Genomic DNA, 144,179 nt, shown 5'->3' with positions numbered 1-144,179 from the left:
TATAGTATGTCGAAAAAAGTCATAGTATGGTATGTCTAAAATAGTTATAAAAAGTCATAGTATAGTATGTCGAAAAATTTAAAAAAAAGTGTCAGTATAGTATGTCGAAAAAAGTCATAGTATAGTATGTTGAAAAAAAGTGCTAAAAAGTCATAGTATAGCATGTCGAAAAAAAGTCAACAGTATGTCGAAAAAAAGTGATTAAAAAGTCATAGAATAGTATGTCGAAAAAAAGTGATTAAAGAGTCATAGTACAGTATGTCGAAAAAGTAAAAAAAAAGTCATAGTATAGCATGTTGAAAAAAAGTCATAGTATAGTGTTACGTCCTTAAGCTAGGGGTATCAGGACATAAACATAAAACCAGGTGTAATTGGTATTTGAAAGGAAATTTATTTTGAATAGGGCAAATGACAACAAACAGTGCTCAAACAAAAGGACAAGTGGGCCGATGGGTGCTGCGGAAAACAAAAACAGACTATAACAAAAGGAGATCTTCAAAAGGAAGACTAATTCTAAACTTATAAGAAAACAAAAGATTAAACAAAAATCCTCTCTAACTAAGATACTTTGCAAAAAAAAACACAATACTCACAGCACCCATGAACCTAATGTGACTAACATGGCAAACCTGTTAAATGCAAAGATGTCATCAGTTTTTAAATCTCAAGCCTTGGCCCACTTCCTTACTCTCACAAACAATTTCACAAAATGAATCTGGTCTGGCAGCTGCCCTCAGCTGCAAACAATCAGGGCTTTTAAGCTGGAGGCAGCCTTCCTCAATTGGCCGGTCAGTGGTGGCATGCCGCACCAATCAGCTTCCTCCTACAAGAACTGGGCGGGACTTCCTCTGTCCATCCACTCCTCAGCATGGGAAGACACAGCCTGCTTTGTATCTCACAAATCACTCAATTAACACACATATTAAACACAAACATGAGGGAGCCGACGACAGCCGTAACAATAGTATGTCCAAAAAAGTGCTAAAAAGTCATAGTATAGTATGTTGAAAAAAAGTGCTAAAAAGTCATAGTATAGCATGTCGAAAAAAAGTCAACAGTATGTCGAAAAAAAGTGATTAAAGAGTCATAGTATAGTACGTCGAAAAAAAATCATAGTATAGTATGTCCAAAAAAAGTGATTAAAAAGTCATAGAATAGTATGTCGAAAAAAAGTGATTAAAGAGTCATAGTATAGTATGTCGAAAAATAAAAAAAAGTCATAGTATAGTATGTCGAAAAAAAGTCATAGTATGTCGAAAAACGTGATAAAAAGTCATAGTATAGTATGTTGAAAAAAGTGATTAAAAAGTCATAGTATAGTATGTCAAAAGAAGTCATAGTATAGTATGTCGAAAAAAGTGATAAAAAAGTCATAGTATAGTATGTCCAAAAAAGTGATTAAAAAGTCATAGTATAGTATGTCGAAAAATTAAAAAAAAGTCATAGTATAGTATGTCAAAAAAAGTCATAGTATAGTATGTCGAAAAAAGTGATAAAAAAGTCATAGTATAGTATGTCGAAAAAAGTGATTAAAAAGTCATAGTATAGTATGTCGAAAAATTAAAAAAAAGTCATAGTATAGTATGTCAAAAAAAGTCATAGTATAGTATGTCGAAAAAAGTGATAAAAAGTCATAGTATAGTATGTCGAAAAAAGTGATAAAAAGTCATAGTATAGTATGTCGAAAAAAGTGATTAAAAAGTCATAGTATAGTATGTTGAAAAAAAGTCACAGTATAGTATGTCGAAAAAAGTGATAAAAAGTCATAGTATAGTATGTCGAAAAAAGTGATAAAAAGTCATAGTATAGCATGTTGAAAAAAAGTCATAGTATGTCGAAAAAAGTGATAAAAAGTCATAGTATAGTATGTCCAAAAAAAGTCATAGTATAGTATGTCGAAAAAAAGTGCTAAAAAGTCATAGTATAGTATGTCCAAAAAAGTGATTAAAAAGTCATAGTATAGTATGTCGAAAAAAGTGATTAAAAAGTCATAGTATAGCATGTCGAAAAAAGTCATAGTATAGTATGTCGAAAAAAGTGATAAAAAGTCATAGTATAGTATGTCGAAAAAAGTGATTAAAATGTCATAGTATAGTATGTTGAAAAAAAGTCATAGTATAGTATGTCGAAAAAAGTGATAAAAAGTCATAGTATAGTATGTCGAAAAAAGTGATAAAAAGTCATAGTATAGTATGTCCAAAAAAGTGATTAAAAAGTCATAGTATAGTATGTCGAAAAATTAAAAAAAAGTCATAGTATAGTATGTCGAAAAAAGTGATAAAAAGTCATAGTATAGTATGTCAAAAAAGTGATTAAAAGTCATAGTATAGTATGTTGAAAAAAAGTCATAGTATAGTATGTCTAAAAAGTGATTAAAAAGTCATAGTATAGTGTGTTGAAAAAAAGTCATAGTATAGTATGTCTAAAAAGGTGATAAAAAGTCATAGTATAGTATGTTGAAAAAAAGTCATAGTATAGTATGTCTAAAAAGGTGATAAAAAGTCATAGTATAGCATGTCGAAAAAAGTCATAGTATAGTATGTTGAAAAAAAGTCATAGTATAGTATGTCGAAAAAAGTGATAAAAAGTCATAGTATAGTATGTCTAAAAAGGTGATAAAAAGTCATGGTATAGTATGTCGAAAAAAAGTCATAGTATAGTATGTCGAAAAAAGTGATTAAAAAGTCATAGTATAGTATGTTGAAAAAAAGTCATAGTATAGTATGTCGAAAAAAGTGATAAAATGTCATAGTATAGTATGTCGAAAAAATTGATAAAAAGTCATAGTATAGCATGTTGAAAAAAAGTCATAGTATAGTATGTCTAAAAAAGTGATAAAAAGTCATAGTATAGTATGTCTAAAAAAGTGATAAAAAGTCATGGTATAGTATGTCGAAAAAGTCATAGTATAGTATGTCGAAAAAAGTGATAAAAAGTCATAGTATAGTATGTCGAAAAAGTGATAAAAAGTCATAGTATAGTATGTCGAAAAAAGTGATAAAAAGTCATAGTATAGTATGTCAAAAAAGTGATTAAAAAGTCATAGTATAGTATGTCTAAAAAAGTGATAAAAAGTCATAGTATAGTATGTCTAAAAAGTGATAAAAAGTCATAGTATAGTATGTCGAAAAAAGTGATAAAAAGTCATAGTATAGTATGTTGAATAAAAGTCATAGTATAGTATGTCGAAAAATTAAAAAGTCATAGTATAGTATGTCGAAAAAAGTGATAAAAAGTCATAGTATAGTGTGTTGAAAAAAAGTCATAGTATAGTATGTCTAAAAAGGTGATAAAAAGTCATAGTATAGTATGTCTAAAAAGGTGATAAAAAGTCATAGTATAGTATGTCTAAAAAAGTGATAAAAAGTCATAGTATAGTATGTCTAAAAAAGTGATAAAAAGTCATGGTATAGTATGTCGAAAAAGTCATAGTATAGTATGTCGAAAAAAGTGATGAAAAGTCATAGTATAGTATGTCAAAAAAAGTGATAAAAAGTCATAGTATAGTATGTCAAAAAAAGTGATTAAAAAGTCATAGTATAGTATGTCGAAAAATTAAAAAAAAGTCATAGTATAGTATGTCAAAAAAAGTCATAGTATAGTATGTCGAAAAAAGTGATAAAAAGTCATAGTATAGTATGTCGAAAAAAGTGATAAAAAGTCATAGTATAGCATGTTGAAAAAAAGTCATAGTATGTCGAAAAAAGTGATAAAAAGTCATAGTATAGTATGTCCAAAAAAAGTCATAGTATAGTATGTCGAAAAAAAGTGCTAAAAAGTCATAGTATAGTATGTCCAAAAAAGTGATTAAAAAGTCATAGTATAGTATGTCGAAAAAAGTGATTAAAAAGTCATAGTATAGCATGTCGAAAAAAGTCATAGTATAGTATGTCGAAAAAAGTGATAAAAAGTCATAGTATAGTATGTCGAAAAAAGTGATAAAAAGTCATAGTATAGTATGTTGAAAAAAAGTCATAGTATAGTATGTCGAAAAAAGTGATAAAAAGTCATAGTATAGTATGTCAAAAAAGTGATTAAAAGTCATAGTATAGTATGTTGAAAAAAAGTCATAGTATAGTATGTCTAAAAAGGTGATAAAAAGTCATAGTATAGTATGTCAAAAAAGTGATTAAAAAGTCACAGTATAGTGTGTTGAAAAAAAAGTCATAGTATGTCTAAAAAGGTGATAAAAAGTCATAGTATAGCATGTCGAAAAAAGTCATAGTATAGTATGTTGAAAAAAAGTCATAGTATAGTATGTCGAAAAAAGTGATAAAAAGTCATAGTATAGTATGTCTAAAAAGGTGATAAAAAGTCATGGTATAGTATGTCGAAAAAAAGTCATAGTATAGTATGTCGAAAAAAGTGATTAAAAAGTCATAGTATAGTATGTTGAAAAAAAGTCATAGTATAGTATGTCGAAAAAAGTGATAAAAAGTCATAGTATAGTATGTCGAAAAAAGTGATAAAAAGTCATAGTATAGCATGTTGAAAAAAAGTCATAGTATAGTATGTCTAAAAAAGTGATAAAAAGTCATAGTATAGTATGTCTAAAAAAGTGATAAAAAGTCATAGTATAGTATGTCGAAAAAAGTGATAAAAAGTCATAGTATAGTATGTCAAAAAAGTGATAAAAAGTCATAGTATAGTATGTCGAAAAAAGTGATAAAAAGTCATAGTATAGTATGTCAAAAAAGTGATTAAAAAGTCATAGTATAGTATGTCTAAAAAAGTGATAAAAAGTCATAGTATAGTATGTCTAAAAAGTGATAAAAAGTCATAGTATAGTATGTCGGAAAAAGTGATAAAAAGTCATAGTATAGTATGTCAAAAAAAGTCATAGTATAGTATGTCGAAAAATTAAAAAAAAGTCATAGTATAGTATGTCGAAAAAAGTGATAAAAAGTCATAGTATAGTGTGTTGAAAAAAAGTCATAGTATAGTATGTCTAAAAAGTCATAGTATAGTATGTCGAAAAAAGTGATGAAAAGTCATAGTATAGTATGTCAAAAAAAGTGATAAAAAAGTCATAGTATAGTATGTCCAAAAAAGTGATTAAAAAGTCATAGTATAGTATGTCGAAAAAAGTCATAGTATAGTATGTCGAAAAAAGTGATAAAAAGTCATAGTATAGTATGTCGAAAAAAGTGATTAAAATGTCATAGTATAGCATGTCGAAAAAAGTCATAGTATAGTATGTTGAAAAAAAGTCATAGTATAGTATGTCGAAAAAAGTGATAAAAAGTCATAGTACAGTATGTCTAAAAAGGTGATAAAAAGTCATGGTATAGTATGTCGAAAAAAAGTCATAGTATAGTATGTCGAAAAAAGTGATTAAAAAGTCATAGTATAGTGTGTTGAAAAAAAGTCATAGTATAGTATGTCTAAAAAGGTGATAAAAAGTCATAGTATAGTATGTCAAAAAAGTGATAAAAAGTCATAGTATAGTGTGTTGAAAAAAAGTCATAGTATAGTATGTCTAAAAAGGTGATAAAAAGTCATAGTATAGTATGTCTAAAAAAGTGATAAAAAGTCATAGTATAGTATGTCGAAAAAAGTGATAAAAAGTCATGGTATAGTATGTCGAAAAAGTCATAGTATAGTATGTCGAAAAAAGTGATGAAAAGTCATAGTATAGTATGTCAAAAAAAGTGATAAAAAGTCATAGTATAGTATGTCCAAAAAAGTGATAAAAAGTCATAGTATAGTATGTCGAAAAAAGTCATAGTATAGTATGTCGAAAAAAGTGATAAAAAGTCATAGTATAGTATGTCGAAAAAAGTGATTAAAATGTCATAGTATAGTATGTTGAAAAAAAGTCATAGTATAGTATGTCGAAAAAAGTGATAAAAAGTCATAGTATAGTATGTCCAAAAAAGTGATAAAAAGTCATAGTATAGTATGTCCAAAAAAGTGATTAAAAAGTCATAGTATAGTATGTCGAAAAATTAAAAAAAAGTCATAGTATAGTATGTCGAAAAAAGTGATAAAAAGTCATAGTATAGTATGTCAAAAAAGTGATTAAAAGTCATAGTATAGTATGTTGAAAAATAAAAAAAAAGTCATAGTATAGTATGTCGAAAAAAGTGATAAAAAGTCATAGTATAGTATGTCAAAAAAGTGATTAAAAGTCATAGTATAGTATGTTGAAAAAAAGTCATAGTATAGTATGTCTAAAAAGTGATTAAAAAGTCATAGTATAGTGTGTCGAAAAAAAGTCATAGTATAGTATGTCTAAAAAGGTGATAAAAAGTCATAGTATAGTATGTCAAAAAAGTGATTAAAAAGTCATAGTATAGTGTGTTGAAAAAAAAGTCATAGTATAGTATGTCTAAAAAGTGATAAAAAGTCATAGTATAGTATGTCGAAAAAAGTCATAGTATAGTATGTGAAAAAAAGTCATAGTATAGTATGTCGAAAAAAGTGATAAAAAGTCATAGTAAGTATGTCTAAAAAGTGATAAAAAGTCATAGTATAGTATGTCGAAAAAAAGTCATAGTATAGTATGTCGAAAAAAGTGATAAAAAGTCATAGTATAGTATGTTGAAAAAAAGTCATAGTATAGTATGTCGAAAAAAGTGATAAAAAGTCATAGTATAGTATGTCGAAAAAAGTGATAAAAAGTCATAGTATAGCATGTCGAAAAAAGTCATAGTATAGTATGTCGAAAAAAGTGATAAAAAGTCATAGTATAGTATGTCGAAAAAAGTGATAAAAAGTCATAGTATAGTATGTCGAAAAAAGTCATAGTATAGTATGTCGAAAAAAGTGATAAAAAGTCATAGTATAGTATGTCAAAAAAGTGATAAAAAGTCATAGTATAGTATGTCGAAAAAAGTGATAAAAAGTCATAGTATAGTATGTCAAAAAAGTGATAAAAAGTCATAGTATAGTATGTCTAAAAAAGTGATAAAAAGTCATAGTATAGTATGTCTAAAAAGTGATAAAAAGTCATAGTATAGTATGTCGAAAAAAGTGATAAAAAGTCATAGTATAGTATGTCGAAAAAAAGTCATAGTATAGTATGTCGAAAAAAGTGATAAAAAGTCATAGTATAGTATGTCGAAAAAAGTGATAAAAAGTCATAGTATAGTATGTGAAAAAAAGTCATAGTATAGTATGTCTAAAAAGTCATAGTATAGTATGTCGAAAAAAGTGATAAAAAGTCATAGTATAGTGTGTTGAAAAAAAGTCATAGTATAGTATGTCTAAAAAGGTGATAAAAAGTCATAGTATAGTATGTCTAAAAAGGTGATAAAAAGTCATAGTATAGTATGTCAAAAAAGTGATTAAAAAGTCATAGTATAGTGTGTTGAAAAAAAGTCATAGTATAGTATGTCTAAAAAGGTGATAAAAAGTCATAGTATAGTATGTCTAAAAAGTGATAAAAAGTCATAGTATAGTACGTCTAAAAAAGTGATAAAAAGTCATGGTATAGTATGTCGAAAAAAGTCATAGTATAGTATGTCGAAAAAAGTGATGAAAAGTCATAGTATAGTATGTCAAAAAAGTGATAAAAAGTCATAGTATAGTATGTCAAAAAAGTGATTAAAAAGTCATAGTATAGTATGTCGAAAAAAGTCATAGTATAGTATGTCGAAAAAAAGTCATAGTATAGTATGTCGAAAAAAAGTGATAAAAAGTCATAGTATAGTATGTCGAAAAAAGTGATAAAAAGTCATAGTATAGTATGTCGAAAAAAAGTCATAGTATGTCGAAAAAAGTGATAAAAAGTCATAGTATAGTATGTCGAAAAAAAGTCATAGTATAGTATGTCGAAAAAAGTGATAAAAAGTCATAGTATAGTATGTCAAAAAAGTGATAAAAAGTCATAGTATAGTATGTCGAAAAACGTGATAAAAAGTCATAGTATAGTATGTCGAAAAAAGTCATAGTATAGTATGTCGAAAAACGTGATAAAAAGTCATAGTATAGTATGTCGAAAAAAGTGATTAAAAAGTCATAGTATAGTATGTTGAATAAAAGTCATAGTATAGTATGTCGAAAAAAGTGATAAAAAGTCATAGTATAGTATGTCGAAAAAAGTGATAAAAAGTCATAGTATAGTATGTCAAAAAAGTGATAAAAAGTCATAGTATAGTATGTCGAAAAAAGTGATAAAAAGTCATAGTATAGTATGTCGAAAAAAAGTCATAGTATAGTATGTCGAAAAAAGTGATAAAAAGTCATAGTATAGTATGTCGAAAAAAAGTGATAAAAAGTCATAGTATAGTATGTCGAAAAAAGTCATAGTATGTCGAAAAAAGTGATAAAAGTCATGGTATAGTATGTCGAAAAAGTCATAGTATAGTATGTCGAAAAAAGTGATAAAAAGTCATAGTATAGTATGTCCAAAAAAGTGATTAAAAAGTCATAGTATAGTATGTCGAAAAAAGTGATTAAAAAGTCATAGTATAGTATGTCGAAAAAGTCATAGTATAGTATGTCGAAAAAAGTGATAAAAAAGTCATAGTATAGTATGTCGAAAAAAGTGATTAAAAAGTCATAGTATAGTATGTTGAAAAAAAGTCATAGTATAGTATGTCGAAAAAAGTGATAAAAAGTCATAGTATAGTATGTCGAAAAAAGTGATAAAAAGTCATAGTATAGTATGTCGAAAAAAGTGATAAAAAGTCATAGTATAGTATGTCGAAAAAAGTAAAAAAGTCATAGTATAGTATGTCGAAAATAGTGATAAAAACTCATAGTATAGCATGTCGAAAAAAGTCATAGTATAGTATGTTGAATAAAGTCATAGTATAGTATGTCTAAAAAGTGATTAAAAAGTCATAGTATAGTGTGTTGAAAAAAAGTCATAGTATAGTATGTCTAAAAAGGTGATAAAAAGTCATAGTATAGTATGTCAAAAAAGTGATTAAAAAGTCACAGTATAGTGTGTTGAAAAAAAAGTCATAGTATGTCTAAAAAGTGATAAAAAGTCATAGTATAGTATGTCGAAAAAAGTATGTAGTATGTGAAAAAAGTCATAGTATAGTATGTCGAAAAAAGTGATAAAAAGTCATAGTATAGTATGTCTAAAAAGTGATAAAAAGTCATGTATAGTATGTCGAAAAAAGTCATAGTATAGTATGTCGAAAAAAGTGATAAAAAGTCATAGTATAGTATGTTGAAAAAAAGTCATAGTATAGTATGTCGAAAAAAGTGATAAAAAGTCATAGTATAGTATGTCGAAAAAAGTGATAAAAAGTCATAGTATAGCATGTTGAAAAAAAGTCATAGTATAGTATGTCTAAAAAAGTGATAAAAAGTCATAGTATAGTATGTCTAAAAAAGTGATAAAAAGTCATAGTATAGTATGTCGAAAAAAGTGATAAAAAGTCATAGTATAGTATGTCAAAAAAAGTGATAAAAAGTCATAGTATAGTATGTCGAAAAAAGTGATAAAAAGTCATAGTATAGTATGTCAAAAAAGTGATAAAAAGTCATAGTATAGTATGTCAAAAAAGTGATAAAAAGTCATAGTATAGTATGTCGAAAAAAGTGATAAAAAGTCATAGTATAGTATGTCGAAAAAAGTGATAAAAAGTCATAGTATAGTATGTCGAAAAAAGTCATAGTATAGTATGTCGAAAAAAGTGATAAAAAGTCATAGTATAGTATGTCGAAAAAAGTGATAAAAAGTCATAGTATAGTGTGTTGAAAAAAAGTCATAGTATAGTATGTCTAAAAAGTCATAGTATAGTATGTCTAAAAAAGTGATGAAAAGTCATAGTATAGTGTGTTGAAAAAAAGTCATAGTATAGTATGTCTAAAAAGTGATAAAAAGTCATAGTATAGTATGTCAAAAAAGTGATTAAAAAGTCATAGTATAGTGTGTTGAAAAAAAGTCATAGTATAGTATGTCTAAAAAAGTGATAAAAAGTCATAGTATAGTATGTCTAAAAAGTGATAAAAAGTCATAGTATAGTATGTCGAAAAAAGTGATAAAAAGTCATAGTATAGTATGTCGAAAAAAGTGATAAAAAGTCATAGTATAGTATGTCAAAAAAGTGATAAAAAGTCATAGTATAGTATGTCGAAAAAAGTCATAGTATAGTATGTCGAAAAAAGTGATAAAAAGTCATAGTATAGTATGTCGAAAAAAGTGATAAAAAGTCATAGTATAGTATGTTGAAAAAAAGTCATAGTATAGTATGTCGAAAAAAGTGATAAAAAGTCATAGTATAGTATGTCGAAAAAAGTGATAAAAAGTCATAGTATAGTATGTCAAAAAAGTGATAAAAAGTCATAGTATAGTATGTCGAAAAAAGTGAAAAAAAGTCATAGTATAGTATGTCGAAAAAAGTGATAAAAAGTCATAGTATAGTATGTCGAAAAAAGTGATTAAAAAGTCATAGTATAGTATGTCGAAAAATAAAAAAAAAGTCATAGTATAGTATGTCGAAAAAAGTGATAAAAAGTCATAGTATAGTATGTCAAAAAAGTGATTAAAAGTCATAGTATAGTATGTTGAAAAAAAGTCATAGTATAGTATGTCTAAAAAGTGATAAAAAGTCATAGTATAGTGTGTGAAAAAAGTCATAGTATAGTATGTCTAAAAAGGTGATAAAAAGTCATAGTATAGTATGTCAAAAAAGTGATTAAAAAGTCATAGTATAGTGTGTTGAAAAAAAAGTCATAGTATAGTATGTCTAAAAAGGTGATAAAAAGTCATAGTATAGTATGTCGAAAAAAGTCATAGTATAGTATGTCGAAAAAAGTCATAGTATAGTATGTCGAAAAAAGTGATAAAAAGTCATAGTATAGTATGTCTAAAAAGGTGATAAAAAGTCAAAGTATAGTATGTCAAAAAAAAGTCATAGTATAGTATGTCGAAAAAAGTGATAAAAAGTCATAGTATAGTATGTTGAAAAAAAGTCATAGTATAGTATGTCGAAAAAAGTGATAAAAAGTCATAGTATAGTATGTCGAAAAAAGTGATTAAAAAGTCATAGTATAGTATGTTGAAAAAAAGTCATAGTATAGTATGTCGAAAAAAGTGATAAAAAGTCATAGTATAGTATGTCAAAAAAGTGATAAAAAGTCATAGTATAGCATGTCGAAAAAAGTCATAGTATAGTATGTCGAAAAAAGTGATAAAAAGTCATAGTATAGTATGTCAAAAAAGTGATAAAAAGTCATAGTATAGTATGTCGAAAAAAGTGATAAAAAGTCATAGTATAGTATGTCAAAAAAGTGATAAAAAAGTCATAGTATAGTATGTCTAAAAAAGTGATAAAAAGTCATAGTATAGTATGTCAAAAAAGTGATAAAAAGTCATAGTATAGTATGTCGAAAAAAGTGATAAAAAGTCATAGTATAGTATGTCGAAAAAAGTCATAGTATAGTATGTCGAAAAATTAAAAAAAAGTCATAGTATAGTATGTCTAAAAAGTCATAGTATAGTATGTCTAAAAAAGTGATGAAAAGTCATAGTATAGTGTGTTGAAAAAAAGTCATAGTATAGTATGTCGAAAAAAGTGATAAAAAGTCATAGTATAGTATGTCGAAAAAAGTGATAAAAAGTCATAGTATAGTATGTCGAAAAAAGCGATTAAAAAGTCATAGTATAGTATGTTGAATAAAAGTCATAGTATAGTATGTCGAAAAATTAAAAAGTCATAGTATAGTATGTCGAAAAAAGTGATAAAAAGTCATAGTATAGTATGTTGAAAAAAAGTCATAGTATAGTATGTCGAAAAAAGTCATAGTATAGTATGTCGAAAAAAGTGATAAAAAGTCATAGTATAGTATGTCAAAAAAGTGATAAAAAGTCATAGTATAGTATGTCGAAAAAAGTGATAAAAAGTCATAGTATAGTATGTCGAAAAATTAAAAAAAAGTCATAGTATAGTATGTCGAAAAAAGTGATAAAAAGTCATAGTATAGTATGTCGAAAAAAGTGATAAAAAGTCATAGTATAGTATGTCAAAAAAGTGATAAAAAGTCATAGTATAGTATGTCCAAAAAAGTGATAAAAAGTCATAGTATAGTATGTCGAAAAAAGTGATAAAAAGTCATAGTATAGTATGTCGAAAAAAGTGATAAAAAGTCATAGTATAGTATGTCAAAAAAAGTCATAGTATAGTATGTCGAAAAATTAAAAAAAAGTCATAGTATAGTATGTCTAAAAAGTCATAGTATAGTATGTCTAAAAAAGTGATGAAAAGTCATAGTATAGTGTGTTGAAAAAAAGTCATAGTATAGTATGTCGAAAAAAGTGATAAAAAGTCATAGTATAGTATGTCTAAAAAGGTGATAAAAAGTCAAAGTATAGTATGTCAAAAAAGTGATTAAAAAGTCATAGTATAGTGTGTTGAAAAAAAAGTCATAGTATAGTATGTCTAAAAAGGTGATAAAAAGTCATAGTATAGTATGTCGAAAAAAGTGATAAAAAGTCATAGTATAGTATGTCTAAAAAAGTGATAAAAAGTCATGGTATAGTATGTCGAAAAAGTCATAGTATAGTATGTCGAAAAAAGTGATAAAAAGTCATAGTATAGTATGTCAAAAAAGTGATAAAAAGTCATAGTATAGTATGTCGAAAAAGTCATAAAAAGTCATAGTATAGTATGTCGAAAAATGAAAAAAGTCATAGTATAGTATGTCAAAAAAGTCATAGTATAGTATGTCGAAAAAAGTGATAAAAAGTCATAGTATAGTATGTCGAAAAAAGTGATAAAAAGTCATAGTATAGTATGTGAAAAAAAGTCATAGTATGTCGAAAAAAGTGATAAAAAGTCATAGTATAGTATGTCGAAAAAGTCATAGTATAGTATGTCGAAAAAAGTGATAAAAAGTCATAGTATAGTATGTCCAAAAAAGTGATAAAAAGTCATAGTATAGTATGTCGAAAAAAGTGATTAAAAAGTCATAGTATAGTATGTTGAAAAAAAGTCATAGTATAGTATGTCGAAAAAAGTGATAAAAGTCATAGTATAGTATGTCTAAAAAAGTGATAAAAAGTCATAGTATAGTATGTCTAAAAAAGTGATAAAAAGTCATGGTATAGTATGTCGAAAAAAGTCATAGTATAGTATGTCAAAAAAGTGATAAAAAGTCATAGTATAGTATGTCTAAAAAAGTGATAAAAAGTCATAGTATAGTATGTCTAAAAAGTGATAAAAAGTCATAGTATAGTATGTCGGAAAAAGTGATAAAAAGTCATAGTATAGTATGTCGAAAAAAGTCATAGTATAGTATGTCGAAAAATTAAAAAAAAGTCATAGTATAGTATGTCGAAAAAAGTGATAAAAAGTCATAGTATAGTATGTTGAAAAAAAGTCACAGTATAGTATGTCAAAAAAAGTGATAAAAAGTCATAGTATAGTATGTCGAAAAAAGTGATAAAAAGTCATAGTATAGCATGTTGAAAAAAAGTCATAGTATAGTATGTCGAAAAAAGTGATAAAAAGTCATAGTATAGTATGTCTAAAAAGGTGATAAAAAGTCATGGTATAGTATGTCGAAAAAAAGTCATAGTATAGTATGTCGAAAAAAGTGATTAAAAAGTCATAGTATAGTATGTTGAAAAAAAGTCATAGTATAGTATGTCGAAAAAAGTGATAAAAAGTCATAGTATAGTATGTCGAAAAAATTGATAAAAAGTCATAGTATAGCATGTTGAAAAAAAGTCATAGTATAGTATGTCTAAAAAAGTGATAAAAAGTCATAGTATAGTATGTCTAAAAAAGTGATAAAAAGTCATGGTATAGTATGTTGAAAAAGTCATAGTATAGTATGTCGAAAAAAGTGATAAAAGTCATAGTATAGTATGTCAAAAAAGTGATAAAAAGTCATAGTATAGTATGTCAAAAAAGTGATAAAAAGTCATAGTATAGTATGTCGAAAAAAGTGATAAAAAGTCATAGTATAGTATGTCAAAAAAGTGATTAAAAAGTCATAGTATAGTATGTCTAAAAAAGTGATAAAAAGTCATAGTATAGTATGTCTAAAAAGTGATAAAAAGTCATAGTATAGTATGTCGGAAAAAGTGATAAAAAGTCATAGTATAGTATGTCAAAAAAAGTCATAGTATAGTATGTCGAAAAATTAAAAAAAAGTCATAGTATAGTATGTCGAAAAAAGTGATAAAAAGTCATAGTATAGTGTGTTGAAAAAAAGTCATAGTATAGTATGTCTAAAAAGTCATAGTATAGTATGTCTAAAAAAGTGATGAAAAGTCATAGTATAGCATGTCGAAAAAAGTCATAGTATAGTATGTCGAAAAAAGTGATAAAAAGTCATAGTATAGTATGTCTAAAAAGGTGATAAAAAGTCAAAGTATAGTATGTCAAAAAAGTGATTAAAAAGTCATAGTATAGTGTGTTGAAAAAAAAGTCATAGTATAGTATGTCTAAAAAGGTGATAAAAAGTCATAGTATAGTATGTCTAAAAAAGTGATAAAAAGTCATAGTATAGTATGTCTAAAAAAGTGATAAAAAGTCATGGTATAGTATGTCGAAAAAGTCATAGTATAGTATGTCGAAAAAAGTGATGAAAAGTCATAGTATAGTATGTCAAAAAAAGTGATAAAAAGTCATAGTATAGTATGTCCAAAAAAGTGATAAAAAGTCATAGTATAGTATGTCAAAAAAAGTCATAGTATAGTATGTCAAAAAAAGTCATAGTATAGTATGTCGAAAAAAGTGATAAAAAGTCATAGTATAGCATGTCGAAAAAAGTCATAGTATAGTATGTCGAAAAAAGTGATAAAAAGTCATAGTATAGTATGTCGAAAAAAGTGATAAAAAGTCATAGTATAGTATGTCGAAAAAAGTGATAAAAAGTCATAGTATAGTATGTCGAAAAAAGTGATTAAAAAGTCATAGTATAGTATGTTGAAAAAAAGTCACAGTATAGTATGTCGAAAAAAGTGATAAAAAGTCATAGTATAGTATGTCGAAAAAAGTGATGAAAAGTCATAGTATAGTATGTCCAAAAAAGTGATAAAAAGCCATAGTATAGTATGTCAAAAAAAGTGATAAAAAGTCATAGTATAGTATGTCGAAAAATTAAAAAAAAGTCATAGTGTAGTATGTCAAAAAAAGTCATAGTATAGTATGTCGAAAAAGTGATAAAAAGTCATAGTATAGCATGTCGAAAAAAGTCATAGTATAGTATGTCGAAAAAAGTGATAAAAAGTCATAGTATAGTATGTCGAAAAAAGTGATAAAAAGTCATAGTATAGTATGTCGAAAAAAGTGATAAAAAGTCATAGTATAGTATGTCGAAAAAAGTGATTAAAAAGTCATAGTATAGTATGTTGAAAAAAAGTCACAGTATAGTATGTCGAAAAAAGTGATAAAAAGTCATAGTATAGTATGTCGAAAAAAGTGATAAAAAGTCATAGTATAGCATGTTGAAAAAAAGTCATAGTATAGTATGTCGAAAAAAGTGATAAAAAGTCATAGTATAGTATGTCGAAAAAAGTGATAAAAAGTCATAGTATAGTATGTCGAAAAAAGTGATGAGAAGTCATAGTATAGTATGTCAAAAAAGTGATAAAAAGTCATAGTATAGTATGTCAAAAAAGTCATAGTAAAGTATGTCGAAAAAAAGTGCTAAAAAGTCATAGTATAGCATGTCGAAAAAAGTCATAGTATAGTATGTCGAAAAAAGTGATAAAAAGTCATAGTATAGTATGTCGAAAAAAGTGATAAAAAGTCATAGTATAGTATGTCGAAAAAAGTGATAAAAAGTCATAGTATAGTATGTCGAAAAAAGTGATTAAAAAGTCATAGTATAGTATGTTGAAAAAAAGTCACAGTATAGTATGTCGAAAAAAGTGATAAAAAGTCATAGTATAGCATGTCGAAAAAAGTCATAGTATAGTATGTCGAAAAAAGTGATAAAAAGTCATAGTATAGTATGTCAAAAAAGTGATAAAAAGTCATAGTATAGCATGTCGAAAAAAGTCATAGTATAGTATGTCGAAAAAAGTGATAAAAAGTCATAGTATAGTATGTCAAAAAAGTGATAAAAAGTCATAGTATAGTATGTCGAAAAAAGTGATAAAAAGTCATAGTATAGTATGTCAAAAAAGTGATTAAAAAGTCATAGTATAGTACGTCTAAAAAAGTGATAAAAAGTCATAGTATAGTATGTCAAAAAAGTGATAAAAAGTCATAGTATAGTATGTCGAAAAAAGTGATAAAAAGTCATAGTATAGTATGTCAAAAAAAGTCATAGTATAGTATGTCGAAAAATTAAAAAGTCATAGTATAGTATGTCGAAAAAAGTGATAAAAAGTCATAGTACAGTGTGTTGAAAAAAAGTCATAGTATAGTATGTCTAAAAAGGTGATAAAAAGTCATAGTATAGTATGTCTAAAAAGGTGATAAAAAGTCATAGTATAGTATGTCAAAAAAGTGATTAAAAAGTCATAGTATAGTGTGTTGAAAAAAAAGTCATAGTATAGTATGTCTAAAAAGGTGATAAAAAGTCATAGTATAGTATGTCTAAAAAAGTGATAAAAAGTCATAGTATAGTATGTCTAAAAAAGTGATAAAAAGTCATGGTATAGTATGTCGAAAAAGTCATAGTATAGTATGTCGAAAAAAGTGATGAAAAGTCATAGTATAGTGTGTTGAAAAAAAGTCATAGTATAGTATGTCTAAAAAGGTGATAAAAAGTCATAGTATAGTATGTCTAAAAAGGTGATAAAAAGTCATAGTATAGTATGTCAAAAAAGTGATTAAAAAGTCATAGTATAGTGTGTTGAAAAAAAAGTCATAGTATAGTATGTCTAAAAAGGTGATAAAAAGTCATAGTATAGTATGTCTAAAAAAGTGATAAAAAGTCATAGTATAGTATGTCTAAAAAAGTGATAAAAAGTCATGGTATAGTATGTCGAAAAAAGTGATAAAAAGTCATAGTATAGTATGTCAAAAAAAGTGATAAAAAAGTCATAGTATAGTATGTCCAAAAAAGTGATTAAAAAGTCATAGTATAGTATGTCGAAAAATTAAAAAAAAGTCATAGTATAGTATGTCAAAAAAAGTCATAGTATAGTATGTCGAAAAAAGTGATAAAAAGTCATAGTATAGTATGTCGAAAAAAGTGATAAAAAGTCATAGTATAGTATGTCGAAAAAAGTGATAAAAAGTCATAGTATAGTATGTCGAAAAAAGTGATAAAAAGTCATAGTATAGTATGTCGAAAAAAGTGATTAAAAAGTCATAGTATAGTATGTTGAAAAAAAGTCACAGTATAGTATGTCGAAAAAAGTGATAAAAAGTCATAGTATAGTATGTCGAAAAAGTCATAGTATAGTATGTCTAAAAAAGTGATTAAAGAGTCATAGTATAGTATGTCGAAAAATAAAAAAAAGTCATAGTATAGTATGTCGAAAAAAAGTCATAGTATGTCGAAAAACGTGATAAAAAGTCATAGTATAGTATGTTGAAAAAAGTGATTAAAAAGTCATAGTATAGTATGTCAAAAAAAGTCATAGTATAGTATGTCGAAAAAAGTGATAAAAAGTCATAGTATAGTATGTCCAAAAAAGTGATTAAAAAGTCATAGTATAGTATGTCGAAAAATTAAAAAAAAGTCATAGTATAGTATGTCAAAAAAAGTCATAGTATAGTATGTCGAAAAAAGTGATAAAAAGTCATAGTATAGTATGTCGAAAAAAGCGATAAAAAGTCATAGTATAGCATGTCGAAAAAAGTCATAGTATAGTATGTCGAAAAAAGTGATAAAAAGTCATAGTATAGTATGTCGAAAAAAGTGATAAAAAGTCATAGTATAGTATGTCGAAAAAAGTGATAAAAAGTCATAGTATAGTATGTCGAAAAAAGTGATTAAAAAGTCATAGTATAGTATGTTGAAAAAAAGTCACAGTATAGTATGTCGAAAAAAGTGATAAAAAGTCATAGTATAGTATGTCGAAAAAAGTGATAAAAAGTCATAGTATAGCATGTTGAAAAAAAGTCATAGTATGTCGAAAAAAGTGATAAAAAGTCATAGTATAGTATGTCCAAAAAAGTGATAAAAAGTCATAGTATAGTATGTCGAAAAAAGTGATGAGAAGTCATAGTAGAGTATGTCAAAAAAAAGTGATAAAAAAGTCATAGTATAGTATGTCAAAAAAAGTCATAGTATAGTATGTCGAAAAAAAGTGCTAAAAAGTCATAGTATAGTATGTCCAAAAAAGTGATTAAAAAGTCATAGTATAGTATGTCGAAAAAAGTGATTAAAAAGTCATAGTATAGCATGTCGAAAAATTAAAAAAAAGTCATAGTATAGTATGTCGAAAAAAGTGATAAAAAGTCATAGTATAGTATGTCAAAAAAGTGATTAAAAGTCATAGTATAGTATGTTGAAAAATAAAAAAAAAGTCATAGTATAGTATGTCGAAAAAAGTGATAAAAAGTCATAGTATAGTATGTTGAAAAAAAGTCATAGTATAGTATGTCGAAAAAAGTGATAAAAAGTCATAGTATAGTATGTCTAAAAAAGTGATAAAAAGTCATGGTATAGTATGTCGGAAAAAGTGATAAAAAGTCATAGTATAGTATGTCAAAAAAAGTCATAGTATAGTATGTCGAAAAATTAAAAAGTCATAGTATAGTATGTCGAAAAAAGTGATAAAAAGTCATAGTATAGTGTGTTGAAAAAAAGTCATAGTATAGTATGTCTAAAAAGTCATAGTATAGTATGTCTAAAAAGGTGATAAAAAGTCATAGTATAGTATGTCGAAAAAAGTGATGAAAAGTCATAGTATAGTGTGTTGAAAAAAAGTCATAGTATAGTATGTCTAAAAAGGTGATAAAAAGTCATAGTATAGTATGTCTAAAAAGGTGATAAAAAGTCATAGTATAGTATGTTAAAAAAAGTGATTAAAAAGTCATAGTATAGTGTGTTGAAAAAAAAGTCATAGTATAGTATGTCTAAAAAGGTGATAAAAAGTCATAGTATAGTATGTCTAAAAAAGTGATTAAAAAGTCGTAGTATAGTATGTCCAAAAAAGTCATAGTATAGTATGTCGAAAAAAAGTGATTAAAAAGTCGTAGTATAGTATGTCCAAAAAAGTCATAGTATAGTATGTCGAAAAAGGTGATAAAAAGTCATAGTATAGTATGTCGAAAAAAGTGATAAAAAGTCATAGTATAGTATGTCTAAAAAAGTGATAAAAAGTCATGGTATAGTATGTCGAAAAAGTCATAGTATAGTATGTCGAAAAAAGTGATAAAAAGTCATAGTATAGTATGTCGAAAAAAGTGATGAAAAAGTCATAGTATAGTATGTCCAAAAAAGTGATTAAAAAGTCATAGTATAGTATGTCGAAAAATTTAAAAAAAGTCATAGTATAGTACGTCAAAAAAAGTGATAAAAAGTCATGGTATAGTATGTCGAAAAAGTCATAGTATAGTATGTCGAAAAAAGTAATAAAAAGTCATAGTATAGTATGTTAAAAAAAGTGAGTAAAAAGTCATAGTATAGTATGTTGAAAAAAAGTCATAGTATAGTATGTCGAAAAAAGTGATAAAAAGTCATAGTATAGTATGTTAAAAAAAGTGATTAAAAAGTCATAGTATAGTATGTTGAAAAAAAGTCATAGTATAGTATGTCCAAAAAAGTGATTAAAGAGTCATAGTATAGTATGTCGAAAAATTAAAAAAAAGTCATGGTATAGTATGTCGAAAAAAAGTATAGTATGTCTAAAAAGGTGATAAAAAGTCATGGTATAGTATGTCGAAAAAAGTCATAGTATAGTATGTCCAAAAAAGTGATTAAAAAGTCATAGTATAGTATGTCAACAAATTAAAAAAAAAAGGTCATAGTATAGTATGTCAAAAAAAGTCATAGTATAGTATGTCCAAAAAAGTGATTAAAAAGTCATAGTATAGTATGTCGAAAAAAGTGATAAAAAGTCATAGTATAGTATGTCGAAAAAAGTGATAAAAAGTCATAGTATAGTATGTCGAAAAAAGCGATTAAAAAGTCATAGTATAGTATGTTGAATAAAAGTCACAGTATAGTATGTCAAAAAAAGTGATAAAAAGTCATAGTATAGTATGTCGAAAAAAGTGATAAAAAGTCATAGTATAGCATGTTGAAAAAAAGTCATAGTATAGTATGTCGAAAAAAGTGATAAAAAGTCATAGTATAGTATGTCTAAAAAGGTGATAAAAAGTCATGGTATAGTATGTCGAAAAAAAGTCATAGTATAGTATGTCGAAAAAAGTGATTAAAAAGTCATAGTATAGTATGTTGAAAAAAAGTCATAGTATAGTATGTCGAAAAAAGTGATAAAAAGTCATAGTATAGTATGTCGAAAAAATTGATAAAAAGTCATAGTATAGCATGTTGAAAAAAGTCATAGTATAGTATGTCTAAAAAAGTGATAAAAAGTCATAGTATAGTATGTCTAAAAAAGTGATAAAAAGTCATGGTATAGTATGTTGAAAAAGTCATAGTATAGTATGTCGAAAAAAGTGATAAAAGTCATAGTATAGTATGTCAAAAAAGTGATAAAACGTAATAGTATAGTATGTCAAAAAGTGTTAAAAAATCATTGTATAGTATGTCGAAAAAAGTGATAAAAAGTCATAGTATAGTATGTCAAAAAAGTGATTAAAAAGTCATAGTATAGTATGTCTAAAAAAGTGATAAAAAGTCATAGTATAGTATGTCTAAAAAGTGATAAAAAGTAATAGTATAGTATGTCGGAAAAAGTGATAAAAAGTCATAGTATAGTATGTCAAAAAAAGTCATAGTATAGTATGTCGAAAAATTTAAAAAAAGTCATAGTATAGTATGTCGAAAAAAGTGATAAAAAGTCATAGTATAGTGTGTTGAAAAAAAGTCATAGTATAGTATGTCTAAAAAGTCATAGTATAGTATGTCTAAAAAAGTGATGAAAAGTCATAGTATAGTGTGTTGAAAAAAAGTCATAGTATAGTATGTCTAAAAAGGTGATAAAAAGTCATAGTATAGTATGTCTAAAAAGGTGATAAAAAGTCATAGTATAGTATGTCAAAAAAGTGATTAAAAAGTCATGGTATAGTGTGTTGAAAAAAAAGTCATAGTATAGTATGTCTAAAAAGGTGATAAAAAGTCATAGTATAGTATGTCTAAAAAAGTGATAAAAAGTCATAGTATAGTATGTCTAAAAAAGTGATAAAAAGTCATGGTATAGTATGTCGAAAAAGTCATAGTATAGTATGTCGAAAAAAGTGATGAAAAGTCATAGTATAGTATGTCAAAAAAAGTGATAAAAAAGTCATAGTATAGTATGTCCAAAAAAGTGATTAAAAAGTCATAGTATAGTATGTCGAAAAATTAAAAAAAAGTCATAGTATAGTATGTCAAAAAAAGTCATAGTATAGTATGTCGAAAAAAGTGATAAAAAGTCATAGTATAGCATGTCGAAAAAAGTCATAGTATAGTATGTCGAAAAAAGTGATAAAAGTCATAGTATAGTATGTCGAAAAAAGTGATAAAAAGTCATAGTATAGTATGTCGAAAAAAGTGATAAAAAGTCATAGTATAGTATGTCGAAAAAAGTGATTAAAAGTCATAGTATAGTATGTTGAAAAAAAGTCACAGTATAGTATGTCAAAAAAAGTGATAAAAAGTCATAGTATAGTATGTCGAAAAAAGTGATGAAAAGTCATAGTATAGTATGTCAAAAAAAGTGATAAAAAGTCATAGTATAGTATGTCCAAAAAGTGATTAAAAAGTCATAGTATAGTATGTCGAAAAATTAAAAAAAAGTCATAGTATAGTATGTCAAAAAAGTCATAGTATAGTATGTCGAAAAAAGTGATAAAAAGTCATAGTATAGCATGTCGAAAAAAGTCATAGTATAGTATGTCGAAAAAAGTGATAAAAAGTCATAGTACAGTATGTCGAAAAAAGTGATAAAAAGTCATAGTATAGTATGTCGAAAAAAGTGATAAAAAGTCATAGTATAGTATTTCGAAAAAATTGTTAAAAAAGTTATAGCATAGTATGTCGAAAAAAGTCATAGTATAGTATGTCAAAAAAGTGATAAAAAGTCATAGTATAGTATGTCGAAAAAAGTGATAAAAAGTCATAGTATAGCATGTTGAAAAAAGTCATAGTATAGTATGTCGAAAAAAGTGATAAAAAGTCATAGTATAGTATGTCTAAAAAGGTGATAAAAAGTCATGGTATAGTATGTCGAAAAAAAGTCATAGTATAGTATGTCGAAAAAAGTGATTAAAAAGTCATAGTATAGTATGTTGAAAAAAAGTCATAGTATAGTATGTCGAAAAAAGTGATAAAAAGTCATAGTATAGTATGTCGAAAAAATTGATAAAAAGTCATAGTATAGCATGTTGAAAAAAAGTCATAGTATAGTATGTCTAAAAAAGTGATAAAAAGTCATAGTATAGTATGTCTAAAAAAGTGATAAAAAGTCATGGTATAGTATGTTGAAAAAGTCATAGTATAGTATGTCGAAAAAAGTGATAAAAGTCATAGTATAGTATGTCAAAAAAGTGATAAAAAGTCATAGTATAGTATGTCAAAAAAGTGATAAAAAGTCATAGTATAGTATGTCGAAAAAAGTGATAAAAAGTCATAGTATAGTATGTCAAAAAAGTGATTAAAAAGTCATAGTATAGTATGTCTAAAAAAGTGATAAAAAGTCAAAGTATAGTATGTCGAAAAAAAGTATAGTATGTCTAAAAAGGTGATAAAAAGTAATAGTATAGTATGTCGGAAAAAGTGATAAAAAGTCATAGTATAGTATGTCAAAAAAAGTCATAGTATAGTATGTCGAAAAATTTAAAAAAAGTCATAGTATAGTATGTCGAAAAAAGTGATAAAAAGTCATAGTATAGTGTGTTGAAAAAAAGTCATAGTATAGTATGTCTAAAAAGTCATAGTATAGTATGTCTAAAAAAGTGATGAAAAGTCATAGTATAGTGTGTTGAAAAAAAGTCATAGTATAGTATGTCTAAAAAGGTGATAAAAAGTCATAGTATAGTATGTCTAAAAAGGTGATAAAAAGTCATAGTATAGTATGTCAAAAAAGTGATTAAAAAGTCATGGTATAGTGTGTTGAAAAAAAAGTCATAGTATAGTATGTCTAAAAAGGTGATAAAAAGTCATAGTATAGTATGTCTAAAAAAGTGATAAAAAGTCATAGTATAGTATGTCTAAAAAAGTGATAAAAAGTCATAGTATAGTATGTCTAAAAAAGTGATAAAAAGTCATAGTATAGTATGTCTAAAAAAGTGATAAAAAGTCATGGTATAGTATGTCGAAAAAGTCATAGTATAGTATGTCGAAAAAAGTGATGAAAAGTCATAGTATAGTATGTCAAAAAAAGTGATAAAAAAGTCATAGTATAGTATGTCCAAAAAAGTGATAGTATGTCGAAAAATTAAAAAAAAGTCATAGTATAGTATGTCAAAAAAAGTCATAGTATAGTATGTCGAAAAAAGTGATAAAAAGTCATAGTATAGCATGTCGAAAAAAGTCATAGTATAGTATGTCGAAAAAAGTGATAAAAAGTCATAGTATAGTATGTCGAAAAAAGTGATAAAAAGTCATAGTATAGTATGTCGAAAAAAGTGATAAAAAGTCATAGTATAGTATGTCGAAAAAAGTGATTAAAAAGTCATAGTATAGTATGTTGAAAAAAAGTCACAGTATAGTATGTCAAAAAAAGTGATAAAAAGTCATAGTATAGTATGTCGAAAAAAGTGATGAAAAGTCATAGTATAGTATGTCAAAAAAAGTGATAAAAAAGTCATAGTATAGTATGTCCAAAAAAGTGATTAAAAAGTCATAGTATAGTATGTCGAAAAATTAAAAAAAAGTCATAGTATAGTATGTCTAAAAAGTCATAGTATAGTATGTCTAAAAAAGTGATAAAAACTCATGGTATAGTATGTCGAAAAAAGTGATAAAAAAGTCATAGTATAGTATGTCGAAAAGTGCTAAAAAGTCATAGTATAGCATGTCGAAAAAAGTCATAGTATAGTATGTCGAAAAGTGATAAAAAGTCATAGTATAGCATGTTGAAAAAAAGTCATAGTATAGTATGTCGAAAAAAGTGATAAAAAGTCATAGTATAGTATGTCAAAAAAGTGATTAAAAAGTCATAGTATAGTGTGTTGAAAAAAAAGTCATAGTATAGTACATCTAAAAAAGTGATAAAAAGTCATAGTATAGTATGTCAAAAAAGTGATTAAAAAGTCATAGTATAGTGTGTCTAAAAAGGTGATAAAAAGTCATAGTATGTCGGAAAAATGCTGTCCATGGTGCTGAAAGAAATTATTATTATTAAAACCCAGGGGTGCTGTCCATGGTGCTGAAAGAAAATATTATTACTAAAACAGAGGGGTGCTGTCCATGGTGCTGAAACAAACTATTATTACTAAAACAGAGTGGTGTTGTCCATGGTGCTTAATGAAAATATTACTAAAACAGAGGGGTGCTGTCCATGGTTCTGAAACAAACTATTATTACTAAAACAGAGGGGTGCTGTTCATGGTGCTGAAACAAACTATTATTACTAAAACAGAGGGGTGCCGTCCATGGTGCTGAAACAAACTATTATTACTAAAACAGAGGGAAGCTGTCCATGATGCCGAAAAAGAGCTGAGTTACTGAAACAGAGGGAGGCTGTCCATGGTGCTAAAAAAGAGCTGTGTTACTAAAACAAATGGAGGCTGTCCATGGTGCTGAAACAGAGCATTATTACTAAAACATGTTGAAAAAAGTGATAAAAAGTCATAGTATAGCATGTCGGAAAAAGTCCTGTCTGTGTGTGTGTTTTGTGTGTGTCCGTGTGTATGATATAATTGTGAAAGCTTCAACAAATATCTTAGTCCACCTTTAGCTCACCCAGTGAGTGTTTGCGCTGTGTCTTCTTGCTGCAGCAGACTCCAACCTGCGACTCTAAAAAATAAATATTAAAATATTGATAAGTTTGCTAGAAATATAACTTTTAAACATTTGTGAATGTTTAATAAATGTAAACAGAGTTGTTCCATTTATAGAATATAATGTTTAACTCATGATGAAACTTTTAAAATGTTTGAATAAATACTTTGTTAGTTTAAAACAGTTGTGTATTTTTGATGATTTTTTAAATATAAGTTTAGTGTTAAACATCTTTAGTTTACTATGCTCGAGGAATAATATAATTATAACCAAATTTACAAATAAAACTTTATTTTAACTTTTAATTTTTGTTTTTATTTTATTTGATTATTTTGATTCAAGATGTTTTTTGTATAATAATTATAACCAAATTTACTAATAAATACTTTAAAAGTGTTACCTTTATTGCTAAAAGTTTAAAATGTTTAACTTCATTAACAATGAATAAACTATTTAAATGTTTATTTTTTATGTTGCTTGAATAACAACTTTGTAAGTTTAAAATGTTGGGATTAAGTTTTTTATAAACTATATTTATAAAATGCTTGATTACACACTAATAATAGAATTTATCTCTAAAAGTTTAAAATGAAAACGGTTTATAATTTGTCTAAACATTTAAAAAATATATATTACATTAAATATGATATTTAATGTCTTATCAGCTTTATTTGTTAGGATTTTGTAATATTTTAAATAAGTCATAGTATATATAAATAAATATTTTAAATAATATATAGATACAAAATAATATTTTAATAATTATTTAAATAATAAATAAATATTGTAAATAATATTTTAAATAATATATAAATATTTTTATATTTTGTTGAAGTTTTCAGTTTGCTGAAATAAAACTTTTTTTTAAACAGAATTCATTTTATGAATAAATTATTAATATGTAGATGTGCAGTTTTAAATTTTAATATACGCGTTTTTGTGGTAAAAATCGTTTTAATCTATTTAAATATTGAATTATAATTATGATTTATTTCTGAGATGATAAAATAAATATTTTGTTCATTTTATTATGTTTAATAAACTAAGTTGTGGAAGTTTAAATTTTATAAAATATGATTATATTTAAGTTCATAAAATGTTTTTTATCTAAATCTTTGAAAATAATCAGAAAGTTAAATATGTGTAACGTTAGAAATGAATAAACACTTTATTTAAACACTTTATACAGCTTTTGTTGTTTTTAATCTTAGTTTACATCAAATATTAATCTGATTCTTAATAAATGTTAAAGAATCAGTCTGGTTTACAGAGAGAAAAAATAAAGGGTCACGATTACTCCAACGGCAACTATTTCTGTTGTCAATGAAGTCATTTTATCAGTAAAAACTCTTCAGAAAGTATTTTCTAATTTGCACTTAATTTAAAAAAAAATATATAAATAACAGTAACTTTTCACCAAATCTAATTCCTCAAAATGTTATTTTTGGCAGAATTAAACTTGGGTGTCCGTTCACACTTCAGAGCCTCTTCTATCTTTATTAAAACGGATCCCCAAAATAATAATTATTTTCATTTTTTTTATTGATATTTTTTTATTTGATTTGATTTTTTTTACATATATTTTAATTTTATTTGATTATTTTTTGTTCAAGATATTTTTATTTTATTTGATTATTTTTTATTCAAGATATTTTTTATTTTATTTGATTATTTTTTATTTAAGATATTTTTTATTTGATTATTTTTTATCCAAGATTATTTTTTATTTTCTTTGATTATTTTTCATTCAAGATATTTTTTATTTTATATGATTATGTTTTATTCAAGATATTTGTATTTATTTGATTTTTTTTTTATTTAAAATTGTATTGAATATATTTGATTATTTATATTCCGTTTAGTTTCTTTGTGTTTTACATGTTTTAATAAAGGTATGTTTGTTTTGCTCTCTCTGTGTGTCCCAGGTATTGTGTTGATGATGTCACTGTGCCGTGAGGTCATCGTGTACGAGTTCCTGCCATCCGTGCGTCGGACCGACCTCTGTCATTACTACGAGCACTACCAGGACGTGGCGTGCACACGTCCAGTAAAAGTTCTGCTTTTTCCGCTGACAGACTCAGATTATTATTCTAAGTGTCTGACAACATTACCTACAGAGATAGAGCTTTTAGTTAAAGAGTAAGATCCTTTTAGTTTTAGTTTAACATGAAACAGCCCCGAAATCACCATCACCAAACTACACCAGACTCCATGTAAATAATCAGGACTTTTATCATCGTAAAACACACTTCATTCAAAGTCAACAGAAACTAAATAAAACTATCAAAAGCCGTCTTGGTTCATCTTTCCACTGTTCCAACAATCACCACTCTGGTTTGGTTGAAATAAACCCTCAATTCACCCATTTACATGTGGAAATATGCTGGCTCTATACACACTAAAAGTACTGATTATTTACATGGAGTCTGGTGGGTTTGTGATGGTGATTTCGGGGCTGTTTCATGTTAAACTAAAAGGATCTTACTCTTTAACAAAAAGGTCTATCTCTGTAGGGATCCTTTCATAATGTTGTCAGACACTTAGAATAATAATCTAACCCTATCAGCGGCAAAAACAGTACTTTTAGAGGATGCTAACTGACGGAAACGCCCTTAATACTGGACCGATGTCAAAGATTTAGTTACCCTTTAACAAGCATCAGAGTTTGGACTTTAGGTGGAAAATAAAGGTTTTTCCCAAATGTGAATGTCTCTTGTGATGCGTTCAGAAGCTGCTGGGAGATTTAAAGTCCTATCACGAGGTAAACATTAGGCTGCCACGATTATTCCAACTAACAGCAACTATTTTTGTTGTCAATGAAGTCATTTTGTCAGTAAAAAAAAAAATAATTCTAATTTGCACTTAAAAAAAATAAAATTCTCACTTTTCACCAAATCTAATTCCTCAAAATGTTATTTTTGGCAGAATCAAACTTGGGTGTCCGTTCACACTGGCTGTGTTTCTAACTGACAGTGTTTCACACGTTCGTTAACTCGGACTGAAAGGAGTTCTCGACTCTGTTTCTGTCTCTTTGTGAAACCAGGCGGCCGTGACAGTTGTAAATAAACCCTGGGGCCCCTGAATGCATCATTAGAGACTTGATACGCTGCCAAAGCGTGTTCTGGGCGAGACAATTAAAGGTTTAAACAACTCAAACGCTGTCAGGCGTTAAATTAAAGATCCATCTGCAGATTTAAAGCTCATACCTGGTTCATAAAAATCTGTTTGTTGTAAAAAAGAAACAGAAATGTGTTTTCCACTAAACGAGAGTCGCTGTTAAACGTGAAACACAAATCTGAAGCTAACAGGATTTAACTTTTTGAGATTTAATCCATCAACAACTTTGTGTTATTAAATGTGTTAAAAACAAACAGAGGTTTGGTGCTGTACGTTCGTGGTTTTTTATGTTATGTTTTTATGTTACTTATACTAAATAAACTGCCAGTTTGTAACACCTGTGTGTCAGAGTTCACTTGTCCACACTTTAGCATCTACGTTAGCATCTATGTTAGCATCTCTTTGGGTGTAGTGTCTCTTTAAGAAGGATCTAAATTATGTATGTAGAGCACTTTTTATACTTGTGTACTTCAGTAATTTATTTACAAATTTTAAAAAGACTCCTGACACGTTGGTGTGTGTTTTTATTTTTTTTAACTTTTCACAAAAATAAATTTGGAGCTTTTTGTATAATGTTTTTTTCTCGGCTTAATTTTTTTTCATTTTTATTTTTAATTTATTAGCATTTTTTCTCAATTGTTTTTATTTTTAAATATTTCACAAAAATAATTATATTATTATTGTATATATATATATATATATATTATAAAAATTACTTTTTTCTCAATTTATCTGAAATTGTTTAACTTTATGTTTCCCATTTGTTAATTATATAACTTTCTCTGATTTATTTTAATTTTATTTACATTTTTTCATCTTAATTTGGGCTTTTTGTAGCCTATTAATTTATTTTTCAAATTAAATTATTTCTGATTTTTATTCTGAATTTAATGTCAGTCTTTCTACTGGTGTATATTTTTATTTTTTTAAACTTTTCACAAAAAAAAATTTGGAGCTTTTTGTATAATGTTTTTTTCTTGGCTTAATTTTTTTTCATTTTTATTTTTAATTTATTAGCATTTTTTTCTCAATTGTTTTTATTTTTAAATATTTCACAAAAAATAATTATTATATTATTTTATATATATATATATATTATAAAAATTACTTTTTTCTCAATTTATCTGAAATTGTTTAACTTTATGTTTCCCATTTGTTAATTACATAACTTTCTCTGATTTATTTTAATTTTATTTACATTTTTTCATCTTAATTTGGGCTTTATGTAGCCTATTAATTTATTTTTCAAATTAAATAATTTCTGATTTTTATTCTGAATTTAATGTCAGTCTTTCTACTGGTGTACATTTTAATTTTTTTAAACTTTTCACAAAAAGAAATTTGGAGCTTTTTCTTGGCTTATTTTTTTCATTTTTATTTAGAATTTATTAACAATGTTTTCTTTTTATTTAATTTTTAAACATTTTTCAAAAAAGAAAAATGCTCTTTAGTTTAAATACAGAAAATGTTTTACTATACAATTATTTTTTTATGAATTTTTTGGACATACTATATTAGTATTTTTTTGGACATACTATACTATGACTTTTTTATCACTTTTTTTGACTTTCGATATACTATTCAATGATTTTTTATGACTTGTTTTGACATACTATACTAAGACTTTTCAACATATGACTTTTTTCAACACTATACTATGACTTTTTAATGATTTTTTCGACATTCTATACTATGATTTTTTTGGACATACTATGACTTTTTATCACTTTTTACGACATACTATATTAGTATTTTTTTCGACATACTATACTATGACTTTTCGACAGATATAAAAAAAAAACATACAGTAGTCTGTATGTTTTTTTTGAAATACTATACTATGACTTTATTATGACTTTTTCGACATACTATACTATGGCTTTTCTTATGACTTTTTTCGATATACTATTCTATGACTTTTTAAATGAAAATTCTGACACACTATACTATGATTTTTTTTTATGACTTGTTTTGATATACTATAGTATGATTTTTTGGACATACTATACCATGAGTTTTTTCGACACTATACTATGACTTTTTTCGACATACTATACTATGACTTTTTTATCACTTTTTCTGACATGCTATATTATTACTTTTTTCGACATACTATACGTGCCAGCAAACACGTAAACCAGCCAGCAGATTTTATTTTGTAGTAACGAGTAGGCTAATGCAGACGCTTATGAGAAATGTAGTGAAGTAAAGCTATACATTTTATTAGAAATATTAATTTATTTTTCAAATTAAATTATTTCAGATTTTCTTCATTTTTATTCTGAATTTAATGTCAGTCTTTCTACTGGTGTACGTTTTTTTTTAAACTTTTCAGAAATTTGGAGCTTGTGTTCATTTTTTTATTGGCTTATTTTTTTCATTTTTATTTAGAATTTATTAACAATTTTTTTCTTTTTATTTAATTTTTAAACATTTTTCAAAAAAGAAAAATCCTCTTTAGTTTAAATACAGAAAATGTTTTACTATACTATGACTTTTATAAATTTTTTCAACATACTATATTACTTTTTTTGACATACTATACTATGACTTTTTCCGACATACTATTATTCTATTACTTTTTAAGATTTCTTCTTTATCACTTTTTCCAACATACTATACAAAAGTAATTACTTTTTTATCACTTTTTTAGACATACTATACTATGACTTTTCGACAGACTATACTGTTTTTTTAAACGTACTATACTATGACTTTATCACTTTTTTTGACTTTTTTGATATACTATTCAATGATTTTTTATGACTTGTTTTGACATACTATACTATGACTTTTCGACATATTATACTATGACTTTTTTCAACACTATACTATGACTTTTTAGTATTTTTTTCGACATACTATACTATGACTTTTCGACAGACTACACTACTGTATGTTTTTTTTGACATACTATACTATGACTTTATTATGACTTTTTTGACATACTATACTATGGCTTTTTTTAATGACTATTTTCGATATACTAATCTATGACTTTTTTTTTATTTTTTCCGACACACTATACTATGATTTTTTTATGACTTGTATTGATATACTATGATTTTTTTGGACATACTATACCATGAGTTTTTTCGACACTATACTATGACTTTTTTCGACTTTTTTTATCACTTTTTCTGACATGCTATATTATTACTTTTTTCGACATAATATACAGCCAGCCAGTACACGTGCCAGCAAACACGTAAACCAGCCAGCAGATTTTATTTTGTTGTAACGAGTAGGCTAATGCAGACGCTTATAAGAAATGTAGTGAAGTAAAGCTATACGTTTTATTAGAAATATAAATAACGAAGTAGAGCAGGCCTACACATACGCGAAAATTCTACTGAAGTAAAGTAACAAAGTATTTGTACTTTATTACATTACAACCCTGCAGAGAGTGTAGCAGGAAAGTGCATTGCATATCTACCTGATGCCAGCAGCCTGTAGCTTCTTTTTCACCGGGACAAACATTTTGCGCTTCTTCTGCTGAACAGCCGCACTGAGCTCGGGATATATGGAGATCTTTCTCCCTTCGTAAAGCAGCTGTCCCCGCTCCCGAGCACAGATCACCACTTTGGTTTTCTGTTGGTAGGCTAGTTCCCGAACTTCACGATGATGGGCCATGTCCTGGACGCTGTGTTTAGTGCAGAGAAGCGATGCGCTCTTTCGGTCTGGAGTGGAGAGTCTCGTTGTACGTCCAACCCTTAAGATAAGATAAGATAAGCTGTAGGAGCCATACATTGGGTTTGATTAGTCTTTTATGATCTTTCGTCCTTTTTCTTGCACTGTTGTGTATGTGCACGCGCATAGTGACGTCGTTGGTTACTGTGGGTGTCACCGGGGGTGTGGTGTCTGTATTAGTGCGTGTGTGTTCACCTGTGCGGGGCTGCGGAGTTTGGATGGTTGCTGCAGGGTGAGCACGTGGAGAAACTTTCTGTTGACCGTCACCATCGTTGTCTCCTGTTACTGCACTGTCTGAGGTATCTTTGCACGGCTTATGAAATGCATCAATTCAAGTAAGTGCTGTTTCTTGCTAAGCTTGTGAAATGGATCAATAAAGACATCCCATGAAATGCAATGGTTCAGCGTGACGCGTCTTCAGTGTAAACCCACATGTCTTAGCCTGCTGCGGCGTTTGGATTAGTTTCTAAGTTTATATGCCGCAATACAAGCCTCTATTCATCTTGGGCATTCGAGAGAAATGAAATGGCGACACATCACGCATAAACACTCAATAAACATACAGTTAACCTACATAGAAACATAATCATACATTATCTCATCCAATGCTTCAATGAAAATCTAATAAACCTCACACAATACCCCCCCCCGAAATTGTTTTCAAAGTTGTAACTTGTAATCGTTAGACGTGAACGCTCATTGGACTCGCGTAAAGCCCATTCATTCATAAATTTGCTGTTATGATGCTTATTCGATCGTCACAGTCGCCACAATTGAAAGGTACACGTTTATAAACATTGTGCATTGTTTGTCAATGACGGATTGTATTCCCTGCTAGGCACAGCGGTACTTTCGCATAAGGTGATTGTACTGTTTGTTTGTTTTGGGATTTTTGGTAGTGTTTTGGTTCGTGCGTCAAGCGGGTGAAGCATTGCGCTTGGGAGTGCCGCCGTAGTTCTGGTTCTAAGACGGTTAGTCTGGTTCGAGACTATCAGTATTGAGGTACATAAATACCCACCGCTAGTATGCACAGAAGACTAGGGTTGAGTTTAGCTTAGCCTCTGTGGAAGTTAGGGGGAATCAAAGACAATGCATTGTACTTCTTTCACGTGGAAACACAAGTTACAAAAAGGACGCTGTGTTTAGTGTCATTAGCAGATATTTTTGTGATTGTTGGATTATTTTGTAAATGAAAAATGGAGTTGAATGATACCAGGTCAATTGAAAAAAGAGAAATAACACTTACACCCAAGGCTTTTGAATATAAATTGGAAAAGCTCCAAGAAGAATGGCAAATAAAAATAAAAAAGATTAAAGGTGCAATAAGAGAAATTAAAGACCTAATGCAAAGTGCTGATAATGCTGAAGAAATACGGTCATGTCTTGTAAATATATCGAGCTTGTTTAAAGAAGCAAGTCATCTTCATGGTATTGTGGTTCCTATGCTTCCACTTGAAGAACAAGAAAAACAAAACGCTTGGTTTGGCAGTGTTGAAGAACATAAAATTGCCCTTGTGGAGGAGACAAATAAATGGCTGCTGGAGGTGCCAGACACATCAGAAGAGGGCGTTGTCGCACCATGTTTAGGATCTGTTTCCAATGATGAGGCGCGTATATTTAAAATTGTGGAAAATGCAGTAGAAGACGACATTAGACCAAGCGATAGTGTTTCTAATGTGTCAGTGAGGTCAAAGAAATGCAGCACAGTGGTGAGTAAATCTGTGTCCAGTACATCATCAGCTAGAATAAAGGCTGAGGCGGAGACTGCTGCTCTTATGGCTCGGCAAAGGCTGCTGAGTCAGAAGCACGCCCTGGAGGAGCAGCAGGAACTGTTGAGGAAAAAAAGGGAGGAGCTGGAACTGGACATGGAGCTGGCAGCATCTATGGCTAAAGTGAGTGTGTTCAAGGCTTCAGAAGGATCTCGTGTGTCTAACGTCTCTGTGAAATCAGATGGGATGAACTCCTATTTGGAAAGAGGGAAAAGAACACAGTTAAGGCATGAAGCTGCAACATTTGTGCCTGAGTTCAACACTCAACCATCGGCTGCAGAAGCTGGAGGGGAAGCTTTGCTTTCAGGTTATGCTGCTGTGAGGCCCGAGACACACAACAAAATTGAGCGGCCTGCTGCTGTGACCCGGGCCGGTCCGTCCACTTTGATTACTCTGCCCGCTGCTGTGACTGGGGTTGGTATGTCCACTCTGCCAGAATGTGCTTTTCATCCACCAGTTACTTACCTTCAGCCAGAAGCTGCACCTGTAACGGTGAACAATTCTGATCAGCGTTATCTCACAGTTTTGGAAAGGCAAAATCAAATTACATCGTTATTGGTTGGACAACAGTCACTTTTTCTCTTACCTAAGCGAGACCTACAAGTTTTTGACGGAGATCCACTGCAGTATCAAACCTTCATAAGAGGATTTGAACACAATATTGAAGAAAGGAATTAACAATGGTCAAGTCTCACTCTCAAACTAGTTCAAAGGCTAGAGGCACTACTGTAACACCTGCTGAGAAGAAAGTGGAGTCTGGAGTCTGGGAACAAAATGGAGAAGAACTCATTAGGAAGTTTGTTTGTTTTGTGGAGCTGGACATTCGTTAGATGTTTGCCTTCTTTTGGATAAAAGGACACAAGATGAAAAATTGTCTTTTTTGAAAGAGAACCGTATGTGCTTTGGATGTCTGTGCGTTGGGCATATGAGTAAAGATTGCAGAAAACGTTTAATATGTAGAGTATGCAATTATAGGCACCCCACGTTGTTGCATTTCTACCCCAAAGCAAAACAAAAGGGTTCGACTCAGGCCAATGGTGGCTTGGATTTGGCCAGAGAAGGCGCTGTGGTGTCTGTTCAGTCCAGTGGCTTGACTGGGGCCGGTAAGCAGGACTGTACGCTTTCTCTTTTGCCTGTTCAGGTGAAATCCAAAAGGGGACAAGAGATCTTGGTCACGTATGCTTTTCTGGATCTGGGAAGTACCGCCTCATTTTGTACAGAGCGACTCATGAACCGGCTCAATCTTACGGGAAAGAAGCTGGGGATCCTTCTTAGAACTATGGGACAGGAGAAAGTGGTGGACAGTTATAAGTTGTCAGACTTGGAAGTCGCCGGGTTGGATTCGGATAGCTTTTGTGACCTGCCTGAGATTTTTACTCAAAGGAGCATGCCTGTTCATAGAGGTAACATTCCACGCTCAAAAGACCTCCAAAGATGGCTGCACCTGAGACACATACAAATAGACAAATAACAAATCGATGCTGATGTGGACCTTCTGATCGGCACTAATGTCCCTCAAGCTCTGGAGCCGTGGGAAGTGGTTCGTGCAGTTAACGGGGGACCTTATGCAATTAAGACCATTCTGGGTTGGACTGTGAATGGCCCACTCCGAGGAGATTGTCGGATCAATGATCAGTGTTTGCAGCCCGACATCACAGTCAATCGGATCTCAGTGGCGAGGCTTGATGAGCTCTGGGAGAAACAGCTGAAGGTGGATTTTCCTGAAACTTTGCAGGATGAACAACCTGGTCTGTCAAGGGAGGACAAGCGCTTCATTGAGTCAGTCTCAGAGTCTGCCAAGCTTATTGATGGTCATTACAGTATTGATTTGCCGGTAAGACAAAGATACCTCAAAATGCCAAACAATAAGACAGTTGTAGAACAGCGTGCATTGAGTCTCAAAAGGCGTTTGAATAAAGATCTATCTTTTCGCTCCGATTACATCACTTTCATGTCCGAGATGCTGACTAATGGTTACGCAGAGAGAGTTCCGACTGAGCAGCTGGCCCGTTGTGATGGAAGGGTGTGGTATATACCCCATCATGGGGTGTATCATCCTAAAAAGAAAAAACTGCGGGTAGTCTTTGATTGTGGGGTCACGTTTCAGGGGACATCTTTGAACTCACAGCTTCTTCAAGGACCAGATCTAACAAATTTGTTAGTGGGAGTGTTCATGAGATTCCGCAAAGAACCTGTGGTGCTCATGGCAGATATTGAGGCCATGTTTCATCAGGTCAGGGTGCCGGCTGAAGACTCTGACTTGTTGAGATTCCTGTGGTGGCCTGATGGAGATTGCAGTCAGGAGCTAATGGAGTACAGAATGATGGTGCATCTGTTCGGTGCTACTTCCTCCCCTAGTTGTGCCTGTTTCGCCCTGAGGAAATGTGCTGAAGACAATCGAAAGTGCTTCAGTCCTATGGCAATTAACACTGTCCTGCACCATTTCTATGTCGATGATTGTTTGGTGTCTGTTGGCTCTGAAGAGGAAGTAGTATCTTTATGTCGAGAGCTTGGTGCCTTGTGTGTTAAAGGCGGTTTTAAGCTCACGAAATGGATTAGTAACCGACGCACTGTCCTCGCTACTATCCCTCAGGAGGAGCGGGCCAAAGAGGTGAAAGATCTGGATTTGGATAGTGATGCTTTGCCTGTAGAGCGTGCTTTGGGTGTACAGTGGTATGTCCAATCTGACTCATTCAAGTTTAAAATCACACTAAAATCCCACCCACTCACAAGAAGAGGAATCCTTTCCGTGACTAGTTCGATTTACGACCCTCTTGGTTTCTTGGCACCTGTTGTTTTGTCCGCCAAGAAAATCCTCCAAGACCTTTGCAGGAGACGTCTGGGATGGGATGATCCTTTGCCCTCTTCGGTTGCTGGAGAATGGAAGGCTTGGCTGAAAGACCTTCGTAACCTTGAAAATTGGAAGGTCAGTAGGTGCTTAAAACCTGTGGATTGTGGTCGTCTTGTTTCTGCTCAGCTCCACCACTTTGCAGACGCAAGTGAGGAAGGGTTTGGGACTGTGACTTACCTGTTGCTCCATGACGATAGCGGGCGAACTCACAGTGCATTCGTAATGGGAAAGGTGCGAGTAGCTCCTCTAAAACTTGTCACTATTCCCCGTATGGAGCTGACTGCCGCAGTGGTGGCTAGCAGGATGGACAAGTTGTGGAGGAAGGAGCTGCAAATGGATCTCCAAGAGTCAGTCCTTTGGACGGACAGCACTTCTGTTTTGAAATACATAAAAAACGAGACATCTAGATTTAAAATCTTCATAGAAAACAGAGTGTCTGAAATATTGAAAATGTCTAACGTATCCCAGTGGAGGTACGTGAATACGTCAACCAACCCTGCAGATCTAGCTTCCAGAGGTGTTAAAGTTCAGTCTTTGCTAAGGACTGGTGCATGGCTCTGTGGTCCTGACTTTCTTCTTAAGCCTGAGAGCAGGTGGCCCAAAAACCCTGAGACTCTGGAAGACCCTCTTGTTGTAGATCCGGAGGTCAAGGCTGTGGTGGTGAACGCTGCTCAAATTGAGCATGTCAGTCCAGTGGAGAAGCTCATTGATTACTTTTCCTCATGGTTCCGTCTTAAAGGGGCTGTTGGTTGGCTTCTCAAGTTTAAGACCTTGCTTTTGTCCCGGGTGCGACATCGCAAGTTGCTGAGAGAAACCCTTTCTGGATCGGACCTTTGTGCTGAGCAGCTGGAGAAAGAGCTACAGGTCCAGATGGAAGGAGTTAAGGCTCAAGTGCCAAGGGATGTTCTGTCCATGGAGGATATGGTTGCAGCGGAATTAGATATTATCCCCCCCCCCCCCACACCACACCTTTCCTCACAATCACAGAAGAACAGAAGAGAACCACAACACATCCTACCCCTCGTCTTCCACTTCATTTTGATTATGATTGCACATTTCCCATTAACTTATGCTGTCGTCAATAACTTCTGTATTGCACAATGCCCAATTGCATACTACCGTATCAAATATAACATAGGCAAATATATAAGAATATTGCACCAGTACCCTATCAGGCATTGCATATATATAGTTATAAATAACTATAACCATAACGGTCAGTACCTACCTTAACGTTGTACAGTCTATGGCCAAAGCCCACGATCTCCAGCAGAAGGCGCCTCACAAACGCCACTGTATCCTTCTTCTCCGCTCACTCCATCACGCCAAATATCAGCAGGTTGGATCAGGTCGGCTTTTGTTTCCCCAGGTAGTCCACCTTTGCTTCCAAAGCCGATATTCTTTTCTCCCTGCGATATATATTGTGATATGAAAAAAAAAAGATGACATAAATAGCTCTATTTAGAAATACTAAATCATTCTCAACTACTGGGGTGATTTTGTATGGGGAGTGCATCTCCATAGAAAATAAAAATGAAAAAGGAAATTTTCTTATGTGAACCATTCTTTGTTGAACTTTAATACTTTACAAACACAAAGCAAGTAAGCGTTGTGACTACTCTGCTGAAGTGATTTTGGAGAGGACATTAGGAAGAAATACACTGGTTGACTGACATGTATGGAGGATATATTTATTCATAATTCAAATTGAAAGTCCAAAGAGAAAACAACACAAGATCAAATTAAAAATATTATTTTACTACGCTACTAGGAAAAATCATGCCATAATTAAATTTAAAAAAGAAAAAGGAAACTGAAAAAGCAAAGTTGAAATGTAAAATGATAATTTGAAAATGTAAAGTGCAATGTAAAAAGTCAAATTTAAAATGGAAAGCTTAAATATAAATGCTTAAACTGAAATCTTTTATTGATTGAGAGAAACATCAAACATGAAACTCAAAATGTGAAATGGAAAAGCTTAAATGGAAATACTTAAATTAAAATCTCAAACAGAAAAAAAGAAATTATTTTATTTTAGTTTTGCACTTTATATTTTCAATTTTCATCTTTTGAATTTTACATTTGGAAATTTCCCTTGGACATTTTAAGATTCACCATTTCCATTGGCTTTTCATTTGGACTTGACAGATGTCAATGTAAATGAGGAGGCGTGGCCCAAAGGCTGGTGGGAGGGCACCTTATGGACAGCAGGGGGGCGCTGACTGCTGGGGAGCTCACTGTTGAGGAGCATCTGGCTGCAGCTTGGCCACCAGGCGGGCTTGGCCTCTTGTTTCACACAAGAGGGGGTTAGCTTCGCTTCAGAGCTCGAACCTCCTATGGCGCCATTTTGATGCTACAAAACGATCACCTCCCGTTAGCATCCCATTGACTGCCTTTCATTTTGACGTCACTTTGACAGCGAATAACTTTACATCTGAAGAGTTTAAAGACTTTATTTGTCCATTGTTTATTTCTAAAGAAACACGACAATGTATAAAAGGCTCCATTACCTTGTACCTCACGTTATGGCTCCGTAGCAGACGTTTTTATAAAAATAGGCTAACGATTGGGTCATAACCACGAGACTTACTGTCTCATAGTAGAGGAATTACCGTATAGTACAGGAGAAGCTCTCAGGCAGTTTGGACTTCCATTAGCTGTTTAAGTTTAATTACTAATGTTAACTATCATTTTAGTGATCAATAATTAGCCTGTGTCTATGTTATCTCCTTACATATACCTACGCTCTCCGTCTCTGCTAGATTGGGAATGATTGAGATTTCTCTTGGCACAGCTACCAGAAGACTTCCAACTTTCAGACAGGTTGCTCACGTCACATCTACGTCTTCAAGCTCAGTTGGAGGCTGCTCAGTAACGCTCAGACAGCACCGGAAAAGTGACTTCACTGGTCTCCGTCCAGAGACACGGGACCTGGTGATCCATTCTATACAGTCTATGGTTTCACATTAGATGATAGAAACTGATGATGTAGGCTCAACACAAACGACATTTCATGCAACAACAGTGAAGTTTTCATGTAGTTACTGTAATTGGGCCCGTGTACTTTTTCATTCGATTTCCGATTTTGAAACGATATCCAAATTTGAAAAATGGGTCAGTTTAAACCTTGTTAATATTGATGACAATGTGTTCAAATGGAAAACGAGCCATATTTCAGGAAATAAACTTGTCCATGATTTGAATTATGAATAAATATATCCTCCATAGACACCATTGTATTCATATAATACTGTCAATCCAGGCTAAAGTGAATGATATTAATAAATGCATGCATGTTGCTTCCTCTAAATTTCAGGTTGTGGTCGACTAGCGGGGCCTGCTTTGGTTGTTCGATCATTGATCGACATTGATTGTGACTGGTGGTTGGCTGTGCATGCAGAGCCTGCATGTCACACACTAGCAACAACACTAACACGCTGTGTATCCAAGAGCACTTCAATCAGTGTTAATTACATTATATCAGAAACAGACTTCTGTTCTGTAGATTAGTGTTACGTTTCCAGCGTCGCAGCTCCGAACCGTAACGTTAGTTGGGACAGACGCCTTGTTTCTTTAGGATAACTAGGTTAGCTTTAGCCTGGCTGGTAGCAGCTTTCTGTTGTGTGCCGGGAGACGTCGTGACAGTCACGTAAAAGGAGAACGGTGAAAGTTTACTTTTCTATCAAGCAGCAAAAAAGTTTTAGCGTCAACATCGCAACGTCCTGCATGTTATATGTGCTTTGTTAAAGTATAAAGCTAGTGCAGAAGTTGTAAACCATATTTTTTGCCAGAATGACTGTGCCAGCCTACTCGCATACGTCCTCCTCAGTTGACGCCATCTTGAATGTTTACAGCACTACTTTCTACCAACCAACTTTGAATGGATCAATACACCTGGTCGGTGACACGTCATAGCTGGGGGCGTGGCCTGTGGTGGAGTCACTGTGGGGGAGAACAATCCATTCCTCCTGACCGGATAACATAGCGTTTATTAATATTTACAGTCTTTGGTGGTGTGGACTACTCAAAACCACTTTTATTCAGATCCTTTACTTCAGTAAAAGTACTAATACCACACTGTAAAGATACTCTGTTACAAGTTAAGTCCTGCATTGAAAAGGTTACTTCAGTAAAAGTCTGTAAGTATCATCAGGAAAATGTAGCTAAAGTATTAAAAGTAAAGAACTCTCCTCCCATTGTAGAAAGTGTAAAGGATCCAACCAGTTGTGTGTTTAATAGTCTAATCATCTCAGCTGGACTTGTAGGCCGTTATATTGTTGGCTAGTTTACTTTAGAATACAACATCAGATTTTATAAACTACATGTGTTTTGTGTGCAGGAATCTTAATGTGTAAAGTAACTAGTAACTAGTTATAGTAACTAAAGCTGTAACAGATGAATGTAGTGGAGTAAAAAGTACAATATTTCTCTCTGAAATGTAGCGGAGTAGAAGTAGAAAGTGGCACACAAAGACTCAAGTAAAGTACAAGTACCTCAACATTTGGACTTAAGTACAGTACTGGAGTAAATGTACTTAGTTTACATTCCACCCCTGGCTTTGAACAGACAGGACTCAGCATTAAAAAGCACTAACTTTTTTAAGTTTATCTAAGTAATTGAAGGGGAAGTTGAGTCATACAGTAGCAGGTCTTTTCATACCATTTCCAGTATGCTGGAAACCAACAAATAAAGTAACAGAGTTCCACAACTGTTATATTTTATGTTGTTTAGTGCATTATGGTTACTTTTACTGAAGCCAATGGTCTGAAGACAGGACACAGCGATAGGATAAAAAAAAGAGCACTTTACCTAAACTTGGGTTGAATCTCATTTCTCTTATTTTTGATGCTCCTCTGTCCTCGGTAGAACCGGAAGTTGTTCTGTCCCTCCTTCGTGAAGGCTTTCTCAAAGCTCTTATTCCTGCCCCAAGGACCGAGGAGAGACCTCCAAGGAGCTATGGGTGCATCTCACGTGAGACGTAGGAAATCATGCGAGGAGAGAGGAAACAAGGAAGTGTGTTTAGAGGGATGAGACGTCCTTTCCTCTGAAGTGTCACATGAATCCGTCGGCTGGATGGGCGGATTTCAGCTGCACGGCTTCCGGGAAGGCTGCTCTCGTCCACTGTATCCTCGCTCATAGCTCCTCAGAGATCCCTCCTACATCCTGGATCATAGATCTTCGGAGATGCCTCCTCCATCCTCGGGGCAGGAATAAGAGCTTTGAGACGGCCCTTCAAGCAGGGCCAGAACAACTTCCGGTTCAACAGAGGAGCGAGATTCACCTAATGATCGAGGATGAAGGAGGGATCTCTGAGGAGCTATGAGCGAGGATACACTAAAGCAGCCTTCCAGAAAGTCGTGTAGCTGTGACGCTTCAGAGGAAATTACATATCATCCCTCTGAAAACACATTTCCTTGTTGCCTCTCTCCTCCCGTGATTTCCTCACGTCTTAGTCCCTCCCCCCGAGGAAGCACGGGAGGAGAGAGGCAACGAGGAAAAGGAGGCAAGTGGAGGAGCTGAGATCCATCGACTGTAGAAATAGCTTAAAACAGGCACCACAACATCATGTTCCACACAGGTTTATTCAATGAGATGCAACATTTCAAAAATGTTGCTCACACAAGGAGAAAAACAGATAATAATACAAATCTTACTGCATTTGTTATGGCACATGAAATGTCACTATATTCTCCGTTTTAGACCGAAACTAATGAGTGATGACGTGTGACCCCAGTGTTTTGTATGCTCTCCACTGTAAGCTAGCTGCGGTGCATTTACTGTTCTTGGATAAAAACGCAAAAACAAATAAAAAGCAACAGTGCATAGACGAACACTTATGGCTGAATCCTATCCAGATATCTGTACAGAAATGGGTTCGCTTACTATGTGCACAAACTTTATGTCAGAGGAAAACGGTTTTTCAACAAGCATTACACATCTTTGTGTAGGGTTTGCACATTTGCTGGATACATTTGGAAATTTTATTATTCTTTGTGAAAGCATTCACATCACACATTATACTAGAAAATGCACGGTTTATACAAAATAAATATTACTTTGTTACTGCTAAAAATACGATTTGAAAACATCTTCCCGTGTAAGAAAGTCGCAAAATAAAATCAAAAGCTATTACTCATGTGCTGTGGGTTACAGATTACATCAGTATAAAAGGAAAACAAGTTTAAAAAAAACAACAACATACATTTCATATACAATAACTTGTGTTAATCCTGCTCTTGGACTGCATCAATACAAATACTGTATAAAGAGTAAATGTGGGATTTAAGCCACAGGAAACCTGGAGAAAAAAATCATTATTACCACTGTTTTCAGGTACTTGAGTTGTAAATTTGGAATGTTAATGACAGTTCTTTTGGTTATATGCATGCAGGAAGACGAGAAAACAGAAATGTCCTCACTTAAGCGGATCTTTGTGGTAGTTCAGACATCATTTCTACGTACGATCACAGTGGTCTATCAAGCCACCAAGCCAAACAAGCTACAACGCAAGTTATCAGGCAATTGCGCACCTTCAATTTACGTCCACAAAAGTGTTTGCTTTGCCACTGACAGGCTCAGATTAATATTTTAAATGTCTGACAACATTATGGAAAGGATTTCTAAGGAGGTCGACCTTTCTGTTAAAGAGTAAGATCCTTTTTTGAAACATAAAAACATTCACGAAATTGCGTTCACTAAACCCACCAGACTCCATGTAAATAAACAGTCATTTGAATCATAAAACACACTTCATTCAAAGTCAACAGAAACAAAATAAAACTATAAAAAGCTGTTTTGGTCCGCTTTCCATTTTTCCAACCATCACAACTCTCATCACACAGTTTATGTGAAAATATGTTGCTCTACACACGCTAAAAGTGCTGTTAATTTAAATGGAGTCTAGTGGGTTAGCTAAAGTGCTCTCAGAGCTGTTTCTGCTTGAACAAAGAGGGTTTTAGACTTTTTAAAAAGGCCTATCTGTGTAAGGATCCTTTCCATAATGTGTGTCAGCGGCAAAAACAGAAATTGACGATGCACATTTGTCCCAGAGGGTTACATTGCAGCCCGAATATTAGCGGAATCGTTTCACTTTCATTAGCCATGTAAACAGCTTAGTGTGAATATCGTCTTTTTCGGAATAAGGGCAAAAAACTGAATATTATGTGCATGTAAACGTAGTCATTGTTTCTGAATCCCAACGCCTCTCAATAAAACTGGGCTTTACCAGCTAGCACCAAGCATGCTAATTTGATATCCATATCACCATTATAGCGACTATTAGCTGACGAGTCCCTAACAACAAATACATGAACCATTCACAGACAACAAAACTGCCCTTTAGGAAACACACTGTTGCCTATAAAAGGCCTGGACTTCCAATATGGCTGCCGGAAGGTGTGTTAAGGGCCGTCCACACCAAGAACGATAACTAGAAACAAATAGTTTTCAAAAATCGTTGCAACTCCAGCGGATGGCGGAGTCCACAACACAACTGTGACGGCAACGACAGTGGCGAACGATATCATTGGGATCACTTTCAGAGCGATTTAATGAATGACAGCCAATCAGAATCCATCTGAGTTTACAGCATGACACGGCGGAGAGAGACTGCGGAGAGATTTGTTGCACAGATTTGTCGTGACTTTCCACTCGGTAGGGGTCTGTTCTTCAGCGCTTTGTATTTTTGTATTTTTTAACATTAGTAATTTTGATGAATACAATTTATTATCTTTTCCCCCCCCCAATTTCAAATGATGTCCCCAAAAGGAAACTTTGTCAACATCTTTTTATCTAAAAAGATACATTTCTCTGTCTTGTTCATCTCATTTCAATGTTATTGCTGCAAAATGGGATTGTCAAGCAGACAGACTGACCAACACACATATATAATAATAGATCCATACTTGGCATCTGCGTATACATACAGTATTGCCACGGAAAATATCGCGATACTATGCTGTATTGATTTCTTCCCCCACCCCTAAGAAAAACGTGCTCTGGTTTATTGGCATTTCTTTAAACCAATCACAATCATCTTGGGCGGCGCTAAGTGCCGGACGGAGCCACGGTGCCTCTGCTAAACAGCCTCAGGAAGGAACTTGTTTTGGTGGAACATGTGTACGTTCAAAAGTAGTTTTAGTCGTGCGACAGAAAGCTCAGATTGGACAGATAGTCTAGCTAGCTGTCTGGATTTACCCTGCAGAGATCTGAGGAGCAGTTAACCATAGTCCTCACAAATCCACCGGAGGTTAGAACGCCAACACAAAGAAAGAGGAAGGTAACGGACATCCGGCCAGAAAAGAAGGACATCCGGCAGTTCTTCCGGCGGCACCGGAGCCATCCCGGAAGGAATCGTCGTCGATATTGACTATAGTTATGCTTACAGTCATCGATCTTGGTGTGGACGGCCCTTTGCTGTACGTCACCTGAGCTTAATTTAGGTCCAACATGTGGTATAATCCTGTGTAGCACCAACATAAACAAACATAAACTAATTATTCCTAAGGAAAAAAACGTATTTACAATAGATAGAAAAGTATGTGAGGACAAAAGCAAAAATTTGGGATTTCCCTTTGTCCAGTGTGTGTGTGTGTGCATGTGTGTGTGTGTGTGTGTGTGTCTATCTCTTGGCGTGGCCGACGTAGCTGTTCTCGATGCACAGCACGGCGTAGGAGTTGGAGCAGCTGCTTGAGCTCTGCTGGAGCAGGCTGCCGCTCTGCAGCGACGAAGCCATGCCGCTCAGCGCCCGCTCGCCCACGCGCCACATCTCGCAGTAGCTGTCAGCGTGCGCCTGCCCGCCGCCGGTCGACCCGTGCCACATCATCTTATCTGGCCTGGGGGGGGAACAGGAAGAGCGGCATGAATAGACTTTTTAACGCATACTTTTGTTTTTTTGTTTTTTTCCATTGTTAGTAGGGCTGGGCATTGTTTTTGATTCAACAATTCGGATTCAAATTCCGATTCTTCATTTCGATTCCGTTTCTTATCGATTCTCGATTCTGATTTTCTTAAGCCTTGTGCTGTCTACCCGTCGACCATACAACTTGTTGTTTTTCTGGGTTTAATAAAAATGAAAAAATTCTAAGTTTTGGTCGTCTTTTTAGACACTTTTGTCACTTTATGTTCCAAGCTTTTTTGTTACTTTGATTTTTTTGCTTCATTTTTTGGACATTTGACACATTTTTCAACGTTTGTCATTTTCCTTGCCATTTTTTTTGGACATTTTTCAAGTTTTTAATCACTTTTTTCAACGTTTTTATAAAAAAAAATTCAAATGCTATAAAATTGAATAAAACACCCTAATTCAATGAAAATAGTGAACTGATCGTTTGATCTGTGAAGAGCGCTGTAGGGAACCATCCACGTTTTTTGTTTGACAATTTTGTTGAGGTAAACCCCAAATGTCTGATATAGAAACTTCTTGAAAATGGGTCAAATTAGACCCGAGGAGAAGGTTGAGGGGTGGAGTTGAAACGGGTCACATGCTTATTTCACAGATAAGAGGAACATTTTACTTTGATATAATGGTGATAAAGAGTTTTTGGGCTTTTTCAACTTAAAATAAAGCCACACTAGAATGCCGCTTACTGTGCTCCGTGGCTGCAACACAACAAGCGCCTGCTGGAAGGTGGCCGCTACGGAAACCAAAAGTTAAATTTGGAATCGATGATCGGATTCGAAACAAAATTTCTTCCAAACGGTTCCAATAAAAAAAAAGATTCCATTGGAATAGTAACTTTTTAAACGATTCCAAGTTGGAACCGGTTCTCGATGCCCAATCCTAGTTGTTAGTCAGTCAGTTTTTAACTAAGTCTGTTATATATTCATCGGTCATTTGGCTCACCATGTGCTGTCACTGAGAACGTTTTTTCCATCAAAGGAGTAGATCGGCACGTTGTCCTTCATCCTGCCGCCACTGAAGATGGCTTCCCAGCTGTCGAACAGAACCTCGTCCTGACAAAGGTGAGACGACACAATCAGTACAACGATCAGTAGACATCGGTCTTTTAGGCACCAGTGCCGTATTAGCACCGGGGTTCGGTACCCAACCCCGGCTCTAAGTCCCCTATTCTCGGATAACTCAACTACCAACTGCCGCTGATACAATGGAGCTGTAGCCGGCTCTATCGACTACTTTTAACATGCTCCGTTCACGTGAACAGAAAATTGCGTTGCCTGGATCTTTTCACTGCAACCCTAGAGATTTATCAGCCTTACTTTAAGTAACAGGGACAGAAATTCATTTATTTCACACTACTATTATTGTTAAACTTTGCAATTAATCCGCAGTTCACATGTGTTCCGAACCGTGAGTGTTGATCCGTACGGACCACGGATCAACTATGGTTCTTAACACCACTATTGTCACCTAAATTCTAAGAGGCTGGTCAGCAGATTTTGTTGCCTTTGGACAGAGCCAGGCGAGCTGTTTCCCCCGTTTTCAGTATTTGTGCTAAGCTAAGCTAAGCAGCCGCTTGTTGTAGCTTCATATTTACCGTACAGACATGAGGTCTTTTAATCGGACTCTTTGCAAGAAAAGCCATTTACCAAAATGTCTAAACTGTTCCTTCAAATGGCTACCTTCAGGTTGACTATTGGGAAACGGTCTCTGTCGGCCCTGCGGACGATGCTGTGAAGATCCTGGAGTTTGGCGGACAGGAAGGCCCGGAAAGTTCCCTTCATCCCGATGGCCTGAGCCTGAGTGAAGCACTGGTAGTCTGCGCCACGGATGCCCCGCATCCCGCCCGTCTGAGGGACGTTCAGGGCGATCAGGTGGAGCTGGGGAAACACCAACACGCTCCGTATTAATATTTCATTTAAACTCTGGAGCAGAGATGTGAGTGCGATGGTTTAGAAGGGGTCTCTCCGGAAGTGTAAGACAGAGGACGGCCAATTACTTCATGTCCTGTGGTCCTGTGATAAGGTCCAGGAGTTTTGGACCGGGATACATGATAATTTATGTCTGCTGGCAGGGACCCAGGTTCCATTCAGCATGAGATTATTTGTTCTGGGAGATGGGTCGATCCTAAGCGGGATGGATAAGCATATAAGAAGCTGGGTCCAGACTAAAGCTTAGATCGAGCCTAAAAAAATCAAGCCTGACCCTACCCAAGCCCGTGCACGTTGTGTCCGAGCCCGGTCCGGCCCGACACATTAACTGTAATTATGAGCCAGAGCCCGATTTAAACCCGACAATTTTTGAATCCGTGGGCCGTTATAACTGACGTTCTCAACTACAATTCAGAGTTGTTTGAATAGTAATGGTTATTCAGAATGGAATGGAATAGTGTGGGTTGTTACAAGGCAGCAACATAATCAAAGCCCTGGAACCATAACGGAGACTTTCTTGTCTCGATCACCTAATTAATACCGTTCTTCGCCACGGTCTGCATGCCAACACGCTGGCCGACAACGCACCAGATATAGGAGAGACCATATCTGCTGCTAAAGGACTCGTGAGATATCGGAAACAATCTGGCCTGGTTGCGCAATTAAGGAAGACAGTGCTACAGAGGGGGGGAGGCACAATTTAGCACAGTTTACCTCATACTCAAGTCAGTGCAGGACATATAACCAGAGCTACGGGAGAAGCTAAAGAGGCATAGCTTTCTCCCCACCCAATTAGGCTAATAAAGTAATGATTAAAAAAAACACAAAAGCTTGATCAAGGGCCCGGCCCAAGGATAGTGGCCGGAAATATCAGCCTGACCCGGCCCACGGGCTCGGGCAGAGAATCTAAGCTCTAGTCCAGACTAGTTTAATGATAGCCAGACAGATTATTTTAAGAGGATGGAAGAATGAAGGGGTGCCGCCTTCAATCCAGGAGTGGGCTTGTGAGACGGCTAGGGTGGTAGCGTTTGAAAAGATGTCTTATAAACAGTTTGCCAGATTGGATGTCTACACTAGAACATGGGAAAAGTAGCTGAACTTTCTAGAGGGCTCCTAAGAAGCTTTGTGCTGGGGAGAGACGTGTATGATGGGCTTATGGGGTTGTCATTTATACATATGTTTGGTTTATTGTCTATTTTGTTACTATTTTGTCGAATGGTCTTGAATATTGTAGTTACCGTGTCATCTTTTCTTGATTTCTGTCTGGGTGGGTGGTGACGACGGAAGGTGGGGGGTTGTGTTCATGTTGCGTTGAGTTGAATGAAAGTTGTATGTTGTTAAAAAAATAAAATAAAAATTGTTAATCACAACAGCAAAAAAAGAAGAAGTGTCCTCTCTTACCGCGGGACCTGAGGTGTGATGGTGGACTGGAGTCTGGGGCACGGGAGGAGGTGGTCTTCGCTGAGGGGTGACTGGGTAGCGAGCGTCCGGGTATGCAGGGTGTTCCGGTGCCGTATGGACAGAATACCTACCGTCTGGTTGATTTACCCGTTCGGAGTAGCTTGGAAACCTGGGATCTGTGGGTGCTGGGAACCGAGGATCGGGCTGATACCGCGCGTCAGGTTGGTATCGGGGATCAGGGTGGGTTGGGTATCTGGGGTCAGGGCGTGACGGATGCCCAGAGCCCGGGTGGACCGGACTCTCAGGAGGCCTTTGGGAGCCGTGGCCGGAGCTGTCGGTGTTGGAGTGGTGGTCTGGGGAGTAGGGGATGACTGGTGGGGGCTCCACAGCTGCAACGTCATTACCCTGAAAATAATGTGCATGATATGTATGAAAACAGGGAACACTGTATGTTCTTAAAGGGGACCCTATTTTCCTGTGTTTTTGTGTGTAAGTGACTGATGGGAACAACAATCTTCAACATTGGTTTAGTATTAAGCGAGAACGCTGTGACCAGCAGCCGTGAACCGGGCTGCAATGTAACCCTATGGGGCAAATGTGCATCGTTAATTTCGTCCACTAAAAGCCACTCACAGGATCAGATTATTATTCTAAGTGTCTGACAACATCATGGTAAGGATCCCTACAGAGATAGACCTTTTTTAAAAGAGTTAAATCCTCTCTGTTTAACCAGAAACCGCTCTAAAGTCGCTATCGCTAAACCCACCAGACTCCATTTAAATAAACAGCGCTTTTAGCGTGTATAGAGCCAATATATTTTCACATGTAAATCTATAAACTATGTGTTTGCTTCAACCAAAACTAGAGTTGTGATGGTTGGAAAAGCGGAAAGACGACCCAAGACGGCTTTTCATACTTTTATTTTGTTTCTGTTGACTTTGAATGAAGTGTATTTTACGATGCTAAAATTACTGTTTATATACAAGGAGTCTGGTGACATCAGAGATTTCAAAGATTATTGTTCCCATCAGTCACTTAGAAAAAAAAAACATGGGAAAATAGGGTCCAGGTTGAACCAACAGAAGATAAAAAAAGAAAATAACACTCACATCCTCACTGGGTAAAGCAATGTAGTTGCCAAGCTGAATAAAAGGAGACAACAATTAGTATACGTGGAACTATTTTTATCTTGTCATTTATCATCATAACATCGCTGCGTATTTTACCTGGACTTGACGAATTCCATCTCGGACCCGTAAGTAGAGATCTGTTTGCTCAATGATGTACACCAGAGAGCCCTCAGGCTGTCTCCTAGCGATGGCTGCCATGGTGTCATAAGACCTAAACACCGTCACCTACGCACACAAAAACACTCAAAGTAAACCAAGCCAGGGGGGCTACTTTTGCCCTACAGCTAATATGACAGTGGCATTTGTATTCAGGAGTGGGGCTAGAAGGGGGAGGCTAAGGGTGGCACCGTCTCGGTTTTCTGCAGGTTTTTAAAGTGGAAGCATCTCTGTTTTCTCGTCTCATCTTTTTTCTTCTCTTGTGACGTTTTATTTAGCAGAATTACATTGTGTTGTTCTATCCTATCCAGTATTTCCTATATTTCTAAGCAGATCTTCTATGCTGTATTCTGAAAAAATGCCCCGATTATTGGTCCCTACTGTGCCACCCCATACTTTAAAAATATTGTTAGATAATGACGAAATAAAGACAAATCTGACGGGGAACAAGTTTTCTCACCCCTGATGACTGTCCAGGTAGTCCAGGCACTCCAGGTGGTCCCGGTGGTCCGGGAATATTGATAGCTGCCGTTCAAAAGACGGTCACATCACTGAAATCAGACATGATCTTGAATATGTGTGTGTGTGTGTGTGTGTGTGTGTTTATGATTATAACTCACTCTGTGTGCCCCTGTAACTTCCAGGTAAGGATGCTCCTGGAGGTCCAGGCGGCCCCGGTGGCCCAGGTTGCCCGTCGTAGCCTCTTCCTGGTTGACCAGGTGGCCCCTGGGGGCCGGGTGGCCCAACGATTGAGTCGCCTCTTGGGCCCTGATGGGACAAGGACAGAAAGATTTGGATTTCTTTGACCCTAAACTGACTCCGTAAAGTGTTATGTTTTTGACAATAGATGTTTCCATCCACTTGTCAATCAAATTATCTGAAGTTTCGCTATAAGCATTCATGTGAATAAAGCCGGCGAAAGTCTTGTTTCCATCCGACGGCTTTGAAGCGAATAAAAAAACCTGTGAGTAATGACGTCACGTGCTGTTTTGCGATCATGTTGGTACATCGGATAGATTTGAGACATTTTAACCCTTCTGTTGTCCTCGGGTGAAATTTGACCCGTTTTCAAAGTTTCCACATCAGAAATTTGGGTCTCTTTCAACCAAACTGCCCCAAAAATTACACGGATGGTTACATACAACGCTCATCGCATGGATCAGTTCACTACTTTCATTGAATTTGGGGTGTTTTATTCAACACCTATTCAAGTCCTTAACAGGCATGATCTAGAAAAGGCGATTCATGCTTTTATTAGTTCAAGGTTGGATTACTGTAATGCTCTCTATGTTGGTCTGAATCAGACCTCCATCTCACGACTTCAACTTGTACAAAATGCTGCTGCTCGCTTTTTAACTAACACATCTAGACGCGCACACATCACTCCCGTTCTCTACACCCTTCATTGGCTCCCTGTGCATTTTAGAATCGATTTTAAGATTTTATTGTTTGTTTTCAAGGCCTTAAACGGCCTGGCCCCGGAGTATTTGTCCGAGATCTTAACCCTGCGTGAGCACAACCGGTCCTTGCGGTCCTCAAATCAGCTGGTTTTAGAAGTCCCAAGGTCAAAGTACAAACGGGGGGGTGATCAGGCTTTTGCAGTTGCTGCCCCGAGACAAATTACCCCCTGAAATTCGGACGACTACAGATGTAGCTCTTTTTAGGTCTAAACTCAAGACTTATCTGTTTAGAAAGGCTTTTAATACATAGTAGTGGTGTGACAATTTCCTTCTCCTATTTATATGCAACCTCTTCTGACTTTATTGTTTCTATGTGTCATTCTTTTTATTGTATGATATGTTACATGATGTGTGTTTTAGTCTTGATTCTGATGTTAAGCACTTTGGATACCTGTTGGTTACTGTAAAGTGCTATATAAATAAATGTTGATTGATTGATTGATTGATTGATTGAATTTTTATAGCATTTGAACAAACTACGAAATCTCTCGCTTTCTAAACAGTATCCTGACTAAACTGTGACAGTCTGTGATTATCCAGTTGAGAATTAGCCGACTGGCTAACACTGGCGCATTTACAGAAATGTTGATTAATGTGCATTGTCCTAATCAAATAAACTTACAAAATCCACTAAATCGTAACTATTTATCAAAATAGTTCATCATTTCAGATTTTTTTAACAAAAAAAATGAGGTATAATTTCATATAAATGAGGTTTATTGATTATGAATTCCAAAAAAAGTGTAGAACTAGCAGTAATAAGTTGATGTTAGTGGTGAATACGGTGGTAGTGGAAAAAAAAGGGAATCTTGAAAAAACAAATTTAAATTTTTTACGTGGGAGTACAACAAGTTGCATGGTCAACGGGAAGACAACACAAGGGTTAATGTGTTTTCATTCATTATTTTTTCACTGAATCGCACAACATTCAAGCTACCATTTGCGAACAAAGTCTGCCCGCCAAAATGGATCGCGCCGTCTACCTACAAATGATGAATGTTGCACAAGTTGTAATAGTGCTTATGTGCAAGCGACATATCAAGCTATGATAAGACAACGGCGCTATCAAAACATCTCTATGGTGATGCAGATACATTATGGCATTTCTTAGATTTTTGCTATCTAAAATAGCCGTTATATTTCGCTCATAAATTTAAAGTCTGTCGTCTCCTTGTTCGTCCACTTGTATCTGTCTTTGTTTGACACCTGCCGTATCTGCAAAGAATCCGGATATGACCTAAAACTTCTTCTTCGTTTTGTGGCGGGTTGCGACCATAAAATGACCTAAGACGTGATCGCAACTCATTATTTATTCAGCAAGTACTGTTTCCATCAGCATCTATCGCACGAGCTGAATCAGATGAAAACAAACTTCGATATTTTTGAAAAACGTGTGGATGGAAACATGGTTAGTGTGATCTTACAGGAGGTCCAGGCGCTCCTGGGGCTCCGACTCCGCTCACTCCGTAGCGGGGATCGTAATATCCTCCGCCCGGTTCTCCTTTCTCTCCTTTGTAGCCCGGGCTGCCCGTTTCACCTTTCAACTCATTCTGGACACATTAAAGAAACATCCCAGACATTTCAACAAAAATCATACTAATGCTAATAGTAGAACTACAAACTACATTGAGTTGAGGCTTACCCTTAACGTGTAAATGTCAAAGGTTCTCCCTGCGCCTGGAACAGAAACAAAATGCCTTTGCTTTGAGTTTGTACACACTGAAAATATAAAAAATTTATTTTTCAGCTTCTTCGGCACACATGTGCACAGACAAAGTGGTGCTACCTTGGATTTCAAGTGTCCCTGGTAGTCCACGATCGCCTTTCTCTCCTTTAAGAGCTGTAAACGAGAAGCACAGCAACAATGTGTTACGTTAAGATGGGATAAAACTTTATTTGTACCGAGGGAAATTGTTAAAACCTTTAAAAAAGGAATAGTTCACGTGTCAAACTCCATTTGGGTTCATAAATAGATTTTGGCCTAGTTGTGCGCCAAACCAAGGAGACGGTTTGCAAGAACATACAGAAGTATGTTGGCTAAGACGGGGTAAAGTGAAATCGGCAGTTTTGTGAAAGAGAAAGAAAGAAGGGAAAGACGTCGCCGAGCTTGAGGATGAAAAGTGGTTATGTGTGACTTGGAAATGCACTCGGCACTGCTTTACCGTGAGAGAGATGCGTGACACTCAAAGCATAATTTGGCAGATTTACCGACTCTGAGACAAAGGCTACATTTATGTTGCTACTTTTTGGTTTAAAAAGGAATATCTTCTGCTACGTTTCCCCCTCTCATTCCCCCTGCTCTGGCATTTCCCCCTCTCATTCCCCCTGCTCTGGTGTTTCCGAGCCCCTAAACCGGAGACATTTGGAAACACTTCTGACCCGTTTTGGATTGGAATCTGCGGGGTTGTGTTGCAGTCTCAACGGCCGCAAACGGAGACCTTTGGCAACACCGACACTGACGCCAACGTTTCGCCGAATGACTAAGTGACGCGGTCTCGTTCACTGAGACTAAGCTACTGACGTTACCATGGCAAATACTCAGCAGTGGGCGGAGTCTCCACGCTGTCTCCTGTTTATGCCCAGTTTATACCAGAATGTTGATGAGATATGAGCTTTGAGCGTGTTAGATTAAACTACTACTGGAGATAAGAACACTTGTGTGCACCGAGATCACTTTGGGCTCAAAACGTAACGCTTAAAAACCAAAACGTAGCAATGTGAACGTGGCTTCAGAAGTTGACACACGCCCAGAGAGTTTGCAGCTTGTAGCTTTATGCTAAGCTAAACTAAGCTAACCGGCTGCTGGCTCCAGCTTCATATTTGAGTCAATATTCTCATCTAACTCTCTGTAAGAAAACAAATACCTGTCAAACTATTCCTTTTAACTTTTCTTTCACTCATGGTACTGTTGCTTCTAACTTGACATGACACAATTTGTTTGTGAATATATTGTAAATACTTTTAAATACTTTTTTTATTGTTATTTTTTTTATGGGGGGGGGGATCAGTCGATGTTGGAGTAGTTAGGCTTTGGGAATGCTGTGTGTTTGTGTGATTGTATTTTGTATTTTCTGTATATTTGTCTTAAGGACCCCCTCGGAAATCAGATGATTCATCTCAAGGGGTTATCCTAATAAATACTACAAAAAAAAAATACTATGAAGTGAATTTACCTTGGTAATATCTGGAGTCCAATCCCTGAAATGATAAAAACAAGGATTATCATCCAGAAGTAGTAACATTTAAGCAGTGTTTTCCCCACCATTAAATGGCTTTGGAGCAGCACCCGAGCAAGGCAACACCTTAGCCAAATTCATATACAAAAATCAATGTGAGCATCATAACTAACTGACGTTTCTCAGATCTAATGATTGTATTTGGACTTCTTTAGCAAGTTTGGTCTTTAAGCTTTTTGAGTGTAATTCATTTATCTGTCAACATTTTAGACACAGATATGATGATAATAATGCTACAAAATGATGGCAAATTACAAAGAATATCTATGTAAAACATAACATTTGTTTGAGGGAGGACCCGCCAAATACGTGCACCTGAGTCTTCCACAAACCGAGGGAAAACACTGATTTAAGTATCTTAAAAGCATGACTGAAAATGTCATCTACTAATCTAATTTCCCACCCAAACAGTCAACTTCAATTCATATTAAAATAAAGTATAAATAATCCATGTTTTAGAGAATTTCCCTGAATTAATCCAAGATTTTTTGTGCAGTTTTACATCTTATTTCAATGCATGAACATTTTGGTTTTTTTCATAAAGCTATAGTGCGTAGTTTCTGTCACCCCCATGAGGAATTCTAAGTAATGACAACAACACTGTCGGTGCGTCCACATGATCAGTGACCGACTGGTCATCCGGAATTTGGGCAAATGCCAGAAGGCCTCTATCGGCCACTACTGATAATTTGTCTTTGGTTAATTTTGATAAGTAAATTTTATCCTCCTCAATGCAGTTGCTAGTAGCCAAGGAGGACACGGAGGATTAAAAAAAAACATGATGGACTCTTCAGAAGAGGTCATTATCTTCACTCGAAACACAGAGAGTTGTGTGGAGCTGATGGTCTTAATTAGCTTTGTAGCAACTCATCTGGCAATGGCTTGAATGTAACGGACGTTCATTAATATCAAAAAGTTACGCACTACAGCTTTAACTGGACAGGCATTAGATAAGAAACCTATAAATAAATGAATCATATCTTTCCCAAAACATCCTAACTGAATTGGACACACAACTGCAAAAGCACTAAATGTTTTCGTGTCTGGACTCACTCCGAGTCTGTCGCTGGGAACAGAGGGTCCGGGAGGTCCAGGGGGGCCCGGTGGACCTGGAGGACCCTGGCACAAAGCAACAAATATTGGTTACTGCATGTGGATGGCCTGATCATAAAGCTGAGAAGCAAACCGGACTAATAATACTAATTGTATTTATATAGCACTTTTCAAGCATCACGCACAAGTGCTTTCCAGATCAAAAAGATTTACAGGATATGAATTAGGAATCAGAAACCCATGCAAGCCCCCCCGTCCGACCCCAAAATTAGAACAAGCAGCACTTCATAAAACAGTGAAAGATACAAGATGAAAGATACAATGTCAATAACAGAAACATGTATGGCATCGTATCTAAAAACACTAAAAGGATAATACAAATCAAGCATAATTTAAATACGTGACAGTGTGATTCAAATAAAACCATAAATAAATAGCAAAAAGAGGAAATATGCAGTGTTGTGAGAATGGAAGAGAAGACATACAGTAGTTTAGTGTAGGCCATCTTGTAAAAATTAGTTTTAGGAGCTAACTAACTGACTTACATTCAAGCTCTGGTGACTAGAGCTGTAACAATTCAGAATGTTCCGCACAATTAATTGCGGTTAACAATATAATAATAATATCTAATATCTCTTTCAGTCAATATTTATTTATTACTTTTTCAAACAAATTATAGTTTTGAATGAATCATAGGAGACATCTTTTGGTTATATATCTCTGTCATGTGACCCAGATAATGTAGTAACACAAATGCACAGCCTATGAAGTAAACAATACCTCTTTATTATCATAAAACGTATTTTCTTTCTTAGATGAACATAAAATTGACAATAGAAAATGTATCCTCATCACTGAAAAACAAATCATTGATCATTAACGAAAAACAGATGATTGGTTATCACTATTGGCAAAACTGTGTCAAAATAGTCACTGCTTCTGTACTTGCGTTTATTTCTAACCGTTTCCCCCCCTTTCGTCCTTTTAGTTGCTCTGAACGTGTATAGGGACGAGTGCCAACAGCAAACAAAAAGCATAGCTTTAGCTCAACGGTCCGACCAACACATAACTTATATAATTACAATTTGGCATGTCCAAACAAAATCAACAATTACCATCAACAGCATTGGCGACTTAGATTATGTTAGTAATTAACTGCGGTTGAACAAAGAAACTGTGATTATGTAAAGAAATATTGCAATTAGACAATTATGTAGTAACTGTTACAGGCCTACTGGTGACTTACGTTGAATGGAAAAATAAGACAACATGTGTGATACTCACAGGGTAACCATATCCAGATCCAGTGCCTGAGTCTCCCTTCTCTCCTCTGGCGCCGTTCAGCCCGGGTCGACCCTACAATAAAACACAACATTCAGACTCATGGATGGATGATAGATGGATGGATGATAGGTGGGTGGATGGATGGATGGATGGATGATAGATAGATATTTGGATGGATAGATGATAGATTGATGGATGGATGATAGGTGGATGGATGGATGGATGGATGGATGATAGATGGATGGATGGATGGATGGATGGATGATGGATGGATGGATGATAGATGGATGATGGAGAGATGATAGATAGATGGATGATGGATGGATGGATGATAGATGGATGATGGAGAGATGATAGATAGATGGATGATGGATGGATGGATGGATTGATGATAGATGGATGGATGATAGATAGATGGATGATGGATAGATGGATGGAAGGATGGATGGTTGATGAGATAGATGATAGATGGATGGATGGATAGATAGATAATGTTTATTGTCATTTTGACATAAAATATGAACAAGATTAAAGCCCATATGTGTGTAAATTAAACACATCTTACTTTAGGGACTCCTAGTGGTAGTGTGGACTTGTTTGCACCATTTTTAAAATCGAGACTCGATTTTAAAAAATGTAGCAGGAAATCTACTCACCGGTCTACCTGGAAACCCAATCTCTCCCTTATGGCCGGGGGGACCATGAGGACCCTGGAGAAAAAACATATTCATACAGGTTTATTATACTGAATTGATGCTGCTAGCTTCCTATAGCCTATGTTCTATCAGCAAAACACCCAAAATGTGGTAATTGAAAATATGGTACGCACTGGAGGTCCCACAGGGCCAGGGGGTCCACTATCGCCCTGGAAACGAATACACATGTACTGTAAACACTGACATTTTAGGCAAATAAGCATTTATTTAGACGCTTAAAGGGTAACTTAGTTTTTTTCCAACTTAGACCCTATTTTCCAGTTTTTGTGTGTAAGTGACTGATGGGAACAATAATCTTTGAACTTGGTCCAGTATTGAGCAAGAATGCTGCTATCAGCAGCCGCTAACCGGGCTGCAATGTAACCCTGTAGGGCAAATGTGCATCGTCAATTCGTCACCTAAAAGTTCTATTTTGCCACTGACAAGCTCAGATTATTATTCTAAGTGTCTGACAACATTATGGAAAGGATCCCTACAGAGATAGCTCTTTTTTTTAAAGAGTAAAATCATCTTTAACAAAAAACAGCTTAGAGTTTACTATCACCGAAACCCACCAGACTTCATTTAAATAAACTGCACATTTAGTGTGTATAGAGCCAACATATTTTCACATGTAAATCTGTAAACGATGTGTTTATTTCAACCAAAACTAGAGTTGTGATGGTTGGGAAAGTGGAAAGACGATCCAAAACTACTTTTCATAGTTTTATTTCGTTTCTGTCAACTTTCAATGAAGTGTATTTTACGATGCTAAAATTACTGTTTATTTACATTGAGTCTGGCGGGTTTAGCGAACACAATTCCGTGAATGTTTTTATGTTTAAAAAAAAGGATCTTGCTCTTTAACAGAAAGGTCGTACTCCTTAGAAATCCTTTCCATAATGTTGTCAGACACTTAGAATATTAATCTGAGCCTGTCAGCGGCAAAACGAGCACTTTTGTGGACGTAAATTGAAGGTGCGCAATAGCCCTATTAACTTACAATGCAGCTTGTTTCGCCGCTGCCAACTGCAGCGTTCCTGCTTAATACTGGACCAACGTCAGAGATTGTTGTTCTCATCAGTCACTTAAACACAAACACATAGGAAAACAGGGTTACCCTTTAAATACTTGGATCATAGAGAAAGCTAGAAAAATGGGTGAATGCATCCTCATGGCTCATTATCTGGTCATTCATAAAGGTTTTTACCGGCCGTCCTGCCAAACCACCGAGGTACTGGGGTCTCCCATCAGGCCCCAGGATGATACCAGGCTCTCCCTTCTCCCCCTGAAAAAAAAAAAAATGAGACATCCTAAATAGATAGCTAAAAGGAAAACAAATGAAGGGTCATTTTCTTAACATATACTAAGGGGGGGAGATGATTGGAAGAGAGAGGGAAAAAAAGAGAGATTTTGAGAATTTTTTGAATTTGAAAAACCTGTATAAACTGAACACCAAAGAACAATATTAACCCTTGTGTTGTCCTCGGGTCAAATTTGACCCGTTCTCAAATCTTACTTAAAGAGAAATATGGGTTTCTTTTTAACCAAATTACCCAAAACGTTAAGTACTTGATCACTACTTTCATTGAATTTTGGGTATTCAATTTTATTAGGTTTAGGGTATTCAAGGTTTAGGGTATTCAAAGCGTATTAGGTATAATTTACTAGAATACATATTCCAAAAAATAAGTGTAAAACTAGTGGTAATAAGTTGGTGTTAGTGAAAAATAGCATCAAAAACGTGACAAAAACATTGAAAAAAAAGTGCTTTAAAAAAGGGACAAAAACATTTGCCAAAAATATTTTTTTAAAAAGTGTTAATGTTGACCCAGAAGGACAACAAGTGCATGGTCAACTGGAAGACAACTATGCAAATTATTAACAATATACATAAGTAAAATAAATAGCCAAAGCTATGACACTGTTTTCTTTGTAACAAAATACTGTTGAAAAACAAACACAACTAAACTCCTGGAGATGATTCGAGCATGTTGAAAATTCTTCTTCAATCAAGTTCTCTTACATTTACAAAGTCAATTAAATGGCTACTGTTTCACAGTACTGTGCAGGGTCCAAAATTAACACTCGCCTGTCGCCAAATGTGGGGGCAGGCCGACACACAAACGCTGGCGCACACACCACCTTCTGTTTACGGATAGCTAGTGTTTAACTCAGGCTAATTAATTAGCTGGTGAGGTGCAATTTTTGGCAGCCAGCCTTCCAAAAGAAAGCACAGGAAACGGAGTCCCATTTCACCTGTCCGGGAGGCTTTGACACACTTTCCGCACTCTGTGTCTGCTGACAGCTGTAGGCTTGTACCGGTGTTGATGTTCTGTGCATTGTCGGACACATGCAGCCGCTTTCCCGAAACCGCTTGCGGGACTGACAAGTCCACAGCCCGCGGCATGTATGTCTGAGCCTGTCTCCAGCGCCTCCACCTGCAGGTTGTCAGCTGTGTGTCTGCCTGGTTTACTCTCGGACGGCCGATTTGACTCGCCAGTCCTCATCAATATACGGTAGTTGTATGTGTCACGTAGCTCTCCACACGCAGAGAAAAAAGAGGAGCTTAAAATGCAACTTGCGATGTGATCTTGTGATCTGGACGGGAAGGATAACTCTGGGAGTGGGAAAGGTTCGTGGATCTGATCGGATCGTCGCAATTTTTGTTTCGTAACGCATTTCGTTACAGCCCTAATTAAAATACATTCTTGTGAGAGTTACGACAAATCTATCTTTGCAGTGTACAATGCTGCACAGTCATTCAACGTGCATCTTTTAGTATGTGAAATACTATATTAACTAGAGAATGCAATTCCCGAAGAAACTGCGGTGTGAATGCTGAATACTGAAAGGCTGATGCTACCCAGAATGTATGAAAGAGGTGGAACGTTTTAAAGTTTGAATGGTGGTTCTCCGTGACAGCAGTTGAAAACGTATGAATTTGTGTCAAATTTGAAAATTCCATCCATTTATTTGAATGGGGAAAATGTCCCCCGAAAACGTTGAATATTTCGGAAAGTATGAAAGTTATGGGCATTTTATAAAGAAGCAGGAATGTCCTAATGATGCTGTACATTTTGATGTTTGAATGAAGTTTCTATGTTGAAAAATGTGGAAGGAGTTAATGTGCAAAAAAAGGGTATGGAAAAATAATAATAAATACGTAGAAGAACATAATTAATTCAATTGTGGATTTTCTTACTTTAGGTGCATATCCTGGAGGACCCGAGTCTCCCTTTTCTCCTTTTGGTCCGGAGGGCCCCTAAATGAAAACACATAACACCCTGACTTCCATCCTTTTTCTCATATCGACTGGACTTCTCCAATCTGTGTGATATCGATGCAGTGATACATACCGGGAATCCTGCTCGACCCGGAACACCACTTCCTCCCTAAAGAAGAGTGATGACACATGAAGAAAATGAGCAAAAACTCTGTAAACGTAAAGTAAAATAACTTTAGTTTAGAGAGGTTTATGGTGAGGTCAGTTAGGGGACCACTCACCTGCAACCCTTCGCTCCAATAAAGGTCATTATACTACAGCAAGACAAAGTTAGGTCCGTTAGTGTGGAGGCAAACAAACGGCTAAGCAGGCAGTGGCTGTTAGTGAATATGAGTAACTCAAGCTGAAATCTCAACAAGTGATTTAGGCTATGTTCACACTTGGCGTCTTTTTTATTAAGATGCCAGCATCTGTTTTACAATATAATCCTATAATCCAAAAAGGTCCTGAGCACTTTTATTTAAACGCCACCGCCAACGGTTTTTTTCTTCCTGCAGCTCAGAGCATTTTTTAGAAGCTGAAAAAAGTTCAATTTTGTTTTGTTGTAATTGAATGTATATGCACATCTTTTTTCTTTCTTTCTTTTCTTTCGGAGAAGTGTAGTGAAACTCCCCCCTATGTTCTAACTGATCCTACTTTTAATTTACAAAATCCTTGTGGTTTTCTTTTCTATCATTATTATTTTCTTTCTCTTTCTTATCCTTTGTACCAGGAACCTCTAAATCATATAACGAAAGAGAAAATATGTAAAAAAAAAAATCCTTTTGGAACCAAAACGCAGGCAGCTTCTTCTTCTTTTTTAACTGCAAAAGCGCCCTAGTCAACTTTTTCTCGTCAACAGAGATGCCAAGTGTGAACACGGCCGTAGGGATTAAATGACAAGCTGTCATGTGAGGGGTTAAGTTCTCAATCTCTATGGTAACGGCGGGACTGGACGTCTGACTCACATCGCTCGTCTGGTAGATGACTTGTCCTGGAGGTCCGGGAGGCCCTGGAGGTCCAGGTAGCACTCCGTCTCGCCCTGGCAGACCCTGCCATACAAATGGACATGAAATCATTCATAAGAAGAACAGAAGGACACACACTGACATAGTATATGTATCAGCACATATTGAGAAAACAAAAAAGTACTTTGGTTTGCGACACTAATGACCTCGATGGTACGCACATGGTAAACTTTACACCTGCTAACGTCAGCGTGTTAGCCCTGTCATTGGGAGTGTGTTAGCATGCTGGTGTAGCATTTAGCTCAAAGCACTGCTGCACTTCAGTAGATCAAACTTAGTGAGTTTTTGATATATACTATGTATGTAGGTTGTAAATGTTATTCTACACTTGTATATACATGTACATTATTCTACAGTCTAAGTATTTTTCTGGTATTTTGATCTTTTGTTATCTCATTTTTTTAATCTTATTTATAGTACCATCCATCCATCCATCCATCCATCCATCCATCCATCCATCCATCCAAACATCCAAACATCCATCCAAACATCCATCCAAACATCATTTTCATTACAGCTTAAAAAATATATTGACATATAAACAGTGTACATATTCTTTTATTTATTTTGCACATGACTCACCCTCTCTCCTTTCTCTCCTCTGTCTCCCCTTTCACCCTAAAAAGAACACAAAGAAAAGAAAAAAACGGAATATGATTAATGTGTCTAAACTACAGTAAAAAAGTCTCGTGGTGTTCGATTTACAAAAAAAATCCCAGAATTCATCTGGCCTCCCACCGGCTGTCCTGTGAGCCCGTCGAGACCGGGTATCCCGGGAGGTCCTCTTGGTCCCTCTGATCCTTTGTCTCCATGGTTACCGGGCAAACCTGGCCTACCCTAGAAAATCACAACACAACATTACTAATACTCATACTCTTACTCATACTGGAGCGGTTAAACTACATTAAACCTTCAGAAAAGTATGCCTGAATCTATCTTATTTTGTTTAGATACAACTTGATTGATTGATTTCAAGAGTATACCTCAATTAATAATAATAATAATAATAATAATAATAATAATAACAACAGCTTTTTATAGAGAGCCAATAAAGCCACTAATTGCTGACATTTTGAGAAATTAAAAGACACAAAGACATGCAAACTCTGCAGTATTACTTACAGGCAGCCCTGGCATACCAGCTGGACCCTGGAAGACAGAACACATGGAAACATGACGCAGGGCGTCTACTGTACAGACATGAGCTGTGTTCCAAACCGTTCCCTCATTCATTCACTCACTCACTATTCCCTATATAGTGTTTATTTTAGAGTGAACTATGTAGGGAACGACCAAAGCAGATTTCGGACACTACACAGAAATGTTGTAATCGTCGCTGCGTCAGGAGGCGGGCGAGCCCAGCATCACGTAAACAAATGGAAATTAAAATACTTCTAATACGTCCCTGAAACAAACCGAGCACTCAGGAGAATATTAAAGTAGGGGTGGGCGATATGGAGAAAATCAACTATCACGATATTCTTGACCAAATACCTCAATATCGATATTGCGGCGATATTCTAGGGTTGACAATTGGGGCTTTTAACAAAATATCTTCACACTTAGATTTTAGATAAATAATCATCAGTAATATGGATATAATGTCTAAGTGGGGAAAAGGCAAATAATAGAACAGCTAGAACAGTCTGGTAAGTTCAGAAAAGTACATCACTTTACTGTGATGCAGCCTTTAAAACCAGGAAAAGACAACACTTATGTCATATCACGATATGACGATATCCAAAATCTAAGACGATATCTAGTCTCATATCACGATATCGATATATTGCCCAGCCCTATATTAAAGGCTGTATATTATACATGTTGCATGTTCAATGTCCCCTGTTAAGAAGCGAAAGCCCCGCTCCATTTTTCCTTTTCAGTTTCCGCGGGTGCTGCTTCTTCTTCTTCTTCTCCTTTGGGAACGACCGCGTTGCATTGTGGTATACGGGAGTAAAATGTAGGCTACATCGTATTTTGCGCTCAAATTGGCTGTGCATTGTTGGTATTTTATAGTGGACTATATTCATATAGTGAATGAAATTAACCGCGGGGAATTCGAACACCACTACAAAATGGCGAACACACTAGTGAAGCTCAGCGTAAATTCTTTCAGGAAGACTTCTAATGACTTCAAACACCTCTCTCTCTTCCTAAAACTAATCAGCTGTTTAGAGGCGGTCACTTTTCAGAAAACCAACCAGAATTGGCCACGAAATTCATGAGTATGGGTGAGTGCATACCTGTGGTCCAGGTGGGCCACTGAGTCCAGACCAGCCGTTGTTCGTCTCGTAGCCATCCTGGTCACCGTGTAAGGAGAGAGGAGCAGAGGTCAGTGTTGTAGTCGAGACCACCTAAACCGAGACCAAGTCATCACCAAGAACCATCTCTTGTGTGTTGAGACTGAGACAAGACTGCGGTCACGTCCGAAATCTCCTCCTCTGCACTACAGACTCAACATTTACACTCTCGTTCAACGTACTTTTGTGTAAATAAACAGTAGTGTGTGGATCTTTTCGGACGCACTGAGCTGTTAACTTTCAACATCACTTCCTGAGAGCCTCCTCGCTGTTTGAAGCAAGGGAGTAAGAGAGCATCCGGAAAGCGTACCTCCTATGGGGAAATTCTAAGCTAACAAGCCGTCACCTGCCGTTAGCATCCCATTGACTCCCATTCATTTTGACGTCACTTTGACAGTGAATAACTTTACATCTGAAGCGTTTAAAGACTTTATTTGTCCATTGTTTATTTCTAAAGAAACACGAAAATGTATAAAAGGCTCCATTACCTTGTATCTCACGATTGCGTCGTGACCACGCGACTTACTGTCGCGTAGTAGAGGAATTACCGTATAGTACAGGAGAAGCTCTCAGGCAGTTTGGACTTACATTAGCTGTTTAAGTTTAATTACTAATGTTAACTAGTATTTTAGTTAGCAATAATTAGCCCGTGTCCATGTTATCTCCTTACATATACCTACGCTCTCCGTCTCTGCAAGATTGGGAATGATTGAGATTTCTCTTGGCACAAAGTACCCCTAGGGGAACACCGACCCCCATTTGAGAAACACTGTCTTACAGGACCCACTCTCTCTGTAGCAAGGTTTATAACCCCTCTAGCATGCAGACTAATCCTACTGAACTGGTGCCCATCCCTGGTGCTGCGTTCTAACCCCAACCCTAACCCATGCACCTGTGTGTGTGTGTGTGTGTGTGTGTGTGTGTGTGTGTTTACTCACATGACCAACGCCGTATGGTGGCCCCGGTGGCCCGGGGGGTCCAGGGGGTCCAACTGGTCCCATGGGACCTGGAAGCCCTGCCAGCCCGATCTGCCCCGATGTGCCCGGCAGTCCTAGATCACCCTGAGCACCCTGAGGCACAGGTAGACACTCCTGTTATCAGCAGGTAGTGAGATTACCCTAAACGCAACAGCAGCAGAATAAGCGAGGAACGGAGGACAAAAAGGTGACGTGCATGAAACATGTGCAGAGATAGAGACAGGGGTCAGGCAGGAGTCTTAACAACGACAAAAACAGATACAGTAAGATGTCACACTTGGAAAAAGTGAAAGTAACCGTAGTGGAAGAAGTATTCAGATCCTTTACTTCAGTAAAAGTACGAATACCACACTGTAAGAAAAACTCTGTTACAAGTAAAGGTCCTGCATTGAAAAGGTTACTTCAGTAAAAGTCTGTAAGTATCATCAGGGAAATGTAGTTAAAGTATTAAAACATTGTAGAAAGTGTAAAGGATCCAACCAGTTGTGTGTTTAATGGTCTGATCATCTCAGCTGGACTTGTAGCCGTTATATTGTTGGCTAGTTTACTTTAGAATCAAACATCTGATTTTATAAACTACATGTGTTTTGTGTGCAGGAATCTTAATGTGTAAAGTAACTAGTAACTAAAGCTGTAACAGATGAATGTAGTGGAGTAAAAAGTACAATATTTCTCTCTGAAATGTAGCGGAGTAGAAGTAGAAAGTGGCATGAAAAGAAAAGACTCAAGTACAGTACAAGTACCACACGTTGTACACGTACAGTACTGGAGTAAATGTACTTAGTTACTTTCCACCACTGGCAGTTGGTCATGAATGATTTTAGATTCCTCTGAAATCTCCAAAGAGATGGAAAAATATGAGAAAAGACTCATTCCGGGCTGAATATTGTGTCAGCTGTCCTCTACCTCTACGTATTCTGGCTTCTTAACACGATACAGACAGTTTGGATTTAAGACTTTATAACGCTTGACATGTGAGAATATTCTGCCTTGGAGACCAGTTTGTGTCCTTGAAAAACTTTTTGATGATTTTGTCAGAAAAAACCCAGAGATAGCAGCTCAGAATGAAACGTGTTTGGACAAATTTGCAGTTTCAACTTTTGTCACGAGTCATATCAATTTCTGTAAACGTGTAAAGTAACTAGTAACTAAAGCTGTCAGATGAGTAAAAAGTATAATATTTCTCTATGAAATGTAGCGGAGTAGAAGTCGAAAGTGGCATGAAAAGAAAAAGACTCAAGTAAAGTACAAGTACCTCAAACATTTGTACTCAAGTACCACACTGGAGTAAATGTACTTAGTTACAGCACTGGATAGTAAAGCACCTCTTGTCAGTGAAAGGTTTAGGAAATACAGCTTGGAGGATGTGGTTTCAGAAAGTGGAATCATTCACAGCTGGTTACAAACAAAGAGATGGAAACTGATAGAAAACGTTTGGGAAAGAGGAAGGAAATCCCCGAAGCAGAGAGCTCCCACACCCCTCCGGAGTACCTGCGACCCATTACACACCGTAGAGGATGGAGCAAAGTAAGAAAACAGGCCCGTGAAAAAGTTGGAGTCTTGCGAGTTTCGCTAGAGGAAGGCGACAAACAGGGAGGAGAGAATCTATGTGGATGCACCCGCCACAAATGTCCTCATTTTCATTTCAGTTCACTTAGTTTTTAAAGAAAAAGACACAGAAAAAGAAATCTGACTTAACTCACCTTTTCTCCAGCTGCACCTGGAAGACCAAGATCACCAGAGTCACCCTAGAGAGGGGAAAGACATTCAAAGAGAAAATGTGGTAACACTTTCAGAGTCTTCCTTGGGTTCATCGAAGACCTAGGTGCGCATATTTCGCCCAGGGGGTTAAGGGTCTTTCCTCAAGAAAATGTTTTTCAATAAATAAAAAAAAAATAGGGGCAGCAGCCGAGCCGTTTTTGGCAGCACCTAAGCTTGCAGGTGGCGCTAATCTGTATTGTCGCCCCAAATAATGAAAACCGGCAGCTGATTGGACGAACGCGTCACGTGGGTCTGGCTTCTCCTGAATTTCAAAGCCGGAGCATAATGGCGGCTCGTTTGGAATACGATCTCGTATTTTAGGAAAATAGTTCACCGAAACCTGTTTCTGAAAACATTTTAAGAGAGAAATAGGCCGTGCAGTTGCTGAATCGGTCTTCATTTCAAATTGACAACGGTCAGTTTAAAAGATTTTCGTCAGATTTTGAGAGGCGTTCGTCACGCTCATCCTGCTAGTCATTTCCGGGTTAGCACTCCACCAATCAGATTGGTCACTGAGTCCGACTGCCCGCTGGCCGATTCAACAAGTCAAATCGGCCCAAATGAAGGCCGACGGCTCCTCCTACCGACGACGGCACGGAACACACCGAACAGACTCGAGTCACCGACCTCGCCAGACTGACTGATGGCCGATAATCGGGTTGGTGTGTCAGGGCCTCTAGATGGATCGGGATGGAAAACAAAAGGAAACTGCCCGTTTTTATCTGGAACTTGTGAGAAATATTCAGCAATCTCGCATCAGTCTGTGCATTCTCACCTTCTCTCCTCTGAGTCCGGGTTGACCCGGTTTACCGGGAGGACCGGGGGGGCCCTGAAACGGCAGACAGGATAGGCACAATCAATCAGTGTTTAAGAACGTGTCACTGTTTTTTTGTAACACCGATTCATTTCCTGACAATCATCTAATCGACTGAAAGACTCAACGTTTTTCCACTCTACGTCCTACGATGAAAACGGTGTCATACTACTCACCGGCAGACCGGGGGCTCCGTCCTGTCCTGGTGGTCCAGGGGGTCCGAACGCTACGGGACCGTCGGGTCCCAGAGCCACTGAGACCCCAGGGGGGCCAGGGGGGCCTGGGGGACCCGGAGGACCACGGGCACCCTGGGTAACAAACCACAAAGTCATTACGTTGTGTAAAAAAAGACCAAAACGCGCTTTAAGTCATTGAGTATGTTTACATGCACACCAATATTTCACGATTATTCCGAATATGACAATATTCGGAATTTGATACAAGACATGTAAACAACATATATCATCTGGATCTTCAGAATTTAGCATTTTCTGATTAAGACGTGTATATTTGGGGTTTTAGAGGCATTCATTGGACATCCAAACAGTTCGGTCAATCTACAAAGTGATTAATTGGCTAATCATTTATATTGTTGGCTAGTTTCATTTATAATAAAACATCAGGTTTTATAAACTACATGTGTTTTGTGTGCAGAAACTTAATGTGTAAAGTAACTAGTAACTAAAGCTGTAACAGATGAATGTAGTGGAGTAAAAAGTACAATATTTCTCTCTGAAATGTAGCGGAGTAGAAGTAGACCATCTCTTATTAATATAATTTAAATGATCATTATACGTACCTGGATTTTGTCCAGGTCTGGGAATCCCGAGCCCTCCATGTCAAAGAACGTCTAATCAACACATAATAAAAACACATGAAAAATTGAGACAATAACTGAAACTGAAAGAGAAGCGAGTCTGAAGTGTGTGGACGTACGGGCCGGTCCCCGGTGCCCGGTCCGGGCGGTCCTGGTAGGCCCGGGGGGCCTCTGGGTCCGGGTTGACCCTCTCCAACCTCCCCCTGCAAACATTCACACGTTATTAGAGCGGTAACAATCCCACAATCTGCTGTGCAATTAACTGTGTCCGAAATAATTGCGATTAACAATAACATTGTCTCTTCTAGTCAAACTTATAAAAATATTTATTCATGAATTTATTTTTCAAACAAATCAGGTTTTTTTTTTATGATTATTTTTTTGCCGTTTAGGCCTTTAAACGGCTTAAAAGGACTTAAAAGCGCTTAAAAGCGCTCTGTCTCTATGAAGTAAACCACGCCTCTGTATTATCATAAAACAAAAAGGCACCGCTAAAAGAAAGAACATTTACATTTTAAAGTGCCGTTTTCTGCTGATATTTTCTTTGAACTAAACACAGAAATCTCGGAATGTCTTTCGTGATATGTCGCAGCCTCTCCCGATGTGTTTATAGCGCCAGCTGATATCGAGATGACAATTACACACACAAAACAAAAACGATATGTTGTGCCTGCCCTGCAAGACACAACATAATCCATCCATCTTTATTCCACTCCAACCTTTTGGCCCTTAGCTCCAGCAGATCCTGTGTTTCCTGGTAACCCTCGTGGCCCAGCGGGACCCTGGGAAACGGGAGCAAAAAAAGAAAACAAAATGATTTTTTTATGAAATGATCTAGAAACGCCTATGACCTTATTATGTTTTTACAGAAACCTCCCATTGTCTTCAATACAAACAAAGATGCTTACAGCTTTTCCATCCTCTCCTGGATCGCCCTGAAAGATAAAGAGCAACCAGTGAGTGACATTCATATAGAACAGGAGTGGCGAAACCTGTGGCTCATGAGCCGCATGCGGCTCTTTGCCTGCTGCTGTGAGACTCTTACTGTGTGGCTGGGGGGCTGTGCTATCAGTGAAACATATCTCAGGTAAGTCAAAACGCAGTGGAATGCCAATAAATTTGCCAATAATGTTAAAATAACAAATAACGCAGCAGAGTTTTTGAGGACAGATCCTGCAACTTGAGAGGGGGAAAAAACGGCCACAGATCACCTTCCTAATTAACCCTTTCACTGCTCAATCAGACCGTTTGAAAGCCCCTTTAGTGACAAATGAGGCAGCGTCCCATTTGGAGATGATTGAACTGTCTGAGGATGACAGACTAAAATCTGTTGAGAGAAGGAACCACAGAGTTGTGAAAACAGTGTCCAGACTGAAAAGAGGGACATCTGGCTGAAAATGAGGGACATTTGGCGGAATTTCTGGCGGCACCGGAGCAATCCCGGAAGTGAAATGTCATGGATATAGACTAATTTGAGTACAGCCTGTTTAACATTGGAATATCTTGCGGAATTTCACAGGACTATCTGCCCAACAGATATCCCAATGTTAAACAGGCTGTACTCAAATTAGTCTATATCCATGACATTTCACTTCCGGGATTGCTCCGGTGCCGCCAGAAATTCCGCCAAATGTCCCTCATTTTCGGCCAGATGTCCCTCTTTTCTGCTGGATGTCCGTCCCCTTCCTCTTTCTTTTGTGTTGGCGTTCTAAACTCTGGTGGATTTCTGAGGACTATGGTTAACTGCTCCTCAGATCTCTGCAGGGTAAATCCAGACAGCTAGCTAGACTATCTGTCCAGTCGGAGCTTTCTCTCGCACGACTAAAACTACTTTTGAACGTACACATGTTCCACCAAGACAAGTATGAAGGTAAATATGGTGCAAAAAGGGAGAGCTTGTAGAATACAATGTGAGAACTTGCAGAACAAAAAATCTGAACTTGTATGTTAAAATTTGCACTTGTAAAAATTTTATTTGCACTTGTAAAAATAAAATTTGCACTTGTAAAAAATATTCACACACGTGTGATCTGAATTTGAAGTCATACAAAGAAAAAAAACATGAGAGCTTGTAAAAAAAATCTGAACTTGTAAGTTGAAATTTGCACTTGTAGAAAATGTTCACACACCTGTATTCTGAATGTGAAGTTACAGAAAAAATATTCACAAATGTGTAGATTGATATTTACATGAACACAATGACAGCTGCAAACTTATAATGCAACATTTACTCGTATACTTTTTTTTTTACTCTGGTTCATTTTCCATCACAACCACAACTCAGTGATTACAACCTCTGGAATCTGTCACTGCAACTTCACATATGTGCTCTCTCACATCACAAAGTGGCCAATCTGCACCTCGACTTTCACAACACTCTTGACGATACATTTGGTGCAAAACTAATTTGTACCTGTGGACTTAGGCTGTGGAGCTCTGAGCTAACAGAACGGGAAAAGCCTTCTTATATACAGTCTATGGGAAAATCAGGGTTTCTATCGCCAGATGATCACTGTTTCACTATCTTTATTATGACTATTATTGCCACCATTCACCACTCCCCCAACCGGTGCCGTCAGACACCGCCTACCAAGAGTCTGGGTCTGTCCGAGGTTTCTTCCTAACAAAAAAGGGAGTTTTTCCTCGCCACTGTCGCAATAGCTACTGCTAATGCTTGCTCTTGAGGCAACCACTGTAATAGTTGGGGCTTCGTAAACTACAGAGTTTGGTCTAGACCTACTCTATCTGTAAAGTGTCTCGAGATAACTCTTGTTATGATTTGATACTATAAATAAAATTGAATTGAAATTGAATTAGATGAGGGACAACTCTGTCTGGCTTATTTATGTAGCATGGAAACTTGGTGGAATAGCATGCTAGCGTTAGCTAACTAGCAGCCAGCCCGCTTCTAAATAAATACCTTTTAATTGTCTAAACATTTTTAACAGTCAAACTAAAACACTGGCGGTGAGCTCCAGGGCCTGCAGCCGCAGACGGACCGTCATCAGTGGGGATCGACCAGCGTAGCAACACTGCTTTTGCCAGAAAGCTTCGCTGCCGACCTCGACCTGCAGTCGGAGCTCCAGCGGGACACGGAGAGCCCCACATCCGGTAGCAGCGGCCCATCCCCCGGCCATTACCAGAGCTTGCTTTGCTGATGTTGTGCATCCCTGCTAAGAATTGCACCCGCTTGGGCAGAAACAATCATTTCTACAGAATTCATTGCTGCCGAAAATTGCATCTAGGTAGCAAGGAAATGCTACTACAGAGTCTGATAAAACATTGATGTCTCTAAACCTTCTAAAATCCTAATCATTATTGATGAACATGACAAAGAGATTTACTTTTGCCTAGTTTTTAAACAGTACTTTGCCTTATAAAATCATTGCATGCAATTCTCGGCAGGGATGCGAAACTTGGCACCTGTTACCCACTGATGACGGTCCGTCTGCGGCTGCAGGCCGTGGAGCTCACCGCCAGTGTTTTAGTTTGACTGTTAAAAATGTTTAGACAATTAAAAGGTATTTATTTAGAAGCGGGCTGGCTGCTAGTTAGCTAACGCTAGCATGCTATTCCACCAAGTTTCCATGCTACATAAATAAGCCAGACAGAGTTGTCCCTCATCTGGCGATAGAAACCCTGCTTTACCCGTTCTGTTAGCTCAGAGCTCCACAGCCTAAGTCCACAGGTACAAATTAGTTTTGCACCAAATGTATCGTCAAGAGTGTTGTGAAAGTCGAGGTGCAGATTGGCCACTTTGTGATGTGAGAGAGCACATATGTGAAGTTGCAGTGACAGATTCCAGAGGTTGTAATCACTGAGTTGTGGTTGTGATGGAAAATGAACCAGAGTAAAAAAAAAAGTATACGAGTAAATGTTGCATTATAAGTTTGCAGCTGTCATTGTGTTCATGTAAATATCAATCTACACATTTGTGAATATTTTTTCTGTAACTTCACATTCAGAATACAGGTGTGTGAACATTTTCTACAAGTGCAAATTTCAACTTACAAGTTCAGATTTTTTTTACAAGCTCTCATGTTTTTTTTTCTTTGTCTGACTTCAAATTCAGATCACATGTGTGTGAATATTTTTTACAAGTGCAAATTTTATTTTTACAAGTGCAAATTAAATTTTTACAAGTGCAAATTTTAACATACAAGTTCAGATTTTTTGTTCTGCAAGTTCTCACATTGTATTCTACAAGCTCTCCCTTTTTGCACCATATTTACCTTCATAGACAAGTTCCTTCCTGAGGCTATTTTGCACAGGCACCGTGGCTCTGTCCGGCGCTTAGCACCGCCCAAGACGATTGTGATTGGTTTAAAGAAATGCCAACAAACCAGAGCACGTTTTTCTCTCCCATCCAGGAATGCTGTGTGGACTAGTCAGACCTTCCTTGGCAGCACTGTGGAGGAAGGTCTGGCAATGCGAGACTAAGCTGAAGCTAATGTCAACGTTTGCATCAACCTATGTATTAGGTTAGTTATATTCCACCACTGGTGCTGTGTGTGTATGTGTGTGTGTATTTTCTGTATATTTGTCTTAAGGACCCCCTCGAAAAATTAGAGGATTCATCTCCAGGGGTTTATCCTTCTAATGAAAAATACTCTCTGTACTCACAGGTTCTCCATCGGTTCCTGCAGGTCCTGGGGCCCCGTCTGACCCCGGTGGTCCCGGCGGTCCGGGGGGTCCAGACACCTGCTGCACCACAGAGCCATCCCCGAGTCTAACCACCTCCGCTGCAGGACCGGGGGGACCGGGGAGCCCCGGAGGCCCCGGGGCCCCACGTTCTCCTTTATTGCCGGAGTATCCGAAGCCAGAACTACCCTGGTGAGGAGGAAATGGAGAAGAGATCTTCAGATAGGCCTGTAATGCCTGTAATGATCACATAATTGTCAAAATGAAAAAAGTGGCAAAAAAAAGTCAAAAAAATGTCAAATTGCGTAGAAAAAAACCTGTCAAAAAAAGCATTAAAACAACTTCATTAGCGTCGAAGAGAACGCTGAAAAAAATGCAGAAAAAAAACATCAAATGGCAGGAAAGAAAAACAGCCAAAAAGCATCAAACGGGGGCGCCTGGGTAGCTCAGTTGGTAGAGCGCGCGCCCACATGTAGAGGTCTATTTCTCAATGCAGAGGCCCAGGGTTCGAATCCGACCTGGGGAGATTTCCTGGATGTCTTCCCCCTCTCTCTCCCCTTTCATATCTAAGCTGTCCCAATGATTAAAGAGGGAAATGCCCAAAAAAGAAAAGAAAAATGAAAAAGTGTCGAAAAAATGCTGAAAAATCCGTCAAAAAGCATCAAACATGGGCGCCCGGGACGCGCAGTTGGTAGAGCGCGCACCCATATTCTCTATTTGGATAAAACTGGACCAAACGAGGTAGGTGTGAAAGCAACGTAGAAAAATCTAAAAGAATAAATTCTCCTGCAGTGTGAACAAGGTTAACGTACCTTTGCACCTTTTTCTCCCTGAAATAAAGAAAGAAAAGACCAATATGTAATGTATAAGTATTGTATGCAGCTGATGACACGATACGATACACAAAGGGATGTTTCTACCTTCTGTCCGCGTTCTCCGCCCTGAGAGGACGAACCGGAGGAAGCGGCACTGGAGCCTGAGTCTCCCTTCGGCCCTGCGGGGCCCGTGTCCCCCGCTGAGCCTTTCGCTCCTTTGTCGCCCTTCTCCCCTTTAGCGCCACCGGGACCTGAAGGACGCGTCACATATAAATAAATAAGGAAGAACTTGATTTTGGAGCCCAGCGTCGATACATCATGCAGAGGACGGTAATCAGCTCCACTTGCAAATGCATGCTCAAAACAAAAGCAAGAGTACACATACTGACCCCTGACCCCACATGTTATGCACTTAAAGGGTAACTTCGCTTTTTTTCAACCCTATTTTTCTATGTTTTTCTGTCTAAGTGACTGATGGGAACAACAATCTTTGACATTGGTCCAGGATTATGCGACATCGCTGCAGTTGGCAGTCAGCGAAAACAAGCTGCAATGTAAGTTAATTGGGCAATTGTGTACCTTCAGTTTACGTTTACAAAAGTGCTTGTTTGGTCACTGACAGGCTCAGATTAATATTCTAAGTGTCTGACAACATTATGGAAAGGATTTCTAAGGAGGAGGGGGAAACACCAGAGCAGGGGGAACGAGAGGGGGAAACGTCAGAGCAGGGAGAATGAGAGGGGGAAACGCCACAGCAGGGGGAATGAGAGGGGGAAACGTCAGAGCAGGGAGAATGAGAGGGGGAAACGCCACAGCAGGGGGAATGAGAGGGGGAAACGCCAGAGCAGGGGGGAACAAGGGGGGGAAACGCCACAGCAGGGGGAATGAGAGGGGGAAACGCCACAGCAGGGGGAATGAGAGGGGGAAACGCCACAGCAGGGGGAATGAGAGGGGGAAACGCCAGAGCAGGGGGCGGACTAGGAAAAAAATTCGGCCTAATTTCAGACAAGGTTATTTGCTTTATAATTGCAAAACCAGCCTCACATGAGATTATAGCAGCATGAGGCGCACTTACAGGCTTTCATAATTAAATAATACATACAATTCATAAAACCTTCAAATAAACTACCATGGCAACATCTTACATACATATTGCAGAAGAAAAAAGCAAAAGCAGAAGCCCAACGGAACCAGACGGGTGGCTCCAGGCTGCAGCCGTACAGTCTTGCATATTTTTTGTCAAACTCGTGTGAAACGCCAGCGATTTGGGCCGCCCAAATCGGCCCAAGAGTTCATCGGCCCTTCTGGGATTGGCCAGATTGCCAGTCCTATGCTCATGCACTCACCACCCCACTGATAAAACTGATATACATGTTTCAGTATACCTGATTATTGGTTGATTGAAATTGGCTTTAATTTAATTCTTAACCCTTGTGTTGTCTTCCCGTTGACCATGCAACTTTTTGGTTTTTCTTGGTCAAAATTTTAAACTTTTTTTTCTGTGTCTTTTTCGACACTTTAGTCACTTTTGATGTTTTTGTCGATTTCTTATGCGTTTTATTTGACATTTTTGTTTTTTTCTTTTATAAAAAAAAAAAATGTGAATGCTATAAAATTGAAGAAAACATCCAAATTCAATGAAAGTAGTGAACTGATCAATTATTTTACTTGTGAAGACCGTTGTATGGAACCACTTTTTTGTGACAATTTGGTTGAAAGAAACCCAAATTTGTGATATAGAAACTTTTTGAAAAATAGGTCAAATTTGACCCGAGGACAACAGGAGGGTTAATAAAATTAAAATCTTTTGTCGGGGAATTTGAGCGGGTTCATAAGATGTCGACCGACCTCCACCAACATGCTCACCGCCCCCGGTTTATCACATGACAGCCGGAGAGACACAGCGCTCATTCTATCCTGTGATAGGATGGCCACATGTTGATTAGGACATAATCCTAATCTGTCCTTTCTGCCGGGCGCGACCTGTTGCCCCCGGCGACCCACCTCTTGGGCCCGGCGATCCGGGCCGGCTGCTGTCCACCGACGGCTGCCGAAACCCGACGTCTACAGGCAACACAAACCAGCGGTGGAATGTAACTGAGTACATGTACTCCAGTACTGTCCTTCAGTCCAAATGTTGAGGTACTTGTACTTTACTTGAGTCTTTTTCTTTTCATGCCACTTTCTACTTCTACTCCGCTACATTTCAGAGAGAAATATTGTACTTTTTACTTCACTACATTCATCTGTTACAGCTTTAGTTACAAGTTACTTAGTGACAGAAAAGGATTTTCAAATATATTTTTAAGCCAAAAGTGAATTTCTTTTTTCCTTGCGAGCCACTTATTTAATACTCAAGTGACAGTTCAAAGAAACCATTCCTGCCCCTTCATCTAATACTTCATCACTGAGTGTACTTATATCTTTATAAATACTATTTTAGTGGGTTGTACATTTTTATTTGCCACTTGTATATCTGTTTTTTTACATTCTTTCCATTTGTATTTTTTTTTATCTTTATTTCTGAATAGCAGTTCTTATATTCTATCCTATTTATTATTTCTTCTGTATGTGCGCTGTGTGTCTTGTATTTTGCTGCTTTAGCAGTGAAATCTCCCAATTTGGGATTAATAAAGTCTATCTAATCGAATCTAATGCAAAACCAGATGAGCTTTACTTCTGTAACTATCCACCAGAGGGAGCTAAAGAGTTTCAGAGCTCACCAGCATGTTGCTTTAACTGTCGTGTCCCTGACACAGAACGTTCTCAAAAACATCTCACTTGGGCCTTTTAGACAATTTTGAAAATCTGGTTTTAAACTGGCAAAGTTCTACTTGTACTTGCTTTACTTAATTGTACTTTCTTTTGTATCGGTATTATCCTAATTTATCAAATGTTATTCATCAATTCTTCAATTCAGAAAGTTTGGAAGTTGTATTGTCTTTTTTATCTTTCTTATGATGGTGTATTCTTTTCTGCGCTGCTGTTTTGTTCTTGTCTTTGATCAATAATCTGGGGTTATGTATTAAGTCTAGTTTTGATTATTATTCGGTTTGATTTAACTGACAGATGAAACACAAACACTGGTAGGTGAAAGCAGGAAAAGAAAAAAATATGTATATGTGTATGCACGTGTGCATATATATGTGTGTGCGTATATATATATATATATATATGTGTGTGTGTGTGTGTGTGTGTGTGTGTGTGTGTGTGTGTGTGTGTGTGTGTGCGTGTGCATGTATATGTGTGTGTGTGTGTATATGTGTGTGTGTGTGTGTGCATGTGTATTTGCGTGTGCGTGCACATGTGTATGTGTATGTGTATGCGTGTGTGCGCATGTGTATTTGTGCGTGTATGTGTGCATGTGTATATGTGTGTGTGCATGTGTATATGTGTATGTGTGTGCGTGCGTGTGTGTGTATATGTGTGTGTGTATGCACGTGTGCATATATATGTGTGTGTGTATATATATATATATATATATATATATGTGTATTTGTGCGTGTATGTGTGCATGTGTATGCATGTGTGTGTGTGTGTGTGTGCATGCGTGCATGTGTGTGTATATGTGTGTGTGTGTGCATGTGTATTTGCGTGTGCGTGCACATGTGTATGTGTATGTGTATGCGTGTGTGCGCATGTGTATTTGTGCGTGTATGTGTGCATGTGTATATGTGTGTGTGCATGTGTATATGTGTATGTGTTTGCGTGCGTGTGTGTGTATATGTGTGTGTGTGTGTGTGTGTGTGTGTGTGTGCATGTGTATTTGCGTGTGCGTGTATGTGCACATGTGTATATGTGTATGTGTATGCGTGTGTGTGTGTGTGCGCATGTGTATTTGTGTTTGTGCGTGTATGTGTGCATGTGTATATGTGTGTGTGTGTGTGTGTGCATGTGTATATGTGTATGCATGTGTGTGTATATATGTGTGTGTGTTTGTGTATATGTGTGTGTGTGTGTGTGTGTGTGTGTGTGTGTGTGTGTGCGTGTATGTGTGTGTGTGTGTGTGTGTGTGTGTGTGTATATATGTGTGTGTATGTGTATGCACGAATGATCGCGAGCGGCAGATAGCCGTGGTAGTACCGTGTTTTCTCTCTCTCATAATATTGGAATATTCAAATGTCCTGTTTCTTTCTACCGTTCCGATATTTGAGTTTAGAATATTCGTTGACAGCCCTGCTCCACTGACGGCGCCGCTGAGGAGCCTTTACCTGTTTCTTTGAGTCTGGTTCCGGTTGAGGATATCAGAGGGGGTTCAGGTACCGGCCGGGGGGGGGCAGCTGTGGTCTGCAAAACAGAATGCGACAGTTTGAAACTATCTGCAGCCAACCACCATCCCTGCCACTGTCAGCATACATTCCCACACTTTAATACCGTAACGGCACTGTAGCGGCCCTTTCTACCAATATATAGTCTAGTTGTGACGTCACAACCGTACAGGAAGTCCTGACAGCTCGGTTGAGATCTCCACCTAGATAAGTGGGGGAATGTAAAGCATCAAACACTTCATTTCCTGCATTCTGGTGGGTTTTTTTGCAACAATTTGTGCCTTTTTTGCATGCAAATATATCTTTATTCATGTAACTATTATTATTATATAAGTGGGTGAGTGGCCAAAGTGAGGATGACCCCACTTATCTGACCTGCTGATAAGTGGGGTCATCCTCACTTTGGCCACTGACCCACTTCTCTACACATTACATACCTATCATTCCAATATGCATCTTGCACACTACTTTGCACTATTACTTTTTGCACTTTACATCCCACTCCATGTGTACTTGTCTTGATGGTATGTCTTATTTGTATATTTGTATTTTTGCTTTTATGCTGATATGTGCCTATATGTATATTGTTGTCTCTATTGTACAGTATGTGTCTATATTACTATTTGTCTACTGAATGTTTACTACTACATGTAGTTTGGCGGTGCAAAAATGAAAAGACCAACCTTCACAGTGTGTCCCGTTTGTCTCCTGTCGCCGTCGCCGCTGCCAAAGTCACCAGACGCCTGCGAGACGGAGAGATTTTTTTCACACAAAAAACATTTCAGACACTTTGACTGAAATATTGAAAAAAAAACCAGAATACTCACAGCGTCAGAGTCGTCCTCGTCGTCACACAAATGCTCGGCCGCCCGAGGGTTCCCCACCACTCTCAGATCTGCAATCTCACCCTGAAAACACACACACACATACTAGGGTTGCACGATATTGACAAAATGTGATATTGCAATATCGATTATGAATATTGCGATATCTATATTAATTGAGATATTTTTAAACGTATGTAAAATTACAAAAGTTACGGGAAAACGCATCAAAATAGATTCATAACTAATTAAACAAGTTTTCTTACAACACAAGGCTTATTTCAACTGACGGTCATATTGGACTGGTCCAACATGAATAAATAAATAAAGACCATGTCTACAGGACAGGACATGTTCTACTGGTTGGACAGTATAAAATATATAAATAAGGACCATGTCTACAGAACAGGACATGTTCTACTGGTTGGACAGTATAAAATATATAAATAAAGACCATGTCTACAGGACAGGACATGTTCTACTGGTTGGACAGTATAAAATATATAAATAAGGACCATGTCTACAGGACAGGACACGTTCTACTGATTGGACAGTATATAAATAAAGAGAACAGGACACAACTTTTCTTTCTCTTCTCTGATTCGTTCCGTTTTGTTGTCTCTGTTTCTTCACTCACACTGTCACTCTGTCGAAATATGCACACATATGGTACGCTCCATAGGGTTTGTCACGTAGTGGCCTCGTGCACTAACGTGCGAGTGGCGCGGTAACCACGGTAACTGGCCAATGACACAGGATAATCATAGCGTTTCAAGCTCGAAATCAAACACAACTGAGCCACACAGCCAACGGACGGGACGCGGCGCTCCACAAAATAAACTAAATATTGCATACCTATCGCAACACTTTCGATACAATATTGCGCAACATGATATCGCGATAACGATACTCGAAATATATCATGCACCCCTAATACATACTGAATGCTAATATTTCACCCTGACTCATTGTTTGCAATCACCAGCGGTGGAAGAAGTATTCAGATCCTTTACTTCAGTAAAAGTACTAACACCACATTGTAAAAATACTCTGTTACAAGTAAAAGTCCTGTGTTGAAAATGTTACTTCAGTAAAAGTCTGTAAGTATCATCAGGAAAATGTAGTTAAAGTATTAAAACATTTCAGAAAGTGTAAAGGATCCAACCAGTTGTGTGTTTAATGGTCTAATCATCTCAGCTGGACTTGTAGCCGTTATATTGTTGGCTAGTTTACTTTAGAATAAAACATCAGATTTTATAAACTACATGTGTTTTGTGTGCAGGAATCTTAATGTGTTAACTAATGCAATTCTAGGTCCAATGTTGTTAAAATGCACCAGCGTCTTAAATGGTTGAGTGTTGAAAAAAGACTATTAGCCAATGTGCTTACTTTGTTGCACTCTGTTATTCAGACTCAGACACCATCATTTATTTTTCATAACATAACTTACAGTTCAGATATCCACACTTATTTAACAACAGGAGCCAGTAGGGGGCAGATGATTTCACCTTTACCAAAATCCAATAACCTGAACAAAACTTTCAGCAAGTTCTTTGTGGAATAATATCCCAAGTAACATTTGTTTTATCACAGGAAAGGTACATTTAAAAAAGATTCTTATTTTATTTTTATTTTCTTTAAAATATAATTTTTCTTTTTTTTTTTATCTTATTGTGTGGTTAAAATAGTTGCTTGGTTTGCTATTGTTTTTATTTAATTTTAATTTTTTTTAATTTATTTATGTCTTTTTTGTTATTTAGTTCTGTAAGCAGATATTGTTGTATTCATTTTCTTTTCTTTTATTTCTTTTCTGTATATGTCATGAAATGTTTTAAAATTGTCTGATTAAATGTTGTTTTGGACCCCAGGAAGACTAGCTGGTCTTCTAGGCGTCAGCTAATGGGAATCCTTATAATAAATACAAAAACAAAATACACAATTATGCTGTGAGGTACCACAGGGAGATATTAATAACTACCATTTTTTTCAACCTGGATTTTCCTATGTTTTTGTGTCTAAGTGACTGATGGGAACAATCTTTGGCATTAGTCCAGTATTAAGCAAGATCGCTGCAGAAATAAAATCATAGTTTACCGATTTACCTGTGAAAATATGTTGGCTCTATACACACTAAAAGTATTGTTTTTTTAAATGGAGTCTGGTGGGTTTAGCGCTAGCGACCTCAGAGCTGTTTCTGGTTAAACAGAAAGGTCTTAAAGAGGTTTTAAAAAGGTCTATCTCTGTAGGGATCCTTTCCATAATGTTGACAGACACTTAGAATAATAATCTGAGCCTGTCAGCAAGAAATAAAGCACTTTTAGTGGACCAAACTGACAATGCACATTTGCCCCATAGGTCTGTAGGGTTACATTACAGATTGTTATTGTTAAAAATGGTAGATACCCTTTAAAGAGGGATCAGACCCAACAAAGAGGTCAAACAACCACACACACACACACACACACACACACACACACACACACTGACATAGAGAGAGACACACACACACACACACACACAGACACTGACATAGAGAGAGAGACACACACACAGACACATGCGCACGTGTGCACGCACACACACACACACACACACACACACACACACACACACACACACAGTGCATGGCACTATCTTTGTGGGGACCCGTCATTGACATAATGCATTCCCTAGCCCCTAGCCCCTTACCCTAACCTTAACCATCACAACTAAATGCCTAACCTTAACCCTTACCCTCACCCTAACCATAACCTAATTCTAACCCTAATCCTACAACCAAGTCTTAACCCTCAAACAGCCCTTTAAACTTGTGGGGTCCAGCATTTTGGCCCCACAAAGCTGTCCGGACCCCACAAGTATACTGGACTCCCGGTCTTTGGACCCCACGAATATAGTTAAACAAGAACACACACACACACACACACACACACACACACACACACACACACACACACACACACACACACACACACACACACACACACACACACACCTGCTCTGTTAGCACACAGTAAATTACTCTTGACTTTTCCACGTCCCGTGGGTGACATTTGGAGCAGTTTTTCATTCATTTCTGACAGAAATGTGATGAGCAAACATCTCTTCAGCACTTGAGCATTTCCTCTGCTGGTACCCCAGAGTTTATAGCCAGAAAAAAGAAATGGACTCATCTTCCAAATGCTAGTGTGTCAAATAGGTGCATCTCTAAAACACAGATGTTATAGTCTGTAAAAGTGATTATTTTGTTCACCAGTTACACAGCAGACATGTACTTTTACTCATTAAAGACAATGCTTCAGTTATATAATGTACTCTAGTGTCTGTTTGTATGTCAGTAAAAGAATATTTTTATATACAAGGATATTTTTCTTCATCATATTCATAGTCAAATATGTTTCAAACCTGCACCTCTAAAGTCTGTATTTAAAGTTTAATGATAACTTCTCCAAATGCAGATGAAAAGTGCAGCCTTCTTTTGTCCAAATTTAGAAGACAAAAAAACGTCAATAGTGTCAGTTCTACAGTACTGTACTTAAAGTGCTCATATTATGCTTTTTGGCTTTTTCCCTTTCCTTTATTGTGTTATATATCTTTTTTGTGCATGTTATAGGTTTACAAAGTGAAAAAGCCCAAAGTCCCCCCCCCCAAAGGGACTTAACCATCTCCAACAGAAAACACTGTTCACAAACTGCTCCAAACAGCTCTATTGTAGTCCAGCCTTTACTTCAGAGACAAACGTGGTCACTTTGGAACACACGTTATAATGCTCGCCTAGCTGCTAGCATGGCACTCCCTCATACTCTGCTTCTGACTGGTTAGTAGTCCTTACCTAGGTACTGTCAGGGCACGCCCTCATACTCTGCTTCTGACTGGCTAGTAGTCCTTACCTAGCTACTGAGCATGTGCGACTCCCAACAAAGATGGAACAGAAGTGAGATGTCTCACTCTGTAGCTCAGAGAGCTCAACACAAAGGGTGAAAAGAGGAGCTGCAGCAATGTGCAGTACAACAAACATATGGTGGTTTTTGAAAATTAAACCATGTAAACCTATTCTGGTACAACCTCAAAATACAATTATGAACCTGAAAATGAGCATAATATGAGCACTTTAAGTAATATTTTCAATGCAGGACATTTACTTGTAACAGAGTATTTTTTTTACAGTGTGGTATTAGTACTTTTACTGAAGTAAAGGATCTGATTACTTCTTCCACCAGTGGTCCGTTTACAGGTTTAACACCACATTTGGTGTTATTCTAACATTACCTGGAACTTGTCGGTGTCGGCTCCTCCTGCTTGACCCACAAAGATCCCGGCGCCCGCGTCAAGCTCCATGGGATCCGGCGAACGCTCAAACTTCACCACCTGCGGCTCCGAGTCGCAGCCCAGGTAGAACGTCACCTGCTCCTCGAAGATGGCGAGCGAGAAGCGACTCCAGGTGTCCACCAGGCTCGGCACCTGGAAGCTGGCCGCCAGGTACGAAGCCTCCGAGTCGGGCTCGGTGTAGAAGAACTGCACCGCCTGGCGGCCGGACCGCACCGCGCTGAGCTTGACGCCGATGTACATGAGCCTCTGGGGCCCATCTGTGATGGAGAAGAGGACGGCGGCGGCGGGAGTGGAAGGCTTGATGTGGAAGAGGAGAGAGAAGTGGCGGTGGAAAGGGTTGGGGACGTGGGCCAGGGCCGGCTGGCCCGACACCGCCGCGCGGGTGAAGACGTAGGCCGTTTCGCCGCCCGGCCCGTAGCTCCGGCCGATCTCATCCGGCGGCGGGTCTCCGACTAGCTGGAGCAAAGAGATGCCTGCAGGAAAGGGAGGAACAGGACATTCAGAGTCAGTTAACCCTTGTAATGTCCTCGGGTCAAATTTGACCCGTTTTTATAATTTTTCTATTTCAGAAATATGGGTTTCTTTCAACCATATTGCCCAAAAATAACATGGATGCATGCATGTACGTTGTATAGATACAACATTCTTCGCAGGTCAAATTAACGATTACTTCCATTTATTCAATTTTATAGCAATTGAAAAAAATGTTTTTAAATGGTTTCAAAACTTCAAAACTTTGACATAAAGCAGTCTGTGATCCACTCAACATGCTCTGATCTTAAAAATTTGTCAAAATCATTCATCATTTCTGCTCCTTTTTAACTCAAAAATTAGGTATGATGTCATAAATTAGGTCAATCACCATGTATATATATAAAAAAAAAGTGCTATGGTGCTGGAGTGTCTGGATGAGGGGCCCCGTTTGGAAATAACTCTTGGATAACAAAGTAGCCAGAAGGCTAACGGTCAAAGCCGCTTTCACACATGCACCGCAAACCAGAAATTAGATCAAGCTAATTAAATAGCTTAAATCAAGCTTTTATTTTTGATCTAAAGTGGACCTATTATGCTTTTCCATATGTCTTGTCATATCTACAATGTTATTATGTTGGATTTTGTCAAACGTGGCCAAAGCTTCAAGTAATGATGTGAATGTATTTCAGAGAAATTCCCGTGAGCTAAGTGCTAGTGTCACGTAACACTTAGCCGGCCGTCTATGGGACATGGGATTGGTCATCTGCTCCAGTCTTTTTTTTTAAGTTACTGTGGTGCTGCCAAATTCTGTCAGTGTCCACTGCTAACTGTAATAGCTACATGCCATCGGCAGTAAATAATATCATCTGGGCGGCCAATGTTGGCTCATTTCTCCCAAATTTGTTGCCTTTTTTCATCAGTACACAGTTACGTGGCTGCTGTTTGGTAAATCTATCGCTGGTCAGGGGGTACTTGGCTTAAAAACACAATACAAATGGGGTATATTATTGAAAAAAGTAGAGGTGCAATGATGAATCGATTAGTTGTCAACTATTAAATTAATCGCCAACTATTTTGATAATCGATTAATCGTTTGAGTCATTTTTTTATTAAAAAAAAATACGATTTCTCTGATTCCAGCTTGTTAAATGTGAATATCTTCTAGTTTCTTCTCTCCTTTGTGACAGTAAACTGAATATCTTTGAGTTTTGGACAGAACAAGACATTTGAGGACGTCATCTTAGGCTTTGGGAAACACCGATCCACATTTTTCACCATGTTTTGACATTTTTATAGATCAAACAACTAATCGATTAATCGAGAAAATAATCGACAGATTAATCGACTATGAAAATAATCGTTAGTTGCAGCCTTAGAAAAAAGTTTGAGAACCATTGGGTTAGGGTGTGTTAAAACTTGGTAAAACGCAAAAGGTTTTTCACTGCAGGAAGAACAACAAGTTAGGAGAGTGCTGTAAATAAGTCAGCGACTGGACTGACCGGCCCGAGTGGCTCTGGAACATCAGACACTAAACCACGCTGAGCCTCTGGGTCAAACTGCAGACCACGGGGCAATGACCGCCGGGCCTGTCGGATGGCTGAACACTGGCTGAAATCAATCTGCTTTCTTAGAAATAAAGCTGAACAAGTCCAAATGTTTGCTGTACAATTAAGTGTCTTTTTTGAGGGGGTTTTTTTTGGACAATTTTTCAATGTCTTTGTAGCCTTTCTGGGGGGTTTTTCCCCGCGTTTTTGTGTCTTCTTTCGGAGTTTTTGTTGCCTTTTTTGAGGGTTTTTTTCCAGATTTTTCTGACATTTGTCGCCTTTTGACGTTGACAATTTTTCCGAGGTTTTTGTCTCATATTTTTCAAGTTTTCTTTTCTAAAAAAATGTCTATGTCTTTGTTGCTTTTCTCAATACAAGCAGACATGTCCCGGGACCTCTCCCCAGATAGCTAGAGATCTCAACCCCCCCCAATGTTGAACCCAAAGTTACACCTTTGGTTTATAGGGTTGTGTGTGTGTGTCTGTGTTGTGCGTGTCTATCTGTCTGTCTGTGTGTCTATGTGTGTGTGTGTGTGTGTCTGTATTGTGCATGTGTGTCTGTCTGTCTGTATCTGTGTGTCTGTGTGTGTGTCTCTGTCTCTGTGTGTGTGTGTGTGTGTGTGTGTGTCTGTATGTGTGTCTGTGTGTGTGTGTGTGTGTTCCAACAACTAATTTAAACAATTGAAATAATAACAGTATATAGTCCGACCAATAATCACTAATATAATTACAATAAGGCATATCTAAACAAAACCAACAATGACCTAACTATCGCTGGATTCCAGCTCCTAAGTTTCTATTTTCGACAGGTTCTGTAAGACTGGGGGGGGGGGGGGGGATGGAAGAAACTGCTGATGTTGTAGTTCCCATAGATTCAAAATCGCCCAACAGATTATATTCTCATAAATCAGAATCACAAGGGAGGAAAAAGGTTGTGTCTCTGAGGACACTTCCACTTAGTGATCTCGTGGGGGCGGCCTGTCAGCGCACATTCACCACAGAAGACTTGTAGAAGCCAGAATGTACCAAACGCTTGCATTTAAAGTCACAGAGGTTGGAGGTCACGGGGGGGGGGGGGGGGGGCCCCCAAGGTTTATTAATGATGTGAAAGTATTAAATACATCTTAAGTGTTCAGTCAGAGAAAAATAAAAGGGGAAACTGTAACTTTGACAATGACCCCCGCTTGAGTTTAACTGGGAGATTCCTGCAAAATGAAAAGATCCATAACGGCTGTGCACCCTTTCATTATTGGACCAGTCTAGTATGCAGCGGGGGAAGAAGTATTCAGATCCTTTACTGCAGTAAAAGTACTCATACTAGAGGTGTGAATCTTCACTGATCTCCCGATTCAATTACGATTATCAGGTCAGCGATTCGATATCTCGATGCATCTCGATGCGTCAAATACATTTTTCTATAAAAGCCATATAGGATATTTAATTCATAGCTTTTCAAGCTTCAAAAACAAAACATTCTGCAGAGCTCTAATACTAAATACATTGGATACATAAAACTACAGCACTGAGCACATGGCCCTTCCTGAATGTGCAAAACATACCAGAATATGTAAACAGGAAGGTTATCAGGCCTACGTTAAATTGTAAACAGAAATAATCGATTATGGCCTGGCCGATTGTCGATGCAGCATCGTCTGTGTCCACGATTCGATGCATCGATAATTTGATTAATTTCAACACCTCTTACTCATACCACACTGTAAAAAATACTCTGTTACAAGTGAAAGTCCTGCATTGACAATGTTACTGAAGTAAAAGTCTGTAAGTATCATCAGGAAAATGTAGTTAAAGTATTAAAAGTTAAAAGTACTCGATGCTGAAAAATCCTCCCATTTTAGAAAGTGGAAACGAAGCATTGAAAGCGTCCAAAAATGCTTCAAAAGCGTTACATAGAGCGCTAAAATCATCAAAAAAAGGGTCCAAAGCGTCAAAAAAAGTGTTAATACCGCTTGTTTGTCCAAAAAAAAAAATCAATAAATGTGACAAAAACTCTGAAAAAAGCAACAATAAACGATGAAAAGGAACAAAACCTTCGGAAAAAGCCCTGTTTTCATTAATTATCGGGGGGGTTGTAACCCCCCCCCCATCCCCCCCTATGGCTGGACTTGTAGCCGTTATATTGTTGGCTAGTTTACTTTAGAATAAAACATCAGATTTTATAAACCACATGTGTTTTGTGTGCAGGAATCTTAATGTGTAAAGTAACTAGTAACTAAAGCTGTAACAGATGAATGTAGTGGAGTAAAAAGTACAATATTTCTCTCTGAAATGTAGCGGAGTAGAAGTACACAATCCAATCGGAGCGCGCCGGGTGGTCCACTTCCCACCGAGGGCACCTGCTATTGGTTAATCCCACAGTGACACAGCTGCTGCAGCTGTCGCACCAATCAGGCGGCTCAAATTGGGTGTGTGGAATTCAGAGCTGTAACAATTCAACATTGTTGCCGCGCAATTAATTGAGGTTAACAATATAATTGTCTCTTTCAGTCAAATTTGAAAAGATGTATTTATGTGTTACTTTTTTAAACAAATTAAAGTTATGAATGAATCCTAGGATACATCTTTTGGTTATATATCTCTGTCATGTGAGCCAGATAATGTAGTAACACAAATACACAGCCTAGGAAGTAAACAAGGCCTCTTTATTATATTCTAACTGTACCCCTCCCCACCCCCCCCTTGTTATTTCTGTTGCTATGAACGTGTTTAGGGTCAAGTACCAATAACTAACAATTTATATAATAATAAAAATATACAATAATCACTCATATAATTACAATTTGGCACATCTAAACAACATCGACGACTACCAGTCACACGCCCAAAGACCTTAGCTACTGTTAGCGGTTAATTCGGTTAAACAAAAAAACCGTGGAATTATTATGGAAAAAGATTGACAATTAGACAATTATGTAATCATTGTTAAAGGCCTCGTAGAATTATTATTTTTTTTTTTAAATGATAAAATGACAATAGGGAACCTTTCTCTTCTGCACCAGCATGTGAATTTGTTTCCGACATATTTTATACGAGACCCTGTTTGACTTTGTGCACGCTGTACACATTCACATCTGGAAGCCATCCAGTAAAACCGCAGCTCTCCCACTGAACAACAACCACAGTATGTCTGCAAGCTATTCTTTCATACAGTACCCACTCACACACTCCCTTTTTTTAATTTCTCTATCACAGTTGCAATCTCAAGTCTCCGGCTCTGAGCTTATTTCTGTTTTTTTTTCATGTGAACCAAATGCAAAACAAGCAAGATGATTAACAGGACACAAACCAATCCCCCCATTAATCCTCCTCCCCCCTACTGCTAATGAATATGACTACTCTACCAACACAGACCATGAACCGTTTACTTCAAGTCAGTGATCAGATGTTTATTTTTTTACTTGGCTGTTGTCCAAAGCACAGATGGAAGCTGGCATGTAACGATCATGTTGACCCTGTTGACCTCATGCTAACACGACCATACAACTGTATGGCCCAACGACACACAGCGACGTTTCACGGCCCTGAAGAAGGCATGGGCAAATAAAACATGACCTCATGTATTCTGTTACAGCGGGATTACTTCAAGTGCCACGTCTGTATTTTCCAACATTTAACCCCCCGGTGAAACCCAATGCCTGTTTTACCGTGTGAAGAAAGAAGAAAAAAAAAAACACTGCCGGCGGAGAGAGACTCAGACGGACAGACAGATGGAGGCAGAGGAAGGAAATGCTTGTCAGATGTCCATGGGAAAGTGGATCATTAGGGACCTTGATAGGATGCGCACAGACTGAATCAGTCCCAAAAGCCTGCGCGGACACAACATGCCAGTTAAAAACAGCCTGAAATGTCATTGGGGGACTGGTGGGATTCCTCCAGAAGTTAAGGAGTGTAAAGGCCCTGATGCACCGACCCGATAATCGGCCGTCGGACAGTCTGTCGAGGTCGGTGACTCGAGTCTGCTCGGTGTGTTCCGTGCCGCCGCCAGTCGTAGGAGCCGTCGCGTTCATTTTGGCCGATTTGACATGTTGAATCGAGATCGTATTTCGAACGAGCCGCCATTATGAAATCCGGGAGCAGACAGACCCGCGTCCGCGTTTTTTTGGGGCAAAAAATACAGATTAGCGCCGCCTGCTGTTATGAAGACGTATTACGTCTCGCGCACGCACAGAACGTACGCTCAAGTCGGCGTCGCTTCAGTGTGTTCCGAGGCACTTTTTGGACCGACAGGAGCCGAATGATCAGTCCGACTGCCTTTTCTGCCTTTTTTCGGCCGTCGGGTCGGTGTGTCAGGGCCTTAAAGTGCCTCTCAAGGGGCACGAAAACCAGCTGACCAGGATAAGAAACATTAAGAAAAGAGGCACAAAAAATACCTTCGGAATCCAGATTATGCATCCCTTGGAATCTCTTTTAATTGGACCCAAAACACTTTTCATTGATCAAAGGAAGCGATGACTCAGATTGTAGGTAACTGGTTTGATGTTTTTGGGACGGATGGGACTTTGAGACCAAAGCTCAAATCCAGAGCTGGGTTAGGTTAAGGCAACAAAAGCAATGTTGTTTATAGATAGAAATTAGTTTAGGGATTGACTGATGCTGTTTTTTCAGGGCCGGTACTGATTATTTGTAGTTAAAAGTTCCAATATGTAATATATTTACTGTAATAAATTAAAAACAAATGACCCCAAGTCGGGCACGACTTTGAACGTTTGTCTGCGACGTGTCTGTCGGGTCAAAATGGGGCTGAATTTGTGCAGTGTGATCCTGGCATTAGCGGACTGCCGAGTCGCTCTCTCTGTATATATATTTTGCCTTTAACAAATATTGCGCCATCCCGCCCCTCTGCGATTTGGATATTGCACTAGTGCATATTGCGATTTTGATAAAATTGCAATTAATTGTGCAGCCCTACTTGGTACCCAGCCCTACTTAAAACAAGTTAAGAAAGAGAAATGTGAAGTCCTGAGTGTCTCTTTCTGACACCAAAACATGCCAGTTAAACCAGCGGGTTCAACCATTTAACCCCCCCCCCCCCCCCCCAAGCTGTAGTTTAACCTCTCGAGACCGAAAACCAACTGGACTTCACACATCCGAACAGCCATGTGGCGTCAGTCAACGCTTCAAAACGGAGGCGACGCAGCTGTGACATCTACGGCTTCCCTCTGTTCCACAGTCAGACTTTAATCCATGTTTAAATAAACTCAGAGCAAATTAATCCTGACTGACGGGGGGGGGCGGGGATCAGTGAGGAGTTCAGATGACATCACACGGGTGGTGGTGTTGGTTTTTTTTTGTTCTCATCCAGCATGTTCTTAAGATGTGAAATCGTCTGGTTTCTTGGCTGCAGTCCAAATGAAATGTTGTTGCTGTGTAAAGAATGGATGTTTGGGCAGTGTGGAGAAATGAAATATACCATCAACTATAAGCAGCTGATGGAATGTGTGCATGCTTTCCTGTTTTTGGGGGGCTTTTTAACACTTTATTCTTTACATTTCTTTTTTTTTTTTCTAAACACAGGATTAAAAAGTTATAATTGGTCGGGGGGAATCGAAAGAAACATCTAAATGGTAACCATGATTTCTCGTCTTTAGTAAGGGACAATGATAGGTTGGATATTTCGGCATACATGTTTCAAATGTATTTCACATCTTATCTAAGGTCTTGTTAGTTTGAGGACAACCTTCACACACAGGAAACTGGAGCCTGGAATGTGTGAATCTATTAGAAGTATCTTCCATATAAGGATTAGTTTGGAGGTAAAACACTGTCTCACAGAAATAGATAGACTGGAATGTGTGAAGCCCCCTCTCTTGGAGAGAAACTTGTTCAATTTTGAATAAAGCTGCATTTAATCTAAATTCATCAGGACTCGTCAGCTGTGAAGTCTCCACCATCATGTCCAGATATCAGCCCGATATCAGTCAAGCATGTACTGGTTTTTTTTGCTGAGAGTTAGATGAGGAGAATGACACCCCCCTCGTCATGTCTGTTCGGATGTCCGGATGTTCCATGTTAGGGACACCGTTCCGGACACATCCGGTCTGACGCAGTTTCCTGTCTTTTCGTGGTGCTTTTCCTGAGCGATCCTACCCCCCGAAGTGCAAAAAAGAATGAATGTACACACATCTCAGAATCTACGTTTGATTTTTCATACATGTACATGGACATGTACATGTCTAATTAGTGTACAAAAGTGACTTTGATGAGAGAAAGCAGTAAGAACATCCGGGCGACGCTCAGGCGCAAGGTCCAATGTGTGGGAATTTCTCCCATCTAGCGTTGAGATCATATATCGCAATCAACTCTGTCGCGCCACGCAGTTCAAAGTACGTATTACAGCTACGGTAGCCTTCAAGCTTCAAAAAGCCGCTCTCTTGCTCTTTTCAATCTCCTTTTTTTTTAAAAAGGAGACTCCTGTTCCTGAAATTTGGATTTTGAATACGTGTGGTCCCTCCACGTTTCCTTCTTCAAACTTGCCGGGGGCCGGGAAGCTACGATACCCGTTAGCAGCATTAGCAGCACCTGTGACTTTATCATGTGACAGCGAAAACGCGAAAGGCGGAGCAGTATGTCCTGTATGTCCCTTACCGGCTAACGTATTTCAAGATGGCGCATGAATATGGAGTGTCTACCCCAGTTCATGCAAACGCAAATGTCAAATTTCAAGCCAATAGGAATACTTGGAATTAATGGTGGAGGTAAATATTCATGAAAAAGGACAAGTTTGTGAACGGGCAACACAGATTTTGATAATGAACAACTAAAAACGTTACACACTGGACCTTTAAGGAGCTTTTACTGCATCATTTGGAGTTGTTGAAGCACGTCTTTTATTGTGAAGAACAGAAATACGGTCCCGGATGTGTTGACAGCACTGATGTTAATTTGGGCGACTTGTTTATACAGTTAATGCTCCGAAAAACCGGCATATATGCCGTTTGAACAGAATATTAATAATAATTTGATAGAATGTCAGCGGTCAGTGGTTGCGTTAAACGGGAAGGTAGCGCCAGAAGCTGATTAGCTTATCTTTAGCATAAAGACTGAAAACACACGGAACCAGCTCGCCTGGAAACTACACTCTCAAGAAATCTGTGGTTCCTCTAAGTTGATTTTGTAGTTGTCGGCCCACCATGGCAAAATTCCTGCCGCTACGGTATCAGAAATAGGGCAGAGGCACAATGTAGTCGCAATTTCACAACAAGTAGAACTATTCAGAGGTTATTGGGCCCGTCCAGTTTAACTCCACATACTGTTGTGTTGATGTAGTTTATTGTCAAAACGTTCGCTTTCTTCCGAGTCGACCATTAAACGAACAGCTCCACCAAAAACGTCACCGCGATGGGTCCGTTCTAATCGGGCAACGTTCAACTTGTCAGTTCTGCCAGCTCATCGTCCTGATATCAAACATCTGGAAACATTAAAATGGTAGCCTAAGTGAGTCAGTGTAATATTTCATTCTATACTTTGGGTTTTGGTTTCCCTATGAAGAATTTCTTGTAAAATTCATTTTGTAGACCTGTTGTAGATGTTAAGTGCCCTATAGTTCCTCAAAAAATACAGTTCAATCACAACTGAAAATAGGCCTCATTGTGTGTGAATAGAGGTGTATAAAAATATAAATATATTTGTTTGTGTTGCAGCGAAGTTCCGTTTCATACGTAAAACATTTGGCGGCGGGGCTGGGGGGGGGGGTTGTTAGGACAGACCTGCCCCCCTACTGCTAAAAAAAAATCCTAAAGGAAACACTGGAAATGTCCGTGTATTAACAGTTGTTTGACTGTATAGTTTAACAGAAAATGTCCATAGAACATGATTTACGGTTGTATTTCTGTTACTTTACATTTCAAATTGCATTATGGGACTTTTTAGCTGCTCTCCGACAACTAACGTAGATGTTCACAACACCATTATCTTTGGATATATATATATGGATTTATTTCTTAAGAGTGTATATTAAAATTGGTGAACTCCTCCTTTACAGTTTTCTTTTGTTCTCTCTCGCACACTGTTTTCCGCCTAAGCTGCCGTTGCCATGGCTGCAGGAGCCGCAACCAGCTCACCACTAACTGGAAATGAGGCAAAAATGTTCAGGCAAACAGGAAGGCCTCTGTTTCATGATCATCATTTTGTAAATTGGCCCAATAAGCAGCTTAAACCATTTAAAGTGTTTCTGACTGACTGCCGACCACTTTTACTTAAAGAGGTAATTCGGGTGATTCCAACTCGCATAAAAGTCCCTCTCACACTTTGTCCCACTCTCCGTCTCTGCTCATCTGTTAACCCTTGTGTTGTCTTCCCCGCCGACCATACAACTTTTTGTTTTTCTGGGTCAAAATGTAAACAAAAAAAATTCAACCGTTTTGGTCGTCTTTTTCGACAATTTTGTCACTTTTTTCGAAGTTTCTGTCAATATTTTTCTGCGCTTTTTGACGTTGTTTTTACGCTTTTCCCATGTTTTTGTTTGTGTCACTTTTTTTCTGTGCTTTTTTGACATTTTTTTCCTACGTTTTTCAACATTTTATCAATTTTTCTTTACATGCTATAAAATTGAATAAAAACACCCCATTCAATGAAAGTAGTGAACTGGTCATTTATTTAACCTGTGAAGAGCGTTATTTTTAGGGGTGTAAGAAAAAAAACTATACACTTGAGTATCGCGATATTTTATTTTGCAATACTGTATCGATTTTTGAAACACAATATCGATTTTATTTATTTTTGTTTACATGCAAAAATATTCATGTAATACAGTGATTCACGTTTATGTTGTGTTTAAACCCCCTACCGCTAGATGGCTATGCTGAGACGCACCACTAGTGTCCTTGCCTAGCAGTGCTTAACAGTGCTTAACAGTGCCTACCAGTGCCTAACAGTGCCTACCAGTGCCTACCAGTGGCTACCAGTGCCTAACAGTGCCTAACAGTGCCTAGCAGTGCCTAGCAGTGCCTCACTTTTTGCTAGAAGCTAACAATGTAGCTATGGTTGAACTTTGGCCTACTTTAGCATATAAACATTAGCTCACTAAGAACCTGGGAACCACAATCCCAAACTGGCAGTTTGATTTGCTGTGTACTGAATTGTTTACCTAAAGTAAACTTCTTTGACTTTTATGAACATCGTGTCTTCTTTTAAACATCAGTTTTTCTAAAATTATACTTTAAAAAAATCCCAATATATCGCCTTACGCACAGTATCGAAATATATTGAATCGTGACCCATGTAACGTGATACGTATCGTATCGCCAGATTCTTGCCAATACACAGCCCTAGTTATTTTGTTTTAAAATTTGGCACAAACGCCTAATTACCGCCCATCAAGTGTTCCTGGTCGGAGAGGGTAGGCGACTGGCCGTGCCCTCTGACCCCTGGCGGGGACGTTGAGCCGCCCAGTCTCATCCCAGTCACAAGGCTCTCTTGTTACTCGCCACGACACCGTTGCCCTTTTCTCCCCGAACCAAACACACAATCGTGCCGCTCTTTTCTTCGGGGGGGGGGGCAGACCATTTTTCCCACCCACAGGCGCTGTCATAAATGCCATGCGCTGCCCATCCTCCCCGCCACAGACGGCCCAATTGTTTCCCCCCTCTTTGCGACTCTAGAAGCTCTAACAGCATTCGCCTCGAAATCCACACAGAATTCCAACGCCAATGCTGATCAGAAATTGTGAAACATGATGCCAAGTAGATAACCCAGGACAGAAATGTGTGACGGGGCATGCAAGAGCAGGAGATGACAGAAATGGACAAATGGAGTGATTATTGTCAGACCAGACTTATGCTGCATGTAGGAACCCGCCAATTCTCTCGTCGAACCAAGAGAATAGAGCATAAAGACAAGTATTACAATGAACCCTTGTGCTGTCCTCCGTCTGTTTTACCCGTTTATAAAACATAAAGTATAGATTATCACCCAATTCTGCGTTGCATCGTCTTAGCCAACTTCATTCCAACTTGTTACCACTAGTTTTACACTTATTGTTGTAAATCATGGTCTACAAACCTCATTTATATGAAATTATAGCTAATTTCTGAGTTGAAAAAAAGCAGAAATGATGAATTACTTTTGACTTATTGTTAAGATCAGAAGATGTGGAGTGGATAATCACAGACGGGTATACTGTAGGTCAAAGTTTAGTCAGTATGACGTTACTGTTATCTATTAACTCTATTGAGGGAGCTGAGGCATGGAATGAGCTGCACAAAATCTGCAATACAAAAAAGGAAGCTTTTTCTTTTTAAATGAAATGGAAGTTTTTAATTGATAACCAGACCTGTAGTCACATATAGGGGTGGGACGGCGTGGCGTGGTGTATGGGTACGGGGGGTGGGGGTGGTGCAGATGGTGGGTACAGATGTAGGTGTACAAATGTCTATGGCTAAGCATCTGTCCATTTTCAAATAAACATGAAATGAAAAATGTTTTAAAAACCATTTATATTTTTTGGAACCATTCATGTCGCTCTGTCTGTGTACGTGTGTGTGTGTGTCTCTGTCTGGGTCTCTCTCTCTGTGTGTCTGTGTCTCTGTCTGTGTGTGTGTGTGTGTGTGTGTGTGTGTGTCTCTCTCTCTCTCTCTCTCTCTCTGTGTGTGTGTATTAATAAACTGTGACTTTGACCCGAGGACAAGAGCAGGGTTAAAACCTAACTCAGTGACTGATTATATAAAATATATAGAGCAAATAGGTCCTTCTCGGATTCTCGGATTAAACATAATGTCCATAAAACCAAGTGAGAGAAGTTACATGTTGTTGTACTCCATGTCTGCTGAAAAATAATTAGCTTACAAGACCCTAAACGTCCCATTTCTCCCTCTTCCTTTCCCTTTTTCTTCGTGCGTGCATTGGTTAATGAATGAGGTAGCCAACGCAGGTGTTTGGAAAATCCACACCCAATAAAAAACAGTCTAACGACAAACACATTCATGTCTCACATCCTGTACTGTATAATGTAAAAAAAAAAAAAAAAAAAAAAAAAAAAAAAAAAGGGGGGGTCCCATTTAGGAAGCCACTTTCACTACATACAAGGAATGTATAGATGTAGAAGTAACACACGCATCTGTGTTCAACAGTATGGTTTATATCGGAGTTTAGAGGTTATCCAAACAAGAAGCCTCACTTGTGGAACATGGAAAATAACATAACTAACTGCCACTTTAACCCATGAGATTTTGCATTAAATATCCCTGTGGGGAAAAATGCATTCTAAAGATGGCTTCATGTTTTAAGGTCATACTGTTAACCCCTGAAAGAAGAGTCCATGCAGCACCAAAACCTCCCCTGGTGAAGACTCCATACTGCACGATTTATGACGCCACTAAAGGCTGGACATGGGCCTCTGGAGCATTTCCTGTCTTAAGGGTTTATACTCAGGGGTGGGAATGCTTCTTAACTGTGTAAATCAAATGCTTCTTCTACGCTTTTCTTAATATAAATGGACTTGGAGACCTTTGACTCAACATACAAAGTCATTTCAACCCTTGTGTTGTCCTCGGGTCAAATTTGACCCATTTTCAAAGTAAAAAAAAAAATCTGAAATATGGGTTTCTTACAACCCAATTGCCGAAAAATAACTTGGATGCATGCATGCATGTACGTTGTAGGGGACCCATGCAACATTCTTCGCAGGTAAAATGAATGATTACCTCCATTGAATTTTGAGTGGTTTTATTCAATTTCATAGCATTTGGAAAAAAATTTTATCATTTAGAAGAAGTCTCCCGGCTGATCCTGCCTTGTACTACTGAAGTTGGAGAAACAGCTAGCTAGCTCATGTGGTCCTTACCTAGCTACTGAGTATGTGATCTTACCTAGCTACTGAGCATGTGATCTTACCTAGCTACTGAGTATGTGGTCTTACCTAGCTACTGAGTATGTGATCTTACCTAGCTACTGAGTATGTGATCTTACCTAGCTACTGAGTATGTGATCTTACCTAGCTACTGAGCATGTGGTCTTACCTAGCTACTGAGTATGTGATCTTACCTAGCTACTGAGTATGTGATCTTACCTAGCTACTGAGTATGTGGTCTTACCTAGCTACTGAGTATGTGGTCTTACCTAGCTACTGAGTATGTGGTCTTACCTAGCTACTGAGTATGTGATCTTACCTAGCTACTGAGTATGTGGTCTTACCTAGCTACTGAGTATGTGGTCTTACCTAGCTACTGAGCATGTGGTCTTACCTAGCTACTGAGTATGTGATCTTACCTAGCTACTGAGTATGTGATCTTACCTAGCTACTGAGTATGTGGTCTTACCTAGCTACTGAGTATGTGGTCTTACCTAGCTACTGAGTATGTGGTCTTACCTAGCTACTGAGTATGTGGTCTTACCTAGCTACTGAGCATGTGGTCTTACCTAGCTACTGAGTATGTGGTCTTACCTATTCTGATACAATCTCAAATTACAATTATGAAATACCTGAAAAATGAGCATAATATGGCCACTTTAAAACCGTCTCCTGACTGAACTCTGACATAAAGCAGTCTGTGATTCACTCCACATCCTCTGATCTTAACTATTAGTCAAAATCATTCATCATTTCTGCTTTTTTTCACTCAAAAATTAGGTTTAATGTCATTTAAATTTGATTTATTGACCATGAATAAAGAAAGCGTTGAAAAAAGTGACCAAAACTGTCAAAAGCATTTTTTTAAAAGCGTCAAAAACGTCGGGGGAAAGCGCCAAAAAAGAAAAGCTCATTTTGAATTCTGACCCGGAAGGAAATCAAGTTCGTGGTCGACGGGAAGACAACGCGAGGGTTAAAGTGGGTTTATGTAATGCACCAGAATGGATTTGGATTCACGTAATCATGTACTAAGCGGAATATTCTGGAATGCATTTTTAGATAGTTAGTTTGGTCTTCACATATATAACATAACATATAACATAAATAAAATAAACAAGCTACAAAGTGACGTTGCTGTCCAAAAAAAACGGTGCTTTTACAGATCGACAAGACAATCACATGAAGGTGGCACGCAGCCTGGGACAGTGGCAGTGTTGTAATGTAACAAAGTACAAATACTTCACTACTGTACTTAAGTAGAATTTTTACGTATCTGTACTTTACTTCTTTATTTATATTTCCGGAAACTTTTACTTTTACTCCACTACATTTCCACTAAGCATCTTAGTTACTCATTACTACAAAATAAAATCAGAAGAAATTTATTACACTGAAAAAAAGGAAGTTTGGCGAATCATTGCTCCTAAATTGCCAAGATAATGCACGCTCTATTCCAGTTGGTGACATGTTTGTGGCCAAGCGGCAAAAAAAATAAAAAATAAAAAACAAGAGGCAAAAACTAAAGAAGAAGAGGAGGAAGCATAATGACTGATAGTGTCATGGAAGCACCTGATACAGGCTCTGCCGCCATGGTAACAGACGATGACCACCCCGACGACAGTGGTGATGAAGATAACGTTACACACCTTTGGCCATAAAGTTCATAATTAAAGTTTTTTTAACTTTTACTTGTAATACTTAAGTACATTTAATATCAGAAAATTGCTATGGATACTTAAGTACTGTTAATATCAGATATTTTAAGACTTTTACTCAAGTAATATACTTTTTCTACCAAAGTAATTTTCTGGTAAGATACTTGTACTTTTACTCAAGTATTGCTTTCGAGTACTTTATACAAGACTGGACAGTGGCGTGAACTCAGGTGTTGCGGCCTTGCAGTTTTTTTGTGCTAAACGCCGTGCGTCCTCGGGACACGTGCAAGTGACACGACAGCAGCAGCGACGACGACGGTTTTGCATGTTTCAACCCATTTGTTGCAGATTGTTTAGACTTTACATTATCGGCGAACCACTTCCCGCCCTCCAGGCATCATCCGGTCCAATGCATGTCTTGGATATTCAACTTGCATGAGACTTTAAACATGAGTTAGAGCGGTGTTTCTCAAATGGGGGTCTGTGTCCCCCTAGGGGTACTTTGGAGGACTGCAGGGGGTATGTGTCTTTTTTTTCTCCAAGTTTGTCGCTTTTTTCAAAGGTTTTGTCGCTGTTTTTGAAGTTTGTCACCTTTTTTGGAAGGTCTTGTCGCTTGTTTTGACCTATTCTTGCCTTTCTTCCTTACTTTTTCTACTGTCTTTTTTTTCTCTCCAAGTTTGTCGCTTTTTTCAAGGTTTTTCTCACTGTTTTTGAAGTTTGTCACCTTTTTTTGAAGGGTTGGCCGTTTGTTTGGACTTATTCTTGCCTTTCTTCCTTACTTTTTTCTTCCTTACGTTTTTCAGTTTTTGTCGCTTTTTTCAAAATAAAATGTCTGCTTTTTTCGAAGTTTTTGTCACTTTTTTCGAAGTTTGTCGCTTATTTGAATTTTTTGTCCCGTTTCTCGCCCTAGTGTTGCCTTCCTTCTTTCTACTGTGTTTTTTTTTCAATGTTTTTGTTACTATTTTCAACCTATTCTTGCCTTCCTTCCTTCTTTCTAACGTCTTTTTCCAAGTTTTTGTCTCCTTTCTCCATCATCATTTAAATATTTTTTCCAGGTCCAACGCTGTCGTTAAGTCAATCTATCGCTGACATCGCTGTATTCTTCCTCTTTATAGAGACTTTTTTATCTCTACCAAAAATTATTCGCGCTGGTTAGGGGGTACATGGCTTAAAAAAAGCTGTTCAAAAGGGGGAACATTATTGAAAAAAGCTGGAGAACCAGTGAGAGTTAGAGCATTCGTCTCAGCCTGCTATTATTGACTGTCTAATCAGTCTGCAACTACAAATGTAACTTTGACGACAATGAAGGCTGACATGTTTGCTTGTGTAATGGACTTGGCTTAAGGGGGGAAGTCCAGCAGTTAGTGTGGGTCGGCTCTGAAGACTACGAGTTTGAAATTAAAAGAATTCTGAGGTTGTGACGTCATAAAGAACCATACCAGACCTCTGCAGCCTGCTGCCCATCTCTGCTTGAGGCCAGCAGCTCGAAGCTACATCAGCCGCTACTAACACGCCTCAATCGCCGACTGAACTGTCAGCGGCCGAGCTGAATTGTGGGTAATGTGGACGCCAGGTTTCGACAAGTAAGAAGAATGTGTGAAAAAGACGATATCAATGGTTCTGCTGCATGTGTTGTGTGAAAATGTCATAGTAGTGTAATGCTAAATTATTGGAGTCCCTGCAGGTTAAAGAAATGTGCCAAAAGGTTGCTTAGAAGTAGAACATTTGCAGTTCAAACGTTTAAAACACTTGCACAAATGGTCAGCTGTAACGTAAAGTTCTTGTACTTGCATAAAAAAAATAAAAAAAATGGCTGAAACATGCAAAATCATCATTTAAAGTGAATCGTGAGACCCAGAACGGACGACAGTTGCACTTGGACACGTGTTACCATAAAAAAACCAAAACACCGCACAAAACACACAGACTAACGCTTAAGACATCGACAAAAAAGTGACGTGACATCGGATTCAAAATGTATCAGCAGACCGGATACATTCTAACCCGCTGGGGTTACCTTTCAGGTTACTAATCGACGCGCACGCAGGACGCCCGCGCTCCTGCGCTCTTTCGGGCAGGAGGTGACACTCGACCGGGAGACGCCCGTTTTCCAGGGACGCCCAGCAGCTGTCCTGCAGCACGTGGCAGAAGCCGCGACAGGGCAGGTTCGGGGGTGCGGCGGGTGACGGGCACCCGGGCGCCAGCAGGAGGCAGAGGAACCACTCGGCGCTGTGGTGACACCCCGCCCGCGCGAGCCACGCCCACTCCTGTAGGACCACGCCCACCTCCTCCACGGATGTGTGGTTGAAAGAGTTGGGCAGTGTGAAAAACTTGGGCCGCTTGCAAATGGGCCAATGGGAAGGCACGGGGAGACAAGGTGGGTCGGAGCCACTAAGGCGACTATAGGGAGGGGTTAGCGAGGAATCCATAACGCCCTCGGCAGTCTCATTGGTTTTAGGAACATCGGCTAGAATCCTGATTAAATTGACAGCTGGGACTTTAGCATCTTTCAAAACTGACTCTACATCTGACCCGAGGTCAGATCCTGACCCAGACCCGTCCCCTACCCTGATCCCAGACCCCCCCTCCACCCTCTCCCCTCTGAACCCGTTTGCATTACCCGTCGTGTTAGGGTTAGCGCCCTCCACCTTCTCTGTCAGGCCGCCGTTAGTAGTCCTGGCGGTCGGGGTCGGGGTTGCGTCCCACGCCTCGACAAACTTACGGATTCCCGTGGCCACGTTGAGGATTTCTTCACCGACCCCGGACAAGTTGTCGTCGTCCTCCTCTTCCTTCTTCGGTGTGCTGTCGGTTGTCGCGGTGGCGGCCGTCATTCCTTCCGGCGTCGTCTTTTCCGCTGGGGCCTCTGTGGTGGTCTCTGGAGCTGTGTTCCACCACCAGGCATCCAAGCTCCCGGCACAGAGAACCAGGAGAAGCAACCCCGTCTGGATCCTCCTCCACATTGCTGCTGGCTCCGGCTAACAGTCCTCCAAAAATGTCTCAGCGTGCAGCGGCACTCCACACAGTGCTCTCACTGTTTCCCCCCAAAGCGCCACCTGTTAGCCAGCCGGTCAACAGTTAAATCCAAGCTGTTCAAGGCCCACTGAGCATCCACTGAATGAAAACCAAGACATAAAAAACTCTGCTCGCACTCAGAGACCCTCCCTCTAGATCTCCCAGTGCATGCAAACTCATAAAAAAGCACTTGCATGGACATGGACAGGGGGGGGAGACCCAAAGTGTGGAGGCTGGCTTGCTACACTGATGATGGATGCCATTGGTTACTCAAAGTTGCCCCAACGCACACTCAAACTCCTCCCCCCCTGTGTGAGTTGATGAGTGGGTCCACTAAGACCTTCTCTGCTGCATGGAGAAAAGAAAAGCATGCAACCACACGCCCGTCCTGCACGGAAATAACCTCGGGAAAATATATATAGGCCATAATAAAGAGGTTTAGTTCACATTGAGCTCTGTGTCTAAATTCCAAATTGTATCGAAATGGGCAAGAGTCAAAAAGGAACATGCTGAACTGTAGCCTCCCTATTTACCAGCAAGTATTTAAAAAAAGATTTTACTCCGTGTCTTAAAAAAGGGCAACAGAGAGGTTAGATTTCATGGCTAAGTGTGGTAGAAAACGCATGTGTTAGAATAAATGCAAATAACAGTAATAACAAGCAAAGTGAGGGGAAGAGTAGAGCTGTGGTTCCCTACCTGGGGGTCATAAGGTAAGATAGGCAACACACAGTGTTGTAATGTAACGTACAAATACTATGTTACTCTACTTAAGTGGAATTTTCACGCATCTGTACTTTACTTTCTTTATATTTCTGGAAACTTTCCCTTTTACTCCGCTACGTTTCCTAAACAAAATGAATACTTTTACTCCGATACATTTCCCCCTCAGCATCTTCGTTGCTCGTTACTTGCGAGACATGTTTCCGTACGTTATTGGGAGCGAAAGATTCTTCTGTTTTTCAGTATGGGTTAGAATAAGGAAGCCAGAATAAAGTTCATAACCAAAGTTTTACCTTGACTTTTACCTTTGAAAATGAAGTACAGTTAATATCAGAAAACGATTTTTGATACTTAAGTACAGTACATATCAGATATTTTAAGACTTTTACTAAAAAGGTGACTGTAACTTCTAAGTCACTTTCTGATGAGATTATATATATATATAAAAACATAATAGCAATATATATATATATATATATATATATATATATATATATATATAAACATAATAGCAATGCTCCAAGGTCCAAACGCGCCTGGCTTTTAAAGGGAATGGGAGATGATCTCTGATTGGTTTATTGCATGTTACGCCCCAAAACACACCTCTGATTAATGAAGACACTAAGTACAACCCTTTTGAACCACGCGCCCGGCTCACGGACCCTTTTTTTCCGCCGTCAAACTAGCAAAAAGTGGATTTGGACACGCCCTAAACGCACCTGCGCCAGGCGCTTCACGCCGTGTGCTCAGATCGTTAAAATAGGGCCCTCAGTGTGTGAAACGGCCGCACTGTAAACTGCGTGATGTCTTTTCTGACATAGCGTAGGGGAAGAAAGAAGAGCAGCAGCGAACAGCGAGTGAGGGATGAATGAAAGACAGCAGCTGACAGATTGAGGGGCGGATTGGATCGGAGCTCTGCTCCCGGGGGAACGACTTCATTGCCTCATCGGAGAAAATCCTCGGAAAATGTACCACTTCCAGGTTCTCACAGTTGGGAGAAAACGAAGGGATTGCCCCCCTTCCACCCACCCACCCTCCTCCACACGGCCTGTGTGCAGCGGCGGAATGTAACTAGGTACATTTACTCCAGTACTGCACTTCAGTCCAAATGTTGAGGTATTTGTACTTTACTTGAGTCTTTTCTTTTCATGCCACTTTCTACTGCTACTCCGCTACATTACAGAGAGAAATATTGTACTTTTCACTCCACTCCTTACTTCTACATTCATCTGTTACAGCTTTAGTTACTAGTTACTTTACACATTAAGATTTCTGCACACAGAACACATGTAGTTTATAAAATCTGATGTTTTATTCTAAAGTAAACTAACCAACAATATATAGTTTTCGATAACCATTCTCTTTTAACGCTCTATTTGAGTTTCTAGAATGCGAGAATTTTACTTTTAATACTTCAAGTACACTTTCCTGATGATACTTACACACTTTTACCTAGGTAACATTGTCAGTGCGGGACTTTTCCTTGTAACGGAGTATTATTGTAACAGTGTGGTGATAGTACTTTCACTGAAGTACAGGATCTGAATACTTCTTCCAGCGCTGCCTGTGTGTCCCCCATCATCCAGCTACCCGCCTCATCTGCCAAGCGAGGACATCCAGCTGTTGCACATTCCAGCCCTCAGACCTCCCACGCCCACGCTGCATGACATTTGAAGGGGTTGGAAACTGCCACAGTTTTGAAAAATGTGGGCATTCATACAAACGCGGCTACTGCTGTCAGCATATGTGCTCATTCGGCCGGGACACTGAACAGGGAAAGAGGAGCCAAGTACTCCGATTGGATGCTGTGGGGAGCGTGTGAAAGCCAGCTGGCGCAGACAGGTCTGCAACTAGTCGGTGGATCAACTTTCTCTCAAAGCCTCTCTAACAGTTTAATCAAAGTGATTGTTAACTCGATGAACCTTTTGGGAAGGATGCTTTCCACTTGTCTTAGCCCTCCTGTTGTCCTCGGTTCAAATTGGACTTGTTTACAAAAACTTTCTGTCAGAACTACGACAAAAGAACGTTGAAAAAGCTACAAAAAAATCGACAAAATTTTTTTTTTTTATGTAAAAAGTGACAAAAAAAAACAAAAAAATATCGGCAGAGGTGACAAAATCTTGTTAAAAAAGTGACCAGAAAATTGAAAAAAAAAAAAAAAGTGAGAAAAAAGAAATTCGGAAAAAGCGACAAAAATACTTGTTAAAAAATTGACAAAAATGTAATTAAAAAAAACGCCGAAAAAGTGACAAAATAATTGGAAAAATGTGAGAAAAACAAACATCTGAAAAAGTGAAAAAAATTGGGGAAAAAAGTGACCAAAAAAAATTGGAAAAAAAGTGAGAGAAAAAACATTGGAAAAAGTGACAAAAACATAATTAAAAAAAACGCCGAAGAGTGACAAAAAACATTTGAATAAAATCGACAAAAACGGCAAAAAAAGTGTAGAAAAAAAACACAAAGTTGCACGGTCGACGGGACGACAACACGAGGGTTAATGCAGAGCTAGGCTGATTATCCTCCTGTTGTCAGGGACCAATCTGCAAAGGGAAAAAATGTAAATGCACAGTGTGGTTCCTGCGGCAACTAAAAGAACTTTTGGATGCGTGGGGAGAAAATGTGGGACAAAAAAACCCCCGGCACAAAAACAAGTTGGAAATGATCTTAACTGATTTGCTCTACTAAAACATGAAGTGAATACGGGGCGACCTTTGAGAACCTGAGCCTTCACTACTACAGACAAAGGTGGTATTTTCATACAAAAACAAAGCGTAGAAATGAAAACTGCACACCAGAGAGCACCGGCAAATAACAGAATGACTCATATATGACTCAGTCTTGCTGTAATTACCAAAAGCAATTACAGAGAGTGTGTTTGGGGGAGAGCGAGACTTCCTGTCTAGTTGGTTTTCTAGCTTTCTTTCTTTCTTTCTTTCTTTCTTTCTTTCCTTCCTCCTCCACAGCAGCAGAATAAAAAGCATCACATAAATCCGATTTCCACATTTCCTTTAAAGAATGTGGATATTTTTGACATTTAAAAAAAAAAGCATTATTTGTATTACCTGAGAGAGAACGGACAAGCTACACATCCATTTCTACAGACATCTGGATTTTAAATATAAAAAAACAAACACTTTTGCATGTTCAACACGCTAGTCAATGAGCCCGTTCCACATGCATGTTAGCCCTCTCGCTGTGCTTCCAACAACTTTTCATCGCTATCAGCTGTCAGCTGCTCTGACCTGCACAGGGCCACGAGCAGGGTAAGTAAACACACCACGGCATTGTGCTTCAGTGAGTTAGTGAATGTCAGTTCATGAAGGCCCCTGGTGCTTTTCATTTGGAGTATCTCACACAAACTCGCACGCGCGCGCGCGCGCGCACACACACACACACACACACACACACACACACACACACACACACACACACACACACACACACACACACACACACACACACACACACACACACACACACACGCAAGAAAAGAAAGAGAATAAATATAAAAGCAAGGAAAAGTGTACTTTGGAAACTCAAGACTACCAAGAACGGTATTTCTTGTTTTCTGCACAGCTGGCACGCACGCGCACACACACACACACACACACACACACACACACACACACACACACACACACATGCACACGCGCACACACACGCACGCGCACCCACACACACAACATTCCAGTACTTCAGCTGCACATTAACGCTCCAGCGGGAATGTTATGTCTACTTCCTCTTTAACCACTCATCAGCCCCAAACCACAAATACAGGGGCACGTAATACTTCAGCAGAATAAATAGAATGTGCTACGTTGTCATAGAGCATTTTAGGATATGGGTGTAAGAGAGAGACAGAACAAGAGGTGAAAAGTGTATAAATGGAGTGTATAAATTGCAGCTCTCAGTCTCTAAATGTCCCCGACCTCAACTAAAGGCCAACCAGATTCCTCCAGAGCTGCAAGACTGTCAGGGGATGTGTGTGTGTGTGTGTGTGTGTGTGTGTGTGTGTGTGTGTGTGTGTGTGTGTGTGTGTGTGTGTGTGTGTGTGTGTATAACTTTCTTAGACCTGCACAGAAAAAAATCTCACTGAATTCAGTTCAAAGAATTTTGAGCTCTTGGTATGACTATCGTGTTTTAATTGATTATATGAATGAAAATGATATATGAAAATGTCCATATTTGGGATTAAGTCTCTGTCCGACACCATGAGGAGGAGGTACTCGGAGCTCATATACCCGTCCCCAGGATATAATCACACAGTTGATTAGTTGCCTTTCCATCTTTACAACGTGTCGCGCACAAGATGTTAATCACACAGACCGCCAACTTAAAAGTTCACCCATCCACTTTCTTCGCCTCATTTAACCTCTTTGTTGGGACATGAAAGCCTCCATCGCTCTTCTTCTCATCTACGAGTCTTTTCTTATCTCATAAAAGGAAGAAAAAAGATCCAGGATGATGGGAGCTAATGTTTCTGGCGTTTTCTCAGGCCCCGGCAGTTTCTTTGTCTCTCCGTGTAATGGCCGTATTGTGTTTCTCTCTGGGTTCTCCTCGGGGGACACCCCACAATTCACACGCTCACATGTATGTTCTTCAATCATAACACACTGGTGGGGAAGCCCACATGCACAGGAACTCAATGATTAGACTGTGGGTGCATGTGTTCTGGTACGTTGTTTGTCAGTTTTTGGCAGAATTAAGGGGAAAATATTGGGCTTCTACAATGTTATGAAAACAGTCAGAGAAGTAGATGAATCCTGAAACAAATGCAAAACTACAGACACTGAACGGAAGGGTATTCATTTCAGATATACAGCATGATATAATGCCAACATATGTTACCCCAGCAAAGTTACATAAGTTTAATAGGGTAAACCCAGATCTATGTTACATGTGCAATCACTCCAAAGGGAATCGGTTTCATTGTTTGTGGGACTGTAATAAAATTAAAGACTTCTGGAAAGAGGTAGCACAAATGATATTTCAAATAGTGTCTGTTAAGCTGCCTCTCCCTCCCAAAGTATTTATCCTGGGGTTGTACCCAGCTGATCCTAACTTAAAGTGTCCATATTATGGGAAAAAAAAACACTTTTTCTGGGATTTGGGGAGTTATTTTGTGTCTCTGGTGCTTCCACATGTCAACAAACTTGGAAAACAACCATCCATGCTGTTCTGAGTGAGATACGGTTTCTGAATGTGTCTTGCCTTCAGTCTCCGGGTGAGCTGGTCAAAATCTGCACGGCTTTCTACGTCACTGGCCGAAACGAGGGGGCTAACCGTAGCATGCTAGCGCTGGCTAATCCTGCCTTGTACTAACTGAAGTTGGAGAAACAGCTAGCTAGCTGATGTGATCCTTACCTAGCTACTGTGCATGTGTGAGTCCCAACAAAGATTGGATACTCTGCTTCTGACTGGCTAGTAGTCCTTACCTAGGTACTGAGCATGTGGGACTCCCAACAAAGATGGAACAGAAGTGAGATGTCTCACTCTGTAGCTAAAACAGAGAGCTCAACACACAGGGTGAAAAGAGGAGCTGCAGCAATGTGCAGTACAACAAAAATATGGTGTTTTTTGAAAATTAAACCATGTAAACCTATTCTGGTACAACCTCAAAATACAATTATGAACCTGAAAATGAGCATAATATGGGCACTTATAAAAAATACTTATAGATATGTGTTTACTGGAAGCCAAACGGTTGATTTCTCTTGCTTGGAAAGATGTGAATAGGCCTAGTATTGGACGGTGGCTTAGAGAAATGTCTTCGTGCCTAACAATGGAAAGAATAACGTATATGGTTAAGGATAGACAAGATACTTTCAAAGTATTATTCATAGTATTCTTGAACTTTGTTGCACAAAACGATGTGGAGGATTTTCTGGCAAATGGGGGGGAATTCTGAGTAATTTAGTACTTTTCATGCGGGAAAGAGATGTTTATATTGGCTTGTGACACTGTTTGATTGGTTATACGCTCCAGATATATCCTACAAGAGGGGATCAGGCCAAGGTGAAAGATCATTTTGTCTGCGACACGCAACATGTATAATATACAACCTTTTACTATTGTGCTGGGTGCTCGGTTTGTTTCGGGGACATATTAGAGGTATTTTTGTTTGGGTTTGTTTACGTGATGCCAGGCGCGCCCGCCTTCACCACACAAATAACCGGAGCATCTCCTGACGCAACGATGTCTTCGGTGTCTGACATCTGGTTTGGTCGTTCCCGATGTAGTTCCTTATTTAACAGGGATGCACCGAATCCAGGATTCGGCTTCTGATTCGGACGAATATTGGGCTTTTTGACGGGGTTGGGTTTCTGCCAAACCTTAGAATTTTTTCCCACCAAACCGAACCCTACGCTGGTCGACGTAATGACGGCGCCGTTGATTACGGGAAGGTGTTTACGTAGGTGGAGCGTTCAATGCAGTAGGCTGTGAGAAAGTGGAAATGGAACTCGTGAGCAGAGTAAGTGTTATTGGGCAGTACTTTCAGTCAAAAGAAGGCCATTCAAGTCCAGCTACATGTTCAATTTGCAATGCCGATTTGTCTCGTGGTGGCGAGGACCCTAAACTATACACAACATCACCGCTAGGGCTGCAACTAACGATTATTTTCATAGTCGATTAATCTGTCGATTATTTTCTCGATTAATCGATTAGTTGTTTGATCTATAAAAATGTCAAAACATGGTGAAAAATGTGGATCGATGTTTCCCAAAGCCTAAGAGGACGTCCTCAAATGTCTGGTTTTGTCTTTTTTTTTATATTCAGTTTACTGTCACAAAGGAGAGAAGAAACTAGAAGATATTCACATTTAACAAGCTGGAATCGGAGAAATCTTATTTTTTTTTAATAAAAAAATGACTCAAGCGATTAATGGATTATCAAAATAGTTGGCGATTAATTTAATAGTTGACAACTAATCGATTAATCGATTCATCGTTGCACCTCTAATGACCGCTGTTAAAACATTTGCGTATGAAACATCCAAAAGAATACGAGTTGTGCATGAAGGAATCTACAGACAGCAGCCAAAATGCAGCAACTTCAGGTACGGCAAAGGAAGGACAGTCACTGTTTACTTCATTAATGTGTTTACTGTGTTCATGGACTGAGGATGGGAGGAGGATTCGGTATTCAGTTTCAGATTCGGCAGAATCTTAACCAGTGGATTCGGTACTCGGGCGAACCCCGAAAATATGGATTCAGAGCATCCCTACTATTTAATAAACACTAGATAGGGAATAGTGAGGGAGTGAATGAGGGAACGGTTTCCAACACAACTACAACCAGGTCCACAAAGAGATGGGTTTCCCAGTCTGGTGTGGAAGAACATTACCGGCCTGCACAAGCCAATCCAACACCTTTTGGGAGGAACTGGAGTGCTTTGGTCCCATATGGGTGTTAATGTTCGGATGTCCACATACTTTTGGCCATGCAGTGGAACCATTCACGTACTCGCAGTACTTCCATGAACCAGCAGATGGAAGCAGCACAGAGTCTGCAGGGGTCAGGTCTGCTAGAAGGTACTGTACTGATCACTGGTTGCAATGATAAATGATGGAAAAAATGCTGCAAAGGATTTTAGGAATTATAAAAAAGAAAAGAAATGTATATGCATATGTTCATATGGAACACTAACAGTTTTTTTGGTATCACTGATTTCATAAACTCCAGTTTAGGTCATTCTGCTCTTATCAGTAATTATTTCATTTTCCTACCAATAAATCTTAGATTTTCTTCTCCTTCTTATTTACCAAGAGCACTTCCTGAACTGCACTCATTGCAAAACGTGCCTTGTGTACTGTAAACTACGGATAACAGTGTTTTCTTGCAGCTGGGAATAAAACAACAAAATAAGCTTAAAATGATCTGTTCTTTTTAAATAGGTTTCTGTGAAAAGCCCTGACAACTAAAAACCATGCGCCTTCATTCGACGGACAGCACAACTGAGGTATTTTCATACATAAACAAAGGACAAACATGAAAATGGTACACCGACTCCAAATCCAGTTTTGGTCATTTGATTGTGTATCTGCTCTTTCTATTGAGTCAAAAGTACTTACTAGTAATTACTTTCCAAAGTGTACTTTGGAAACTCAAAACTACTAAAAAATGGTATTTCTTGGTTTCTGCACAACACACACACACACACACACACACACACACAGATACAGACAGATACAGACAGAGAGAAAGACACACAGATACAGACAGACACACACACACACACACAGACAGACAGACAGACAGACAGACACACACACAGAGAGAGAGAGACACACACACACACACACACACACACAGACACACACAGACACACACAGACACACACAGATACAGACAGACACACACACAGACACACACACACACACACACACACACAGAGACACAGACACACACACGTGTAAATGCCAAAGAAAATAAAGCTGAGATGCTGCCACCTGTTGTCTAAAGTCTGGAGTAGCACAGAGAACCAATGAGTGTCTCTGCACCAAATGTGTACTAACATCTGTGTAACTCAATCTCACAGTTTACTAGAAACCCATCACGCCTGCTGTTCTTTACCAGTTATCAAATAACTCAAATGCTCCGAAGCAAAAGAGCAAACAAAATCCCCCCCGTGGGGCATCCTGGCAGATGCTCGGCAGAAATCAACACCCGTGACCCTCCCCCCTCCTCCACCCCCGATCCTTACACCCTGCGGCGCTGTGTCCAAGTTGGTTTTTGGCACAGACAAAAGCAGGGTATGAGACGGTTCCAGAAAAAACATTAGATAAGCCACAACGCTACAACACATGAGCATAAAACAGATAAGCAGAGACAAGAAAAATGACACAACCACTGTTCCAGATCTTGACAGCTGGCGGGTTAAAACCCGGTGGAAAAACGCGACAACGCAAAATTTCTTTTGAAAAAAAGCACCAAAAATGTGGGAAAAAAGCGACAAAAATGTTGAAAAAGGCGACAAAAAAGCCAAAGAAAAGATTTCTCCAGCTTTCGATTTGACTATATACTTTGCCAAAGCGACCTTTTTTATTTCCTTTTTTTCCACAGTATGTAGAAGTGCAATACTTCAAATAAAACATACTTGAGTAAAAGTCAAATTACAGATTTACATTCCTAATGTGTCTGTATGTGTAATTTGCCAAGTTTTGCCCATTTTACTTCAGTGTTGGCAGAAATCTAAAAGGGATCCTCCATATTTTGGGACATTTTTGCACCATGAGCCTGAACAGACGTGACATTCGAGGCCTCAGTGCTGCAGGTGAGTTTCAAATTCCTGCAGCCCAGATACTGTACTCGAGGGCACATACTGTTCATAAACTCCGCCGATGCTCACAGCGAGTCATAAAATGACAAACCGCAAAAAAAAACCCAAACACTCATCAACCCTCTAGCCACATCAGAAAGTTACCGCTCAACTCTTATCCAAGATATGACGTCAACACTCAAATTAAAGCTGTCTAAAGCTAAAATTTTGTCCTCCCAGCATTCCTCCACGTCATTCTGACACGTAGTCCTCATTCCACTGGTGGAAGAAGCTATCAGATCCTTTACTAACACCACACTGTTAAAAAAATACTCTGTTACAGGTAAAAGTCCCGCATTGAACATGTTACTTCAGTAAAAGTATGTAAGTGTCATCAGGAAAATGTACTTAAAGTACTAATCATCTCAGCTGGACTTGTAGCCGTTATATTGTTGGCTAGTTTACTTCAGAATAAAACATCCGATTTTATAAATATTTGTTATGTGTTTTGTGTGCAGGAATCTTAAAGTGTAAAGTAACTAGTAACTAAAGCTGTAACAGATGAATGTAGTGGAGTAAAAAGGACAATATTTCTCTCTGAAATGTAGCGGAGTAGAAGTAGAAAGTGGCATGAAAAGAAAAAGACTCTACTTAGTTACATTCTGCTGCTGGCCAGTCACCCCCTCTGCCTGATATCTGCACACAAGAGTCTGTTTTGGCTCTCCTTGGTGGAAATGATTTAGGGGTGCCGTGCAAAACATGTTGCTGCCTCCATAGGAAGAGAAGACAATGGATGAATCTACTCTGGGTTCGGGGTTGAGGGCAGTTCAGGCTCAAGTCTTGCACGCAGAAAAGCCAAAAAGTTCCACTGTAGAGCTGCGTCAGCCAGTAAACTTGAATGATGACTAGAAATGAGTCAGCCGTTGAATAAAAGCTACTGAGTCTTGTGAACAAACGGCTTCTGTTTTCGGAGGGTTGGGGCGCAATTATTGGTATCGCGGCTTGTAGAGTCAAGTGTGAGAAGGATACTTTTATATGAACTTAGCTCCAGGCTAAAGTTAATCTCCTTGCTAACACTCGGTTCCTTAAGCCTGCACAAACCTGTGGCGTTATATCGCACAAGTTACATATTTTGATCAGTTTTTAATGTTTGGGGGGGGATGCAGTGTGTTTGCAGAATGTGCAAAGAATATACAGTATCATAACCTTCAAATTTCAATTAAAACATTATTTAAAAACCAAGTGTTTAAGAGTCAGTGTCAGTCCTTGCAGTACGTTTCAGGGATTTTAGCTGATGTCATTGTCCACGTAGGCTAAAATGAAATATCTTGCTTAAGGGCACCTCGGCTGCATTGCTGTGGCAATCAAACTTGCGTTCTTTCGGTTACAGGAGGTACAAAACCAAAGTTCCAACAAGAGGCCAGATTCCGGCTCCTAGTAGAGCTGCACGACACAGGGAAAATGCGCTAACGTTGTTGAATATGGCGATAACTATCACGTGCGATGAACAAACGGATATTAAAGTGTCCTCAGTTCTGCTGCTAAAACACAACAAACTGAACAATGAATTGGATATAAAAGGCAGCACCAAAAAAAAAGAATGACAGTTTGTGTGTAATTATATATTATATAATAATTTAAGTGTAATTTTCTACTGACATTTTCTTTCAACCCACCAAACATCTCTGAGTGTCGGACTGGGCGATATAATCAAATATCACAATATTTTGAGAAACACCTCGACGTCGATGTCGCTGCGATCTTGTAGGGTCGACTATTGGCGCTTTCGCTAAATATTTACACAATGAGATTTGTGATAAATAATCATCAGCAATGTGAACACAATGACTGAGTGGGTAAAGGCAAATACCGTAAAAACAAAAACAAACAGCTAGACCAGTCTGGTAAGTTCAGAAAATGACGTCACTTGCCTGTAAAACTAGGGAAAGACGATGCTTATGTTAGGCCTGCACGATATTGGAAAAAACTGGCATTGTGATATTTTTTTCTCCCTGCGATATGAAAAAAAGACAAATTTTTACAAGATGACATAAATAGCCCTATTTAGAAATACTAAATCATTCTCAACTACTGGGGTGATTTTGTAAGGGAGTGCATCGCCATAGAAAATGAAAAAGGAAATTTTCTTATGTGAACCATTCTTTAATGCTTTACAAACACAAAGCAAGTAAGCTGTGACTGCTCTTCTGAAGAGATTTTGGAGAGGGACATTAGGAAGAAATACACCGGCTGACCGACATGACACCATTGTATTCATATAATACTGTCAATCCAGGCTAAAGTCAATGATATTAATAACGCATGCATGTTGCTTCCTCTAAATTTCAGGTTGTGGTCGACTAGCGGGGCCTGCTTTGGTTGTTTGATGCACTGATCTTACGTCACATGACCACCTGTCTTAAAAAGGGGGGAGGGTTGGCCGGTAACAATCACGATAAAAAGGAGAACGGTGAAAGTTTACTTTTCTATCAAGCAGCAAAAAAAAGGTTTTAGCGTCAACATCTCAACTCAACGTCCTGCGATGTTGACGATGAACCAAAATATCGTGCAGCCCTGGCTTATGTCATATCAAGATATTACGATATCCAAAATCTAAGACGATACCTAGTCTCATATCACGATATGGATTTATATTGATATATTGCCCAGTCCCATCCGAGTGCCTTTCACGATGTGTTCATTGTGCCAGCTGATATCGCGATGGCGATAAAAACAGCGATGAGATTGTGCAGCCCTAGTTCCTACTTTTAGAAATTAAATTCAAATGACCCCCTAATGTTTACTCGCCATTTGTGGGCGACTACAGCGGATTAGAACTTGAAGAGCGGAGCAGGTGGGAGAAGCAGACCGCAGCCTGCCGCTATCACCGTCATCGCCACCTCAAAGCCGCGTGCAGCTCTGCAGCTGAGAAAACATAGCATTCCCCAGTAACGCAGAGCGGCTTCTGACCGGCTGGTTTAGATGGCAGATTGCATAGAAAGATGGAAAGCAAAACATCCCCCCCCCCCCCCCCTCTCAGCATGAGATCATACATACACTTCCGCTGTCACTTTTAAGTAGCTGGCAGCAGGTAGAAAACACCCACAGCTGCCTTTATGGGGCCTTTTTAAAGCCCTCTGTAGGGAAGGTCATATTATTTGCATGCGGTTGGTTTGATGTTCCATTTGTTACTGTCTACAGGTCTGATCAGTCTGAGGGCTGAACTTGAGACGCACGCAGGATGAAAGCTGTAATTAGAGACAAAAAAAATACAAAAAAAATAAATAAAAAATGGGAGTGAACCGCAGTGAAGAAATGTCCTCCCAGCTATGTGGAACATTTGTTTTAAGAAGCTGCCGTTTGCTCAACCTGAGGATACAACACCTTGTTCTCTACTGCAGGGGTGTCCAAGTCAACTTCACAAACAAGAATCGCATTAGGGGCCAGACATGTTCGATAAGCTTTGATTTAACCGCAAAAGTCAAATATCTTTGACTGTATTAATACATGTCTCTCAGTCTAAGTCTTCTCACTTACAGTTTGGTTGACATAAAGCCCTGAAAAAGTCAGAAAAAAGGTCCTTAGTTCAGCAAAACAAGCAAAACAAAGACTACTTTTTTTTTTTCAGCCTGAATATGTAAACTTTCTGGTATTTCTGAGTCTATAAGTCGGCAAATCTGCCAAATTCTGCTCTGAGTGCCGCGTAACTGCAGTCTGAAAAACAGTTTCCCGTCCTTTTGGTCATCTGGCACATACTACCTAATTAATTAGCCTAATTATTAACGCTGTCTATCAGTAAACAGAAGTGATGTGGTGACTGCCGTTCCGGTGTGTGCGCCAGTGTCTGTGTGTCGGGCCCGCCCCCCCCCCGCGAAGCTCCGACGTGCAGACAGCAGAGCAACAGAAGAAAGTAGCTGCAGCTTCACCAAAATGAAGACTGAAAAACACAACTATTTTGGTACAAACATTTACTCGCCGCGTGGCGGACAGCCCTCTGAATTTAACTTGCCAAGCGGAAAATGTACCCCCATTTGGGGGGGGACTGGCGAGTGTTCATTTCGGACCCTGCAAGGGACCATGGAACGCCAATGTACGCTACTCAGCAACAAGTGAAAGCGGGGGCAAGGTTGCGCGACTAAAGTTAAAATGAATTGAACTTTGAAGGCGAGGAACGAGAAGCGAATTGCCTGTACGTGTGAAAAACAGCTTGGATGCCTAACGTTCCACGTTGTAGAGACTCTACGTTACACCGAGAGACGGGGCTCACGTAGTAGGAGCTGACACATAAATGAAAAGATTTGTGCCGTAATGTGTAATGTTGTCATTTCTTTTTGTTTTTTTTTAAATTGGTATCGGAAAAAGTATCGTTAGGAACCTATATCGAAGTCACAGTATTGGTATCGTTATCGACGACCATATAATATGGATATATCGTCCAGCCCTAGTCCCAACCCACGGCGTCTGACTGAGGCGTTCAAGTAGACTTTTTGCGTCAGTAACAAACGCCAAAAGGCACCTGACCAAACGTTGCACAATGTAAGTTAATAGGGCAATTGTCCAGCTTGTATTTACCTTCACAAAAGTGCTCGTTTTGCCGCTGACAGGCTCAGATTAATATTCTAAGTGTCTGACAACATTATGGAAAGGATCCCTACAGAGATAGACCTTTAAAACCTCTTTAAGACCTTTCTGATTAACCAGAAACAGCTCTGAGGTCACTAGCGCTAAACCCACCAGACTCCATTAAAAAAAACAATACTTTTAGCGTGTATAGAACCAACATATTTTCACATGTAAATCTGTAAACTATGTGTTTATTTCAACCACAACTATAGATGTGATGGTTGGAAAAGTGGACAGACGAACCAAAACTGCTTTTCATAGTTTTATTTTGTTTCTGTCGACTTTGAATGAATTGTACTTTACGATGCTATAATTACTGATTATTTACATGGAGTCTGGTGGGTTTAGCGAACGCAGTTTCGCGGATGTTTTTATATTTAAAAAAGGGATCTTACTCTTTATCAGAACTTGCAAAACAGGGGCAGTGCTCCTTTAGAAAATCCACACGTGTCCTTCTGTGAGAACTCTTTAAAGAAACAAACTCATAGTCACAATACTTTATGTACAAGATGGCAAATAAAATGCTATAATAATATATCACTTCTAACTTGGCCTGCAGCTATAATACAAATATATATATATATATATAGAGGCCCTACACAAGTGAAATTTCCACATTTGTGATAGCAGAAATGGGCTTCATGTTCAGACAGGCTGTGCATCCAGGAAAGAAAATGTAAAATCATGAGATAAACAGTCTGACATTTCCCTTCTGATGTAACTATCCCCTGTATTATATTCCCTTTGCATCCCGAATATAAGCCATGCAGTTATGTGAACAGCTACTCATTTTGTACGACGCAGCACACGGGGGTTTTATGACCATTTTGTTGCCATTCGCTTTGATAAAATATAGCATCATATATCAAGGACCACCCAGGGGAAACGTCTGCTGCCTGTGTCGCAGCATACTTTTGCTAAGTACTTACATGTTATGTAAACACAGTAAATCTGAGAGGCGGTATATCTGTTAAATGCAGAGAAAGAAAACAAAGGCTTGTGATTCCTGAGGATTTGCGTGGGGGGAAAAACCCGCCCCCTGCTCCTCTCACGGTGTCAGTCAGTAAATTATTGATTAACGATGCTCAATGTTTGACAGGAGCTTTTTACAAATCCCTTTTTTGGTGGAGCCACTTTTCCCACAGGCCTGATTCATCCTTTGGTACTTATGTTATTAATTTCCTACATTTTCCCAAAAAACCTTTCAAATCTGCTCAGAGATGTGGACTTCAGACTTGGTGATTTGGACTAGAGTAGACTCAAGTCACCTTTCTTATGACTTAAGATTTGACAAAAAAAACAAAAACAATTGGACTTGTAAGTTAATGACTCGAGACAACTTGATTTGAGGCCTGAGGACTCGCGTGTAATCACAAGTTTGAATGTTAGCTGTTAAATCTAAAATAATATAACTTAACGTGGTCACGTTTCTGTCTAACTATCAAGTATGCGATGCAGCAGCAGCGGCGCAAACTGTGAAACACGATTGGACGAGTCAAAAAAGGTCCCGGTACGCGATTGTCATGATTGGATGACGTGAAATCGAAAGCGAGAAAAGAAATCTTCCCGCTCCGTCTCTCTGCTGAGCAGTTAAACTGTATTTCACACTACGATGGTTAAATCTGCAATTAATCCGTGGTTCACATGCATGCCATGACTGACATTTCATATTTCAAAATAGAAAACATTACACTTCATAACACTATTGTATTGTAAACAATTAGCTTCAACAGTAATAGCAGTATGTAGCCTAAGTCAGTCCTACATTTTTCAATGTGGAAACAAAATGTGCTCCTTGGGAAAAAAGTTACCGTTATGCCCTGTTTGTACTAATCAAATGAACTGGACTTTATGATCAAGTGTAGTCAGATGCAAAAGCCCCCCTTCCCTTACTGCATTATATTCCATTACATTTTATATTTTGAATTGTTACCTGCTACCAGGATTTAGTATTTTCCTTGACATAAATTAGTAAGTAAGTCTTACTGAGACATAAGTCTTTGACACTCAAAATGTAATGTGAGGGATGGCCCCCCAGACCCCCCCAGACCCCCCCCCCACTTCATATGTGTCCCTTCAAAGGCCCATTCTGAGTGAGGAAAAACCCTGCACTTGATTTGACTTGACTAAGCTAAGGACTTGCCCAATAAAAAAAAACTTGAGACTTGGACCAAATGACTTGAGACTAACTTGGGACTTGGGCAAAGATGACTTGGTCACAACCCTGAACCCGCTACTTTATCCGTCTATTAACTAACGATTGCGTTTGGCTCAATTTTCAAAACAATGTCAAATTGCAAAAATCGGTTTCTCAAAATGCAACATGTATTCTGGGCTTCTGGAGCTCTACTGTAGCTAAGTGTACACTAGAGCTGTCAGTCTTCCTCTATAATACCATTTGCATTTCATTTGTTTTGTTTTTTAAATATTCAAATAATATTAGAATATATAATGCTCAAATGCAGCCTGTTATTAATATGTACTACCCTACTCAGGCTTTATGCATTGTCAATGCTACTATAAGCATGTGGTTGTTGTTACACGTTCTGTCCACTAGAGGGACTTCCAACATCAGCCTGGCCTTGAAGGGGACCTACGTCACGACTAGGGCTGAACGATATGGACAAAATTTCATATCTCGATATTCATGCCAGATATCTCGATATCGATACGATACGATATGACTACGGGTTCGGTGAAAATCAAGTATTTTTCAGAAAAATAAACACATCATAATACAAAAGAGTGCAGTTTTATTGATTAGAACTCACTGCCAGTCATCAACATTACTGTAACATAGTCACCAATCAATAAATAAACTGCAGCTCTGCTTTAACAAAAAAAATAAAATGCAGCAGCTGGTGGAAGGTGAAACATTGAAAGTGCATTGAAGTGCAACATCTTATATTCTTCATAAGACAACGTAACAGTATGCAGAAAATGCATAACAAAACAGAGGTAGTTACAGCACAGTTACAGATTCTTTGCCAGGAACACTAGCTTGTTAACCATGTCTGTGTGAGACTGTGTACACGGGTACCATGTCTTTTGCAATGTGATAAGTTATAGCGTCTGTAATGTCTTTATGTCTGGTGGACGTCGACTCATATGGTGTAACACTACTGAAAGCATCAGCAATCATACTTTGCTTGGGCCTCTTTTGGGATGACTGAGAAGTCCCCAGTGTTTCTCTCATTGTCATACACTCTTCGTGCAGCACATGATGGTGTTGTTTCAGGTGGTGAAACATGTTTGTTGTGCTACCTTGCTTCGTCGCAATTTTCGCCAAGCACGACTTGCACAACACCTCGCTCTGGTTGACATCATCCTTTCTAAATCCAAAATACCTCCAATTTTGGCACAAAATTAGTTTCTGCATCGCCACCGGCCGCATTATCTTCCGCACTCATGTTACTTTTCTTTCGTTTCGATTTCCCCGCTGTGAATGTCCTGTGTGTGTGCGTCAGTCTCCGTCTCCCTCACTCCTGCCCTTCTATGTTTGTCATTGGCTGGCTTCAGCTGTCGATCCACATGAATTAAGCTTTGTGGTTGGCTGGCCGTAATGGTGCGTTCAAGGGCAATCGTAAAAGTGATTATGGTGACTGCCAGAGCTGTACATGCAGGGCGTGCGCGGAGGAAAATCTATCGTTTATATCGTTACTTTTTCGATATTAATATCTTGAATGTTCATATCTAGATATAGATACGATAACGGTATATCGTTCAGCCCTAGTCACGACGCATTGCATTTCTGACACGCCACTCTCTGTTTACATTAATTTTCCACCACGAGCACACAGCGACAAACACGACTCAACAGAGAACTCTGGAATGAAACATTATCTAACAAGTGTAGTGAAGCGGCTCTGTTGTAAAGGCTAACGGTGCTCGGTTAGCACAATGACATCATGTTAGAAAGCACAGCCGAAACGACTTGTCATAAACTAGCTAAGTAACAATAGTGTTAGCCATGATGCTAACGGCATTGATAACTAAGCCAAACAGTGCTGCCACTACTATTTTAGTGATTTATAAGCAACCTGTTTCTTGCAGATTGTCACATTACTGAGAATATAGCTGAAGGTAATTAATGAAGTGGAAGCTAATTCTGACAGCTGTAGGGCAGCTAACATTCACTTTAGCTGTCTCCATGAAGCTCCCAGCTAAGCTAACTCTGACAGCTGTAGGGCAGCTAACATTAACGTTAGCTGTCTCCATGAAGCTCCCAGCTATGTTAACTCTAACAGCTGTAGTGCAGCTAACATTAACTTTAGCTGTCTCTATGAAGCTCCCAGCTAAGCTCCTATAACTTGCAACCCAGTTAGGAAACAAGAACGAGCTAACTAATGATAACATAAGCATTTTGGCTCGGTGGATGTCGATTTTAAAGTCATGTTAAAACTATTTCTCATCCTTCTTCCGATTTCCAGCCGCAGCCTGTCACTCCCCCTGTGCTAACTTTACTCGGTACGTAACGTTAGCTCACAATGCCTTGTTTTTCTCACTCCCGCTAACGTATTGTTCATCAGACGTGACATGACAAAAGCATTTCGTTTTCACATGCGGGTAGGCCAAGGCAAGAAGAGGAAGATTAGGTAATGTTAGCCAACATATTTATAAAAAATAAAAAAAATAAAAGAAATCACATTCGAATAGTAATTTCAGCATTCGAATAGTATTAATTTTTTTTTTACTATTCGAAATATATTCGACTTTCAGAATTTGTTCCAATAGCCCTAGTGTAAACTGACAAACTGGAATCACTGCTTTTCTTATGACGGATTTCTCCCTGGATCATTGTTGGACACGAGAGCAAAACCATGAGCGTAGAGAGACTTCTTCAATTCTGACGGACAGACTCAAATCGGACGCATATGTTGACGATTGCTTGCAGAAAGTTTTTCCTTCTACACTGCCAAATATCTCAGTGTCATGTTATTCAAAAGAATAAGAAAAAAAACAAAAAAACAACAACACCAGGATAAACAGAAACCATTGCGCCGTGAGCGTGAGCAGATTTCTCATGAATTCTTGTGTGAAGTTTGTCAGAGGGTTTCTGCAAATAAGTCTCTACACAAATGTGTGGGCATGCCTGAATGTCAGCGCAGTGTTTGTGTGTATGTGTATGTGTATGTGTGTGTGTGTGTGTGTGTGTGGTAAAACTTGGCGCTGAAGATTGAGTGTGTCTGTTTCTCTGGGGCAGGGACTGATGAGCCCTGAAGAAGGGAAAATATGAACAAACCGCAAATCACCACCCTTTACACACACACACACACACACACACACACACACACACACGCATACACACACGCAAGCACGCACACACAAGTTCAAAATCATTGATGGATTAGTCAACGGGCCGACCAGGAACAGGGGCTCGAGGGGTCAGGGGCTTCCCGTGACAGAGTCTCTGTTGAACTTAGTGCTGTGCAATTAATCCAAATTTTGATCGCAATTTTGATTCCGGCTCCCGACGATCACACCAACAATGAAATCGAGAAAAAAAAAACTACTATTTTGCACGTTACGTTTTGCAAGCAAACTCTTATTTTGTCTCGTGTTCTGAAGGGGAATTCAAAAAAAGTTCAAACGGGAAAAAAGTATGAAGGGAAACTTCACAGTTCAAGGTGTTTTCACTGTTGCTTTTTAATTCCAATAAATGCAACATCTTCCCGAAAGTCAACGAGTAGGAATCGTGTTAAATAATGGTGATTTTAAATATTGACCAAAATAATCGCGATTATGATTATTTTTTTCTTCAAGTCAATTAGGTCAATTAAATGACTATTACAAAGAGATACAATACAACCTCAAGGTGCAAAAACCACCAGAGAGAGACGCAAAACTACAACAAACAAAAAAATATAGACTCAAACTAAAAAAGAGACGCAGAGGTTACATGCTTCACTTCTGCAAAGCAAACAAAGGCTTCAGAACACAGTAGAGGGGACGCTATGAGCTATTCATCATTCCCAATGGACAAGTCCAGACATTCACACATCAACCACAACTTCATTCCAGCCTAAAAAATACCAAGCGTTGAGATCATGTGTCAGCACACATAGCCTGCTCATTATTCAGACAAATTCAGCAGTGGATGAGAATATCAGTGCAGCGTGACATCAGGACTTCGCGTAAACATACACGCCACTTTCCTAAAGCCAAGTGGTGTGTTATCTGTACGCATTTTGAGCCACCCGCGCGTATGTCTACGCCGTATACAGCGGACGGCAGTCTGCAACGTCACAGCGTAAACACACACGCCACTTTCTAAAGCCACGTGGCGTGTTATCGCGAGGACACGGTCCCCGGTCTCCTGCGTTGTTTGACCCATCCTCCCCCCCTCCCCCCCGACCAACCTCCCTACGTGGATTTCCGCCCTTTCACAATACTCGCTACGGCGTCAATTCACACGCAATCGCAAGGTAATGTAAGTCAATGGAGGCCAAACGGCGTTGATAAACACGCTAAAAAGAGAGCGTCTTGATAACACGCCAATAACAACATACGAACTGGCATGTCATACACACGCCACTTCATGACATCAGTCTGCATAGTGAGTCATAAAATGACAAACGGGGCAGCAAAATATGTGTCAAAGCATTCTGAATTAGGTATTGTGGTGCTGCAGAGACATTCCATCCTACACATCATATCCTACAGACTAATGAAAAATTCTTTCTTTGGTACAGATTCTTGCATAAATCACACTATAATCATTTAAAAATATATTTTTTTAATATTTTTCAATGAAAATGAGAATAATGATCCAAAAATGATCACTCCCTCCAATATCGTCAATCATATCGCAACGCAATCGCATATTTTCCTCATATCAGTGCAGCCCTACTGTAAATGCATATCGGTTCCAAATATCCGTTATCGGTTTCATTAACTACTAATAAATCGGTATCGATATCGGCCTTGAAGAACCAGTATCGGTCGACCCCTAGAAAGTAGCCGACTTCAAAAGATAGCCTACCAAAACGTTTGACATCATTTTAGCAGTATTTTCTGCATTTTTATGGACTATTTTTTTACGGTCACATTTTCTTTAAAACTCCGCCGTATTAATTCAAGGAAGCCTTAGTACAAACATGCAAAAAAGTAGTTCGAGCATAAAGTACAAACTGCATCACCCACTGACCTGTGCGCTGGGATCGGGTCTGTGTGACGACCATCAGCAGGAGGATGCACGTCCGCGAGCTCCATGTCGACCACCTGTCGGCTCCACGCATCCTTCAACTGTTCGTTATTTTGGAGAAAAAAATCAGTTCAAATCCTTCCGAGGCTGTGTTCATCTCCAGCGGACACTTTCAGCAGCTTGTTGGGGGGTGGGGGGGTCGGGGATAAATCTCTGTGAGGGGAAAGTTTCACCGAGCTCTTCGTCTACCTGTGGAACGGGCTGTGTGCAAAATGAGTTCGGCGGCAAGCCGGAGGGAACTTCCTGCATGGGTTTTTTTTTTCAAAATAAAAGCTCTACTGGTGACCATTTTTCTGCAGTAATAAAGTCAATTCACTTTATTGAAATTTTATTGAAATAATGTCTGGTACAGGATATAAAATCCTCTATTCCAGACTCAAGCAACACAACACAAATATATATATTCACATTCTAATATGTTGTTTTCATAAAACACACTGTCATGATTAAAATGTTCTAACAATTCATAAATAAGTTACAAAGGCGTAATGTATAATTATAAAGCTTGTCAGTCATTTTTACTGACAAGCTTTATAATTATACATTACGCCTTTTGACAGGCAAAATGCATCCAACCTATTCTTAAAAGAATTAATTGTTTATTGTCATTTCACGGAGTGCTTGCATATTCAGAAGAAACGAAAAGTTGTTTCTCATCAGTGGTAATTAATAAAAACAGAAATAAATACTTATAAGTTAAAAGAAGATCTATCTGAGTTTTCTGTTGCACGACTAAAACTACTTTTGAACGTACACATGTTCCACCAAAACAAGTTCCTTCCCGAGGCTATTTCGCAGAGGCACCGTGGCTCCGTCCGGCGCTTAGCACCGCCCGAGACGACTGTGATTGGTTTCAGACTGATCTCATGAAGTGGCGTATCTATGACACGCCAATTCGTGCCATTATTGGCGTGTTATCAAGACGCATACTCGCTTTTTAGCGTGTTTATCAACGCCGTTTGGCCTCCATTGACTTACATTACCTTGCGATTGTGTGTGAATTTACGCCGTAGTATGAAAGGGCGGAAATCCGCGTAGGGAGGTTGGTCGGGGGGGAGGATGGGTCAAACACATTACTTTCACCCAGGAGACCGGGGATCGGGTCCCGCGTGTCACGTTTCCTAAACTCAACCGCAGCTTTCTTCTCGCGATAACACGCCAAGTGGCGTGTATGTTTACTTCTGCTGTATACAGCGTAGACATACACGCGGATAGCTGAAAATGCGTACAGATAACACGCCACTTGGCTTAAGAAAGTGGGCGTGTACGTTTACGCGAAGTCATGACGTCACGTTGAAACTCTGGTGGTGCTCCTCAGATCTCTGCAGGGTAAATCCAGACAGCTAGCTAGACTATCTGTCCAATCTGAGTTTTCTGTTGCACAACTAAAACTACTTTTGAACGTACACATGTTCCACCAAAACAAGTTCCTTCCCGAGGCTATTTTGCAGAGGCACCGTGGCTCCGTCCAGCGCTTAGCACCGCCCAAGACGATTGTGATTGGTTTAAAGAAATGCCAATAAACCAGAGCACATTTTTCTCCCATCTAGGAATGCTGTGTGGACTAGCCAGACCTTCTTCCTCCTCCTCCGCAGCGCTGCGAATGCCAACCCAAAGAAAGGGGAAGGTGAGGGACATTTTTAGGCTTTTTGAGAAAACATTCGGGCCTGGAGCCACAGAGTTGTTTTTTTTTTATTATCTTGAAACCTTTTTCCCAGCAGGACTCCTCCCGTTGTGGAGCGCAGCCTCGAGGCTTCCCAATCCATCTGACTTTATGAAGTTTCACAAAAACTTCCCCCGCAGGCTCAAATAAGCTGTTGAACTCCCCGTGTTCCAATCAGAGGAGTAGAGTGACAGCTGACAGAAAGAAATGGTGCTTTACAGAGGTGGAATGTAATTAAGTAAATTTACTGCAATACTGCACTTCAGTCCAAATGTTGAGGTACTTGTACTTTACTTGAGTCTTTTTCTTTTCATGCCACTTTCTACTTCTACTCCGCTACATTTCAGAGAGAAATATTGTACTTTTTACTCCACTACATTCATCTGTTACAGCTTTAGTTACTAGTTACTTTACACGTTAAGATTCCTGCACACAGAACACATGTAGTTGATCAAATCCTTGATGTTTTATTATAAATTAACTGAATACGTGAGAAATGCCAATTAGTGGAGAATCTGAAAGTTAATAAAGGGGGGGGGGGGAAGTCACTGTACCGCCGTAGATTTGACATTTTCAGATAAAAAGTGGACTCAAATCAAGTCCCTTTCTTTTACAGCCAACATCATGCCTCAAGTCAAGTCTCGAGTCATTAACTTACAAGTCTAATGTCGACCTTACACCATGGGGGAAGGAGAGAGAGAGGGAAGGAGAGGGATGGAAGGAGAGAGAAGGAGGTAGGGAAGGAAAGAGAGGAAAGGAAAGATAGGGAAGGAGGTAGGGAAGGATAGAGAGGGAAGGAGGTAGGGAAGAAGGAACCAGAGCCCCTGGTTACAATGTGCCCCCCGCCCAATGTTGAAACAGAACCTACGCCCTTGATTGTAGGCCCAGTTTAATATGGAACTCAATTTCATCCAGTATACGTATGTAGTTGGGGGGGCTTACTCCTTCTCTTTTTCAGCGTAGGGCTCCATGGTTGAAGACCCCTCTGTCCTAAATCCAGCCCTGCAAACAGCTAGATAACCCTCGTGGTGAGATTCTCAAAATATCGAGCTAAACGTGATCGCTTCACCAAATCAGAAGTCTAACCAGCCTCCATGTAACAGCAACAGTGAGACCTCCTTCCTTCTCCCTCTCTCTCCTTCTCTCTCCTTCTCCTTCTCCCTCTCTCTCCTTCTCCTTCTCTCTCCTTCTCCTTCTCTCCTTCTCTCTCCTTCCCTCTCTCTCCTTCTCCCTCTCTCTCCTTCTCCTTCTCCTTCTCCCTCTCTCTCCTTCTCCTTCTCTCTCCTTCTCCTTCTCTCCTTCTCTCTCCTTCCCTCTCTCTCCTTCTCCCTCTCTCTCCTTCTCCCTCCTTCTCCTTCTCTCTCCTTCTCTCTCTCTCCTTCTCTCTCTCCTTCTCCTTCTCTCTCTCCTTCCCTCTCTCTCCTTCTCCCTCTCTCTCCTTCTCCTTCTCTCTCCTTCTCCTTCTCTCCTCTCTCTCTCTCCTTCCCCCTCTCTATCTCCTTCTCCCTCTCTCTCCTTCTCCCTCTCTCTCCTTCTCCCTCTCTCTCCTTCTCCCTCTCTCTCTCCTTCTCCCTCTCTCTCTCCTTCTCCCTCTCTCCTTCTCCTTCTCCCTCTCTCCTTCTCTCTGCTTCCCTCTCTATCTCCTTCTCCCTCTCTCTCCTTCTCCCTCTCTCTCCTTCCCTCTCTCTCCTTCTCTCTCTCTCCTTCTCCTTCTCTCTCTCTCCCTCTCTCTCTTTCCTCACTGTTGAGTGAGTCATAGACTCGGGCTGATGCAGGTTTTCCAAGCATTTGTTTCTCTGTTCAGACACGTTGGCCTGCAGCGTCTGTGTGTGTGTGTGTGTGTGTGTGTCTGTGTGTGTGTGTGTGTGTGTGTGTGTGTGTGTGTGTGTGTGTGTGTCTGTGTGTGTGTGTGTGTGTCTGTGTGGCACCTGTCTGTTGCCCGGAATAAAAACTGCATTCCTGAAAGAGAGAGAAAGGCTTGTTGTGATGACAGACGCTCCATCACTGCCAGCGCTGGAATGTAACTAAGTACATTTACTCCAGTACTGCACTTCAGTCCAACTGTTGAGGTACTTGCACTTTACTAGAGTCTTTTTCTTTTCATGCCACTTTCTACTTCTACTCCGCTACATTTCAGAGAGAAATATTGTACTTTTTTACTCCACTACATTCATCTGTTACAGCTTTAGTTACTAGTTACTTTTTACAGGTTCTCAGTTATATAATATATAAGTATTTGCATTTCTTTTGAGTTTTTGTAAATAGTGATCTCATTGTTTCGTTCTATAATGTCTACATTTCATAAAATGGGCATCATCGGACAAAGTATGTTCATATATTTTGTGATTTTATAATTTTGTACTTTTGGCTACAAAAAAATACATTTTAATAGATTTAGGGGTAATTTCAAAGATGTTTTTAAAACAGCGGTCACGGCCGGACGGCCGCACCACGTGATATTTTGACACTTTAAATACAAGAAAAATTACAAATAACTAATGTTTTTTGAAATGTTAAAGTGAATAAATATATGGGAGAGATACTACATATATATTTTTTGTTGTTGTTGCATTTAACCCTTTTTGTAACTGAAGAAAATGCAGTCAGACGGAACACGTAGGCGTCCCGTCACTGACCAAACCCACACAAATCCACCTTTATTTAGCAATCGTTTGAGTTGTATTGATAAGAATCCGCCCTTCCAAGGGGCGAGCAGCTGCTCTTTTGGTTTTCCACAGCTCCGTAGGCAGAAGGAGAGTGTAATAGGGTGTGTTAGAACATGCCCTCCCCAACACCTGAACCGTTGGACTGCACAGACACACGTCTCTCTCCCCCTGTGCTCTAGTCTGGATCCCCCGGCTCCTCGTTCCAGTGTTAATCCTCAGAGCACACGCAAAGATAAAGTCCCATGTTTTTGCGCCAGCGGCTGTATTCTCAGGAGGGGGAAGGGTGGGGGGGGCATGTGTCCTCACACACTTCAAATTTAAATTCCATCCATCTTCTCTCTCTGCTCTCAGCTGTCAGCGCTCAGGAAGAGTCATCTCTGAGGTAGCACTTATGTTGTAAATGAGCGCAACACTCTCGCAACACACCTGTCATATTTGGTTTTTTTTGTGTCTGAGAGTTGTGCCCTCCCGCCTCGCAGCGAGGAGAAGAATATTAGACTGTGGGTCTCTTTCTAGGGTGGAATTTCCACTGGGGACTAGAGGGTGACACAGGAATCATCCCATCCCGAGCCCACGAAAATACTCCCGTCGTATCCCGATTACGTGACTGCACCCCCATAAAAAATCCTGTCCTGCAAAATCCCGAGAGAAAAACTCCCGAATCCCGTCCCACTCCGCTCCCGTTTGGTTCCCTATGTTGTCTAAAGTATTAGACTCTGTTGCCCCCCTGTAGCATCTTTGGTTAATCACGGTCAAATCACTGAGGTTGCCTTGGAAATTTAGGCTACACTATACATACATTACCTATAGGCCTAGGTAACATGTATTACCTGCAGGTCTAGGTAACATGCATTACCTACAGGTCTAGGTAACATGTATTACCTGCAGGTCTAGGTAACATGCATTACCTACAGGTCTAGGTAACATGTATTACCTGCAGGTCTAGGTAACATGCATTACCTGCAGGTCTAGGTAACATGCATTACCTACAGGTCTAGGTAACATGTATTACCTGCAGGTCTAGGTAACATGTATTACCTACAGGTCTAGGTAACATGTATTACCTGCAGGTCTAGGTAACATGCATTACCTACAGGTCTGGGTAACATGCATTACCTACAGGTCTAGGTAACATGCATTACCTACAGGTCTAGGTAACATGCATTACCTACAGGTCTAGGTAATATGCATTACCTACAGGTCTAGGTAACATGCATTACCTACAGGTCTAGGTAACATGCATTACCTACAGGTCTAGGTAACATGCATTACCTACAGGTCTGGTCAAGGTAACATGCATTACCTACAGGTCTAGGTAACATGCATTACCTACAGGTCTGGTCTAGGTAACATGCATTACCTACAGGTCTAGGTAACACGCATTAACTACAGGCCTAGGTAACACGCATTACCTGCAGGTCTAGGTAACACGCATTACCTACAGGTCTAGGTAACGTACATTACCTGCAGTAAATAATAAAATAAAGTCAAATAATGTAAAAAAAAACAAAAAAGCATAGAAAAAAAACAGATTAAAGTGTCTAAACAAGAGTAGAAAAGAACCCTTCTAATAATTTTGAAAAAATAAAAATGTCTAAACGTTAAAACCATCAAAAGCGCAATTTTTTCTCTCGAAACACACGTGAAAAGCGCCAGCTCAGATCTTGATCGGCCAACGACCAGCGTTCTCCGACGGGGCGAGAGAACGGTGACGTAGTTTATGATACCATGACGCCCAAAACGGGGAAGTGGGTTGTTATATTTACTTTCCCCACGTGGCGTTTTACCTTCCCCGGGCTATCGGACAACCCTTAATGTTGAACCCTGAAGACATCTTTTTCTTATTAAAAGATTAGTAGCCTACTATTCTTTATATATATATATATATATATACATAGAAAGTGGTGCTCCAGTGCCGTTACAGTCATTCCCCGGCTGCAATGGCGGTGCAATGACTCAGACCCGAAACGCTGACCAATCAGAGCAGACTGGGCTTTTTCGGAAGGGGGGTCTTAAAGAGACAGGTGCTAAAACAGAGCGTTTCAGACAGAGGGTGAATACAGGTCTATCCAGACAGACAGTATGCGAAAAATAAAGAGTTTTTGTTAACATTAAAGCATGTAAACATGTTCTAGTAGAAAACCCAAAATACAACAATGGACCTGAAAATGGGCACGATACAGGCCCTTTAAAAACTAGATTTAGATTTAGGGACCTCTCTTCAAGACAGTCTGGGGACTGACCTTAATTTAGTGGCTTTTACCAAAACTGAGCGGGTCCTCTTTCATGTTGACTTTGGGAAGCTGCTGACCGCTGATCACCTGAAACACACACAGACACACGCGCACACATACACATACACACCCACACACACTTTCCTTTTTAACCTTTAATGGTGATTGGATTCACCCATGAATATCAGCTGATAAATAAAAGTGAAATATTACCACGTTGCTTTACGACGTAACTGCACATTGAAACAAGCGCCGTGGTTTCAGACTGTCGCTCCAGCTGAGTTTAAAGCATGACCCCCCCCCCCCCAACGCCTATGGCTAGGCAGGTGGTTCATTGTCACAGCGTCACTCAACACGCTGTCATATAACAGCGCTACAGTAGTATCTGTTTATACCGTGATACACTGTGAAATCTCCCTCTGTGTGTTCTGTGTAGCAGCTGCTTACAATAGAGCACATGGGTCAAACTCGAGGCCCGCGGGCCAAATCCGGCCTGTCGCAAATTTGGATCCGGCCCGCAAAATCAATTTAGGTTCACAAACCAAACCAAAGAGACAAACCGCAATTACGCGACAATCAAAGCCGAATTTGGCAAAATTTGCCGACTTTGAGACTCCGAGAGTTTACATATTCAGGCTGTGAAACAGGATGGTGTGAGTCGGCTGCTTTTAAAAATGTAATCTTTGTTTTGCTAAATTCTATGATGACTAAGGAACTTTTTTTTAGGGCTTTATGTCGACCAAACTGTGAGAAGACTATACGAGACAAAGATATTTCACTTTTCCGATTGAATAAAAGTACTAATACCACACTGTAACAAATACTCTGTTACAAGTTAAAGTCCAGAATTGAAAATGTTAAAAGTACAATATTTCTCTCTGAAATGTAGCAGAGTAGAAGTAGAAAGTGGCATGAAAAGAAAAAGACTCAAGTAAAGTACAAGTACCTCAACATTTGGAATGAAGTACAGTACTGGAGTAAATGTACTTAGTTACATTCCACCACTGCATGTAAGTAACATTGAATTAAAATGAGTTTTTATGCCATCTAGCGGCCACGAACAGTAACTACAGCTGCAATAATAAAGTTAGAGGAATTGCATACAACCCTACAATCTATTACACTTACGGTCATCATTCAAAATAAAAGTTGTATAAAAGTCAAAGTCGTTTTAGTTTAAATGTTTTACAGGCCGTATTACAAAACGCTATTGTCTGACTTCATGGTAGTGAAGAAAGATGGAAACGTATTAAACATTTTTCTTCTACTAACCAAAAGTAGGAGAACATTCATTCTGGAGGAAAGTAGCTAGGCTTTCGTTAGCTTCGGCTTTAAGCTAATCCTAGCTACAGTATAATATAGCCTTTCGATGGTACCTACGGTGGCCGTGAGAGCCGGGTTTAGCATATTCCAACATTGTCATAGTCAGTGTCGAAATAAGTGAGGAGTCCTTACTTTGAACCCAAGCCGGTTATGTTTATTTCATTAACTTCCACATTATACGGTTTATGGTTGTCACCATGTATATAACGCTGGAGTTTAAGGTTAAGGGAAACATAACTTACATTGCTGAACGACTGATCCTCCGTTTGTTGCGCCTCTTACTGCTGTGAAAACGTGTTAGACATTTTAGAGAAAGTATGAATGTTGTCTGAAACACACTTTCAGCTTTGTGAAAACTCTGTTATACTAATGAGAACGCAATAAAAGGGACATTTGACTGATTTTTTTCCAACACGTAGACTGCATTGAAAACCACTTCCACGGATGTAGAATAAAAAGGGTTTTCACGCCCTCTAGTGGCCGCGGTCAGTAACTACAACTGCTTTAATATCAAGGTAGCGGAACTGCATATAGGCAATACTTTCCGGTTGCATCCTTCAAAATAAGACTTTTCTACGGTGGCCCTGAAGTGCAAATCACAACAGCAAATAAAAAAACGCAACAACAAATCATAAAGCACAACGGCAAATAGGAAAACACGACAGCAAATATGAAAACATTTCAACAAATCATAAAACACGACAGCAAATAGGAAAACACTTCAACAAATATGAAAACACGACAGCCAATAGGAAAAAATGACAGCAAATATGAAAACACGACAGCAAATAGGAAAACACTTCAACAAATCATAAAACACAATGGCATTAATTTCTACCAGAAAAGGTAGGGCCTATCTAGCAGAGGACGGACCCTCCTGATTGGACAGACGGACTGTCTGTCTGTTAAAAGTAGGCGCTTTTCCGTGTTTTTCACCTCTCCTTCCTGTTAAAAGACAGACAGTCCATCTGTCTTTTTTTTGCTGTTGTGCTTCATGATTTGTTGAAGTGTTTTCCCATTTGCTGTCGTGTTTTCCTATTTGCTGTCATGTTTTATGATTTGTTGAAATGTTTTCATATTTGCTGTCGTGTTTTCCTATTTGCTGTCATGTTTTATGATTTGTTGAAATGTTTTCATATTTGCTGTCGTGTTTTCCTATTTGCTGTCGTGTTTTCATATTTGCTGTCGTATTTTCCTATTTGCTGTTGTATTTTCCTATTTGCCGTTGTGCTTTGTGATTTGTTGAAGTGTTTTCCTATTTGCTGTTGTGTTTTCATATTTGCCGTTGTGTTTTATGATTTGTTGAAATGTTTTCCTATTTGCCTTTTTTATGATTTGCTGTTGCGTTTTTCTATTTGCTGTTGTGATTTGCACTTCAGGGCCACCGTACCTTGCTGCAAAGGGGATCGTTTTAGTTTTAGTTTGCATGTTTAACTGACAGTATTTTACTAAGATTTTGTCTGACTAAATTATAGTGGTAAGTAAGTAAAGCTTTTTCTTCTACTAATAAAGTAGGAGAACATAGAAAGTAAGTAGTGGTAGTAACAAAGGAGGCTTAAATTAGATGATTTCCAATGTGTTTTGTTGCTTTATGTTTTAAATACATTACTTTTAGTTTTAATTTTAGTCTACATCTGAAAATTAAGCATAATATTGGCTCTCTATATTATAAAATATGTAATATATATAATATTATATTCACCATTCAAAGACCCTGTAGGAATATTAAAGGACAGAAGTCTTATTTGCATGAAAATGAAACGATCTTTAAATCATTCAGCCACTGGCTGCACAATATATTGGTTTTTTTTTAATCGTCATCATGATATCAGCTGATACTTTCTATTTGTGGGAGTAGAAAGAAAATATCAGCAGAAAACTGCACTTTAAAAACTTTGAAATTTCTTTTGTAGTGCTGCCTCTTACATTCAATTCAATTTGTTCAATAAAAGAAAGTTGGAACGGATTTCCTTTCATTAGTTTTAAACTCGAGCAGTTTGTTGTATTTTAGCAGAACACTGAAAGCAGCAGAAACTGAGAACACTTTAATATCTGGTTATTTATCGCGAGTTATATCGTTATCGCGACATCCAACAACGTGAACGCATATTTTCCTTGCGTCGTGCAGCCCTAGTGCACGCGTTCTGTTACCAAACGGACTAATGCTGCGTTCCAGGCAACCCGTAACTCGTGTTTTCACAACCTTCTCCCCGTGAAAGTACCGTGGAACGGCAGTCAAACCCGTAACCTACTACTCGTGAACTCGTACCAGATCGTTGTACTCCCAGTTACAGACATTAACGTTATAGACATAAACAGGCAACTTAAAAGTAATTCCGCACACTGTAACCAAAATAATACACATACGATTGTGTACTACTACAGGTTATGTTTATTAAATGAAGCCCAAAATATGTCACGACTAGAAATCGCTAGTATCAGCTAGCGCTAGCTAACGTCAGCGTTAGGTAGCCGCTAGCTAACGTTAACGCTAGGTAGCCTAACCTGAACCCTGCCAACGGCACGTTTAGCTAGCCAGCTCGTGACTTTGTCCGGAACGCTACCAAGTCGTGAGTCGTCAATTGAAGTCGTACCTTACGGGCTAAAAATTGCATCTGGAACGCAGCATAATACCCCCCCCCGCCCCCCCCCGAAAGCCGGACTTTCTGCCGTCCAATAATTTATACATAAAAACAAGAACCAAGCGGTACTACACCAGTAAATCTCAATAATTTTTATTATCTTTATTCTCATGATTTTACAAATATGAATTCTGCAATTCAACTTCAACTGTGCAACACAATGGCATTATGGACTGTTAAACGGGACGTCCCGAGGGGGGACGCCCAGGACTCCAGGGAGCTGTGAATCCTGCAGACAAAGAAGGGCTTACATTTCCTCCTTAGTGTCGTCATCTGAAGAGTGTTGGGGAACAAGAGTCAATCTTTGAGCGTTACATTTGTCCTCACCTCGGACCTGTTAGGGTTCCTTTGTTCTGCAGGATTCACTAGCAGCTTTAAAAAAACCACGATTTTTTTCACCACTGATGTAATGACGGCTACCGTCGGGGATGGGGGGGTGGGGGGGCGGGCAGGAAGCCAGGGCCACGTTCAGCCCCGACCAAAACGTAGCAACGGAAAACGGAGGTTGAACACCCTGTCGAGTGTGCAAGTGCTCAGCCTTTGTAATAACCACGAGCCTGTGACCTGTGACACATCCAAGGGGCGTTACTTTGGGTTCAACATTGGGGGGGTGGGGGGAATTGGGGGGGCATCATGCATTTTCATGAGAGAGCATCGAGGCGCCAACCCAGAGGTCAGAACTGAGCTTCTGACCCTGGTGACCGGTGTGGCCGACCAGTCATGTGTTCATGACAGTGTCATGTGTTCATGACACTGTCATGTCACTCTTATGTAGATACCTTCAAGTGTAACCGGATTTTTTATGACTTTTGGCCCAATTTTTGACCTCATTTTAATATATATATATATATATATATATATATATATATATATATATATATATTATTTATTCTTTTTGGGGGGAGGGGCGTTTGTTTGCGCTGGCCAGTTTTGATTATTGGTGGGGTTGGAACCCCCCCCAATTCCCCCCTGTAAATTACCCCTTTGGACACAGCCACCAAAACCAGAGAAAACATAAGTCAAAGCCCGTTGCTCACCGTTTCCCACCGTTCCGAGGAAACATGTTGTTCAACCAGGAAACCGGAGCAACACGGTGCACACCGTTTGGAGATTGAACGTGTCACCTGCCCCCCCCCCACACACACACACATAGGTCAGAGAGCGACCCCTCGGACGTGGGCTTGACCTAAGTTGTCCAGTGTCTTTGGATGACGGCGGGCGGTTCCTGGTCAGAGTCATTTTAAAGAGCGGGCGATCATCGCCACGTTAACAGCTTTTCTGGGGACACCGGTACAGATAAGAACAATGGCATGCAAGACTCACACACAGACCCACTTATTATTTCTTGTCTTATTTTTTTTTTTTTTTAATAGAAAATAAAGATTCTGACATAAGTACAAGCACTGAGCCCTCGCAAACACCCAACAGCCAAGCGTATCGGAAACTCTACGGAGGACAAACGACGCCGAAACTGACGCCGTTAAAGAATTATCAAGGGGGGGGGTTGCGACGGTTAAAACCATTTTCAACACAACAGCTGGCATCTTTTCATATTCAATAAGTCCTGTATTAAGGACGTAATACATCTCACATTTATATTATTATTTCTTCTTCTACACCGTTTATTTTTTTTTCTACAAATGTATGTGCTTTTGATTTAAAAACAAAATAAAGATTTGTAGTTCAAACAAAAAGCCACTCCACTCCGGCCCAATTTATTGCAAATGAAGTGATAACCTCTGAACAGCAACACACACACACACACACTTCAATATGGCACAAGCATATTAGAAATGACCTAAATGCATCTTCGTCGTCGCAGGTGAATATAAAAAAAAAAACCAAAACCACACCATATCTAAAAACAAATATTAAGACATTAATCATCAGTCCAAACATGCAGCCTGCCGCTCTGCGAGCAACAAAAAAAACAACAACCCCCGATGCTGGACCCCTTGGGTAAAACGGAAATGAACAGAAATAAAAATAAAAATGCCTTCATCTCAAATGCATGTGAACACTGCAAATGATTAGCCTCGCCAACCGAACTAATACACTTATAGTATTCACGACTAGGGTTGGGTACCGAAACCCGGTTCCACTACGCAACCGGTAGGAATCGGACGGGATTAGTGCGCAAATTTTGGTTCCTCATTTCGGTTCCACTTATTGTGTCGACTGAAATATTTTCCCTCTGTCGCCCCGAAGCGGCCGTCAAAATATCACACTTTCTCTGTAGTCTACTGTTGGCTAGCTACCGTAAATGTAGGCTACTTTTAAAATGCCATATTGTCCCTCTGGGCTCACCAAAACGGACGTAGAAGCATATTAACCATTCACTGCACGTGAGCGCTAGTAAACATGTCACATCTCTGATGTCGTTTTTCAAGAATCGGTTTAGGAATCGGAATTGTTTCAAAAGTACCGGTTCGGCGTCGGAATCGTAGAAATCCAAACGATTACCTGACCCTAGTCACGCCAGGAGCTGCGGAGCAAAGACTTCAAAACCCAGGTCCCTGTGCAATCGAGGAATCTCGCGTTTCCTCTCTTATTTTCCTTCCCCTATTCGTGGGGGGGTGCAGCTGCAACACTGTTGCATTTCTCCACTTGGTTCGGTTTGCGTTCACACCGCAAAGATACGCACCGAGTGACTGAACTCGCCGCCCCCTTTCGGCGTGGTGTCAAATATTTCAGATCATCAAGTTAACTTAAACCCAATCAGCAGCAACAACAAAAAAAAACGGGGTTTTAAAGCACTTCTCGGGGCTTTTTTGTTTGCTTTCAGACGCCTTTCGGTTACACTTTACTCTTGAAGGTATCTACATAAGAGTGTCATGAACGTGTCCTAAACATTATCAACAAGTCATAAACCTTAATGACATAACGCTTCTTTTAGTGAGGGTCGTTTGGTTTTTGTCATGGCGAGTTATGGTTAGAGTCAGAGTTAGAGCACGTGTCATGACAGTGTCATGTCACTCTTATGTAGATACCGTCAAGTTAAGTTTTTCCCCGACCCACTTTCATTTCTAGCTCCGTGTGCGTCGCCTTAAGACATTTGATGTGCTTTATCCTAGTGAATGTCAGCTTTGGCACGCTCTCTGCTGAGGTACCTACACAAATACTTTGTAAAGTACTGAAACTACCGCTCTGTTCCACCCCACATGGAGGATATTGTTGTTGCGTTATACTTTATATATATATATATATATATATATATATATAGAAAGAGAGAGAGAGAGAGAGAGAGAGAGAGAGAGAGAGAGAGAGAGAGAGAGAGTGGAGTATTTTTCTCTAAAAATCGGCACATGAAGGGGTTCTCCTCCAGCCCTTTTTGTCCCGAGGCTGCGACACGGAAACCCCCCTGACTGAACCCCCCCCCCCCCATCTACCTGCAAACCATCTGTCCCACTACAAAATCCAAATAAATATTCTTTAAAATAAGGGAAAATGGGTTACAAAAACAACCAAACGTGGCCGGGTTGGATCAGCGGGTAGAACAGGTGCACATACACTGAGAGGTTTGTGCCTCGACGCAGAGGTCCAGGGTTGGAGTCCCACCTGTGACCAATTCCTGCATGTCTTCCCCCCCCCCCCCCCACTCTCTCTCCCCTTTCTCACCTAGCTGTCCCGTCGATTAAAGGCGGAAAAGCCCCAAAAAAATAATCTTAAAAAATAAAGCAAAATCAACGTAGTGGCCTCGACGCAAAAACTCTCAAAATGCAATAAATCCACCACCGTCCCGGTCCTCCTCAGTCAAATAAAGAAGACAAAGAAAGAAAATGTTACAGGGAAGGATATATGTCGAGTAGTGGTTGTTTTACAATGGCGCCTGTGTCGAGAGTTTGTCATGTAGCGACTTCTTTTAAAAACGTCTTCTCCTCCGCCCCTCCCCGTCTTTCAGTCCTCTCTTCGCCCCGGAGGTGATCATGCTCTGTCTGATCAAAGTCTTTGACCTTTAACCCGCGGCTTCCCCCCCACCCCTCCCCTCCCGCCGTCCAACGCTCCTCCCTTTACTCCTCCGCCGCTCGGAGAGGGAGGGGGCAGGGGGGGCGGGAGGCGGGGAGGTTGTTCAGTCGGCGTAGTGCATGATGGACTCGACGTAGTTGCCGGGGAACAGGCCCGTGGTCCCGTTCATCACGCCCTCGTACCAGCCGTCGTCGTTCTTCTTGATGACGTAGATGATGGCGCCCTCCTGGAACGAGAGCTCGTCTTCCTTGTCGCGGGCGTAGTCGTAGATGGCCACCACTGCAGAGGGAGGAGGAGAACAAGAAGAAGGGGGTGTCAGGGTGCAACCGGAAGGTTTTTCTTAGAGCCCGACCGATATATCGGCGGGCCGATGTTATCGGCCGATATTAGGCATTTATAACGGCCGATAAATGAATATTTAAAAAATAAAATAAAGAAACGGACACCCTTCAACCATGTTATGAATTAATGTAATTTCTTTTTTTTTTTTTTTGGTTTTGTTCAAAGGACTTTAAGTTTCATATCTTAAGTTTGCATTTTTATACATTTTATTTATCAGAACTTTAATATATTTTGATGTTGTGAGGACTCATAAATAACTACAAATAACTAACGTTAGGGAAATATGTTTAGGTTTTGTTACGCGTTTTTGGATTTTCTTTTAAAATATATATTGGCCGATATATCGGAATATCGGATTTTTAAATCACCAAATATTTGTATCAATATCGACCTTAAAAATCCTTTATTGGTCGGCCTCTAGTTTTTCTTTACTTGTCTGGTCGGGCAAGTGAAGGAAAATTCTACTTGCTCAAAGTCAGATTTTACTGGCCCTTATACAGTCAGTTAGTTGTATTTTATTTCTGTGTCATGATGATGATGATAAATAATTTTGTTTCGGTTAACGTACGTGAAAGAAACAGTTATTTCCCCCACAATTTGCCACCGTAGCCAAGGCTTATTATTGCCTATTCTATCCCATAATCCCCACAGAATCACCCAGAAACCCAACTAAACGAAATGACTAAATACTTGAGTACAATCCTAGTTATTTTACATGTTAGAAAAATTACGTCATAACCCTCTATTTTAGATTTTGAAGCTTCTTTTTTTTGGAACTCGACAGACGCACGCACACTTTAAACTCATCTTTAAGTTCATTCCATAATTTAACCCCCAAAAAACGTAGTCCTCACTTTACCAGTTTCAAAGATATTTGTATTTATATTTCACCATGCCAGACATTTGGCCCATAAATGAAACCATACGAATAAAAATGAAAATGTTAACGTTTAAAAAAAAAATGCGTCAAAAGCTTCGAAAAAGCATCAAAGTCATTGAAAAAAGCCGTCAAAGAAAACGTCAAAGACGCCAAGCGCCGACTTAGACCCTCCTTCTCCGCAGCGCTGTGGAGGAAGGTCTGGCAATGCGAGACTAGAACGCTGCAGGTCGCCGCGTTGCGAGTAGCTGCGAGTTTCAACTCGTCTCGCCGCGAATCGTCGGAGCTGTGCTTCACAGCGGGGTGGCGGAGGCGGACCTTTCTCCATGTAGGTGCGCGGGGCCCAGGGCGGGTCCTCCTCGGCGTACGGGTCACTGTACTCCACCACCGCCGACTCCTCCTCGTCCTCATCGTCCTCGTAGTCCTCCGGTGGTGGAGGAGGAGGTGTGGGTTCCTCAAACACCGGCTCCTCGGCGGGCGGAGGTGGAGGCGGCACGTCTGAGACTAGAAAGAGTTTTCAGGCAGGCGGGAAGAAAAAAAAAAAAAAAGAGGAACAATTAGAGGCAAAGAAAGGAGCACAAAGACGACTGCGTTAGTCAGGGACACAACATGACGGACTGGCATTCCCATGCGTTGGAGAGAGGAACATAAAGAGTCCATGCTGCATGCATTCAGACAACATTTGAGCTACATTTACAACGCTACGTCTTGGTTTAAAAGAGAATACCTTCTGCTATGTTTCCCCCTCTCATTCCCCCTGCTCTGGCGTTTCCCCCTCTCATTCCCCCTGCTCTGGCGTTTCCCACTCTCATTCCCCCTGCTCTGGCGTTTCCCCCTCTCATTCCCCCTGCTCTGGCATTTCCCCCTCTCATTCTCCCTGCTCTGGCGTTTCCCCGCCTCATTCCCCCTGCTCTGGCGTTTCCCCCTCTTTTATTCACTGTGGAACTTCATAGCCACAGCCCTTTACTGAGACTGACCTGAAGCACTAACATCCAAACACAGAAAACTGTGACACAACAGGAACAAAATGTACACGCACTGACTCAACGTGCATTTAAAAAGAAATTCAAGTAGGGAACTTGGTTAAAGGGATTCTCCAGAGAAATCCCACGACACTCACACACAAACCAACAAAAATCACACGGAAACGTGATCATGGTCCTGAACAAACATGCTTCATCGTTCATTCATTACTTTGCTCACTTATTGTAGTGTTAACAAGTGGTCAACGACAAACATTTGCTGCGACAGGGAGCAGAAGTTCCCACTTAGTTGCTGTTCAAACAGGGCCTGCTCGATTATTTTGGTCAATATTGAAATCACGACTTTTGGAAAGATGTAAAAAAAAATTATTGTGAAACAGTTAAACAAATCAACAGTGAATACACTTATACTGTGAAATTCCCTGTTTGTTTCTCTCATTCAGAACACAAGACAAATTAAGAGTAAATGTGCAAAACATAATGTGCAAAATAATCATTTTTGTTGTGTTTCTGTGATCGTTAGGAGCCAAAATTGTAATCGCAATTAAATTTTTTTGGATTAACTGCACTGCCCTAGTTCAAAATTCACAACTGTTGTAACACGCGGTGTCCGAAAAAGAATCCTAAAAACTATCTTCTTGTGTTACTTGCTCAAGTTTGGAATAATCGCCAGCCATGTTCTTGTTCACACAAAACAAATTTAGAATCCTACACTTGAAGCGGCCGTGATTTGGATCCACGGTGATTTGTTACTGCGCCGCTCACTCACAATATGAGAACTGTAAAGAAAATCTACTTGGCAGATAACAAAAGGTCAAACAACAGAATATAGAATAATCCGATCATACTGTCTCCAGAGCGCTCACTCTGACATATTTCAGAGCCCTGACCGAGCTGATGTTGAAGGTTGATCACTTGTTTACTTCAATAAAGAAAGTATTCCACCCAAGGGGACGAATGACACTGAAGGCTCCAATATACTAGCTTTTTAATAATGCAAGCAGACGGAGGTGTGAACTACATTGTTCACATACTTACCTGGAGGATTAGTCTATGTCGACGACGTGTTATTTCCAGTGCTGTCGTAAAATTCCGCCGGTTGTCCCTGAATTTGGGCCGGATGCCCGTCAACTTCCTCTTTCTTTGTGTTGGCATTCTATACTCTGGTGGATTACTGAGGACTATGGTTAACTGCTCCTCAGATCTCTGCAGGGTAAATCCAGACAGCTAGCTAGACTATCTGTCCAATCTGAGTTTTCTGTTGCACGACTAAAACTACTTTTGACGGGTTAGGGTTAGACGTACACATGTTCCACCAAAACAAGTTCCTTCCCGAGGCTATTTAGCAGAGGCGCCGTGGCTCCGTCCGGCGCCCAAGACGATTGGTTTGAAGACTTACCAATAAACCAGAGCACGTTTATTCTCCCATCCAGGAATGCCGTGTGGACTAGCCAGACCTTCCTCCGCAGCGCTGTGGCGGAAGGTCTGGCAATGCGAGACTACTTGAGTATTAAGCATATATCCACCAGGGGGCAGATCAGGGCCATATCACCCCTGGCCGACACCGGAAGATACTCTTTGGCTGGAGTGTGGAACAGCTGCTGACCAGCCTGTCAGATGATACACCCCCCCCCCAACCCCTCCCCCCCGGTCACGTGCTGAATTGCATCTTGCGGACGCGAATTTCTGAAGACATGCACAATCTGCGCTCCGAAGGAACGCAGGATACGCGCGGAAGCCATCGAACGTGTAGTTAAAAAGCATGTATATCGGAGCCTTAACTGTTGGGGAGGGGACTTGAAACGGACGGCGGTCATGCAGGTGGGGGGAGCGAGGGGCTAAAAAACCACTTACTAGTCTCCTGAACTCGGGCCACAAAGCCCATCAGAGGCAGCTGAGGGGTGATCTGCATGGAGGGGGGAGGGGGCGCGAGCGGGCCGGCTATCACCAAACAGAATCAATGCACAGAGGCGGAGGAGGACGAGGCCAGAGAGAGAGAGGGAGGAAGACAGACATAAACAGCAAAGACACAAGAAATTAGCTTAGAATATTCAAGGTTGAGCACAGAAGAGAGTAGGGCTGCACGATATAAGGAAAATACGTAATTGAAATCGCTATTAGATGCGATAAATAACCAGATATTAAAGAGTTCTCCGTTCTGCTGCTTTCAGTATTCTGCTAAAATACAACAAATTGCTTGTTGAGTTTAAAACTAATACAAGGAAATCATTTCAAACTTCCTTTTATTGAACAAACTGAACATTGAATTCAATATAAAAGGCGCCACTGAAAGAAGAATGACAGTTACATTATAAAGTGCAATTTTCTGCTGAAATTTTCTTTCAACTAACACAGAAAATCTCGGAGTGTCTTTCGCGATATGTCACAGCCTTTCGCGATGTGTTTATTGCAACAGTTGATATCGCAATGGCGATTAAAAAAACAATATATTGTGCAGCCCTAGAAGAGAGTTAAAGAACAGGAATAAGAATAACGTTAATATTGCAACGTTAACATTATGTAAACAATGATTTCAGCAAAGTACAGACCTGAGAAATCCATACTTATTCATTTTTCTTCCCATCTGTGGCTACAGAGATGGAAGATATGTGACAGGACTCCCATGAGTCAGAGATGCATCTACTTCCTCCACCAATTAATCCAAAAAATAGTCAAAATATTTACTGATTAATCGTTAGAAAACGTAAAAGAGTTCAAACTGCCTGTCACAATTCCCCAGAGCGCAAGGTAGAGTCCTTCAAATTACTTATTTTGTTTGACTAATGGTCTTAAACCAAAATATATCTAATTTACAATGTTATAAAACGAGAGAAAAAGTAGAAAATCCACCCATTTGAGAAGCTGGACCCAGAGAATGGTTACGTGTTATTTACTTAAAATAATTAACCAATGATCAAAGTTTAATTGTATGTTGATGACTAAACCCTTAGGTCAACTAATCTAGAAGTAGACTGAAACGTATTCCAATGAAGATATTAATTCAAAAATATTTTTATTTTAGGAGAGGGATCAACGTTTTTGCCCGACGGGGCAAGTGAAAAAGAATTCTACTTGCCCAAAGTCAATTTTGACTGGCCCCCTATACAAGTACGTTTTGTTGAAAGAAAAACATTGAAAGCGTCAAGAAGCGTCAAAAACGGTGAATAAAAAAGAATCTACATAATATGTCAAACCTTATCCAAAAAAGGATAAGGATAAAGATCATAGGCGTGGCACTGAAACCGGACAAATGGAGGACAAAAGATTGCAAAGAGCAGTGACTACAGAGAGAGCTGGTGAAGAGGGGAAGTGTAGTTGTTAAGTTAAGTTGACGGGAAATGACAGATCACACAACCAGGAGACAGGAGACCTTTTCTCATGTCTCCTATCTTTTCTAACAAGGTGCAGACAAACTGGAAACAAATGAAAACCTTTGTGGAAAAAGGTGTTGAAGGTGGTAATCCCACTCAAGTCTGAGAGTCTGTACATGGGTTTGAGACCAGAAACTGTACAAAGGGATTTGTAAATAAGTACATGTTTAATACTGATAGCCAGTAAGAAAGCCCTTACAAGAGAGTGGATGACAACAGATGTACCCAAGGTTGAAGATTACTTCCAAGTAATTTGTGACACTTGTGTGATGGAGAAACTCACGTTTACTGTAAGACTTGAGCAAGATTTAAAGTTTAAAAACTGTTGGGCATCCTGGGTTGAATCGATATCCACACTGAGATCAGACTTTACTCAACTGATGATGATCTAATTTATACGTTTTCTTCCTCCTAGTTTTTTTGTCGAGGCTACTCAAA

General features: G+C 38.5%; 2 protein-coding genes across 29 annotated transcripts in view; both read right to left on the bottom strand.

The window, feature by feature from the left end:
• Positions 1-44,880: 44,880 nt before the first annotated feature.
• On the bottom strand, positions 44,881-123,868 carry LOC116066759 (collagen alpha-1(XVIII) chain-like). Of its 10 annotated transcripts, none has more exons than XM_035998424.1 (43): positions 123,618-123,868; positions 83,322-83,854; positions 79,059-79,139; positions 78,915-78,974; positions 78,175-78,250; positions 75,968-76,027; positions 74,069-74,214; positions 73,961-73,978; positions 73,131-73,337; positions 69,416-69,442; positions 69,227-69,289; positions 68,627-68,710; positions 68,490-68,540; positions 67,867-67,998; positions 67,652-67,705; positions 66,819-66,863; positions 66,625-66,687; positions 65,077-65,208; positions 64,082-64,138; positions 62,961-62,987; positions 62,577-62,675; positions 62,421-62,456; positions 61,779-61,862; positions 61,053-61,085; positions 60,905-60,940; positions 60,751-60,810; positions 58,756-58,833; positions 57,680-57,715; positions 57,507-57,560; positions 56,851-56,922; positions 55,567-55,632; positions 54,451-54,475; positions 53,064-53,117; positions 52,920-52,954; positions 52,702-52,827; positions 50,438-50,585; positions 50,278-50,342; positions 49,758-49,886; positions 49,641-49,673; positions 48,532-48,936; positions 46,882-47,079; positions 46,145-46,254; positions 44,881-45,134 (listed from the first exon to the last, which is right to left on the bottom strand). In XM_035998424.1, exons 1-43 carry the CDS (start codon positions 123,706-123,708, stop codon positions 44,921-44,923), a joined length of 4,203 nt encoding a protein of 1,400 aa, XP_035854317.1. In that variant the 5' UTR covers positions 123,709-123,868; the 3' UTR covers positions 44,881-44,920. The 10 variants fall into 10 exon arrangements, with proteins under 10 accessions (XP_035854317.1, XP_035854314.1, XP_035854316.1 ...); XM_035998421.1 differs by lacking the exon at positions 123,618-123,868 and adding an exon at positions 101,477-102,062; XM_035998423.1 differs by lacking the exon at positions 123,618-123,868 and adding an exon at positions 101,579-102,061.
• Positions 123,869-137,979: 14,111 nt separating this feature from the next.
• The window catches only part of abi2b (abl-interactor 2b), a 28,809-nt gene continuing 22,609 nt past the window's right edge, over positions 137,980-144,179 (bottom strand). For 13 of the 19 annotated variants that reach the window (XM_035998431.1, XM_031322913.2, XM_035998432.1 and 10 more), the window contains 3 exons: positions 142,225-142,311; positions 139,706-139,891; positions 137,980-138,447 (listed from right to left, as the gene is read on the bottom strand). In XM_035998431.1, the coding sequence (XP_035854324.1) occupies positions 138,272-138,447; positions 139,706-139,891; positions 142,225-142,311 (449 nt within the window). In that variant the 3' untranslated portion in view covers positions 137,980-138,271. The remainder of the gene's footprint in view (positions 138,448-139,705; positions 139,892-142,224; positions 142,312-144,179) is intronic. The other 6 variants (XM_035998435.1, XM_031322915.2, XM_035998443.1 and 3 more) reach the window with 1 other exon arrangement.

Source organism: Sander lucioperca, chromosome 24, assembly GCF_008315115.2.
Source record: "Sander lucioperca isolate FBNREF2018 chromosome 24, SLUC_FBN_1.2, whole genome shotgun sequence".
Classification (NCBI taxonomy): Eukaryota; Metazoa; Chordata; class Actinopteri; order Perciformes; family Percidae; genus Sander; species Sander lucioperca.
The sequence above is the reverse complement of the archived record's forward strand: the minus strand, read 5'-3'. Positions and strand labels throughout refer to the sequence as shown.

What these genes read in the sequence shown, in the direction of transcription:
- LOC116066759 (XM_035998415.1), bottom strand. Translation starts at nt 101,285, where the DNA reads ATGGATTCCTCGCTAACCCCTCCCTATAGTCGCCTTAGTGGCTCCGAC. An exon ending in CAGGAACCGATGGAGAACCT is followed by an intron (nt 69,443 to 73,130) that starts GTGAGTACAGAG and finishes TTTATCTTTCAG; the next exon opens with GGCGATCCAGGAGAGGATGG. An exon ending in CTGGTATGCCAGGGCTGCCT is followed by an intron (nt 62,676 to 62,960) that starts GTAAGTAATACT and finishes GTGATTTTCTAG; the next exon opens with GGTAGGCCAGGTTTGCCCGG.